The 144,179-nt window shown below is 38.6% G+C and overlaps 1 protein-coding gene across 1 annotated transcript; it reads right to left on the bottom strand.

The window, feature by feature from the left end:
• Positions 1-111,392: 111,392 nt before the first annotated feature.
• LOC127080729 (uncharacterized) lies at positions 111,393-112,157 on the bottom strand. The gene is made up of 2 exons (XM_051021027.1): positions 112,004-112,157; positions 111,393-111,937 (listed from the first exon to the last, which is right to left on the bottom strand). The coding sequence occupies exons 1-2, from the start codon at positions 112,155-112,157 to the stop codon at positions 111,393-111,395; spliced, it is 699 nt and encodes a 232-aa protein (XP_050876984.1).
• Positions 112,158-144,179: the final 32,022 nt, after the last annotated feature.

Here is a 144,179-nt window from a genome sequence, read left to right as displayed (position 1 = left end):
ACTCCACACAAGTCGACAAGACTATGCCATTCTCCTATCCTAAGTGCACTCGAGTTCGGGTATAGAACTCATCTCACAAAGATCACCAAGCAGCCATAGCCAGCCAATAGATACATCAATGATATGTACACAATGCAATAAGGTAAAGCAGGTAAATAAATAACTGTACAAAAGCATGAACACCCAATAAACAAACAAACTAAAAAAGCTAGGAGGGACTCGCTTAGGGAAACCGGGTCCCCAGCAGAGCCGCCAGCTGTCGCAACCTGAAAAATACAGTGCGAAAAAAAACAACCGGCGAAAGAAAATGACAGAAGAGTCGCCACCGTGCGTTATTTATCCCAAAGGAGGGAAAGGAAACGCTCGAAGTAAACTTGAAAAGAGGAAAGGAAAAGACAAGGTCTCGCAACCAAATCTTAGGCCCGGAGTCGGTTATGCGAAGGGAAGGTATTAGCACCCCTACGCATCTGTAATACTCTACGGGATCCACTTTTGTAGTTCTTGTCTAAAGGGTGTGAGTTTATCTTGTGTTGTTTACTAAAAAAAAGGGTTAAATGAAAATGACTCGTGCGGATGTCGCATCCACTACATACGTATCTCATATGAATATGAGAATCAGAGTCTTCGTAGCTCGGCTGACCTATGGGTTGGGGGATGTGTGCTCGCTAAGACATCGCGTCTTATGCCTACGTATCTCATATGGAATGAGAATCAGAGCAAGCCGTAGTTCGGCAAACTACGGGGTTATGGATTGAGGTTTGGACGAACGACGTTACTACGCAATCTACCGGATGCTCGACCTTTGGAGACTTACTCACCTGTAGTAGAAGGAGTAAATGTGTGTTTAGGAGAAGAAAAATCAATGGGTTTGCTTGCGTTATAGGAACGCTCGTGCAAAAGGAGTCCTGGACAAAGGAACCTGCATAAAGTAAACACAAAAACATTGCCTCTTATCGAGGTCTTCCAGCTAGGAAAGCAGTAAAATGCGGGAAAAATGTAAAAGGTACCACACGGATGAAGATCCGAGGTAACAGCAATTGAAGGAACGATAAACCCTGAGATCCCTCCAAGCTAACATCATAAAAGAAAGTGGGTCAGTACAGGTAACCGGAATGAACCTCCAGGGGTATCCCACAAATAAAGTGGAAAACCACGCAAGTTATCCCTGCAAAAGTCATGTGAGCCCTCACAAAAACTCAACAAACAGGTTAGAGAGAAAAAAATAGGGTAATCAAGGGTTGCCCTCAAATCAAAATGTAACCACATGAATCATGCCATTAAAATTCACAAAAAAGACATGCATCAAAAGGGTATCAAATTCACCCATAATACCTCAAACATTCAGAGTATTCAAATTCAAAGCTCAAAGGTAATGGGAATAAGGGCAAACCTGATTGGAGAGCTTGATTGAAATTGAGTTGCACCCGTGAGGTTTACAAAACAATCTTTAGGGTTTATGTGAGGCAGAGGTGATTCAGTGCAGTTGAGTTCCCTTCAGGGTTTGGAGGCTGCACTGAGTTCTCTGTCAGCTCTTCTCTCACTATCTTTTTCCCAGACAGGGTAATAGGAATAGAATGAATATTTGTTTCACTTAAACTTTGAATTTATAACCTGATTTTTGTGGACTTGTGGGCTCAAATAAGAGAGGTCCAAGTCCAAGTTTTTTCTTTTATTTATTTATTTATTTATTTAATTTTTTTTTCGTTTTTCGTTTTTTTTTTGTTTTTTTGAAAAAACATTCTGATTGCCATGATGAAATGCAAATGCCAAATGACCTAAAAATGAATGCATGCATGAGGTGTAAAGCATATGCTTTCCGGAAAAATGAAGGGTAAATTTTGGGGTATTACACATATAGCTGCTAGTCTCTTTTCCTCACCTAGCCTTAGCTGATTGTATCGAGAGCGGACCCATTCTGCTTTGTCCAGCTTCATTGTTGGTGTAGGGAAAAGTTATTCTGGCATAAAATGGCATATGAACCCCCTCCGGCGTGATCAACACTGCACCAACTCCGCAACCATTGACATTGACCGCCCCATCAAACATCATAATCCATTTGGATTCAAGGTCAGGCCCCTCCTCTGGGAGTGGTTCCTCGCAATCTTTCGATTTGAGAAACATGATGTCCTCATCAGGAAAGTCGAACCTCATAGGTTGGTAATCATCAATCGGTTGCTCGGCAAGATAGTCTGACAAGACACTTCCTTTGATGGCTTTTTGTGAAGTGTATTGGATGTCATACTCTGTCAGCATCATTTGCCACCTAGCAACCCTTCCGGTAAACGCTGGCTTTTCAAAAATATACTTGACTTGATCCATCTTTGATATCAATAGAGTCGTGTGAGTCAACATATACTGTCTTAGTCGGCGAGCAGCCCATGCCAAAGCGCGACAAGTTTTCTCGAGCAGTGAGTATCTTTGTTCACATTCGGTAAACTTTTTGCTAAGGTAGTATATTGCATGCTCTTTTCGACCTGACTCGTCATGTTGACCGAGCACACAACCCATTGACCTTTCTAACACAGTTAAGTACATGATCAACGGTCTTCCCTCTACTGGAGGCATTAGAATTGGGGCTCCTGCAAATACTCTTTTATTCTTTCAAAGGCTTTCTGACAATCATCATTCCAACTGACCTCTTGCTCTTTTCTTAGCATTTTGAACAATGGCTCGCATGTGGCTGTAAGATTAGATATGAACCTTGAAATGTAGTTCAATCTGCCCAGGAGGCCACGAACCTCTCTTTCTGTTTTAGGTGCAGGCATTTCTTGAAACCTGACATATCTTGATAGGACTGATCAATCGTTCTTTCATCTCGGCCTGTAGACTGGCCCCGAACTTGATTTCTTTCTTGTCGTCTTCGGTACCAATGTTAACGGTCTCAATCACCTCCTGATAAGGTGTAATAGCTCGGTCCTCCTGTTTCAACAACCTGGCTAACTCCTCAGGCAATTCACAATCTTCCTCAGCCCCTTCTTCGGCTTGATAGATAGGATTGTCGAAGTCATACTTGGCCATAGCAGTGTCGTTAGCAGTGAGATCCGAGTGATCAGTTTTACGAGGTGTTTTTTGGAAAGAAAAGCGAAAAAGAAACATGAAAAAGAAACATTGCCGTTTTTGTAAAAGTAAAAATAATTGAAAGAAAGAGAACACAAAATTGTTTGCAAAAGCTATCCTTTATTGATGATGAAAATAATTGCGAAATCTAACTAAATGGATGGCCCTACAGATGAGTCATTACACCTTGGTCAAAGTGTAAGACTTTATTATGCATGTGATAAAAGGAAAACAATAAAAATTACTCCTTCAGTAGAGTAAATCGGACGACTTTTTTAGACGACCAATTGTCGAGCTTTTCTCCTGGGACACACGGGCGAATCCAGCTATCTAAGTCACAGTCGCTGTCAGCCTTGTCTTCATCTGCAGCATTGACGGTGTGGGGAGAAACCAAACCCCCGCTGGAGAAAGTACCGACTTCATTCTTCTGAGACCCCGGAGTATACCCCAATCCAAACTTGTCTTCTTTTATGACTGGCTCTACAAATTTGCCCCAGCCTTGGGCATTACCAGCCTTAACCACTTCAACAACTTACTTGTATGAAGAGATAGAAGTCCCGACCTTCTCAGACTCAGGTGAAAAGACAGCTTCGGGCACGACCTCACTGATGTTTATGGCTTCGAAGCCCTGACACAGCATCTCATGCATCTCGCCATCCATCTCCACATACTTAAACGTAGACAGGTGGCTAACAAAAATATCCTCTTCACCACAGACGGTGACGACCTGACCTTCTAGTCCATATTTGAGCTTCTGGTGGAGAGTAGAAGTAATAGCATCGGAGGCATGAATCCAGGGCCGACCTAGCAGACAGCTATAAGCAGGCTGGATATCCATCACACAAAAGGTACTCTTGAACACCTGCGGTCAAATCTTAACTGGCAACTCAACTTCGCCACAGACAGCTCGCTTAGAGCCATCAAAAGCCCTCACAACCAAATTACTTGGCTTCAGGATGATGTCATCGCAATCCAACTTCGTTAAGGCTTTCTTTGGAAGAACATTCAGAGAAGAGCCTGTATCAACCAAAATGTGGGAAAGCACCGTCCCTTTGCATTCCATTGTGATATGCAAGGCTTTGTTGTGATTCCTGCCCTCAGGTATCAGGTCATAATCGGTGAAACCTAGCGCATGGCTAGTGTGTACATTCGAGACTACCGACTCCAGCTGGTTAACAGTTATCTCTGGTGGAACATAGGCCATATTCAGAACTTTCAACAAGGCCGCTCTGTGCGCCTTAGAGCACATCAATAATGAGAGAATGAAGATCTTTAAGGGTGTTTGATTTAGCTGGTCGACTACCTTGTAGTCACTTTTCTTGATAATCCTCATAAACTCATCCACTTCCTTCTCGAATGCGGTTTTAGGAGGAGCTTCCTCAGTAGTAACCTCTTCGGTGGCTACCTGTTTTCCTTTAGCCTTGGCAGCTGCCTCAGCTTCAGTATTCGTGCGTAATGTTGATGGTGCAAATAGGCGTCCACTGCGAGTGAAGCCACCAATCCCTCCAACATTGTCTACAGCGGAGCTACCAATGTCAATGTTTTATTCGTTAACTTTCTGCCCCTGGCAGTAGATATCAGCCCCATAGTGCCACGGGATAGCACTGTCTTTCTCATACGGAACAGGTCCTGGTACCGTGATGGTGACCGGACCAATCAAAGTCGGTTGAGGGTTGTTAGAGTAAATTGGTGCTGGACTTTCTGAGAAATATATTGTTGTCGGAGCGGGTCTCTCGGGAACATATATTTCTTCAGGAGTGAAATAAAACATTACTGTCGACACATCATTCTTCACTGGACGGGTCTGGTCGAACTGAAGACAACCTTCATCTATCAGTTGTTGAATACCCCTTCTCAAACTATCACATCCGTTCTCGGCGTCTTGACAATTTCTGCACTCTTCCCCATAGCCCGGGAAAATCTGTCCTTTCAAATGTTGGTCTTTAACTACCGATAGCGAAGTCTCCACTTTAGCCACATCAGAAACGAAATTCAAAGTTTCCCCACTATCAACAGCATTAATCCTCTGCCCGCCGTGAGCTGGCATCGAGTTTTGGATAATATTAGGCACCGGAGAAAAATTGATGGCCTGGGCATCTCTCAAATCTTGTATCTTTAGCTGGAGAGCCTTGCAATTATCTGTAGTATGGACAGGTGCGTTGGAGTGAAAAGTACATCTGGCGTTGACATCATAACCTCTAGGCAGATTGTTGGGATCGATTGGTGGAGCCAGAGTTCTCAACGTAACCAGATTCATGTCAATCAGCTTGGGAAGTAACACAGAATAAGGCATTGGGATTGGCTCAATGACCCGGTCCGTTTGCCTTGGACGTTGTTGATAGTGTCTCTGCTGACCCGGGTTACCTCCTTGATGTTGATTGTTGTACCTGGGTTGCGGTTGATACTGCGGTTGTTGTTGTTGAGGAGCAGGTGTAGGAATAGTGACTGCGGCCACTTGATCTTGATAATAATTAGGGCGTCCTCTGCCCCTGCCTCTGCCGGCATACACAGCGCTTGTCTCACCTTCTCTTCTTCGCTGACCGTTACCAGCAAACGGTTTCTTGGGAACTGATGAGTTGGAAGCACTGTTGTCTTGAATTCGGCCCATCTTCAACAGACTCTCGATTCTTTCTCCAGCAATCACTATCTATGCAAAGCTGATTGACGGGCAAGCAGCCAATCTCTCAATATAATTTCCTTGAAGAGTGTTCATGAACATGTCCGCCATCTCCCTTTCAGACATAGGGGGTTGGACGGACGCAGCAATTTGTCTCCAACGCTGGGCATATTCTCTAAAGGTCTCCTTGGCAGTCTGAGACATTCCTTGCAACAAGGTCCGATTTGGAGCCATGTCCAAGTTGTATTGATATTTCTTGACAAAAGCCTCTGCCAAGTCTTTCCAGCTCTTGATGGTAGTGCGAGACAAATGAGAATACCATTCACGAGAAGCTCCAGATAAACTGTCCTCGAAATAGTACATCCACAGCTTTTCATCTTCAGTGTGAGCTCCCAACCTTCCCAGATAAGATTGGAGATGAGTGCGTGGGCAAGAAGCCCCGTTGTATTTCTCAAAAGTAGGGGGTTTGAACTTGTGAGGGATCCTTACTCCCTGAACCATACCAAGATTGGTGACATCAAAACCTAAGGAATTTTGAGACTCCAAAGATTTGAGCTTCTCTGCAAGCTCATCCATACGGCGAGTGGTCTCGTGAGCTTCGTCGTGCACAGAGAATTGATCATACTGATAATTTTCAGTAACGGGGCGCCCGTTAATCTGAATCCCTTGATTCACATTGTATCTTCCACCAATACCATTCCCAATATTTCCCGTGTTGCCAACATTACCCGGGTTTCCATCAGCATTCGCGTTACCCGCGTTTCCAGTGTTCACAGGGTTATCAGGGTTCCCAGGGTTCCCCTCAGCACTTGGTATTTCCACCTCTGGATCGGGCCTCGGTTGCTAAACCAAATCCCTCAGCTTTTCTTGGCCTTCTGCCATACCAGTCATCAATATCATGAACCGATCCATCCTTTCACGCATATCAGCCAGTTCTTTCTGTATCTGGTCCATTGCTAGTCGTGGACGGTTTTCCTTTGTCGGGTACCTGTGAACTCGCTTGGGACCAATAACTGCCTGAAGCAGGGAACAAACATTAGACACTGCGGTGACACCTGCAAAACAAACAAGGGTTAGTATGAATGGTATGCGATGCACTGCTTATTCAATTTTAAAGCCCCCCCCCCTAAAAAGGGAATACCCTGCAAATGAATAAGCATGAGATGTTGGATGCAAATATGCGAATGATGTTATGTAATGCAATGGCATGTCAATCAGGATGGCTGGATCCGCTTGAACATCTGTCAGGTTGCACTGCCTGGAGAGAAATTAAGAGGATCAAGCAAAGCACACCAAACAAAGGTCATGGGATGGATCATGTTATCCTTAATATCAACCATCCATTTTGGTGGATTATGGTTTACACCTTATCGACACCCAAGTTTCATTGATATTAAGGATACCTGAACGGATCAACCATGAATCAAGGGTTTGTTGCAAGTCACGAGCATGGAGTTTAGGTTAAGAACCACCCAAAGGGAGTGTACTAAGGTTTAAACCTGCCAAACATGTTCTACAAAAGGTTCCCATAGTCATCATCCCATCTTTTGGATATTATCGGAGGAACGACTACTCGTATTCCAAAAATATTCTCAAGAGAGACTCTTATGAGTGTAGTATCGCGTAACAATCATATCAAATCTTACACTTGAACGACTTTCGCACTACGTCCTACGAATAGGCCAAGATGGGTTTGGTAAACTAAGGTCCTTGGCTTCTAAGGTCTATATTGGAAAAAGTAATGTCTAACCACAACTTACTTGTGTGACATTATTGATCTCAACATGACCTCCACCAAGTGAATGGGCTTGCAAGTCAACTTGCTAAGGAATAAATCCACACAAGTCAACAAGACTATGCCATTCTCCTATCTTAATTGCACTCGAGTCCGGGTATAGAACTCATCTCACAAACAGAACCAGCAGATACGACAGTCACATGTACACAATGCAATAAAGCAGGTAAATGCTAAAAGATAAATAACTGTACAAAAGAATAAACACCCAATAAACAAACAACCTACAAAAGCTAGGAGGGACTCGCTTAGGGAAACCGTTATCCCTAGCAGATTCGCCAGCTGTCGCAACCTGAAAAATGGAATGCGAAAAAAAAACAACCGACGAAGAAAGACAGGAGAGTCTCCACCGTGCGTTATTTATCCCAAAGGAGGGAAAGGAAACGCTCGAAGTAAACCTGGAAAAAGGAAAGTACAAGACAGGGTCTCGCAACCAAATCTTGGGTTCGGGAGTCGATTATGCGAAGGGAAGGTATTAACACCCCTACGCATCCGTAGTACTCTACGGGATCCACTTTTGTAGTTCTCTTCTAAAGGGTGTGGGTTTATCTAATGTGTTATTTACTAAAAAAAGGGGGTCAAAAGAAAATGAGTCGCACGGATGTCGCATCCACTGCATACGTATCTCATCTGAATATGAGAATCAGAGTCTTCGTAGCTCGGCTACCTATGGGTTAAGGGGGTGTGTGCTCGTTAAGACATCACGTATTATGCCTATGTATCTCATCTGGAATGAGAATCAGAGCAAGCCGTAGTTCGGCTAACTACGGGGTTATGGATTGGGTTTTGGACGAACGACGTTACTACGCAATCTACCGGATGCTCGACCTTTGGAGACTTACTCGCTTGTAGTAGAAGGAGTAAACGTGTTCTTAGGAGAAGAAAAATCAATGAGTTGGTAGGGTTAGGGATGCTCATGCAAAAGGAGTCCTGGACAAAGGAACCTGCATAAAGTAAACACAAAAACATTGCCTCCTATCGAGGTCTTCCAGCTAGGAAAGCAGTAAAATACGGGAAAAATATAAAAGTACCACACGGATGAAGATCCGAGGTAACAGCAATTAAAGGAACGATAAACCCTGAGATCCTTCCAAGCTAACATCATCAAAGAAAGTGGGTCAGTACAGGTAATCGGAATGAACCTCCAGGGGGTATCCCACAAATAAGGTGGGAAACCACGCAAGTTATCCATGCAAAAGTCATGTGAGCCCTCACAAAACAAAACTCAACAAACAGGTTAGAGAAAAAAGATAGGGTAACTAAGAGTTGCCCCCAAATCAAAATCTAACCACATGAATCATGCCCTTTCAATTCACAAAAAGCTCACAAAAAGCAACCAAGGGTAGGAGGCCTAAACCTCTTGTCAAACACATGCATCAAAAGGGTATCAAATTCACCCATAATACCTCATACATTCAGAGCATTCAAATTAAAGGCATAAAGATGATGGATATAGGGCAAACCTGATTGGAGAGATCGGTTGAAATCAAATGGCACGACTGGATTTGCAAACCAATGTTAGGGTTTGCTTGAGCTGAAAGTGTGTGAGTCAGAATGAACCTTTCAGAGTTGCCTAGAGGTTGCTGCAGATTAATTCTCACTCTCTCTCTGTCTAGGTTTCTCTCCAGGTTTTGTCCAGGGTTCTTCTCTCACTATCTTTTTCCCAGACAGGGTAATAGGAATAGAATGAAATTTTGTTTCACTGAAACTCTGAATTTATAACCTGATTTTTGTGGACATGTGGGCTCAAATGAGAGAGGTCCAAGTCCAAGATTTTTTCTTTTATTTATTTATTTATTTAATTTTTTTGTTTTTTTTTTTTCGTTTTTCGTTTTCCATTTTTTTTCGTTTTTTTTCCCGTTTTTTTTTTCAAAACACGTGGGCTTCGCCTAGCGAGCATGACAGCTCATGAACAAACCTTTACTCCTTCAAGATTAACGTTTTGACTGACGAATAGACCCCTGCTGGAAGTAACTCAAGTCTTTCCCTTGTGTTGACTGATCATCTAAATAGAACCCACAAAGTGTCCTGGATGATGTTCAAGCTTCTTGGAGCTAATCCCGATTGACATGATGAAATGCAATGTATCTAATGTTAAATGACCTAAAAATGAATGCGTGAATAAGGAGGGCAAATTTTGGGGTGTTACATGTGGAGAATTTGATCAAAAATCTTATGAACTTCAAAACCTAAAATGAAATTAAATAGCAATGACGCAGTAATTGAAGCTCAAAGGTTAGGGGAAATTATTAGCACATCATCACGGGTAGAGTAGTAACTTATTTGGATTGAATTGATATGATTTCTACCTTTCCAGAAAGTTATTCAAGTGCAGATTCTGGTGGATTTGGGGAGCTCAGGTACAATGGTTTTAGTTGGTTCTCTTGATCCTCTTAGCTTCAGTGATGCTCAGGGAAGGTGTCTGGATGCGTGACGTGAACTAAAAATGGTTGAATCTTGCTGACCATATGCTTTGTTTTGGTGAAGGTGTAGTGTGATTCTAGCAACATTTCAATGCCTTGGAAGCTTGGGAAAATGAGGGAGAACGGCCCTCTATTTATAGGGGGTGATAGAGAATGATTTGTGATGAATTGAGGTGAAACTCGTATGATCCGAATCTGAGCACGTACTTGAATTGGCTCGGATTGATGAGTTGGAAAAGTGAGGAAAATCCACTCTAAATTGCATACAAATCATTGGGAAATGATGTGGCAATCATTCTGATTCTAGAAGGCTTCTAAAATTTGTCCTCTTGTGGTATTTTGCACTGATCCGTATTGTACATGCTTGATGTATTTGCTCATGTATTCCATGGTATTTGCTACACATGGCTTGTGCTTCTCATGCTTTGCAGGCCTTCAATTTTCTACATTGCATTGCTTTTTCCACCTAACCCAATTACTTGATCCATTTCACTTGAATTGCTCATATTGCTTGTGACATTAATGGTTTCCCATGTTTGGTTTTTGAAGTGATGAATTGATGATGCAACTGCATCAGTTCTTGCCATGTTCAAGGAAATCAATCTTCTTCCTTCCATGGACTGCGTGATGATGCTATTTCCACTCCATGCTTGTTGCAATTCATTTCCATGGTGAGCCCGAGTTCATATTCCACCATGTTTAACTTCCTTAGCTCACTTTGGCTTGTAATCTTGACACTTGAATGACAAGATGCAACCTTGCATTCTCATGGCCCATAAATTATGATGAGTTCTTCTTGCATTTTGAATGGCAGCCATGCATATACTATGGAAGGATCATGAATGATAATGCTTCTTTCATGACTTGAACTTGCTTGATATGGAAGCCTTGAATCCATTTGAATTTGCATGATACATACCTAATCAAACCATATTTGAATTGACTTTCATGGCCTTATTTTTCCTTTTGTCTAATTCACATGATCATGCCATGTTGAACCAAGGTAGGTGGCTTTGAAATTGATAGCATAATGGCTAATTTAAACTTTTCATCATGTCTTAGGTATTTAGCTTTAAATCCCTCTTGAAATTCACTGAGTTCACTTAAATCCTTTGACAAAAACACATTAAAAAGGCATGAAACACCTTGGAGTGATCATGGATGAATTTGAAATGATTTACATGGTAGCCTAACTTGAACTTGAACCATTCCATATTAAACCATGAAAACTTGGGATCCATCTAATGTTGATGAAGAAAGGTGAATGGCCTAACCTGAACTTACCGAAATAGAACCCTTGCATGAGAATGATGCATACTTGTTCTACATTCATGACTTGAAAATGAATGATCCATCATGACTTTATACTTTATCCAAGAATCATGCTTGAAATGGATTTTGAATCCTAACCAAACCCATGTTGAAAATGGATGATGTGATACTTGGTTCCACGTTAAGCAAGCTTGAATCAATTCATGGAATAAAACCTTGGACATGGAGGTATGCTTTTCCACTTTCTTATCACTTAAGAAATGATGAACATCTTGAATTTTGATTTACTTTTCTTTGGATCAAAGTGAATCTCTCATGCCATAATGAAAATTCCTTAATCATGAAGCCATATTTAAGCACCATGGCCCTTGAATTCTCATTTGGGCTTGATGTAAATAAAATTTAACATTGGCTCATCTTTGTACACCTACACATTGAGCATAAAAGAAAAGCAAATGCACACATTTTATGTATAATGATTAGGTATTCAATAATGCAACAAGGATGAATAAACCATATCCATAAAAGCAACACATAATTCTAGATGACCACAGTATATCCCCTTGGGAAAGCAAACTAGATAAACCCTAGTCCTCATCTTTCACTCATATCAATGGATAGCCATGCTTGAGGACCAATGATAATGAGATTTCATGATGAATGGATGATAAGAATTTTAGGGTAAAAATGAGGGTGTGAGAATTGTAAGACCCCAATTTTGATCCTAAGATCCCTCATGCTATTTCATCATATGCATTGGCATTGGGATCATACCCTGGAATCCTCCTTACCCCTCATTCATTGGGTTTGTATTGGGAGAGATCACCAAGAACCATGTGATTGTATCATACTTTGTATTTTATCATTTACTAACCAAAATACCAAAAATATGTCTTTGCATTTGTCTAACTCTTTTGTAGGTAGGGCACATGATCACCTTTGATCTATCAAGTCCACATCTAGGGTTTAAGACCTTCATTGCTAAGAGCTCAACCAAGGAATGATCCACAATGGCTCTAGGAATCATATATGAGTCCCCATGATCTCTAAATGTTATTTTGATCAAGAATTCTTTAAGAGCTTGGAATTGGTTTGCCTTGGAAACCCTAGTTCATCTAGGTATCTTATGTAACTTCTTCACCAAGATTCTTCACCAATTGATCAAATATTTCAAGGGGAAACTTCAAATTTCATCATTTTATGAATATATGATCTCCCATGAGTCCAAAAAGTCAATAGAAGTGCAAGTTAGCAAGGTGGTGGATGGTGGTTGACCAGAGGATTTCATCTGATCAAAACCGGGTTCCCCTAGACCCTATATCCTACAATTTTCATCATATGAAAATTATTACAAGATCAAAGTTAATATAAATGGCATTCCAAACAACTTTCATGTTGAGGTATAGATCTAGTTTTGCTTGGAAAGTCATTTTTCATGATGAAAGATTATAGGTCATTTTGTCTAAACCCTAATTTGGAGGTCAACTTCCCAAGGCCACAAATTGCTCAATTTTTATGAGATGAAATATTTCCAAGTTGCACAATCAAATTCAAGGTGTCTACTTCAACTTTTATGTTTGGAGGAAGAGCTAATTCAACTTTTATGAGCATGTGATATGAGGATACGTTATAGGTCATTTTGGACCAATACCATTGAACAAGTGATTTTCCTCAACTTCAAAAATGCATAACTCATTCATCCCAAATCCAAATGAGGTCAAATTTGTGACAATTTTGAATATTTTTGAAATATCTACAACTTTTATGAAGACACTTTTCTTATTAGAAGCTCACATTCAAAGTTAGCCAAGGTGGAATAATGGAACATATGGCTTGACACTTAGAAAAAGTTTTGACATGTTGAAATTTCCAAACTTCCACTTCAGAATTCATAATGATAAAAGCTCCACATGAAAAAGTGTTCAGCATAAGAGTTGTTCCTCTTGATCGAACCTTTCCAAAGAGTCCAATTTCATTCATTTTGGACAAGGTTTGAGGGGGCTGCGCATGGTCTGAACATGGATGCATCAATTGGCAAGGAACAATCTTCAAACAGTTGCACACTTTTGCCTTGCATCACAATCCACTTTCAGACTCAATTTCACTTGCATATGGACTTAATTGAGTAGCTTCATGGGCCTGTACACGCCCATGCAAGCATGCACTTCATTTTCCAATTTTGGAAACATTTTGAAAGGTGCAAATAACATTTGGAATTGCTATAAATAAGAGGCCCTGTCATCATATTTGAGGACCCTAGTGCGCCAGCTTTGCCTCCCACACTTGAAATCCCACATTTGAAAGGAAAACCTGATAATTTTCACTTGAAAATTGAGTTTGAATCTCACTGTTTGGAGATTCAAAAACTCCGGGATCCAAAGCCTTGTACCAATCCTAAGCCACTTCTGCAAGCTTCCTAAGCAAGATCAAACACGAATTGAAGCAAGAGAGATCAAGTTCTGCACAACATTGAAGGTATTTTTCTAGATTTTTCTTCTCTTCGATTCTCTCTCAATTCTCATCAATTCTCTTGGATCCTTGGTTGTCCGAAGTCTTAACAATGTAGTGTAGCACCTCAAATTTGCACCTATCATTGTACATACATTTTCATATTAGGTCATAGCATAACATGGTCCACTGCATAGCATTGCATTGTCCCCTTTGCCTCAAGTGCAAGCCAATCAAGAAATTAGGTCAAACTGATCAGAGATCAGTCAACCAAGCAAGCAAGGGTGTTTCTCAAGGAGCCAAGGCCCTAGGGTTGGTTCAACATGTTCACATGACTTGGAGGTCCATTTGAAGTGTTTAGGTCAAAGATTAGAGGCTCAGAGGTCATCAGTCCATGCACAATCAGTCAGAAACCCTAGAAAAGTCAAACTTGGTCAACTGTGGTTGATTTTATGGTTTTGATGGATGGATTTGGTTTGAGAGAGAGTTTTCATGTCCCAATAGGCCTCATGTATCATGGCAAACAACATCATTTAAGAATTTGGAGCCAATCAGAAAATTTCCAAAAATAGAAACTGGACCTGTAATTTTAACTGCCAAAAATGGAAACTTCTTGATCCCAAATTTACATCACGATACAAGCTTCAAATGAATTTTTGCCCAACATGAAAGTTGAAGATCTTGTTCTCCCATTTCCAAAAAGTCCAAGAACTCTCAATTCCCGTGTATGGTTGGCAAGATATGATCAATTCATTTTCAAATTTTCTTGAACTTCAAAAGGCCATATCTCTCAAACCATTTGGCCAAAATTGGTGAGGTTTTTTCCAACAAACCACATTTAACCTCCTCTTTCCAAAAATGCAACTTTCATGTACCAAAACATTGCCAATCAAAATGGCACTTTTGAACCTAGCATGTTTAAATTTCAAGTGTGGTACAATTTTGATTTTTTGAATTAAGTAATTTCCATCATATTGGCCAATTGGGAATGGTTTAGAATGACATTTGTGACTTGCCCAAGGCCCAAAATCGTGCAGCATACACCCTCCTTGCCATTGTTTTGAAAATTAGCAAAATGATCAATTTGCTTCATTTGTGATAATCATGATTAACACTTGCTGAGCCAACACTAAACAGATGTATATAAACACTTTTTCTGAGAATTCCAACCCTAGTAGCTGCCTCCAAACACAGAAATTACTCACTCTCTCTCAAAATCGATTTTGATCATCTTTCAAAAATCTGCAAAAACTCTCAAAGAACTCGAGCCATCCCCTATTGTCTCTTCATCCAAGCAACATTGTGAACATTTTTCAACCATCATTCCACATCTGTAAGGAGCTTTTTCTGGACTGTTCTTCAAAACACCATCCATGGCAGATTGGGATTCGAGCAAGAACAAGCTTCATTGAGCCAAAGCATCTTCACTATTCATCATTGGGAGCACAAGTCTACATCTGGTTGAGCTCATAACATCAAAATAACAACTGAATCTCATCTGCTCTTCAGAACTGGTAAAAATTCGATCTCATTATTTCATCAAATAGATACATGCTTTAGAAAGGTCTATCCATGCTGAGCTTCATGATGTTTTTGTTTTCGAAAATGGTTGGTTATTTCTGAAGTTATGTGGTTTTGAAGTTTGGTGATAAAACTTGTTTGTGCTCGATTCATGATGTGTGTGATGTTTTAGTGAAAATTGATGTTGGATTCGTGTTTGCCATGCTTGGATGATCAATTGTGTGTGTCCAATTTTGATTTCTGGGAATTTTTTGTGAAACTCGATTTGGAGGTGATGAACATTGTTCCTGTATGCATAAACCCTAGAGATCTTCAAGCCATGCCCAGAAAATTTCACTATTCACGTATTGCATGTTACTGTAGATGCATGAGCCAATAGAAACATTTCAATCCAGCGTCCAAAACGGCACCGTTCTGATAAGTGAGTTCCATATTTACCAATGTGCCATTCTCGTTTTATTATTTCAAATTAATTCATTTAATTTCATATTTTATTTCATTTGGCATGGCTCATCTTGCAAAATTCATAATTCATTCATTTTAATTCCAAATTTGGTGGGAATTTTTGCATCATCTTCATCATGATCCCTAGTTTTTTATCATAATTTTTGCTGATTTTTTGGAGGAGTGAATTTTAAATGGCATTAGGGTTTGTAGAATGTGACCAAATTTTGTACATCTTGCCAAATCTTTTGTGAAATTGTGATACATTATCCAATGAACTTGGAATTTTTTGAGCATAAACTAGACTCATTCGTGTTTATTTTGATGTAAAGTTTGTGCATTTCTCATTTCTGGAATGTGAGTTGTGAATTTTTGAAGTAGGGTGTGACAACTTGTGTCACACCATGGATGTACAAATTGCTGATTTTTGATGCCATGCTTCCTGACCTCCATTTGAGCTGAATTTTTGCATGAACCTACTCTTATATGTCTAGTTTACTTGTGATTTTTCTTGGAATTATTTGTGCCATTTTCCATTTGTTTGAGATTTTCTCCCCTGTTTGACCAAAATGTTGACCTTATGTGATACATGTTGCCATTTGTTTTGTGAAATGCTCATACTTTATTAGATGGACATGAAATTTTACATGAGATAACTAGACATCCTCATCTTTGCCATGGTTTTAGTCCCATTCATTTATCATACACCATCTCTGATTTATGAGTTTTCTAAGTTGATGCATGTTTGGTTAACTTCATTGAGCATGTTCAAAATTACTTTGACTTTCTGATTTTCATTGACTATCTTCCCATGATCCAATTGAGATGAAATTTGACATGCTTACCATGCTATGTGTTAGGATTGATCATGATTTATTTGGTGATTTTTGGAAATGTTTGAGTTGACTTTTGATGCAAGACTTTCTGTTGACTTCTATGAGCTCTCATTTGCCATGCTTTGACTTCTTTTGCTTATGAAATGATGATGATGCATGATATGAACATCAAACCAATTGGCATTGGTTCTTGATTGTTTGAAAATGATTTTGGATGCTTGCCCTTTGCTGTTTTGACTTTCTCATTCATTTTTGACCCTAGGCTTGTCCTAGTGGTCCTGTTACTCACCTTTGAGCTCATGTTTTCAGGTTGACCAACAAATGACCAATGAGACCAATTCTTTTTGATTGATCTTGCTTGAATATCATTGTTTAACTTGTTTTTTTTGTAGGTGGCTTGGCTCACATGCCTTAAGCCTTGTGCCTTGCACATCCATTTGCCTCTAATTAACTGTTGATGTCTGTTTCTTTTTGGCTTTGTTTGAAGTTGTATACTAATGTCTGCTTGACTATTTCAGGTGCTTTTAGTTGCTCAGTTCCTTGTGAACTTTTGATTTGCTTTGCTTGCATAAGCAATTTGCATTGAGGTATACCTTTCTATCTTCATGTAGTCTGGAATACCTGGCCTGTTACTTGGCCAGGCAACTGTCTGAAGTCCTCCTTAAGAGGCAATGTTTGTGTATGTTTAATTTGTCCCTGTACATATGAAAGTCCTCCTAAGTGAAGAGGCAATTGGCAGAACCAAGGGATAAGCAACCTATCCCCTGCTATTCTGTGTGTCTTCTGCTTTGCTCACACCACTGTGTTGATGCATTGCAGATACAAACCCAAGATCTTGTACAATTGTACAGTTGAGTCAGTATCAAATGTGTAGAAGGGTTCCCACTTTCTGAACCCACACATTCTTGTCTTAAGCTCTCCCAGGCCAGGGATAAGAGCTGTGAAGTCTTATCTTCACTCACCTTTCATCTGCTTCACCTTAGCCCCTCAATGGCAAGGTTAAGAGCTAACACTACCCAGTTCCAGTGGTTTGTTTGTTGAGGTTGATATGACCCCTCGACTAAAACCTAGCCTTGATGTTTGAGCCCCTTGTTGGTGTGTTTATTTCAAGCTATATGTGCTTGTGTGGTGTGATCGTATCCCCTAGGTTTGCTAGACTCCGCGTAGTCTCGTTTGCATGTCAATTAAGGTAGCACGGTTCCTTCGTATAGGACTTCCTTTCTTGCTTGAGCTTTCCTAAAACACAAACAAACATTATCCCCTCTAAAGGATACGTCCACTCCTTCTACTACAGGTGAGTAAGTCTCCAAAGGTCGAGCATCAGGTAGATTGCGCAGTGACGTTGTCCACTTAAAAAACACAAACCAACAAGAATAGTTTAGCCGAACTACGGCAACTCTGATTCTCATGTTCAGATGAGATACGTAGGCATGAGATGCGATGTCTTGTCGAGTTTGACTAACGACTAACAACTAATCCTTGCTTGTTTTCGCCCTCGTTGCGATCCTTTCTCTCGCCCTCGTTGCGATCGAGACTTTCCCTTTCTCTTGCCCTAGTTGCAATCGAGACCTTTGTTCCCATAGTTTAGCCGAACTACGGCAACTCTGATTCTCATGTTCAGATGAAATACGTAGGCACGAGATGCGATGTCTTGTCGAGTTTGACTAACGACTAACAACTAATCCTTGCTTGTTTTCGCCCTCGTTGCGATCCTTTCTCTCGCCCTCGTTGCGATCGAGACTTTCCCTTTCTCTTGCCCTAGTTGCAATCGAGACCTTTGTTCCCATAGTTTAGCCGAACTACGGCAACTCTGATTCTCATGTTCAGATGAGATACGTAGGCACGAGATGCGATGTCTTGTCGAGTTTGACTAACGACTAACAACTAATCCTTGCTTGTTTTTGCCCTCATTGCGATCCTTTCTCTCGCCCTCGTTGCGATCGAGACTTTCCCTTTCTCTTGCCCTAGTTGCAATCGAGACCTTTGTTCCCATAGTTTAGCCGAACTACGGCAACACTGATTCTCATGTCCAGATGAGATACGTAGGCACGAGATGCGATGTCTTGTCGAGTTTGACTAACCACTAACACTAATTCTTTTCTCTCGCCCTCGTTGCGATTGAGACCTCCCCTTTCTCTTGCCCTAGTTGCAATCGAGACCCTTGCTTCCTGTGCAAGTTAGGTTAGGTGTGGCTTGCTTCCTGTGCAAGTCATGTTTAGGATAGGCTTGCTTCCTGTGCAAGTTAGCTAGAAACCTTAACTTAGGGATGACTTTGCATGACAACATCTAGGCTCGAGTCGTAGTCTCCCTAGAGTTGTGTCTCCCTCTGTTATCTGGTTAGGCTAGTCCTTTTTCCCTGCGTAGGGGAACTACGTCGCCCTGATCCTCATACCAGATGAGGTACGTAGGCAGGAGATGAGCTGATCTCTCCGGGCGCCTTTTTTCTTTTTGTGTGTGTTGTTTGACAGTTGCTAGGCTCGAGTGCCTGACTCCTTAGCAATTTGTTGTCTGTTTGTTTGAGTGTGTGCTTGACAGTTATAGGCTCGAGTCCCCGACTCCCTATTAACTTGTTATGTTGTTGTGTGCTTGGAAGCTGATGTAAGTCCATCGAGTGGCATTCGGGTTCCAGTGTTTGTGTGTGTTTTGGTTCGGATGCTGATGTAAGTCCAGTGATTGGCATTCGGGCTCCATGTTTGCCTTTGCCTGTTTTTGTTTGTGTGCGTGTCAGCCGAGCTACGAATGCTCTGATTCTCCTTCGTCCAAGGAGATACGTATGCATAGGAGGCGATATCCTAGCGAGCATGTGTCGTTTCCCCAGTCCGAACTACTTCGACTCTGATGTCTATGCCTGATAGACTAAGTAGGCCCAGGATGCGGTATCCTGCCGAGTCAGTTTCAGTCAGTTTTCTTATGTCTCTTTCAGCCAGTGTGTGTGAGTTTGAGCAGTGTTTAGCAACCAATATTCTTTCCTTTTGTGCGTGGATCCCGTAGAGTACTACGGATGCGTAGGGGTGCTAATACCTTCCCTTCGCATAACCGACTCCCGAACCCATCCTCTTTGGTCGCGAGACCATGTTCTTTCCAGGTTTACTCTGAGCGTTTCCTTTCCCTCTTTTGGGATAAATAACGCACGGTGGCGGCTCTGTTGTTTCTTTTTTTCCCGCCGGTTTTTTCGCGTAATGCGACAGCTGGCGACTCCACTGGGGATGTAGAGAAGTTGACCTCTTGCTGGTCCATCTTCCCTAAGCGAGTCTCTCCTAGCGCTCTCTAGGATAGGGTTTTGGTTGCTGTTTGCTGTTTGACTTATTGCATTCATGTTATTTATTGTTTGCATTTATTGTTTGCATTTATGTTTGCATGCATCATACTGTCATTGAGCTGTCTCCTGTGCAGGTGGTTCCTCTGTTTTGGGGTGGGTGTTCTGAGTGAGGCCCAATACCCAGGCCTGAGTATACACCTAGGATTAGCGTGGTCTCATGTATCTTCACATGTTGTACGACATGATGAGGAGACATGTCACCACAGCCGGACGAGGTTCATTTGAGAGAGTCCTTCCGGGTGGAGTTATTCCGCTTAGGTCGGATTATCTCTTATGAGCTGTTGACTTCGGTGACCGTTCTTTCCCGGATCTTTGGTTTAGACGATCTTAAGAGAGCTACAACGGCACACCCGAGAGGGCAAACCCGTTGAGTATCTTTGCCCGATTGTTGACACCCTTGTCCGCCTTAGGATGACCTTGTTAGAATTCACCTGTGAGGGGAGGGTTTTGATCTCTACAGATACGGTTTCTGCCAGTGGTGCTGTGATGGTGACTTTGGTTCAGCCGAATTTATGGACATTTATTTCTGGGACGCCGGAGTTCTGTCCGTGGTTTATCAGCGGGTTCCGTTTATTTCGGATCCCCGGGTTGAATTGAGAGTACCGGTTCAGAGGATCTGATTGTCATCCGTTCAGTGGATGTTCCTGTGATGATAGTGATGTAATCTCCAGTTTCGTTTATTTCGGAACTCCCCAAGTCGGATTTATGGTGACTTGGTTCCTCAGATTGGTTTCAGATGCCAGTTGATCAGATTGACTTTGGGTTTCAGATGTTTGTGATCAGAGTTCAAGCTGAAGCTTTGACCCTGTGCCTTAAGACGCACAGCCTGACCAGTCATGTTCACATCATTTGCATCATAGCATGTTTATTTTCAAAAAAATAATAATGCATGAAAAAACCGAAAAAGTTAACTCGCATACGCATATCCTTTATCGGGATCATCCATGATAAAATAGCATCCGCATCCGCATCATGCATATCATGTACATATCATCCTTGCATTACAGACATGCTTGGGAGAGACTTCTCACTTTGGGTTTTGACTGAGAGAGGATTGCTGATCATCATCCGCACCGCTACTCAACCAGATTGAATCAACAGAGGAGTATGGATCAGGTTCAAGCAGAATTGGCCGAAATGAGGGCAAACATGGTCCGGTTCATGACACTGATGCAAGAGATACTGACAGTTGTCATCCCCGGTGGGATCTATCACAATTGGGTCACTGTGGGCTTTCCTACAGTTGTTCATAAGTCGGAGTAATAATCACTTTGTTTAGAAACCTTTCTCCCATGCCAAAAGGAGAAGTGATGACATTGTTGGCAACATTTTGTGCAATGATATTTTCATTCAAATAATTCATGTTAAAACATTTGTTTTCCATTTGTTTTCCCTTTTTGCTTTTTTGCATGAAATTGGTGATCACAAAAAACCTTAAAAAACAAGAATAAAAGCAATCTTTTCATCTGCATAACGATTGTCTTGTTTGATTTTCAAAAAGCTTTTCATATCAAAATCATTATGCAGGTTGTTTCTCAAACCCATTGAACATAATGATCGGACGTCATCTCCCAATTTTGAATTCCCTGTATTCGAAGCGGAAGAAGATGATGTTGAAGGGATTCCTGACGGTATTTCCCGACTTCTTGAGCAAGAAAAGAATATCACTCAGCTGTATCGCGAGAATCAGCAGAACAGCCAACTGGGGCATTATAAAAAAAAAGAGAAAAAAAGAGAAAGAGGAGGGTGAAAAATCAAAAAAAAGAAATCAATCAAAATCAAAAGAAATCAAAAGAAAAAACAAAAGAAAATAGCACCCTCAAAGTCCCAAGTTGACTGATGTTGAATTCGATCGAAAAGAAGAGATCAACTGCCATGTGTCATGGACAGTCATATCAGCAGAGAGTGAAGAAAGCACGCGATAAGAAGGTCAAGCCTCATGTGTTCCGAGGGACCTCATGCTCAAGAAAGTCCTGTCTTTCGTGCCCGATTCCAGGGGCAAGTGGACTCCAAGTTATGAATGCCCATGTGTGGTCAAGAAAGCCTTTTCAGGCGGTGATCTGACACTTACAACAATGGATGAAGAAGTTCACTCGTCCTGTGAATCCCGATGCAGTCAAGAAATACTTCGCCTAAACAAAAAAAAACAGAATAGCTCGCTAAGTCGAACACCCCAAAGGGCGACTTAGGCAAAAAGGAGCGTCTCGGTGGATTGAAAACCCGAAAGGGCGATCCAGGCAAAAGTTAGAGACATTGAAAAAAAAAGAATTTGCATCCCGCTAGATTGATCACCTCACACTGGGGCAATCTAGGCAAAAATTAGGGATTTGGCAAGTAACTGCATCTTGACAAGACTGTGCTCTATATCCGTCATCCGTCAGGGATTCTCGATTCGTCGTCGACTGAAGCTCCGAATACATCGAAAATTCGGAATGGTAGAGGAAAGGTCATTATGTTCAATGTAGCCCTCTCCAATATATATCACCGATTTCAAACTTGTACAGATCTATGGAGTCTCGCCCTTTGCAGACTACCATTCCATTACATCTATTTGAACTTTTATCCCATTATTTGCACTCTTATTTATTTTCGACTCAACAAATGTTTTGCATGTTTTTAATCGATAAAGTATCATTGTTTTTAAAATAAACAAAATTTTTCAAAAAAATTGTTCTTAAACAAAGTGAACGTTCACAATGATGGAAAGATACTTAGGAGATCCGCAAGTGCTCTCCCGAGGGTGGTATGATTACCAACAGGTAAGACATTTGTTCGTATCTCGAGCATAACTGTATCTTTTTCCTGTCAAACCTCTTTTGGTTTCTCTTCAGAGAGGTTGCTCAGTGCGGTGTTGGTTGAAGTTGTTATCTTCATGTTCCCGGCGGTACAACATTCTTCCTCCAAGTCCCTGTTAGCCCTATTGTGGGGCATCTCCAGTATAGGTTTGTTTGAGCCCTACCGTGGGGCATTCCCAGCAAGGTTGCTGTTGAAATACTTTTGTGGGGAAGTTCCCCAAGTAGAGTGTTTACTGAAGACGTTAGCGTTCCTCTCTCCAGCAGAGCAGTCTTCTCCTCTTCCCGTAGGATGGTGTTGTTCCCTGATATCCCGGTTTCCAGCAGATCACGTTTGCTCTCTGGTGTTTTTGGCCTTCCCTATGGAAGAAGAGTAGTACCGGGTGGTTGATTCCTGGGCCTGTGTGTTTACATGTCTGTTTGTCAGCATTCATCATACATTTTAGGTAGAATGCATACATGCATAATCATAGCATTCGGATACTCATGATGCAGCTGTTGCCGTGTATCTGTTGATGGTTGTCTCCTGCTATTTGGTAATACAAATCTCTCCAGTAGATTTTCCTTAAGCAGATATGGGTGTGTCTGATCTCTCCATGTAGAGCCAACCCCTTAAGCAGAAAGTGTCTATCCTTTCCTGCCATTTCCCCACTGAGATACATCCTCGTGGATGACGGTTGTTTCCGTTCCCTCCCTACACGGGATGGGTTTTCCCTATTGAGTTCCTTCCTCATTAGGATGAGTCTTGTTTCAGTCTGCCTTTTTGGATCGATCCTAAATTGGCTTCCTGTTGGCTGTCTCCTGTACTTCCCTGGGGCATAAATGAATAGTCGCTCACTAACCGACACTCATTCATCTTATCCTCAGCGGAATTTGTTGGCCTCTACCTACGAACCGGTAGCTGTAAGTCCTTTCTTTACGGTCTTCTACCCACTACCCGGTAGTTGTAAATCCTTTTTTCTCACTCTGTCTCTCAGTAGATCGTTTGGTGGCCTCTACCTACAAACCGGTAGTTGTAAGTCCTATCTTTGTGGTTTTCTACCCACTAGCTGGTAGTTGTAAAATCCCACTTTCATCCCCTTGTTGGAGTTAACCCTTTGTGCTCATCCTATCGATGACTGGTTACTTTTCCGTGGTTTTCTGCCTACTAACCGGTAGATGTAATCCCCTCTCTGCAGTTATCAGTATCCGGTTTGTGATATTGATATTCTTTCCCCTCTGGATACTTGCCTTGATCAAGCAGTATTGTCCCCATTGGGTCTTCCCCTTCTTTTGGATACTTGCTCCGAGTTAGCAACTTTATCCTCTTTTGATTGGTCATCTTTGCATACCTAGTCTGGTACCCCGATGCCTTTCTTTTCGGTCGATTATTCATTTAACAACCTACAACCCGGTTATGGATAATCTTCCATGCGAGGTTATTATCTACGTTCTGACGGCTATAGATAATATATCTCATGCACTCTTTGGTCAATCTTTTGATTGTTATCTCCAGCAGAGTAAGATTCGTATTCCTCGTGGAATCGAATGTCCATCCTTTAACAAGTTTGCTTTCGCTCTCTTCAGGATGATGTCGGTCGATTATTCATTTAACAACCTACAACCCGGTTATGGATAATCTTCCATGCGAGGTTATTATCTACGTTCTGACGGCTATAGATAATATATCTCATGCACTCTTTGGTCAATCTTTTGATTGTTATCTCCAGCAGAGTAAGATTCGTATTCCTCGTGGAATCGAATGTCCATCCTTTAACAAGTTTGCTTTCGCTCTCTTCAGGATGATGTCGGTCGATTATTCATTTAACAACCTACAACCCGGTTATGGATAATCTTCCATGCGAGGTTATTATCTACGTTCTGACGGCTATAGATAATATATCTCATGCACTCTTTGGTCAATCTTTCGATTGTTATCTCCAGCAGAGTAAGATTCGTATTCCTCGTGGAAACGAATGTCCATCCTCTAACAAGTTTGCCTTCGCTCTCTTCAGGATGATGTCGGTCGATTATTCATTTAACAACCTACAACCCGGTTATGGATAATCTTCCATGCGAGGGTATTATCTACGTTTTGACGGCTATAGATAATATATCTCATGCACTCTTTGGTCAATCTTTTGATTGTTATCTCCAGCAGAGTAAGATTCGTATTCCTCGTGGAATCGAATGTCCATCCTTTAACAAGTTTGCTTTCGCTCCCTTCAGGATGATGTCGGTCGATTATTCATCTAACAACCTACAACCCGGTTATGGATAATCTTCCATGTGAGGTTATTATCTACGTTTTGACGGCTATAGATAATATATCTCATGCACTCTTTGGTCAATCTTTCGATTGTTATCTCCAGCAGAGTAAGATTCGTATTCCTTGTGGAATCGAATGTCCATCCTTTAACAAGACTGCTTTTCTAGCCCTCTTCAGGATGTTGAGTGTTTTGGAACACGAACCAATTCACGCTTTGGCACTCAGGCCAATTTTTCCGGTATTCAGACCGAAGAAGTTTCCGACGATCAGGTCGATGTACTTATGTTTTTCCGGTATTCAGACCGAAGAAGTTTCCGACGATCAGGTCGATGTACTTATGATTTTTCCGGTATTCAGACCGAAGAAGTTTCCGACGATCAGGTCGATGTACTTATGGCACTCAGGCCAATTTTCCGGTATTCAGACCGAGGTGGCGATCAGACCAATTTCCGATGTTTCAGATCAACATCAAATCTCTCATATACCGATGCTCGGTATTCAGACTGACGAGCGGCGCTCAGGCCATGGTTATCCCTGTGTTACCATTTATTTTGGTATCCAGGTCGACGTTTCTGTTTCGGTATTCAGGCCGATTTCTTTTTCCGTTCCAGACGGATTTTTCTTTCAAGACTGTTTCTTTGCCGATCCTGACAGGAATTCTTGTATTATATCCAGTCGGTGCAAATTTCTACGGTTCTTTTGTATTCAATCCCTGTTTACCCTGAAAGTCTGACAGCCATTGCTATCATCCGTTCGGGTTCCCAGTTGATTGAATAGGGGCAGCTGTAGCACCTCAAATTTGCACCTATCATTGTACATACATTTTCATATTAGGTCATAGCATAACATGGTCCACTGCATAGCATTGCATTGTCCCCTTTGCCTCAAGTGCAAGCCAATCAAGAAATTAGGTCAAACTGATCAGGAGATCAGTCAACCAAGCAAGCAAGGGTGTTTCTCAAGGAGCCAAGGCCCTAGGGTTGGTTCAACATGTTCACATGACTTGGAGGTCCATTTGAAGTGTTTAGGTCAAAGATTAGAGGCTCAGAGGTCATCAGTCCATGCACAATCAGTCAGAAACCCTAGAAAAGTCAAACTTGGTCAACTGTGGTTGATTTTATGGTTTTGATGGATGGATTTGGTTTGAGAGAGAGTTTTCATGTCCCAATAGGCCTCATGTATCATGGCAAACAACATCATTTAAGAATTTGGAGCCAATCAGAAAATTTCCAAAAATAGAAACTGGACCTGTAATTTTAACTGCCAAAAATGGAAACTTCTTGATCCCAAATTTACATCACGATACAAGCTTCAAATGAATTTTTGCCCAACATGAAAGTTGAAGATCTTGTTCTCCCATTTCCAAAAAGTCCAAGAACTCTCAATTCCCGTGTATGGTTGGCAAGATATGATCAATTCATTTTCAAATTTTCTTGAACTTCAAAAGGCCATATCTCTCAAACCATTTGGCCAAAATTGGTGAGGTTTTTTCCAACAAACCACATTTAACCTCCTCTTTCCAAAAATGCAACTTTCATGTACCAAAACATTGCCAATCAAAATGGCACTTTTGAACCTAGCATGTTTAAATTTCAAGTGTGGTACAATTTTGATTTTTTGAATTAAGTAATTTCCATCATATTGGCCAATTGGGAATGGTTTAGAATGACATTTGTGACTTGCCCAAGGCCCAAAATCGTGCAGCATACACCCTCCTTGCCATTGTTTTGAAAATTAGCAAAATGATCAATTTGCTTCATTTGTGATAATCATGATTAACACTTGCTGAGCCAACACTAAACAGATGTATATAAACACTTTTTCTGAGAATTCCAACCCTAGTAGCTGCCTCCAAACACAGAAATTACTCACTCTCTCTCAAAATCGATTTTGATCATCTTTCAAAAATCTGCAAAAACTCTCAAAGAACTCGAGCCATCCCCTATTGTCTCTTCATCCAAGCAACATTGTGAACATTTTTCAACCATCATTCCACATCTGTAAGGAGCTTTTTCTGGACTGTTCTTCAAAACACCATCCATGGCAGATTGGGATTCGAGCAAGAACAAGCTTCATTGAGCCAAAGCATCTTCACTATTCATCATTGGGAGCACAAGTCTACATCTGGTTGAGCTCATAACATCAAAATAACAACTGAATCTCATCTGCTCTTCAGAACTGGTAAAAATTCGATCTCATTATTTCATCAAATAGATACATGCTTTAGAAAGGTCTATCCATGCTGAGCTTCATGATGTTTTTGTTTTCGAAAATGGTTGGTTATTTCTGAAGTTATGTGGTTTTGAAGTTTGGTGATAAAACTTGTTTGTGCTCGATTCATGATGTGTGTGATGTTTTAGTGAAAATTGATGTTGGATTCGTGTTTGCCATGCTTGGATGATCAATTGTGTGTGTCCAATTTTGATTTCTGGGAATTTTTTGTGAAACTCGATTTGGAGGTGATGAACATTGTTCCTGTATGCATAAACCCTAGAGATCTTCAAGCCATGCCCAGAAAATTTCACTATTCACGTATTGCATGTTACTGTAGATGCATGAGCCAATAGAAACATTTCAATCCAGCGTCCAAAACGGCACCGTTCTGATAAGTGAGTTCCATATTTACCAATGTGCCATTCTCGTTTTATTATTTCAAATTAATTCATTTAATTTCATATTTTATTTCATTTGGCATGGCTCATCTTGCAAAATTCATAATTCATTCATTTTATTCCAAATTTGGTGGGAATTTTTGCATCATCTTCATCATGATCCCTAGTTTTTTATCATAATTTTTGCTGATTTTTTGGAGGAGTGAATTTTAAATGGCATTAGGGTTTGTAGAATGTGACCAAATTTTGTACATCTTGCCAAATCTTTTGTGAAATTGTGATACATTATCCAATGGACTTGGAATTTTTTGAGCATAAACTAGACTCATTCGTGTTTATTTTGATGTAAAGTTTGTGCATTTCTCATTTCTGGAATGTGAGTTGTGAATTTTTGAAGTAGGGTGTGACAACTTGTGTCACACCATGGATGTACAAATTGCTGATTTTTGATGCCATGCTTCCTGACCTCCATTTGAGCTGAATTTTTGCATGAACCTACTCTTATATGTCTAGTTTACTTGTGATTTTTCTTGGAATTATTTGTGCCATTTTCCATTTGTTTGAGATTTTCTCCCCTGTTTGACCAAAATGTTGACCTTATGTGATACATGTTGCCATTTGTTTTGTGAAATGCTCATACTTTATTAGATGGACATGAAATTTTACATGAGATAACTAGACATCCTCATCTTTGCCATGGTTTTAGTCCCATTCATTTATCATACACCATCTCTGATTTATGATTTTTCTAAGTTGATGCATGTTTGGTTAACTTCATTGAGCATGTTCAAAATTACTTTGACTTTCTGATTTTCATTGACTATCTTCCCATGATCCAATTGAGATGAAATTTGACATGCTTACCATGCTATGTGTTAGGATTGATCATGATTTATTTGGTGATTTTTGGAAATGTTTGAGTTGACTTTTGATGCAAGACTTTCTGTTGACTTCTATGAGCTCTCATTTGCCATGCTTTGACTTCTTTTGCTTATGAAATGATGATGATGCATGATATGAACATGAAACCAATTGGCATTGGTTCTTGATTGTTTGAACATGATTTTGGATGCTTGCCCTTTGCTGTTTTGACTTTCTCATTCATTTTTGACCCTAGGCTTGTCCTAGTGGTCCTGTTACTCACCTTTGAGCTCATGTTTTCAGGTTGACCAACAAATGACCAATGAGACCAATTCTTTTTGATTGAGCTTGCTTGAATATCATTGTTTAACTTGTTTGTTTTGTAGGTGGCTTGGCTCACATGCCTTAAGCCTTGTGCCTTGCACATCCATTTGCCTCTAATTAACTGTTGATGTCTGTTTCTTTTTGGCTTTGTTTGAAGTTGTATACTAATGTCTGCTTGACTATTTTTGGTGCTTTTAGTTGCTCAGTTCCTTGTGAACTTTTGCTTTGCTTTGCTTGTATAAGCAATTTTCATTGAGGTATACCTTTCTATCTTCATGTAGTCTGGAAGACCTGGCCTGTTACTTGGCCAGGCAACTGTCTGAAGTCCTCCTTAAGAGTCAATGTTTGTGTATGTTTAATTTGTCCCTGTACATATGAAAGTCATCCTAAGTGAAGAGGCAATTGGCAGAACCAAGGGATAAGCAACCTATCCCCTGCTATTCTGTGTGTCTTCTGCTTTGCTCACACCACTGTGTTGATGCATTGCAGATACAAACCCAAGATCTTGTACAATTGTACAGTTGAGTCAGTATCAAATGTGTAGAAGGGTTCCCACTTTCTGAACCCACACATTCTTGTCTTAAGCTCTCCCAGGCCAGGGATAAGAGCTGTGAAGTCTTATCTTCACTCACCTTTCATCTGCTTCACCTTAGCCCCTCAATGGCAAGGTTAAGAGCTAACACTACCCAGTTCCAGTGGTTTGTTTGTTGAGGTTGATATGACCCCTCGACTAAAACCTAGCCTTGATGTTTGAGCCCCTTGTTGGTGTGTTTATTTCATGTTGTATGTGCTTGTGTGGTGTGATCGTATCCCCTAGGTTTGCTAGACTCTGCGTAGTCTCGTTTGCATGTCAATTAAGGTAGCACGGTTCCTTCGTATAGGACTTCCTTTCTTGCTTGAGCTTTCCTAAAACACAAACAAACATTATCCCCTCTAAAGGATACGTCCACTCCTTCTACTACAGGTGAGTAAGTCTCCAAAGGTCGAGCATCAGGTAGATTGCGCAGTGACGTTGTCCACTTAAAAAACACAAACCAACAAGAATAGTTTAGCCGAACTACGGCAACTCTGATTCTCATGTTCAGATGAGATACGTAGGCACGAGATGCGATGTCTTGTCGAGTTTGACTAACGACTAACAACTAATCCTTGCTTGTTTTCGCCCTCGTTGCGATCCTTTCTCTCGCCCTCGTTGCGATCGAGACTTTCCCTTTCTCTTGCCCTAGTTGCAATCGAGACCTTTGTTCCCATAGTTTAGCCGAACTACGGCAACTCTGATTCTCATGTTCAGATGAGATACGTAGGCACGAGATGCGATGTCTTGTCGAGTTTGACTAACGACTAACAACTAATCCTTGCTTGTTTTCGCCCTCGTTGCGATCCTTTCTCTCGCCCTCGTTGCGATCGAGACTTTCCCTTTCTCTTGCCCTAGTTGCAATCGAGACCTTTGTTCCCATAGTTTAGCCGAACTACGGTAACTCTGATTCTCATGTTCAGATGAGATACGTAGGCACGAGATGCGATGTCTTGTCGAGTTTGACTAACGACTAACAACTAATCCTTGCTTGTTTTCGCCCTCGTTGCGATCCTTTCTCTCGCCCTCGTTACGATCGAGACTTTCCCTTTCTCTTGCCCTAGTTGCAATCGAGACCTTTGTTCCCATAGTTTAGCCGAACTACGGCAACTCTGATTCTCATGTCCAGATGAGATACGTAGGCACGAGATGCGATGTCTTATCGAGTTTGACTAACCACTAACACTAATTCTTTTCTCTCGCCCTCGTTGCGATTGAGACCTCCCCTTTCTCTTGCCCTAGTTGCAATCGAGACCCTTGCTTCCTGTGCAAGTTAGGTTAGGTGTGGCTTGCTTCCTGTGCAAGTCATGTTTAGGATAGGCTTGCTTCCTGTGCAAGTTAGCTAGAAACCTTAACTTAGGGACGACTTTGCATGACAACATCTAGGCTCGAGTCGTAGTCTCCCTAGAGTTGTGTCTCCCTCTGTTATCTGGTTAGGCTAGTCCTTTTTCTCTGCGTAGGGGAACTACGTCGCCCTGATCCTCATACCATATGAGGTACGTAGGCAGGAGATGAGCTGATCTCTCCGGGCGCCTTTTTTCTTTTTGTGTGTGTTGTTTGACAGTTGCTAGGCTCGAGTGCCTGACTCCTTAGCAATTTGTTGTCTGTTTGTTTGAGTGTGTGCTTGACAGTTATAGGCTCGAGTCCCCGACTCCCTATTAACTTGTTATGTTGTTGTGTGCTTGGAAGCTGATGTAAGTCCATCGAGTGGCATTCGGGTTCCAGTGTTTGTGTGTGTTTTGGTTCGGATGCTGATGTAAGTCCAGTGATTGGCATTCGGGCTCCATGTTTGCCTTTGCCTGTTTTTGTTTGTGTGCGTGTCAGCCGAGCTACGAATGCTCTGATTCTCCTTCGTCCAAGGAGATACGTATGCATAGGAGGCGATATCCTAGCGAGCATGTGTCGTTTCCCCAGTCCGAACTACTTCGACTCTGATGTCTATGCCTGATAGACTAAGTAGGCCCAGGATGCGGTATCCTGCCGAGTCAGTTTCAGTCAGTTTTCTTGTGTCTCTTTCAGCCAGTGTGTGTGAGTTTGAGCAGTGTTTAGCAACCAATATTCTTTCCTTTTGTGCGTGGATCCCGTAGAGTACTACGGATGCGTAGGGGTACTAATACCTTCCCTTCGCATAACCGACTCCCGAACCCATCCTCTTTGGTCGCGAGACCATGTTCTTTCCAGGTTTACTCTGAGCGTTTCCTTTCCCTCTTTTGGGATAAATAACGCACGGTGGCGGCTCTGTTGTTTCTTTTTTTCCCGCCGGTTTTTTCGCGTAATGCGACATGTAGGAAAGAAGATTGAGTTGCTTTGAGGTCAAATCGAAGCAACTTAGTTCATGTACCTCAAATTTCAACTTCATGTATCTCTCAATATACTTGGAGTTAGTTTGAATTGAGGTCAGATTCGTGCTCAGTGCCATATTTTCTTTAAGATCGTGTCCTTCTTTTTCATTTTTGTGATGGTGATGAGAGAACCAATCCGGCCAAGGTCATCGGAGAGGATGACTGGTGGTTTGCTCCGGCGGTGTGTTGGACAGGTTCTGAGCCACATGATCAAGCCTTTGCGTTTTAATCTTGAGCATTCTTTTTGATTACCAACTGTGTGGCATGCTGACTACTGTACACCATGGAACGCGTGTTTTCATCCACTTGATCTTCCACCTCAATTAATGAGGGAGATCAAGTGGTCCACGTTTTTTCTAATTAATTGATTTTCATTTTATTTGTTTTATTTTCTTTAATTTATATTAAATTTAATATTGATCCAAAAAACACGAGAGTTTCACCAAAAAAATTTAAATAAAATCCTCTTTCATTTTCTGAATTAAAATTATTTTTTGGACCATTATTAATATTTTTCATGATTTAATTGATGTTGTGAATATTTTTAATTGTTTAAAAATACTTTTAAGTTTCCAAAAATTATGAAATTTTTTCTCCAAGGTCCTTTGATCTTGTTTGACCTATGATAAATCTCATGGCCATTTCTTTGGTGTTTTGATGAAGTTTTAGGAAATTAACCAATCATAATTTAATTTAGTGCATATTTTTAATATTTTTAATTGATTAAATGTCAAATAAATTGTGTAGATCCATTTTAATTGACTTTGTGAGTTTGACTTGTGTTATTGGGCATTGGTCAAGGTTGATTTGACTTTGCTACGTTAAGATCATTGGATTTAGGGGATTGATGGAATGTACATTCCATCTTCCAAAATGAATGAATGATCTTAATTTGGTAAAAGTCCTCCTTTGACCAATTTGTGGTGAATCCATTCCCCCTCCCTCTTCATATCATTCCCCTTATTTATTCATTCACGTCATGGACCTAAGGCTAGTTGATTGCAAAATCAACATAAGTTTGGATGAGATTAGGCCCCCCACTTTGCATATTCTTTTTGTGTGTGGTATGTTTTATGAGCATAGTCCATTAAACTATGTCTCTAACATGCATTAACACCAAAATTCTATTGCCCGACCTCAAATAGTCGTGACTTCTACATAAGTCCAATTACGATTGCTTAACATAACGCTAAATTTTGACACAAAAAAGGCATAGCATTCTAGTTAGTGAGATTGTAAGTCTCCCCTCTTTCATGGTATTGTGTGGAAATTTGGCCTTTTTTCCTTCCTTTGGAAGATGCTTGTGATTAGTGGGTTGAGTGTTCTCCAAAGAATTACTTAAACAAAAGCAAAGCAAAAGTAATACTAACTTCTAATCAACTAACAACTAATATTTAATTTCAAGTCATTTACTTTTAATGCACTTTAGTTTTAAGCTTTATTCATTTGCCATTATTCATACCACTCAAATTGTTTATTTTAGTGTCATTTTAACTTTGTCCATTTGGACCATATTTTGTGATATATTGTGTTTGTATATACTTGTTTGTTTGTGTGGTCTTTAGACCTTAATGTACATAATAAGAACAAAAACCTAAAAAAACATCTTGTGTGGACTGTTGGTTTGATATGAGACTATTGGACTTAGGATTTAGGCAACACTCCCTACGCAAAGGACTTGGCCAATGCCAACTTTCATGAAACCAAGTGCTTGTGAAGTGAACATTCATCTGATACAATATTGAAGATCCATTTAAGTTCATTTGCAACATGATCATTGTGAAGTTGTTATTTTGAACTTATGACTTATGCCATCTTTTGAAGCCATCTAATACATGGGAAATTTTGAAGAAGATCATGGAGTTGCTAAGCTTGGATGTGGCTATATTTATTTGATGCCTTGACCTTCAACTTGCTATTTGTGTATTGTTTGTTGCTTGATTCTAAAGTCCAAGGAAAATTTGGGTTTCTATATGACATTCTTGTCTATTAGATTGCAGCCCATTGGTTAGATCTTTTCAACTCTCAACTTTTAAATTTATGCTTAGGATTAGTCTCTTCATCTCCTCCCCACTTATTTAATTTCAAAATCTCTCCCTCCTTTTAAAAATCTTCTTTGATTGTATCTGTTTTCTAAACTTTGACCATATTGCAAATTAGAAACCTTGGCTTTATGCCATTTTATTTCCAAATTTCTTCTTAACTAAGCTTGTAAATGAACTTAACTATACTTGACTTAAAATTTCAAAAGGCAAAAATAACTAATACTCATCCAAACCATTTTTAGGCCCTTGTGCCTTTATAAAACTTAAATTTTTGTTAAAAGCAATGTACTCACTTTGAAATTGATACCACGAACTACGAGGTTTTGACCCCTCATTTTTATGTTTGTACGTAGGTACAAGTCCGAAGGTCTTGTCAAACACAAAAATATAATTAATGAATTCTCTTCTCATCCCCACACTTTGTTTTACTTGCAAACATCATTTGTATAAAAACACATATGCACACAAGAAAGGGCTCCCTAGGAGTACCTATGACACTTTGGGTGCTAACACCTTCCCTCTGTGTAACCAACCCCCTTACCTGTAATCTCTGGAATTTTATTAATTTTGATTTGAAAACTTCTTATCTTTGGGTTTTGTTCGTACTTTTCCCTTTTCCCTTCGAAAAAATAAAAGCACAGTGGCGACTCTGGTTTTATTGACGTCTAGATTATCTATAGCTTGATGGTCATGAATTTACCGCTACAAAAATCTTCCTTTAAGAGCTTGTCACAATTTTATTTCTTGGAAGTAGTAAGCATGTCATAAGGTGATGCACAACGCAACACATTACTTTCATGAACTTTGTCTTGAGAGGAAGTTTCTTTTCTCTCAATTGATTAATAAGAAAACTTTTAATCGTTACAACATGATCGAAATTGAGAGCATTATCTCAAGCATTTAATGTGTATGTTTTACATAAGCACGTACCTTAGACATTGCTCCAAACTTATCCATGGTGAAACTGGTCTTGGTTTTTCCAAACCTTGATGTAACATATACACCTTCATATTTGAGGTTTGCATAGAAAACATGGACAAGCCTTTGATACACTTGTTTCCATCAGAACACCCTCTTAAGAACATGTCATTGATTCTGACCTTGATAAGACTTAAAGTTTTTTTATCAATTTTCCCAGGAGTTGAACTTGTGGTGTCATTATCCAAAAAGATTCCAGTTTTGATCAGGAACTTGGTGATCAAAATTTTGTAGGGTAACCCTAATTAATTTCTTCTTTGGCACTTAAACATGTAGCAAACATTCCATAAGCCCTATTGACTTGAAAATTTTGAGTTAATAGCCACATATGTACCACATCTCTCTTTACGAGCTCGTTGCAATTTTCCTTTTTCGGTACTAGCACACAGATCATAAGGTGATGCACAACATGACATCTTACTTTCATGAATTTTTTCTTGAAAGGAAGTTTATTTTTGTCTCATTTCATTTATAAGAAAACTTCCAATTGTAATAACATGATCGAAATTGAGAGCATCATCTCAAGCATTAAGTGTGTATGTTTTTCCCTAAGCATGTAGATTAGATATTGCTCCAAACTCCATGGTGGAAACTGATCTTGGTTTTGCCAAATCTTGATGTAACAAATATGTCTTCATATTTGAGTTTTGCATAGAAAACTTGGACAAGCTGATACTTGTCATATTTATGTTAATTACATAGACACTTATTGACTTATTTCACAAGAAATTGTTACAAAAACCCCTAATTTATCTATGAAAAGTAAAACAAAATGCCTCTTTGGGCTTTTCTTGTATACATTAATCAAAAACAGGTTAAAATAAATGGAAAACCACGAATCAACAAGAAGAAAACAAGAGAAAGCAAAACCCTAAAAAATCAAGGCTCGATAGACCGAAGTTATAGGCGTGTTAGGCATAGACAAGGACAGATGACACGATCATGTGCAAGTACTTCATAGTGAAGCAAGGGTTAGCGTGCTATTCTAAAGGACGGTGCATTGAGAAAGCAAATGAGGACAAGGAAACATGGAATACATGCAAGCGTTGTTTGCTGGTGAAGAAAAGCTAGCTGGTCAGAGTGACATAGCAGGGTAGACACGGTGGGCGCAAGGAAGGTGCGCCCAACGAAAGCCTCAAACTTTTGCCTATAAATAGAAGTTTTCAGTTTAATGCAAATGGTGTTTCGGTGGATCAGAGGAGGAGAAATTTGGAGTAGGTTCACTTAGGTCTACAATAGGAGAATAGTAAAGGAATTCTTAAGGCGAAAGCGCTGCTCAAGTGACAACGCAGATACCACTTCTAAGGTCAAACTCTCTAGAAAGACCAACTAATACGTTAATTATGAGTAAATGTAGTTAATATTTCTATTGTTTCGGTTAGATTTAGTCATTATATTCATGTAATAAATATTTCATGGGGTTTTATGTAAATCTACTCATGTTGTAATATTGGTGACTCTTTAATCTTAATGCTTGTTTTAACTTTGCAACCTAAAATTTGTTTTTATAGTGTGACCTAACATCGAAAGGTACTTGTCATTACTAGATCAAAGATAATCATTTATTTATTACTAAACCGAGATATAGGTATATGATCAATGTCCACATGTATTGTAGTAGTATTGGTGTGGATTCTCGCTACTTTACGATTGTTGGGACTTAATACTCTAAGTTGGTTAATATTCTGATATATCGGTTACTGGATAATACACTTATCTTACGACATGGAGACCTAAAGGAGATACAAATGAGGGTGATAGGTGGTGGTATTATACACTTAGTAGGGGGGCATATTACTGACATATGGATGTGCGTGATAGATACATAATGATGAAATATACCCCCAACAAGAATTCTTACTCATAACACCGAAATCTCCAACTTTACTTTATGTCCTTTATTCTCCGCCATTTACTTTTCCGCATTCCAACAAACACAAAACCTTTTTCTACTTAGAATAATTAAATACTTCTAAATTGTCTTTAAAACTATTGGTCTCTATGCATACGATAATTGTAAAACTTACTTTTGATGCTAACACAACAAAATGGTGTCGTTGTCAGGAACTGGTGCTAAGTTTTAAAGATATATCATAGTTTATTATTTTAAATATGTTTATACATGTGAATAATTGTATAGTCTGTACATTTTTTGATAATCACTAACCTATTAACTTTTAGAATTAGTTCTGTTTTTACTAGTTTATGTGAGGTAAGGTTCATGCTAAACAATTGTTGTTCGATCTTGAAATTGAAAGAGCCGCACATAGAAAAATTATTGAAAATAGGAAAGTAAAACAAATAATATAAATGCTAGATCTAAAAGAGTCTTATGTCTTAACACAAGAAGGAACAATGTTTGAAGTCACCAATAACAACAATGGTGGCACACCATGTTAACATAGTTCTTGACGTCTAGCACACTCATATAGAACACAAAGGAATGTCTGACAAAGTAAAATGAAAACGAGATTGTTGCAAATTTTGTATGATAATCCTTTTGTAGGTTTAGATCATGAAGACCCGTATACACACCTCACAAAATTCTACAAGATTGTTGGTATGCTATGAGCGTCAAAAGACGAGGAAGAGGCGATATTCCTACAATTATTTGCACACTCATTGATTAGCAAAACATGTGAGTGGTATTTAGACCAACCCAGATCGAAGATGAAAAATTGGAACTTGTTGGAGGAAAAGTTCCTAAACAAATTTTTCCTCATAACAAATTCATGAAATCAAAGACAACCATCACAATGTTTTCCCAAGGCATAACAAAAACTCTCAGTGAAGCATATGAGAGATACAAGTCCATGCTCAGATAGTGTCCATACCACTGTTTGAACGAACTCACACAAATACACATTTTCAGAAATGGACTTCAACCAACAACCTAAGTTGTTACTAGATGCTACCAGTAGAGGTTCTCTAATGTCCAAAAGCGTTGAAGATGCAACTGCAATCATTAAGAAAATGGCGCTCAATGATCATCAAGGACGAAACAATTGGAATCTCGTTCAATGGTAGAACACTATCATAAAATTGAATACCAATGGTGTCATTCTTTCTCAAAACAAATTGTTAACTCAGACTATGGATGAAATAACCAAAAAACTATCAAAGTTGCCACAACAAATGAAGGAAATGCATGAAGTACCTCAATAGAGGAAAATTTCATTCTATGAACTCTGCAACAAAGATCATCCAATTGGATTTTTCCTTACTGATGGGGAAATAAAATATTTAGGAAATCAAAAGCCTGTGAAATATTAGAATAAAACTTCCCACATAACAACAACTTCAATAAAAAATGGATATTTGAAGTTGGTCTATCAAATAGACAACCTTTTCAACATTATTTTCACAAACACCTCCATTATCAGAAAAAGCAACAAAGTTGAAGGATACACTCAATCAGTTCATGCAAGTGTCTATGGCCATCCACAAAAACACTGAAGCCTCCACTAAAAACCTTGAAGTACAAGTGAGCCAATTAGTCAAACAATTCTCAGATATCCCAAGTAACACATTCAGTGCAAACACAAAGAATAATCCAAAGGAGAACTACAATTTTGTTTTTATGGATGATAAAATTGTTGTTAAATCCAAACAAGAAAGAATAGAAGAATAAGAAGAAAAAGGAATGCAAAATGAAGCCTGTAAGGAAGAGATGAAAGACCTACCCAAGAAGGAAGCATACCCTAAAGTAGTAGTATTACATGTCTCTATAGGTAAAATGGAAATTGTCAATGCACTTATTGATTTTGGTACATATGTCAATATTATGCCACTTTCAATGGTAGATAGAAATTAATATCTGTGAATCGAGCCATCTACATTAACATTGTAGAAGACGGACAAAACATGCAGGACTCCCGTGGGTAAAATTAACAATGAATTGATACAGGTTTACAACCACTCATTTCCTATAGAATTTTTAATACTGAATATCAAGGCAGAGCTAAAATACCTCTCATTTTAGGAAGTCCTTTTATGAAGACTGCGAGGATGCTCATAGACATGGACGAAGGAGAACTCTAGGTCAGAATAAAAGATTGTGAGGTAAGTTACAAAGTAATTGGTGTCATGTGACACTAATCAACTTCATGTACTTCTATTCTTTCTTTTTATTACGGCGATATTAGAAATGATTTGCTTGAGCCCTCTCGATATGTTGGTTATGCTAAATCTTCTTTGTAGTGGCGAGACTTAAGGGATATAATAGATCTTAGGGGGCTAATTGTAATTGGTTTGGAAGCGGTATCTCGTGTAACCTTGGTATTGGACTGCTTATTGATTTTTAGGGTCACAAGTGGATTTGTCTACAAAAGTTGCAACTTGATTATCCTTCTTTGATTGAGTTTGTTAGTAATAGAAAATCCAAGATTACTTTATTGGGTTTATGGAGCAATGGCAAGTGGAATTGGAACTTGAATATTTGTCCCGATTATTTGACAATTGATGCATTTGGTGAGTCAAAAGTGTTACTTTGCATTATGGAAAAACTAGATTCGCTTCCTAAGCTACATGATAAGTTCATATGATGGAGGGATCCATAAGGTTTCTCGGTTAAGGCGACTTATTCTAGGATTCTTTCTTTATTTTATGCAGGTGCAGTCAAGAACTCTTGTCCTTCTCGTGTCTTTCCGAAGGTTTGGAAGGCCTATGTTCCTTCTAATATTCATTTTTTGCTTAGAGGCTACTCCTTAATCGGCTTCTAACAAGATTTCAATTATGTAAGAGAGGAATAATTTGTGGTCACGAATTAGATGAAGTCTTGTGGAGAAACGCTCTCTGAATAAGTAATCATTGAAAAAGTATTGAGATCACTTACTCCTCAATTTGATTACATAGTTGTAGCCATAGAACACCCTAAAGAAACTAGAACAATCATAATTGAAAAGCTTCAGAGTAGTTTTTAGACACAAGAGTTGCGTATGTCCGAAAGAAACTCTCAAAAGGAGATAAAAGAGGCTCTAAAAGGTCATACTCTAAAAGCTTTTTATGGAAAGAAGAACTAGAAGAAAGCATGGTTAAAGAATAAGAAAAAGTATGGTGGTGGTGTTTAGAAGTGAAAAATCTCCAATTCTGATAAGAAACATCAAAATGTTCAGAAGGGAAAGGAGAAGTTTTCTAAGAGAAATGTCCAGTGCTACAGTTGCAACAAGTTTGACCATTTTGCTGTTGATTGCTAGTCAAACAAGGTTAGCAAAGTTGAAGAAGTCAACATTGGCATAGGAGATTCTGATGATGAACCTGTGTTATTTATGACATTTAAGAATGTATATGGTCAAGGTAGAATGGTGGTTGTAAGACCCCAATTTTGACCCTAAGATCCCTCATGCTATCTCATCATAGGCATTAGCTTTTGGGATCACACCTTGACATCCTCCTTACCACTCATTCATTAGGTTTGCATTACGAGAGAGCACCAAGCACATTTGATGTATCATACTTTGTTTTTCATTATTTACTAACCAAAATACCAAAAATATGTCTATGTATAGTTTTGTTTCTTTTGTAGGTAGTGTGTATGCTCACATATGCTTCATCAAGCTTATAGCTAGGGCTTGAAACCCTAAATGCAAGGAGGATAATAAAGAGATGGTTCACATTGATTTTAGACATCATATATTGGTCCCCATGTTATTCACATATCATTTTGATCAAGAAATCATCACGAGTTTGAAGCTTGTTTGGCTTGAAAGCCCTAATTCATCTAAGTATCTTGTGTGACTTCGTCAGCATGTTTCTTCATCAATTGATCAAATATTTCAAGTTATATTTCATATTACATCATCTTACACATGTATGATCCTCCATGAGTCCAAAAATTGAAGAGAATGTCAAGCTAGCAAGATGGTTCATGGTGGTTGACCAGAAAAAAGTCAACTGGTCAAAACCGGGGTTCCCTAGACCATATCTTCTACACTTTTTGTCATATGAAACTTATTTTAATATCAAAGTGACTCATAATTACATTCCAAACAACTTTAATGTTGAAATCTAGAGCTTTTTTTGCTTGAAAATTCATTTTTCACGGTGAAAGATTATAGGTCATTTTGTCTGAACCCTAGTTAGGAGGTCAACTTCCCAAGACCATTACTTGCTAAAGTTTATGAGATGAAAGTAATTCAAGTTCCATGATCACATTTAAGATGTCCTATTCAACTTTTATGTTTGTAAGAATTTCAAATTCAACTTGCAAATGCATGTGCCGAGGTGAAACATTATAGGTCATTTTGGGTCATTACCATTGAACAAGTGATTTTCCTCAACTTCTAAAATGCATAACTCCTTCATGCCAAATCTAAATGAGGTCAAATTTATGACCAAATTTAATAGTTTTGAAAGCGCTACAACTTTAATGAAGAAACATTTTACATTTGAAGTCCATAGCAAATGTTATTCAAGGTGGAAGAAGTAAACATTTGACTCGGTACTTAGAAAATTTTCATTTATGTTTGATTTTCCAAACTTTTACCTCAAAATTCATCATGATCCAAGATTCAAAAAGAAAAGTGTTCAACATGAAATTCGTTCCCCTTGATCTCAGCTTTCCAAAAAGTCCAAGATTATCTCATTTGGATCAATATTGAAGGACTTGCGCATGAGTGTAATGCATGGTGTCATTTGGAGGATTCTCATGTTCAATTTCATTTGAACATTGCATGGCTTAATAGATTTCTTTCAGCATCACATGTGCACGATTTTTGACCTTTTCCAATCATTCTTTGGGTTTTGTACACGCCCATGCAAGCGCATGATGCAAATTGCTATTTTTGGATTTCAAATGAAAGTGTGTAAAAAGCATTTGAATTGACTATAAATACAAGTGCAATGAGCTCAGAACTTCATCAATACCTTGCCCAAGCTTTGCCAAGACGATTCAAACCCTTCACTCTATAGAAATTCTTGAAGATTTGATTAAAATCGAGTTTGAATTTCACCTTCTGTTTTGAAATTCAAACTCCAAGAATTCATTTCCCTTTTCATCTCAATTGATCACTGCAAGCAAGAGGAAGAGGAATCAAGAAAATCCAGATCAAGATCAAACAAATTTGAAGCAACTCGAAGGTGAAAATTCAGAAATTTCATCTCTTCGATTCTCTCTTAATTTTTCATTATTCTTTGTGTTTTTTGGTTTGTTAAAGTCCTACTAATGTAGGCAACAAGATTGAGTTGCTTTGAGGTCAAATCGAAGCAACTCAGATCATGAACCTCAAATTTCAAATCCATGTATCTTTCAATATACTTGGAATTCGAAGAAATGGAGGTCAGATTCATGCTCCTGAGCATATTTTCATGAAGTTTTGGTTAGACCAGTCTGATGGTCCTCACCGGAGAAGATGACCGGAGCTAGGGCTCTGGTGGTGTGTTGGCAACTTCCCAACCATTTGATCTTGATTCCACGTTTTAATCTTGGCCTTTATTTTGTTTGGCTCATGTTGCAGCGCGCTTGACTCATGTGTTTGGTGCACCTTAGCGCGTGGCCATCAGATCTGCCACCTCAATTAATGAGGGAGATCTGATGGCCCTTGTTTTTTTGAATATCTTTTTATTTTCTAATTTTTCATTTAATCCATTTATTTTGTTTAATTCATATTAATTTCATTTTTAATCCAAAAAATATGGGACTTTCACCAAAAATCATTAAATATTTTTCTCTTTCATTTTCTAAATTAAAATTATTTTTTGATTTAATTTTGATATTTTTCATGAATTAAATATTTTTGTGCATATTTTTAATTGCTGAAAAATACTTCTGACCTTTTAAAAATCATGAATTTTTTTGTCTAAGGTCCTTTGACCTTGTTTGACCTAGGATAAATCTCTTGGCCATTTTATTTGGTGTTCTAAAGGGGTTTTAGGTTTTGACCAAACTAATTTGTATTTTAATGCATTTTTAATTTGATTTTTAATTGATTAATTATGTAAAAATTGTGTTGAGCCATTTTTATGGTCTTGTGATGTTTGACTATTTGTTTGGGCCTTGGTCAAGGTTGATTTGACTTTTATTGGATTAAAATCATTGGATTTAGGGGATTGATGAAATGTACATTTCATCTCCCAAAATGAACGAATGATTTTAATTTGTTAAAATTCCTCCCATGACCAATTTGTTTTTCTATCATTCCCCTCCTCACTTCATCTCCATTCTCATTCTTTCCCATCCCTTTCATTGACCAGTGAAATTTCAATATCTTAAGGCTAATTGGTTCATCAATGACCTTGTGTCAGATGAACCAATACAAATATGGATGAGATAGGTTCATCCCTCTTGATCTTTTCTTTTAGTGTGTGGTATGTTTTAGGAGTTTGGTTCATCATACCAAATCTCTAACACGCATTAACACCTAAATTTTTATTGCCCGATCTCAGATAGTTGTGACTTCTACATAAGTCCAATTACGATTGCTTAACATATAGCTAAATTTGACCCTAAAGGCATATCATTCTAGTAAGTGAGATTGTGAGTCTCCCATCTTTCATGGTATTGTGTGGAAACTTGGCATTTTTTCCTTCCTTTGGAAGATGTCTTGGTTCAAAGGTCCATGCTTGTGAATAGATGGTTGAGTGTTCTCTAAAGAATGACTTAATCAATTTAAAAACAAAACACCACTAACATATAATTAACTTTGACTAACTCTTATTAATATTGCTTTACTTTCAAGTCATTTACTTTATGCAATTTAATTTCTAGTCATTTACCATTCATTGTCATTTACATATAATTTAACTTGTTTATATTTATGTCATTTTCACTTTGCTCATTTGAGCCATATATTATGATTGTATATATTTGTTTGTGTATTTTGTTTGTGTTTATGGTCTTATGACCTTAAAAATACCTAATAAACAACAAAAACCCTAAAAAAATGTTTGGTGGAATGTTGGGTTTGATCTGAATTTTTGGACTTAGGATTAGACAACATTCCATATGCAAAAGGACTTGGCCAATGCCAACATTTTTGAGACCAAGTTATTGTGATTTGAGCTTTCATCTGATGCAAGTATTGGGATCCACTTGAACTTATATGCTACATGGCCTTGATGCAACTATTATTTTGACCTCATGCATAATGCCTTATTCTGAGTTAATCAAAGAATATTTCATCGGATACTTTGGGAAGACAAAGAAGACTGCTAGATATGGGATTTGCTTGCTTGGATGTGGCCATCTTTATTTGATGCCTTGATCTTCATGATGTCTGATATTGCCAATTGCTTGTTAATAATTGCTTGATTCAAAGTCTAACAAGAAAATGGGTTTTCCATATGACATTCTTGTCTGTTGAATTGCATCTCATTGGTCAGATCTTTTCAACTCTTAACTTTTAATTTTATGTTTAGGTTTAATCTCTTCATCTCTTCTCACTTCTTAAATTCCAAAATACCTCCCCCTTTTCAAAAACTTTCTTTACTTGTGATTTCAAACTTAGACCTTATTTCAAGTAAAACCTTTAGCTTTATGCCATTGAATTTTCAAACTCTTTTCTTAAATCAATCTTGTAAATGAACTTAACCATATTTGACTTAAAACTTCAAAAGACAAAAACAACTAACACCTATTCAAAATTTTGGCCCCTTTTGTGCCCCTTTTTTATTAAATTTTTTTTATTAAAAGAAACTCACCCATTTTGAAATTGTTACCACGAACTACGAGATTTTGATCCCTCATTTTTATATTGGTACGTAGGCATAAGTCCGAAGGACTTGTCAAAGACAAAAATATAATCCATAAATTCTTTTCTCATCCCCACACTCTAGTTATTCTCAAACATCTTTTATACCAAAAACACATACACACATAAAAAAGGGCTCCCTAGGAGCACCTAGGACACTTTGGGTGCCAACACCTTCCCTCCGTATAACCAACCCCCTTACCTATAATCTCTGACATTTTATTAATTTTGATTTAAAAACTTCTTATCTTTGAGTTTTGTTCATACTTTTCCCTTTTCCTTTGGAAACAATAAAAGCGCGGTGGCGACTCTGGTTTTATTGATGTTAAGCTTATCCATAGTTTGATGGTCATGAATTTACCGCTACAGTGGTATATGGACACTAGCAACTTAAATCACCTAAATGGAAACAAGCAATGGCTCATTGGTTTTGACTCTGAAAAAAGGACCAAGATCAGATTTGCTGATCATGAGTATCTGAATGCTAAAGGATTGGGAAATGTCAGACTGAAATTAACAATGGAAAAATTGTAATGATGAAGGATGTATGGTATGTTCCTAGAATGAATAATAATCTGATGACTATAGGTTTGCTAATTGAAAATGGTTTTTGAAGTAACCATAAAGGACAATATCTTGAAGTTGTATGACTGTAATCAAAAGATGATTATGTAGTATGAATTAAGAAGAAATAGGACATTAAAGGTGAATGTTGCAACAACATACACTTAATTCCTTAGTAATGAAGAGGAAAGTGAGTTGTGGCACAAGAGATTGGGGCACTTGAACTACATAAGCTTATGGCTTCTGAGTTCAAAGAATCTGGTGCATGGAATTCCTAAAGTTGTGGCACAAGAGAAATCATATGATATATGCATGAGAGGCAATCAACCAAAATTGTCATTCTCATCAGAAATGCCTCTAAGAGCAACTCATGCTTTGAGTTTGATGCATTATGATGTATGTGGGCCTTTTGAGGTACCTTCACTTGCAGGGGGAAAGTACTCTGTGTCATTTATGGATGAGTTCATAAGAATGACATGGGTATCACTCATTAAGTTCAAACATGAGGTGTTTGATGAGTTCAAGAAGTTCAAAGTGAAGGCTAAAAATTAAAGTGCATAAAGGTTTAAGATCCTCATAAATGATGGTGGAGGTATGTTCAACTCAACAGAGTTCAAAAGGTTCTGTAAGGAACATGGTATTGAGCATGAGGTGATTGCTCCATACACTCTACAACATAATTGTCTTGTTGAAAGGAGAAATAGAACCCTGCTTGATATGACATGGAGCACACTGAAGGGGAAGAATCTACCTAAGCAATTGTGGGTTGAAGCAATTGCTACTTCAACATATGTGCTTAACAGATGTCTAACAAAGAAGTTAAAGGAAGTAGTTCCTATTTAGAAGTGGATTTGAAGAAAGAAAAGTGTCATCCTTTTCAAGGTGTTTGGCTTTATATGTTACAAACATATTCCCGATGCTACTAGAAAGAAATTGGATGATAGAAGCAAAGTCATGTTGCTTATAGGTTACCACAACACAAGTGCTTATAAGCTCCATTGCCCAGTCACCAACAACATTGAAGTCAGTAGAGATGTCATAGTGAAAGAATCAGAAACATGGAATTGGAGCAAGTCTTAATCCAACTCTAGTGCATTGTCAACACTAGAGTCTGATTCTACCTCTAAAGGAGATTCAAGTTTGTTGGTTCTAGGTGTTGTTGGTTCTAGGTGTTGGAAACAATTTTGGTAAAACCAAGAGTGTTCACAAGATGTCACATGTGATGTCTTAACATAAGATATCTTGTACCTGCTGGATGTTTAAAATATAATTATGCAGGATTGTTCCAGGATGTCAGAGCAGATGGTCGAACATTTTGTTAGACAAATGCAGTCTGAGTTTGAGATGAGCCTTGTTGGAGAGCTAACCTAATTTCTTGGGCTACAAGTCAAGCAGATGGAAGATTCTATCTTTCTATCTCAAAGCAAATATGTCAAGAACATTGTTAAGAAGTTTGGCATGGAGAATGCAAGGCATAAAAGGACACCTGCTCCTACACATTTGAAAGTCTCAAAAGATGAAAGTGATGTTAGTGTAGATCAAAGTCTATATAGAAGCATGATGGGAAGTCTGCTATATCTCACAGCAAGCAGACCTGAAATTGCATTTTCTGTAGGTGTTTGTGCTAGATATCAAGCTGAAACAAAAGTCAGTTACATAAACCAAGTGTAGAGGATACTGAAATATGTCAATGGCACCAGTGACTATGGAATGTTATATACTCATGGTTCTGGATCCATGTTGACTGGTTACTATGATGCTGACTGGGCGGGAAGTGCTGATGATAGGAAAAGCACATCATGAGGATGTTTCTTCTTGGGGAACAATTTGATATCATGGTTTAGCAAGAAACAAAATTGTGTGTCTCTGTCCACTGCTGAAGTTGAATACATAGCAGCTGGGAGTAGTTGTTCTCAACTGGTTTGGATGAAACAAATGTTGACTGAATGTAATGTCACACAAGATGTCATGACATTGTACTGCGACAACCTGAGTGCTATAAATATTTCCAAAAATCCTATTCAGCACAGCAGGACAAACATATTGATATTCGTCATCACTTCATTAGAGAACTTGTGGAAGAGAAAATCATGGCACTAGAGCATGTTACTACTGAAATGCAATTAGCTGACATATTTACAAAAGCTTTGAATGTTAATCAGTTTGAATGTTTAAGAGGGAAATTAGGGATTTGTATTCATGAGAATTTATAGCAATTAAAGTGGAGTGGAAAAGGGAATAAAAATATTGTCTGCCCACTTAAAAGAAAGACATCACATGTGACATCTTGTGAACACTCTTGGTTTTACCAAAATTGCTGCCAACACCTAGAACCAACAACCCAGTCACCAACAACATTGAAGTCAGCAGAGATGTCATAGTGAAAGAATCAGAAACATGGAATTGGAGCAAGTCTTAATCCAACTCTAGTGCATTGTCAACACTAGAGTCTGATTCTACCTCTGAAGGTGATTCTGACTCCGAAGGAGAGTCTGAATCTAAAGATGACTCCAACTATGAAAATGAGTCTGAGTATGAAGGTGAATTTGACTCTGAAGGTGAGTCTGACTCTGATGATGGATCTAACTCTGAAGTTGATCGAACCTTTGAAGGTGGAACTTCTGAAGGTGGAGCTTCTAAAGGTAGTCTTGATTCTTAAGGTGAACTTTCGTAGTTCTAGAGACCACATAGAGTTAGACAGATACCAAGGAGATTTGTAGACTTCGAGTTGTTGCTAGATACTGAGATTGAATTTGAAGGGGAAGTCATACAGAGTGCCATGATGGTGGACTATGAACCTGTCAGCATCAATGAGAATTGACGGTTCTACCTCATAACAAGAAAGTCATCAGTGTGAGATAGGTTTTCAAGATAAAGCTAAAACCAGATTGTTCAGTTGCTAAGCATAAAACAATCTTAGTAGCTAGAGGATTCCTACAAAAGTATGGTTTATACTACATTTAAGTGTTTGCACTTATAGATAGATATAAAACCATAAGGTTGGTTATTACTATAGTTGAAAATAGGAATTGGCCTCTGATACATTTAGATGTAAAATTAGTTTTTTTAATGGTCCGTTGGAAGAAGAAGTTTATGTGTTACAACCTCCTGATTTGTGAAAGAGGAAAAATAAATGCCAGGCTCTTTGAATTTCTCCAAGAAATACTTCTTAATTTCTTCCTTCACGTCTTCAACATAATCCACCACGCCCCTATCAGACAAAACAAATCCAACGAAATTCCTTCTCGATCTCCCCTTAACCAGACTGTAAAAGTATCTGCTATTGATATTTTCATCCCTAACCCATTTACACCTAGATTTCTGCAATAAAATCCTTTCCTTCGAAACAAGGTTCTTCCATAACAAACTGGTTGCTAAGCTTCTCCTGCAAACCAAATCCTTCACATTGGTCTCCTTGCAATAAGACAAAAGATCGTCCACTGCATTTATTTCATCAACATTGTCTTCCACCTGTAAGTTCATCCTCCCAAAAACTTCAACGTTCCACCTTCTTAGACTAACCTTGAGTTGCTTTAACTTCTCCTTAAGAACAACGTCACTTTGACCCGAGATCCTCAAATCCGCCCACTCCTTTTCCACTAACACAATGAATTCTTTATTTTCAAACCAACGAACATTGACTTTGAAGGGTTTAGGGCCCTAATCGAGATTGTTTGTAACGATCCAAATCAAACAATGATCTGAAATGTCTCTCTTCCCAATCAACTGACCAGCTACACTTCATCTATCGATAATAACATCAGAGAGCAGAAAGTGATCGACCCTACTCATAGATTTTCGATATCCACTATTTGTTTATAAAAAATAACGCAATCAATATATATATATATATATATATATATATATATATATATATATATATATTTCATGGATATAATATTAGGTAAAAAAAAATATTCAAATATTAGTATCACACCCGCATTTAGAGAATTTTTTTTTAAAATAACCATGATTTTGAAATTAAATACGATAATAACCGGGTTTTCAAAATATTTTCCAAAATAACCATGTTTTTTAAGGGATGCGCCGGAGGAGTGGGCGCATCCCTTAAAAATTTCAGGAGCCTTAAAGGCAGGCGCCAAAGGGGCAGGCGCCTTAGTTAGAGCCCCCTTAAGGGAGGCGCCCCTAGGATTGGCGCCCTTGTGTGCCCTTAAGGGAGGCGCCCCTAGGGTTGGCGCCCTTGTGTGCCCTTAAGGGAGGCGCCCCTAGGGTTGGCGCCTTAGCCTCCCACAAAGGGAGGCGCCCCTAAGGCTGGCGCCTGTGTGTGTGTGCCCTAGTGGGAAGGCGCCCCTTGGGCGCCTGTGTGTGTGCGCTAGGGTTTTTTAGTTTCTTTTGTGTGTCTTTTTTAGGGGCCCTTCTGTGTGTCTTCTTTGTCTCATTTATCGCCTCTATAAATACGATCATCTTGCATACAAATTTTCAGTCAAATTCATCTCTCAGTTTATATTTTCACTCAAACTCATCTTCTAGTGTAGTGCAACCATCATTTTTGATTTTCTTTGTTTTAACAATGTCTAGATATATTCAAAAACGAAATGCTGATGTAATATTTTCTGCCGTTGCGGCTCCGATACAGGTTCGACTTTGGAACACAGATACGTTTGAACGTCTTAATCGGACGTTGTATAGTTGGTTAGAGGGCGAAATTGGAGAGGGTGAACGGATTAGAAGAATACAATGGCTTGTGTCCACGTTCAACCAAAGCGGAGAAGTGCGTGAATGGGTGGATATTAAGACCGACCAAGACGCTCGTAGGATGATGCAGTACATGTTCAAAATTATTTTGATGGTTGTAATCGCATAGTTTTTGTATTCTAGTTGTTTTAATTGTTTGTGTTATTTTTTATGAACAACTGTCTTTTCGTCAAAGCCGTCTACTATGAAGTAAAATTAATTTTCCATATATTGCAACAGAGGTACTTTGAAATAAATTTAAGTTTCCATATATAGCAATAGACGTACATCTGAATTTATCTGGTTGTGCTAGTTCTAACACTAGGACAGTTATTACGATTGTGACCTGGTTGACGGCATGAACTACATAGTCTAACCATTTTGTTCGCCGTATCCATTTCGGTTCGAATTCGGGTGCTGTTAGGGCGACCCTTTTTCTTCCTTCGCATAACTTCGTTGTGCCAGATGATGTCCCCTTGATATTCTGGCCAATAATCCTCTTTTGCCACTACTGAAAAACTAATTTTATAAACATTTGAAAGGCTGGCGACTTTGTAAACTTCAGATAGCAAGTAGGATGGATCTCTTCGAACCTTTGAGCACGCCGCTATGACATGGGAGCAGGGGGTACGGAAGGCTTGGAACCTTCCGCAGTCGCACCAACCTCTATCTAATTCAACTCTGTACTGTCCCATTGGCATGCCCTCATTGTGATCCATGGACTCGGCAACACTAAACCAACCTTTTGTTCGGTCAAATACCGTAACCACGTGTGTGTTTGCTTTGGCAGCTTCATGTTTGATGAAGTTCATTGAAGCATCACTAAACAACTGTTCAGATTGCAACACGGAACTCCATTTTGATCGTCTAGTTTCAAACAACGCCCCAAGCCTGAAATATGTAGCTCGGACCAAAGCGGTTATTGGTAGGTTACGAATTCCTTTGAAGACAGAGTTCATTGATTCCACAAGATTTGTTATCATGTGGCCCCAACGTTGTCCGCCGTCGTATGCCCTAGTCCACTTCTCCAACGGAATACTATCAATCCACCGAACCGCATCTTCGTTCGACAATCTTATTTCGTCGCGGTAGTGTTTGAAAGAAGGTTCCGTCAATGCGTAACCTGCATTGACAACCTTCTTACGCAACGTCTTATCTTTGATTTCTCGCATGAAATTCTGAGCAATATGTCTAATACAAAACACATGCGTAGAAAGAGGATTTTGCCAGCCATTGTCAATGTTATTATATGCACTGATGATTGAGGGGTGTCTATCAGAGATCAAACACAAGTTAGGTTGAGGTGCTACGTGCAATTGGAGATTTCTTAGGAAAAAACTCCATCCCTCAGCTGTCTCCCCTTCAACTAAGGCAAAGGCGATCGGAAAAATATTGCTGTTCCCATCTTGTGCCACTGCCATCAATAACGTTCCTTTGTATTTTCCATACAACCATGTACCATCAATTTGTATAATTGGTTTACAGAAAGAAAAACCTGTGATACACGGTTGATACGCCCAAAATAGACGGTGAAATATTCTATTTCCAACAGCACATGTACCATTTGGTGTATATGCGGGCAATGTTTCCATCTTGAAAATTGTACCGGGAGCATAGTGTTTTAGAGCGAACATGTATTTTGGAAGTTGTTTGTAAGATTCCTCCCAATTGCCAAACACTTTTTCAACAGCTTTTGTTCTAGCTATCCATGCCTTCCTATATGATGGTGTGTAGTTGTACTCTGCCCTAATATGCGAGATTATTGTACTCACCTTTAAAGACGGATTATCGGCAATGACAGATAATATTTCATCGCATATTAGTTGGGAGCTTAATTTGCGATGATCCTGCATTGAGTTGGTCAGGATGCATGTGTGATCTGGACCCATTGATCCAATCTCCCAAGACTCCTTCCTCTTCCTGTACGAAGCTGACAACTTAAAAAGACAGTGCTCATTCGGACAATAAATTTTATACCTCAATGCGTCAGTTCTGTCAACTCTGAAATCTGCTGCTAGTTCCATGTGGAATTTTTTTATGGCTTTTACACATTCCTCTTTTGTGCGAAATGTGTCTCCTTGTTTCAGAGATCCTTGCATTTGCACGTAAGGATTGTACCATACATCTCCCGAAGGTTCATCCGAACCCAAATTTAACCTTGTCATGTGTTGGGGTGGGCAATATACATGACCTACTGGTATTGCCTCCTCTTCCTCTTCAGCGTTCACCATCGAATCAACGATGATCTCAGGTTCCTCTTCTTCATCGTCTGAAACATTCACCTCAACTTGTTCATCATCAGTCTCAGAAAACACTTGTGACTGATTAATGTACTGGGACTCCTGTTGTTGATGTGGTAATATATACAACTCTATATCGTTATAACCGGATTGTTCGTGACTGCCAAACATATGTTGAACATCATCATCATCTCGAATCTTCCTTTGATAGAATTTTACCTGGTTATCTGCAAAACAAACTGGATTTTTATAGATGATCTGACCGACATTATTGGACTGCAACTTCTTTTCTATTCTTTGTTTTAGGTGTGAAAAATTTGATCGCCGATTTATTGTAAAACGAGTCACTTGTGTGTCTCGAAAACAAAAACCGAACAACTGATGATCAAATATTTCACCGTCAATGTAACACCCTTCTAAATACCCCAAATATTATAATTTAAAATAACAATATATTCATCAGAGTAATTATGCCCCGAAGGGTGTCACACAATCATTTCACCACAATTATCAAAATGTCCTGTCATGCTCATTTATTAAATCAAAATAAGGTTCTTTTGCATAATTCGCAGCGGAATAAAATCCAACATCAATGTAAAGCATGTAACACGATACATGTAAATCATTCAACAACCAATATCAAATTAATTAAAACATCCCCTCCCGATGTTACATCTATCAGAGCATGACCCGCTAAAGACGACATTAGACTTCAAAAATAGCTTCTACTCAACTCACTGCTTGTTACCTGAAAAATAGTTGTAAGGATGAGTTCCTCAATCAATGTAATAGGCATTATACAACATTATGTAATGTTAAGTAGATAACGCAACAATTCACCATAACCAGACTACACACTCAATAACGGCAGTATTAACTCCAACATCATACTCAACAATAATATATATCATATGTATAATTTTCAACCCATATTCAACACCAACAACACAACACAACGATTTACTCACTAATTCCTCACAATGGGAATTAGCTACAGCCCCACAGGCTATGCCATGCATTCACTATGCAATGAGACTCCATGAAATGCGGTACCGACTCTTCTTGAACATACAGTTCAAGCTCACCGATCCCTCCGGATACGGCTACTAAGCTCACTAGTCCCACTCATTGAGATCTAATGACTCACTCACTAATTCCTCACCATGGGAATTAGCTACAGCCCCGAAGGCTAGACTATGCAAGCTAATCATCTAGCATGCAAACATCAACAACAATTATCACAACAATTCACTCACTAATTCCTCACAATGGGAATTAGCTACAGCCCCAAAGGCTAGAACATGCCTGCTAATCACCTAGCAATGCAACAACAACAACAACAATTCAAGAATAGACATAAGCTCACACTCTAAGCCATAAAACAGTCTATTTCACCAATGCATACATAACTGATACATTCACAGCATCATGCATATCCACACATGTCATCAACACATTTATCACAAGAGCACCTCATCTCATGCCATATAATTAAATCATAGCATTAGCACACTCTACTAATACCTATGCTACTCAAAACAACGGGAAATGATCCCTACAACATCATACCTCAGCTAAGTACATCACTCAGCCTAAACAACCAAAAACTGCATAACAACAGCACAGAAAATCACAATTCTGCCCATACGCGTATTGCCTCTGCCATACGCGTATTGCCCAAACCTGGCCAAACCCATACGCGTAATGCCCACTCTCATACGCGTATTGCGCATTTCCTCGCCCAACTCATACGCGTATCACCTATTCCATACGCGTATGCTACGCGTAACAATCTCCCCTTACGCGTACCAACAGAGACCAATTTACGTTCAAAATATCATCTTTTTCTCCCATACGCGTAAGGCCTCCTCCATACGCGTACCAGCCAACTCATACGCGTATTGCCTAGTGCCATACGCGTATGACCAGAAACCAGAACTCTCAGATCCGCTATGGCTTTCTCTGCTACGAGATCTGCCAATTCAACCTTCCACAGTCCAGTTTTTCTCAATAATTCCTTCCTATTGTCTACCACAAAACAGATCCTATTCGAATTCACGAAGTCAAACATTTCCACATCTAAATCCTACGAATTTCCTCAATTATAACTCATTTCCGTTCATCAATTATTTTCACAAGTTCATCATAATCATCCAATTCAAAGGTAAATCGAAGGTCTATCACTACCCATGACATATTCTCATATAATACCCTTTAATCAACGATAAACCCCCCTTACCTGAGTTAATCCGGCAAATTCTGCAGCTTCAAGCTTTTCCTCCCTTCAACCCTTGTTCTCTGGTTCTCTTTTTGCCCTTTTCCATGTTCTGCCTCTTTTTTTTCCTTTTCACGTGAAAACAAAAACCTTTTTACCAAATAGGACCTTTTTACTGATTTCCACTTTTATTCCAATTATAAAATAATAATCCACTAATAATAATCCCAATAATTATTATTCCAAAAAAATAATAAAATAATAATAATCCAAACTTCCAATTATTCGATTAAATTAATAAATAAAATATTAATTTAAATTAAATAATTAGCTTAGTTTAATTGGGGTGTTACAACTCTCCCCCACTAAAAGAGTTTTCGTCCTCGAAAACATACCTCAATCGAACAACTCCGGGTAAGCCTCCTTCATCTGGCTCTCCAGTTCCCAAGTCACATTGCCACCTGCTGGTCCTCCCCAAGCTACCTTCACCAAGGCAATCTCTTTACCCCGCAACTGCTTCAACCCTCGATCCTCAATCCTCATAGGTGATGTTTCAACAGTCAGGTTATCTCTCACCTGTACATCATCTACTTGGACAACATGCGACGAATCATGAATGTATCTCCTCAACTGAGACACATGGAAAACATCATGCAAATTCGCAAGCGACGGCGGTAAAGCGATACGATAGGCTACCTCTCTTATCCTTTCCAAAATCTGATAAGGACCAATAAATCGAGGTGTCAACTTCTTCGACTTCAAAGCTCGACCAACTCCAGTTATCGGAGTGACACGAAGAAACACATGATCTCCCTCTTGGAACTCAAGTGACTTCCTCCTCTTATCATGATAACTCTTCTGACGACTCTGAGCAATTCTCATCTTCTCCTGAATCATCTTAATCTTTTCTGTAGTCTGTTGAACAATCTCCGGTCCAACCACAGCACTCTCGCCGGACTCATACCAACACAAAGGTGTCCGACATCTCCTACCATACAAAGCTTCAAACGGTGCCATACCAATACTCGAATGAAAACTATTGTTGTAGGTAAACTCAACCAAAGGTAAATAACAATCCCAAGCACCTCCTTTTTCCAAAACACAAGCTCTTAAAAGATCTTCCAATGACTGAATCGTCCTCTCAGTCTGACCATCAGTCTGCGGATGATATGCAGAACTCAATCTCAACTTAGTTCCCAAAGCCTTCTGCAAACCTTCCCAAAATTTCGACGTAAATCTAGGATCTCTGTCCGAAACAATACTAGACGGAATACCATGCAACTCACAATCTTCTCAATATACAACTCGGCTAATCTCTCTAACGGATAATCCATTCTGATCGGAATGAAATGAGCCGACTTCGTCAATCTATCAACAATCACCCAAATAGCCTCAAAATTCTTACTTGTCCTCGGCAGACCAGAAACAAAATCCATACTGATACTATCCCACTTCCACTCTGGAATAGCCAGCGGTTGCATTAGCCCAGACGGCTTCTGATGCTCAATCTTTGACTTCTGACAAGTCAAACAAGAATACACAAAACTTGCAATTTCTCTTTTCATTCCCGGCCACCAAAATAATCTTTTCAAATCATGATACATCTTCGTAGCTCCAGGATGAATACTCAAACCACTACGATGTCCTTCTTCAAGAATACTCTTCTTAAGTTCTGTATCATCCGGAATACACACCCGATCACCAAATCTCAAAACACCATTCTCATCAACTCTGAATTCACCACCTTGGCCTTGATTCACTAAAGTCAACTTATCCACCAAAAGCATATCAGATTTCTGACCCTCTCTGATCTCATCCAAAATACCACTTGTTAACTTCAACATTCCCAATTTAACACTATTGTGAGTACTCTCACACACCAAACTCAAATCTCTAAACTGTTCAATTAAATCCAATTCCTTAACCATTAACATAGACATATGTAATGATTTCCGACTCAATGCATCAGCCACTACATTTGCTTTACCCGGATGGTAATTCAACCCAAAATCATAATCCTTCAGAAACTCTAACCATCTCCTCTGTCTCATATTCAGCTCTTTCTGATCAAACAAATACTTTAAACTCTTATGGTCACTGAAAACCTCAAATCTTGATCCATACAAGTAATGCCTCCACAACTTCAAAACAAACACTACAGCTGCCAACTCTAAATCGTGCGTCGGATAGTTCCTTTCATGAACCCTCAGCTGTCTCGAAGCATAAGCTATAACCTGCTTATTCTGCATCAACACACCACCCAAGCCCAACAATGAAGCATCGCAGTAAACCTCAAATGATTCCGACGAACTCGGTAACGTCAAAATAGGAGCAGTAGTCAACCTTCTCTTTAACTCCTGGAAACCTTCCTCACATTTTGAGTCCCAAACAAACGCTTGCCCCTTTCTAGTCAACATCGTCAACGGTAACGCCAACTTAGAAAATCCCTCAATGAACTTCCTATAATAACCAGCCAAACCAAGGAAACTTCGAATCTCAGCAACAGACTTCGGAGCTTCCCACTTAGATACCGCTTCTATCTTAGAAGGATCAACAGCAACACCACCTCTTGAAATCACATGCCCAAGAAAACTAACTTCTTCTAACCAAAATTCACACTTAGACAGTTTAGCAAATAACTGCTTTTCTCGCAGCACTCCTAAAACCACTCTCAAATGCTCAGCATGCTCTTCTTCAGATTTCGAATACACCAAAATGTCATCAATAAATACCACAACGAACTGATCTAGATACGGATGGAAAATTCTATTCATGTACTCCATGAATACTCCCGGCGCATTAGTCACACCAAAAGGCATCACAGAATACTCATAATGTCCATACCTCGTCCTGAAAGCAGTCTTCTGAATATCTTCAGTTTTCACACGTATCTGATGATATCCAGATCTCAAGTCTATCTTGCTGAACACACTTGCACCAACCAACTGATCCATCAAATCATCAATCCTCGGCAAAGGATACCGATTCTTGATCGTCACTTTATTCAGTTGCCTGTAGTCCACACACAACCTCATAGTACCTTCTTTCTTCTTAACCAACAACACTGGTGCACCCCACGGTGACACACTTGGACGAATAAACTTCTTATCCAACAAATCTTCCAACTGACTCTTCAATTCAGCTAGCTCAACAGCAGACATACGGTATGGAGCCATTGATATCGGTCTAGTACCAGGTACCAAATCAATCGAGAACTCAACTTCACGTTCTGGCGGCAATTCATTCACCTCTTCCGGAAACACATCAGGAAAATCACATACCACAGCCAGATCGCCAATCACCAGTTTATCTTTAGCCTCCAAAGTCGCTAACAGCATAAACAACTCTGCCCCATCTGTTACTTCCTCGTTCACCTGCCTTGCTGATAAAAACAAACTCTTTTCTTCCTCAACTTCAGGAAATACCACTGTCTTATCAAAACAATTGATAGAAACTCGGTTAAACACCAACCAATTCATACCCAAGATAACATCAATCTGCACTAACGGGAGACACACAAGGTCTATCCCAAATTCTCTACCAAAAATACTCAAGGGACAACTCAAACAAACAGAAGTAGTAGTCACTGAACCCTTCGCAGGAGTATCAATCACCATACTTCCAAACATCTCAGATATCTCTAACTTAAGTTTCACAGCACAATCCAAAGATATAAAAGAATGAGTCGCACCTGTGTCAATAATAGCTACAAGAGGAAAGCCATTAATATAACACGTACCTCGGATCAACCGATCATCTGCAGAAGTCTCAGAACCCGATAAAGCAAAGACCTTGCCTCCTGACTGATTCTCTTTCTTCGGCTTAGGACACTGTGGACTGATATGACCCAACTCTCCACAGTTGAAACAAGTGACAGTCTTCAACCGGCACTCTGCAGCCAAGTGACCACCTTTACCACACTTGAAACACTTCATAGCAGCACTGGTACACTCGTGAACACGATGTCCAGCCCGACCACATCTGTAACACTTAACAGGAGCACTAGAGTCTCCCCCACTAGGCCTCTTCATCCCACTCTGACTCTGAAAACCTTTGCCAGCTGCATACGGTTTTCCACGATCGTTCTGGTTCTTACCTTTCCTATCAACCCTTTGCTGATAGCTCTCTGCTCTAGCCTTGGAATCCTGTTCAAAAATCCTGCAACAGTCAACCAAGTCGGAAAACACTCTGATCCGCTGATATCCAATAGCCTGCTTGATCTCGGGACGCAGCCCGTTCTCAAACTTCACACACTTTGAAAATTCTCCCGCAGCCTCACTATAGGGAGTATAATACTTCGACAGTTCTGTAAACTTAGCAGCATACTCCGTAACAGACTTGTTACCCTGCTTCAATTCCAAAAATTCTATCTCTTTCTTCCCTCTAACATCCTCTGGAAAATACTTCCTCAGGAATCTCTCTCTGAACACAGCCCAAGAGATCTCAGCATTACCAGCAGTTTCTAACTCAGTGCGGGTAGCAACCCACCAATCATCAGCTTCCTCTGACAGCATATGTGTACCGAACCTGACCTTCTGGTTATCAGCACACTCAGTTACTCTGAAGATTCTCTCAATCTCCTTCAACCACTTCTGAGCACCATCTGGATCGTATGCTCCCTTGAACATTGGAGGATTGTTCTTCTGGAACTCACTCAGTTGACGAGCAGCTCCCATTCCCATAACATTTGGATTCCCTCCAAGTACTCCAGCTAGCATACCCAGAGCTTCAGCAATCGCAGCATCATCTCTACCTCTTCCAGCCATCTCTATTCTGAAACCCAAACAAGCTAAACAATAAGTACTGATAGGGTTACACAACACCTATCCCGTACAGGGGAAACAGAATAATTACGACTCGACACGACCGACGATGCTCTGATACCACTAATGTAACACCCTTCTAAATACCCCAAATATTATAATTTAAAATAACAATATATTCATCAGAGTAATTATGCCCCGAAGGGTGTCACACAATCATTTCACCACAATTATCAAAATGTCCTGTCATGCTCATTTATTAAATCAAAATAAGGTTCTTTTGCATAATTCGCAGCGGAATAAAATCCAACATCAATGTAAAGCATGTAACACGATACATGTAAATCATTCAACAACCAATATCAAATTAATTAAAACATCCCCTCCCGATGTTACATCTATCAGAGCATGACCCGCTAAAGACGACATTAGACTTCAAAAATAGTTTCTACTCAACTCACTGCTTGTTACCTGAAAAATAGTTGTAAGGATGAGTTCCTCAATCAATGTAATAGGCATTATACAACATTATGTAATGTTAAGTAGATAACGCAACAATTCACCATAACCAGACTACACACTCAATAACGGCAGTATTAACTCCAACATCATACTCAACAATAATATATATCATATGTATAATTTTCAACCCATATTCAACACCAACAACACAACACAACGATTTACTCACTAATTCCTCACAATGGGAATTAGCTACAGCCCCACAGGCTATGCCATGCATTCACTATGCAATGAGACTCCATGAAATGCGGTACCGACTCTTCTTGAACATACAGTTCAAGCTCACCGATCCCTCCGGATACGGCTACTAAGCTCACTAGTCCCACTCATTGAGATCTAATGACTCACTCACTAATTCCTCACCATGGGAATTAGCTACAGCCCCGAAGGCTAGACTATGCAAGCTAATCATCTAGCATGCAAACATCAACAACAATTATCACAACAATTCACTCACTAATTCCTCACAATGGGAATTAGCTACAGCCCCAAAGGCTAGAACATGCCTGCTAATCACCTAGCAATGCAACAACAACAACAACAATTCAAGAATAGACATAAGCTCACACTCTAAGCCATAAAACAGTCTATTTCACCAATGCATACATAACTGATACATTCACAGCATCATGCATATCCACACATGTCATCAACACATTTATCACAAGAGCACCTCATCTCATGCCATATAATTAAATCATAGCATTAGCACACTCTACTAATACCTATGCTACTCAAAACAACGGGAAATGATCCCTACAACATCATACCTCAGCTAAGTACATCACTCAGCCTAAACAACCAAAAACTGCATAACAACAGCACAGAAAATCACAATTCTGCCCATACGCGTATTGCCTCTGCCATACGCGTATTGCCCAAACCTGGCCAAACCCATACGCGTAATGCCCACTCTCATACGCGTATTGCGCATTTCCTCGCCCAACTCATACGCGTATCACCTATTCCATACGCGTATGCTACGCGTAACAATCTCCCCTTACGCGTACCAACAGAGACCAATTTACGTTCAAAATATCATCTTTTTCTCCCATACGCGTAAGGCCTCCTCCATACGCGTACCAGCCAGCTCATACGCGTATTGCCTAGTGCCATACGCGTATGACCAGAAACCAGAACTCTCAGATCCGCTATGGCTTTCTCTGCTACGAGATCTGCCAATTCAACCTTCCACAGTCCAGTTTTTCTCAATAATTCCTTCCTATTGTCTACCACAAAACAGATCCTATTCGAATTCACGAAGTCAAACATTTCCACATCTAAATCCTACGAATTTCCTCAATTATAACTCATTTCCGTTCATCAATTATTTTCACAAGTTCATCATAATCATCCAATTCAAAGGTAAATCGAAGGTCTATCACTACCCATGACATATTCTCATATAATACCCTTTAATCAACGATAAACCCCCCTTACCTGAGTTAATCCGGCAAATTCTGCAGCTTCAAGCTTTTCCTCCCTTCAACCCTTGTTCTCTGGTTCTCTTTTTGCCCTTTTCCACGTTCTGCCTCTTTTTTTTCCTTTTCACGTGAAAACAAAAACCTTTTTACCAAATAGGACCTTTTTACTGATTTCCACTTTTATTCCAATTATAAAATAATAATCCACTAATAATAATCCCAATAATTATTATTCCAAAAAAATAATAAAATAATAATAATCCAAACTTCCAATTATTCGATTAAATTAATAAATAAAATATTAATTTAAATTAAATAATTAGCTTAGTTTAATTGGGGTGTTACAGTCAACATGTGCACTGATCATATATTGTTGTGTGGAAGACATTGTGTTGAATGGAATTGAACTAACTGATTTGTAAATCTTGTTCAACCGCAAAATATAAATACTCGGCAATGCATTAATAAATTCATAATAGTCTGTACAGACTTGACTATACTTGCACGCAAAGGAAAGACTAAACATAAAGAGGGAAGAGTGAAAAGATTGAAGATGGAAGAGTGAAAAGAATACTCAATACAGAGGGAATCAGGAATCTCTGTGCCCTAATTTATTCAGTGACCTAACACTAAACATAGGCGCCCATTCCCTTGGCAAAAAACATAGGCGCCAATGGTTTGGGCGCCTCTTCCTAAAATAATGCATAGGCGCCAATGGTGTGGGCGCCTCTTCCTAAGGCTTACACTTAGGCGCCTAGAGGAAGGGCGCCACCTCCTTGCATGTGAAAAATCACATGTAGGCGCCATTAGGAAAGGCTCCTCCTCCTATTGCATGTGACTTCTTCACATGCGCCTATGATTCCCTTATGCTACTTTTGTCATTCACACATGCTATGCTAGATTCCCTTTCACTTTGTGTCATTGATTTTTCCTCTTTTGTCATTCACTAGGTTTTTAACCTCTTATGCCGTTGCATGCAACCAATAGTAATTCATTATAGTTTCAAAACCTACTCATTTATTCATCTATAAATACCCTCTCATATCAACATTATCAAACCATCTTCATCACACTCTTTCCTTCTACCACATTTCTTTCATCTAACAAACTTAAGCTTTGCAAAATCGAATCATGTCTTTGTTAACTATGGGCGATGAACACAGAGGCACAATCGAGAATATCTCGACATTTGTATGTTATCTCTCTCTTTTAGTTACTATTTATGGATTACTTGTAATATCTCTGTGTTCTATGTGTTATACCTTTCAAACAAATCTCTTTCTTTTTTGTTTCTATTTATGGATTACATGTTGTACATATTTCTTTAGAATGTATTTCTTCTACTAATTGTATTTTTGTTTTTTTTGTTATTAGGATCCGAAGCGGTTTAGATGTCGTGTACATGAATATGTACCCCACGATCCTTTAATAGAACCATATATTAGAGGATGTGGATTTGGAAATCTCCTAAACATTGTTTCGTACTCGGTGGACTACAAGTTCATCCTAGCTTTGTTGGAGAGGTGGAGACCCGAGACCCACACATTTCACCTTCCGATTGGTGAGTGTACCGTCACACTTGAGGACGTGTACATGCTGTTGGGCCTTCGTATAGATGGAAAGGCAGTCAATGGGAAAGTTAACCATGTCAACGACATATGCAATGAATTACTGGGTGCCCCTTTGTTAGACGACGAACCTGAGGGAGACACATCCAGTCAAGCAAGGGGGCAAGGTATAAATTTAAAATACCTTAGACAATATTATAACAGTATAGTACTGTCTGAAGATTCAACCGAGTATGAGAAGATAATAAAAACTCGGTGTTATATTATGATTTTATTTGGTAACTTTTTGTTTCCAGAAAGTACAGGTAATTCTGTGAATATAATGTATTTACCTTTATTACGCAACATCAATAAGGTAAACACTTATAGTTGGGGTTCAGCTGTGTTGGCCCATCTATATAGTGCATTGTGTAAAAATGCAAAAAAGAATACCTGTACTTTTTTTTCATGTGCTTATTTGCTTCAAGCTTGGGGGTGGTCTAGGATGCCGTCGCTCGCCCCAGAAAATGAACGTCCATTCGCGTTCCCCTTTGCAACCAAGTAAGTCTACCACTTTACTATTTACCATTTTGTTAATTATATGTATTATTTAAATTAACAGTAAATAATATTTTTCACTCCTTTTTTTTATCTTAGGTGGTCAGTAAGGGGAATGAACTACAATAGGTGTCCGAAACACAGCCCCTCCGGGTATTGGGAGCAAATGATGACACATCTTTCGAATACCGTCGGAACCTCTGCCGGACCTTCCAACCAGCCATCGCTCGATCAGGTCAGCACCCAAAGACCACAAACACCTCAAGAAAATCGTGGGAGACCTCGGAGACAACCTAACGCACCGGGATGTGGAACCGGGGGACGTTATAATCGGGCGGGTCATTAGGGTTTTGGTCATTCTAATGTAATCATTTTTTATATATTTAATGAAGTCATTTTATTTTTATTTTTATTTATTACGTATTAAATAATTAATATGAAATATTAAAAAAAAATATACTATAAATAATTATAATTAAAAAAAAATTCAAAAAAAAAATTAAAAGGCACACAGGCGCCAGCCTTAGGGGCGCCTCCCTTTGTGGGAGGCTAAGGCGCCAACCCTAGGGGCGCCTCCCTTAAGGGCACACAAGGGCGCCAACCCTAGGGGCGCCTCCCTTAAGGGCACACAAGGGCGCCAATTCTAGGGGCGCCTCCCTTAAGGGGGCTCTAACTAAGGCGCCTGCCCCTTTGACGCCTGCCTTTAAGGCTCCTGAAATTTTTAAGGGATGCGCCCACTCCTCCGGCGCATCCCTTAAAAAACATGGTTATTTTGGAAAATATTTTGAAAACCCGATTATTATCGTATTTAAATTCAAAATCATGGTTATTTTAAAAAAAAATTCGCATTTAGAGATTTACCCAATATACCTTTAATATTATCATTTTTATGGATACAATCTTTTACTTTTTTAACCAAAAATTTCAAAGTATTTATTTGTAATAAAAATAACCACAACCCCAAACTTAAAAAACTTATAATCTATGAGCAACTGCATACTTAAACTTTTGCCAAGACTATATACAAATTTTCCTACCTAATTCTAGGATAAGTTGAGTAAATTTGTATTTAGGTCACGGCTTGTAATTTGATTGGAAAACACAGAAATGAATACAGTTCAAAGATGATTAAGAAATACAATCTTAAGGACTGAAATTTAGTATAAGAGCACTAAAATTAAAAAATAATTAAAATAAATAAATTACGAAAATACAATACATCTGATAAATTTTGATACTATTAATGTAAAAAAACTAGAATTAAAAAATAAAATAGAAATATTACAAAGAAAAATGGCAAATTCGAAAATAAATACAAACATAATTAATGAAAATGACAAAGTAATAAAATAAATGATCTTATTAAAAAAGTAATAAAAGTATTATTTCATAAATTAAGATTTAGTAAATTAAAAGTTATTGTTCATAAATTATCTACAGCCAAATAAAATTAGCTATGTGTAATCTACTAACTTTTAGAATACACTAACTTTAATTAGTTGTAGATACTTGACTTATAATTTTCCAAAGAGAAACCTGTAAGATTATTAAGGGTTTGCTTACTCATGCATTAGAAGAAAAAGTGTTTCCTCTATATTATGCATTAATTATGATTCTTAATATAGGGGTCCCTACACTCAATCAACAAAATACATCATAATTAAAAGATGATATACACCATTTGAATAAAAAAAAGGACATAAAAAAGCAATCAATATGAAGTATAGAAAAGAGTGGCATTACCTAGATTGGTAGTATGAGAGAATGGTGCATATATAGGCAAAGGTGGAAAGTCTAGTGAGTGATGTATGTGATGATGACAGAAGAAGGGAGAGCACACTCCCAACAAAGGCAAAGACTCTCTTTTCACCATTCCCGGGTTGTGCTCTCTCTCTTCTGTCAACATGAAATGTCTCATCACACTTTTCTATAACTATACCAACCAATTCAACCCTTCTTGCCATGCATTCTTCCACACTAATATTTGGAATCATCTTCATAACTCATTCACTCTCACCTTCACACATGAAACATCCTTTCAATATATATATAAAAACATGGTTAAATTCAACATATACCAACCAAATATTTTATTAATAATTAAAAAATCGTATGTAAATTTATTTTATACCTACTATTTTTTTTTTTGCCTGTTTTGACTGTTAATAAAAATATCCATAAATATAAGTAATTTTAAGGGAAGTTAATGTTTATTGTATAATTAGAAGGAGTGTTAGTGACATTTTAATAGTTTTTAGAAAAATGTAATTTCTTTAAAAAAAAATTATATGAATAAGGTTACTAAATTTCAAAATAGGTTTAAATTAATTAGCATGCAGAAAATGATTCATCATTAGAGGGTTCCCTTGGATTCTGTACATGATGTTAATAAATGATACCTGAAGTGGTCCAAAGACTTGGACTTGTAAAGATTCTTCAAATTAAAACTGCATAAGCATAAACATAAACATAGATCAATAAACATGTATATGAATGAATCTCTAAATAATCTGCTTCAGATGTAACATGTAAAAGATAAATAACAGCATCAGATCCAATTTTCTTTTTCTGTATAAGTTAAAAACAAAGTTTGAACCCTAAAATTTATAAAATTGCACATACATAGTGTGATAACGTCCAACTTAACAATATTATTTATTTCGGTTAAGATAGGATTTACATACAATTATTAGTTTATATTATAAAAAAACAGGAATTTAAGTTATATAATTACTCAATAAAATATAAGAGAATTAATAATTATGTATAAATAAACTCACCTGTGGAATACTCATTTCTCTTCTGCAAAATCAGTAACATCCTCGCTTGTTTCTCTCTTTCTGTGTAAATCTTGCAAGACAAATCATGCAAAGAGGAGGAATAGAAAAAGATATAGCTGAGAAAAATGAAGGTTGAAAGAAAAAATATATAAAACTAAAATTTTCCAAAGGTGGAGAAGTATAATGAGAAAAGGAAAAAGAAGTGGAAGGGTTAGAATTTAGAAAGAAAGAAAAGGAAGGATAGAAAAACGTATAAAATAAAAACTCTATCTATCTATCTAAATTGGAATTTAGGAATAGAGAGAAGACACTAGAAGGGGTAAATATAGCCACATCAAGTTGAATGACTTAATGGCTAAGGAGGTAGGTTAGTGTGTGAAGTGGTCCTCTTCAGTGGGTGGCTGTCACTATTTTTTGGCAGTTTCTATATTATATGTTTTTCCCATTTTGAATGCCAACTCTTTACTGTCACTATTTCCAATTCCTGCCTATGCATGTAGACAAGATTTAATTGCACTTAGGTTTATTTTTCAAAGTAATTAATTCACATGCACTAACTAACTAACATTGTAATTATAATTAGTTTGTTTTAATATTGTTTTTAAAATTTAGTTTCTTTTTAAAATTTAGTTTCTTTTAAATTTAAGGATAAGTTTCGTTTCGTTACATTTTTATTTAATTGAGAGTTTGAAGATGGTTAGTGTGTGAGACATTTTTATTGAGAAGAGAAAGAGAGAATAAGAAAATAAAGATTGTATTATTAAATGATATATCAACTGAATTACAAAATATCTATTTATATGCACCTAAATGACTTGACTACTAAGTAACAAATATAATAACCGTAAATCCTAATTATCTTTTAGGCTTAAGTGACACACAATTTGGATTGTATTATAACTCAACATACCCCCTATAATCCAAGTTGTCAAACAAATACTAATTATAGCCGATTTGAACTATTTTTAATTTCTTTCTCAAATTTCGGAGTTTTTCGATCTTCAATCATTTTGTGAAAATGTCGGCCAACTGTGTTTCGCTTGAGCAATGTCTTACTTCAAGTTCACCTTGATTTACCTTCTCCCTTAAGAAATAAAATCTAACTTTGATGTGCTTACTCCTTCCATGCAAAACGGCATTTTTCGCAAGATGGCTGACTTGTTGTCGATCTAAAGCACCAGGGATTTCTTTACTTTGACTTTCAGTTCATCAAGCACATATCTGATCCAAATTGCTTGACAAGCAACATAGGGTCCTACTATATATCCAGCGTCACATGACGATAGTGCCACCATAGGTTTCTTTCTCGATCACCGTGAGATTGGGGCACCAAATACTTGAAAGAAATAACCAGTTGTGCTCCTTCGAAAACATCTGAATAGCAAGTAACCATAACTTCTTTGCTTTCAGAGTCTCTTCGAAATAGAATTCCATAGTTTATTGATCCTTTTAAGTATCCCAGGATTCTTCTTGCAGGCTTCATGTGTGACACCTTTGGTTCACTCATGTATATGCTCACTAATCTGACTGAGAAACTTATTTCATGTTGACTATTGCACACATATCTTAGAGAGCCGGCAATTTGTTTGAATAAAGGTGCATCGACTTTGTAATCCTCTCCATGCTTCTCCAACCACTACGCCAAAAAGGTTTTTTAACAGCGCATCTTAGACAGCGCTTTTAAAAGAAAGCGCTGTCTAAGGTTAAAATAAAAATAAAACACGGAAAATGTTCTAAAAAAATAATGAAAGCGCTGTCTAAGGGGGGGTCTTAGACAGCGCTTTTAGAAAGCGCTGTCTAAGACCCCCCCTTAGACAGCGCTTTTAGAAAGCGCTTTTAAATATAGACCTTAGTCAGCGCTTTTGAGAAAGCGCTATTTAAAGTCTTTCAATTAAAAAAAAAATTAAAACCAAAAGCGCTGTCTAAGGTGGGGGTTTAGAAAGCGCTTTTGGAAAGCGCTGTCTAAGGCATATCTTAGAAAGCGCTTTCCACAAAAGCGCTGTCTAAGGTCTAATTAAAATTAAATTTCAGACTTCTATTTTCGTTCTCAGTTCTTTTTGTTTTCCCTCTTGCGATTAAGCCCCTCCAGCGAACCCTAACAGCGAACGAGAATACATTGTAATCATTCGGTTTCAATACCAGAAAGTAGATCTTTTTGAGGTTGAGCGTTAAAGTGCGAAAAACAAAGCCTCATCTACTTCCTTCCCTTTCTACTGTTCATTGGAATCGTTGTAATTAAAGGAGAAAAATATCTAACACCATGTTTTCTCCGTCCACACCCTTTCCTTCTAGAGTTCTTCATTCTCCTTCAGGTATACTTGTTCCTATTTATTCATTTTTTCTTTCTAACTTCTGGAAATGCAACTATGTATTTCAGTTATAATGTATATACTTTGTAATTTGTGTCCTTTTTGTGTATCACACATTCAAGAAATTTATCATTGGAACCCTAATGGCGGGGCGGTCGTTGACATTGATTGCTGTCGTGAATAATAATGATGTCGGCATCGATACTGATTTGTTGCCGCTGTTTTCGCAGTAAAAAAATGTTTTTTAAAACTTTGGTTGCAACCACTATTGTTGACAAGTTAAAACCTCAAACACTACTTGAAGTAGTTTATAGAAAAAATGTCAATAAGATAGTAAAAAAACACTACGCTTGTGAGAAAAAAATGTTACTAGACATGTTTATTTTAGTTATATGAGCTTATAATCTATAGGCTATCGGCTATAAAGTTGAAAGTTGGTAATTAACTGTATACAGAGATGCTTCGGACAAAGACAGTATCAACTGTACCTTTCAGCCGAACATTCCAGAGGTAATTACATATAATTGTCTTAAATTGAACTATTTGCTTAAATTATGTATTTGGCATATATACACATTAACGATTTCTTGTTATTATTGGTTTTAGGGCATTTCCCATTGTCAGCTGTATTTGTCGTCACCATACTATCGGATGGTTGGCAAGGGAAAAGTGCATAACGTTAGCGGAGTATTACTCCACACTAGAGAGCTCCCTGCTGGATGTTTGAAGGTATCAGTTGATATTGCAGTTGAGCCGAATGCAGCATTACCATATCCTAGCGATGATTCGGATGCAACAACGGTGCACGAAGCAGTAGGTTCGTTTGTTGCATGGCCGACAAACCTCATATGCGTAGGATATGAGGTATGCTTAAAACTTATGTTAACTTTAATGTGTATATTCAAAGTTTAAAATTTATGCTTAAAATTTTACTTACATATTTTCCTTGGTTATGTTAAATAGACTCCCACAAAATCCAAATCAAAAGATAATGCGATTCCACGGCATACCGAGTCCACGGTTTCAAGAAAAGAGGTAATATACAATTATATGACATATATTCATGGAAGTTGTTACATTCTTAATTTGATCTAACTATTTATATGACATGTAGCTTCAAGAAAATGAGGTTAGCAATGCCTCCGCACAACAAAAAAAGGAGGTTAGCAACGCCTCCGCACGGGTAAAAAGTTCTGGTGCTAAGAAGACCGTAGCTAGGAAAAAACCTACCACCAAGTATAGGTCGTGCCTCAGGACATTTCTAGAGATGACCGATATACCGACCGGAGGTGTTCGGACTGTACATATGGAGGTAGGGATTTTCGGCTTTGATTACGACCAAATGATTGGTAATGAAGACTTCATGCAAGTTTTTAGTCATGAAGAAATCAGCGTCACCGTTGTCAATACATATATTAGGTAAATCCGGTCTACTTTATTTTATTAATTAAACAACTTATGTTAATGATGTTTACTTTATGTTAATCCGGTTTACTTTATGTTTCAAAAGAGGTGTTAATGATGTTTTTATATTAGGTTTTTGTATGACAAATTGATGCGCCCCAATGGTTTGGACGTGTCATTCGGATTCTTAGCACCCGCGACCGTCAACTTAGGTTTAATCTTAAGTAGACCGGATACCGTGACGGAGTACGTTCTTCGGATCCTCATGGACAATAAAGATGCGGAGAAGTTGTTTTTTATACCGTTTAATACCGGGTTAGCATTTCATTCTAAATTCATCTATTATAATTATTTTCCAAGTTACCATCTAACATTTGCCTAATCATTACAGTGGACATTGGTTGTTGCTCGCAATCAATCCTATCCGAGAAATTGTGTATTATCTTGACTCGTTAGGAAATGATTGGACAACATACCCGGATATGAAGGTCCTAATTGACACGTAAGTGAGAATGTTCAAAATTTTTCTTAGTTTATGTGAATTGTTCTAATTGCTTCATTTTTATTTTATTAGCGTCCTACAAGCTTTTCGGGCCCAACGAGATATCCAAACCTCAAGGAGGGGCGCCAACTCCATTACATGGATTAAAGTGGCGGTATATTTTTAATTACCACATTTTTTATTATATTAGTGATGACACTTGATAAAACTTAGGATTTATAATCCATATTTTTTTTTCATATGTAGTGTCCTCAACAACGTAATCAAATAGATTGCGGGTATTTCATGTTGAGGTTTATGCGAGATACTCTTGCTTTGGGCCGATTAAAGATTCCCACCGATGTATGTATTTCTAACTTATGAGTTATTTTTATATTTACACATATCTCATATAATTAAATAGTTGGAATTAATTCAAAATATGTTATATTATTATGTAGTACTTTGATGAATTCAAGTGTGCATTTTATACAAAGGATCAAGTGGACGAAATCAAAGAGGAGTGGTGTCAATTCATGATAAAGCTCAATGTTTGTTCATAAATTTGTGTAATTAATGTGTACATTTGTAGTATATGTTATGACTTGTAAATGTGTACATAAATTTGTATAAATTTTGATACATTTAAGGCAAAATTGGTTTGAATTGGTATATATATATATTTGTTAGCCAAAAATTGGTAGAAAAAAGGCCAAAATGGCATATATAAAATGTGATAATTGTCTGTCAAAATCTGGTTGAAAACAGGTAGAAATTCTGGTTTATAAACCTGGAAAAAATTAAAATAGGAGGGTCTTAGAAAGCGCTTTTGGCCAAAGCGCTGTCTAAGGGGGTGGGGCTTAGACAGCGCTTTTCAAAAGCGCTGTCTAAGGTATACCTAAAAAATTTAAAATAAGAGGGTCTTATAAAGCGCTTTTGGCCAAAGCGCTGTCTAAACCTTTAGCAGCGGAGGTTTAGACAGCGCTTTAAAGCGCTGTCTAAGGCTAAAAAAAGCGCTGTCTAAGGTCTTGTTTGTTGTAGTGAACTTCAAATTTGGTTTGACAAGTGAAGATGCAGGAGTCGAATCATTCATCTGAAATCTCTCAAGTATCTTTTTGGCATAATTTCATTGATATAACACCATATCTTGCTTTGACATTTGAAACTCCATGCTTAGGAAATACGAGAACTTTCCCATATCCGACATTTCAGATTCCTTCTTCATCAGCTCTTTGAACTTTGACAGGTTCTCCAAGTTATTTCCGGTCACTAGAAATTCATCGACATATAGGAAGACAATTGTTATATCTTGTGCCACAACCTGAACATAGACACCATATTGATTTGCATTTGAAGAATCCAAATTCGACTAAGTATGAGTCGATCTTTCTGTTCCAAGCCCTATGTGTCTGCTTGATACCTTAGAGAGCTTTGTGCAATTTGTGTACTTTCCTTGCTTCCTCCTGAATCAAAAACCCTGGAGGTTGTGTTACATATACCTTTTCATCTAGAAAATCATTCAAAAATGTTGATTTCACATCTAAGTTAAATGTCGACCAACCTTGATAGCATGCCAAGGTGACGGCTAGTCGAACAATCTATAATCTTGCTACTGGTGTGTATACTTCAGAGTAAACCTCGATCTATCAATCTCGCCTAATGTCTTGCTATCGACCCATCAACATTGTGCTTCAACTTGAAAACCCACTTCACTTGGATATCTTTTGGATTTGCTGGCAATTTGACTAATCCCGTGTGTTGTTTCTTTTGATTACTTGTAACCCTTCGACCATAGCTGACTTCCACTGTTTTTCGTTTAAGGCTTCTCTATAGTTTATTAGTTCAACACATGCAAGTAAAGAAAAAATAACTAATTCTCCATCTGGTGTGACTTCATCATCACTAGTCAATTCGTAGTCTTGAAGTCTTGTTGGGTGAGATCTAGTTCTTTGAGGTCTTTGACTAGTACTTGTTACACTATCTTCGACTTTGATTATGTCGGGCATGTCAGTAACTACTTCGACTTTGAATTGAATATCGACAATATCTTCGACTTCGACATCATTACTTGCTTCGTCGAAATCATAGTTCATTAATGGCTTGTCAATTGCATCACTAGAATTCCAATCTCAGGCATAATTTTCATTAATCACAATATCTCGACTCATCACAATCTTCTTATTAATTGGATTGAACATCCTGTATGCACGAATTTTATGATATCCTACCAGAATCATAAGATCACTTTAATCGTCAAGATTCCTTCTTATATTATAAGGAACATGCTTGTAACATATCGAGTCAAACACCTTCAGAATATAAACAACAGTGGAAACAACTTCACCCCATAAGAATTTTGGAAAATTCTTCTGCTTCAGCATGTATCTCGCCATGTCTAATATGGTCATGTTTCTTTTTTCTTCTATTCCATTATGTTAAGGTGTGTAAGGAGCAGTTACCTCATGATCAATACCATGTCCTTCACATAATTCTTCTAACATATTGGATTTGTATTCACCACCTCCATCTGTTCGTAGAACTTTGATCTTCTTCTCACTCTGGTTTTTGACAAGCATCTTGAACCTCTTAAAGATTTTGAATACTTTGTCCTCTTGCTTGATCATATAGATCCACCGATTTTGACTAAACTCATAGATAAATGAAACAAATACATATTTCCACCAATGGCATGCTCTTCAAAAGGGCCACATACATCAGAATGTACAACTTTTAGTATGTAGGTGGATCTCATTGGCATAGTCGAAATGAAAGACTTTTGAGATTGCTTTCTGACTAGACAACCTTCATAGAGTTTATAGAACACCTCCAAACTTGGTATGCTATTTATCGTATCTTGAGTGATAAGTTAATTGAGTGATCGAATGTTCAAACCTCCAAACCTAAAATGCCACAACCAATTATGCTTGTCGTCACAACAGTTTTTAGACATTGTACTTCAGTCATACTGATCATGGTCTTAAATGTCCTATTCTTCGACAAAGGAGATTTGAAGACCAAATTATTTCGAGTATCGAACAATTCCAAGGCTCCATCTTTCATAACCACTTCATTCCAGGTGCATAGAGAACATATTTAATAATAGATTTTCCTCCATTTCTCCTTTGAATAACTATGTTGACGGTACCTTCGGCTTGCAACGAGCTATTATCATCAAGTTTGACCCTATTTTTTTCGACGAGTCAAAACTTTCTAACCACACTTTTCGACCAATCATGTGATTCAAGCAGCCCGAGTCGAGGAACCAGATCTTGGAGTCGACATGGTCATATGTGACTGCAATCATAACCATTATATCTTCAAAATATTCTGAATCTTGGCGTGTAAGTTTCACTCCTTCCTCCTTGCTTTTGTCGCTCCCGTGTCTTTATTGTTCCAACAATACTTTGCCAAGTGACCCCACTTTTCACAGTTATAGCATTGGACACCTTTTTTCTCTTTCTGATAGGGGTTTCCTCCTCCTCTTTTCAAGGATTCAAAATCCCTATCATCGTCCTTATTCTTTTGAGGGTCCGACCAAGACTTCTTACTCTGGGTCTTGTCTCCTTTGCCTTTGAACTTATCGGAACCACCATGCTTCTTCCAAGCCTAAGCCTACAATGCTTGTATTGAATGTTGAACCCATTTCTTTTCGACAATCCTAATCTCATGCGCCTCAAACGAACCAACCAAATATTCCAATTTCATGGTTTCGATATTGTTATATTCTTGAATAGCTACGATAGTGTGATCAAAGTGAGAGGTTAACATACACATTACCTTCTCAACTATCATCTTATCAGTTAGGGTTTCACCATAATCCTTCATGAGATGGACAAGATTATGCACCTTTGACACATAGCCTGCAATCTTTTGGTCTTCTCCCATCTACAATAATTCATATTGTCATCGCAAAGTCTGCAATTTGAAAACTTTGACTTTCTCACCTCTTTTTATACTACTTGATAAGAATATCACATCCCTCCTTCACCAATTCAACATGAGAGATCTTTTCGAAATTCACCGAATCTACCGCCGATTGAACGTAATACAAGACCTTGCAGTCTTTCTTATTTACCTCCTTGTGTTCGACTCTTTGAGCACTGGTCACATTCTCAACAAGCTTAGAGACGACATTAGGAATCACTTCTTGGGTTTCATGGAAGCCGAATAAGGATGGATTTTTTTTCTCCATCGGACCCAATTCTTATCATCAATAATTGGAAGAGAATTCGAAATGCCATTAGTACCATTCATTTTGCTGTGATTAATTAACAACCCAAGATTCTGAAAACACGATCAAAAATCTAGCTGGAGCTCTAAATACTAATTTGTTAGTGCATGAGGCACTTTTAGTGAGGTGAGAAAGAGAAAGTAAGGAAATAAGGATTGTACAATTCAATGATATATCAGCTTAATTACAATGTATCTATTTATATACACCTAAATGACTTGACTACTAAGTAAAAAAAATATAACAACCTGTCACGCCGAAAAAAATACTTGAGTGCATCACATGCTCGAAGATACACCAGAGTTGTCATACCTGTAAGACCCCAATTTTGACCATAATATCCCTCCTGCTATTTCATCATATGCATTGGCATTGGGATCACACCTTGGCATCCTCCTTACCCCTCATTCATTGGGTTTGCATTGGGAGAGACCACCAAGCACATCTTGATTACATCATAATTTGTTTTTCATTATTTACTAACCAAAATACCAAAAATATGTCAATGTATAGTTTGTTGCTTTTGTAGGTAGTGTGTATGCTCACATATGCTCTATCAAGTTCATATATAGGGTTTGAGACCCTAAATGCAAGGAGCACAATCAAGAATTGGTTCAAATTGTCTCTAGACATCATATATGGATCATCATGTCCTTCACATATCATTTTGGTCAAGAAATCATCAAGAGTTTGAAGTTTGTTTGCCTTGGAAACCCAAATTCATCTGGGTATCTTGTGTGACTTCTTCAACAAGTTTCTTCAACAATTGATCAAATGAAAAAATGTTCAACATGAAAGTTGTTCCCCTTGATCTCACCTTTCCAAAAAGTCCAAGATCATCTCATTTGGCCAAAGGATGAAGGACTTGCGCATGGGTGCAACATGAAGAACCATTTGGATGATTTCCACTTCCACTTTTCACACACGATTGCATGGCTTTGTAACATGGTTTCAACATGACTCACACTCAATTTTGGACCTAATTGCATCACTTAATGGGCCTGTCACACGCCCATGCAAGCATGCAAAGAGAATTTCACAAAATTTCCAAATTTGGAAGTGTGTAGAAATCGATCTCATGGCCTATAAATAAGATCCTCACTGCTCAAAATTAAGCACCCCATGCACAAGCTTTGAACCTGCAATCCCAAACCCTCACCATTGAAGGATAAGCTTGAAGATTTTCTTTGAAAATCGAGTTTCAAATCTCCATATGTTTTGAGATTGAAACTCAAAGAGTCCATACCTTTCATTGATCCTAATCACTTCCACCAGGCATCTGAAGCAAGGCCAAGCATAATTGAAAGCAAGATCGTGCCAATCTGAAGCTCCATTGAAGGTGAATTTTCAGAATTTTCATATCTTCGATTCTCCCTCAATTCTTCACCATTCTTGTTGAGTTTTGGTTGTCTGAAGTCCTATCAATGTAGGAAAGAAGATTGAGTTGCTTTGAGGTCAAATTGAAGCAACTCAGTTCATGATCCTCAAAATTCAAATCCCTGTATCTTTTTATATACTTGGAATTGGAGAAAATTGAGGCCAGATCCGTGCTCTTGAGCATTTTTCCTTCAAATTAGTGTATTCACTTTTCATTTTCCAATGAGTTATACTTGGACCAGACCGACGGTGCTCACCGAAGAAGATGACCGGAGCTAGGGCTCTGGTGGTGCGATGGACCAATCCAGGTAATCTGATCCGTTTGAAATGTGTTAATCTCACGCGTCCAATCTGATTACCATGCCTACAATGCGTTTGACTAAGGACCTTGTGGAATGCGCGCTCCTGGCCATCTGATCTGCCACCTAAATTAATGAGGGAGATCAGATGACCCTCGTTTTTTTGCTTTTATGATTTTTCCATTTAATCCTTTTATTTTAATTAATTCATATCAATTTCATTTTTAATCAAAAAAATATGAGACTTTCACCAAAAAAATTCAAATATTTTCCTCTTTCATTTTATGAATTAAAATTATTTTTTGGATTAATTTTGATATTTTTCATGATTTAATTGTTTTTGTGCATATTTTTAATTGTTTAAAAATACTTCTGACTTTTAAAAAATTATGAATTTTTTTGTCTAAGGTCCTTTGACCTTGTTTGACCTAGGATAAATCTCTTGGCCATTTATTTAGTGTTTTGAAGAGGTTTTAGGTTTTTGACCAAACATAATTCGATTTAAATGCATTTTAATTTGATTTTTAATTGATTAATTGTATAGAAATTGTGTTGAGCCATTTTTATTGACCTGTAAAGTTTGACTATGTGTTTGGGCCTTGGTCAAGGTTGATTTGACTTTTGTTGGATTAAAATCATTGGATTTAGGAGATTGATGAAATGTACATTTCATCTCCCAAAATGAATGAATGATTTTAATTTGATAAAAGTCCTCCCATGACCAATTTGTCTTTGTCTCATTTCCCCTTCCTCTTTATCTTCAATCCCATTATTTCCCATCCCTTCCATTGAACAATGAAATCTCAGTACCCTAAGGCTAATTGGTTCATCAATGACTCTATGTTAGATGAACCAATACAAGCATGGATGAGATAAGTCCATGCTTTGATCTTTTTTATTTTTGTGTGTGGTATGTTTTAGGAGTATGGTTCATTATACCATATATCTAACATGCATTAACACCAAATTCCTATTGCCCGACCTCAGATATTTGTGACTGCTACATAAGTCCAATTACGATTGCTTAACATAGCGCTAAATTTTGACCCAAAGGCATAACATTCTAGTAAGTGAGATTGTAAGTCTCCCTTATTTCATGTTATTGTGTGAAAATTTGGCCTTTTTTCTTTCCTTTGGAATATGTCTTGGTTCAAGGATCCATGCTTGTGAATAGATGGTTGAGTGTTCTCCAAAGAATGACTTAATCAATTGAAAAGCAAACACCACTGACATCTAATCAACTAACATGTGACTAACTTTTATTATTCTTGCTTTTTATTTCAAGTCATTTACTTTATGCAATTTAAATTCAAGCCATTTACCATTTCATTTGTCATTTACATATCATTTAACTTGTTTATGTTTATGACATTTTCACTTTGCTCATTTGAGCCATATATTGTGATTGTATACATTTGTTTATGTATTTTGCTTGTGTTTGTGGTCTTACGACCTTAAAATACTTAATAAACAACAAAAACCCTTAAAAATGTTTGTGTGGACTGTTGGATTTGATCTAAACTCTTGGACTTACAACTAGGCAACATTCCCTATGCAAAAGGACTTGGCCAATGCCAACATTTCTGAAACCAAGTTATTGTGATTTGACCTTTCATTTGATGCAAGTATTGGGATCCACATGAATTCATCTGCTACATGGTCTTGATACAACTGTGTCTAATGCCTTATTCTGAGCCAATCAATGAGTATGTCATTTGATACATAAAAAGAAGAAGACTATGAAGTTGCTTGCTTGGATGTGGCTATCATTATTTGATGCCTTGCTCTTCATATTGCTACTTGCTTATTGATATTGCTTGATTTAAAGTCCAAAGGGAAAGTGAGTTTCTATATGACATTCTTGTCTATTAGATCGCATCCCATTGGTCAGATCTTTTCAACTTTTAACTTTTAAATTTCTGCTACCACTTCTTAAATTTCAAATCTCCTACCACTTCTTAAATTTCAAATCTCTCCCCCTTTCAAAAACTTCTTTGCTTGTGATTTCTAAACTTAGACCTTATTGCAAATTAGAAACTTTGGCCTTATGCCATTGCATTTTTAAACTCTTTTCTCAATCAAACTTGTAAATGAATCTAATCATATTGACTTAAAATTTCAAAAGACAAAAAAAACTAACACTCATTCAAACTTTTGGGCCCTTTGTGTATCTTTTAAATTTAAACTTTTGTTAAAATCAATCCACTCATTTTGAAATTATTACCACGAACTACGAGGTTTTGATCCCTCATTTTTATTTGGTACGTAGGCACAAGTCGAAGGTCTTGTCAAACATAAAAATATAATAAATGAATTCTTTTTCTCATCCCCACATTCTATTTGTTTCAAACATCTTTTATACCAAAAACACATACACACATAAAAAAGGGCTCCCTTGGAGTACCTAGGACTCTTTGGGTGCTAACACCTTCCATCTGTGTAACCAACCCCCTTACCTGTAATCTTTGACATTTTATTAGTTTTTATTTGAAAACTTCTTTTCTTTGGGTTTTGTTTGTACTTTTCTCTTTTCCTTTGGAAACAATAAAAGTGTGGTGGCGACTCTGGTTTTATTGATGTTAAGTTTATCCATAGCTTAATGGTCATGAATTTACCGCTACAAAAATTAAGTGGCGACTCTGCTGGGGAGTAGTCCCCAGTGGGTTTAGCCTACTTTTTTATATGTATATAATTGTATATTTGATGTTTGTATACTTGTTTTGTGTGATATAATCTGCTTGTTATGCTTGGTGATCTCGGAGTGGTGAGATAAGTTCTAAACCGAACTTAAGTACAATTAAGATAGGAGGATGTTATAGTCATGCTCGACTTGTGTGGAGTAGTCCTTAACAAGTTGACTTGAGACCCATCTACTAAGTGGATACCCTTTTGGAGCTATTGATGTCACACAAGTTATTTGTGGTTAGGCATTACTTTCTCTGATTTAGGGTCCGAGAAGCTGAGGAACGTAGAACATTTAACCCAACTTGCCATATTTAGGATGTAGTTCGAAGACTGTTCAAGTGTATACTTGATAACAGTTGTTACACGATACTACACTCAGACGAGTTTCTCTTGAGAATATTATGGGTTGATGAGTCAGTCATCCTAACCTATAGTATTCGATAGATGGAATTAAGACTTTGGGAAATTTTTAGAACATGATCTACAGGTTTTATTCTTAGTACACTCCTTTGGGATGGTTCTTAACCTAACTCCATGCTCGTGACTCACAACAAACCCTTTGTCAATATCAATGGAACTTGGGTGTTGATAAGGTGAAAACCATAATCCACCAAAATTGATGATTGATCTTGACAATGACGTGATTCATCCCTTGACCTTTGTTTGCCTTGTGTGTGATCCCTTATTTGTGATTATTGCATTCATTCATTCATGCGCATCATAACATTCATCACACAAAAAATAACTTTAAGGAACAAAGGTCTTCTTTGCAAATATTTTCAGACCATGGACTGTGGACGAAGGAACACTAAGAAGTACAGTTTCAGATGTCCTGATTTGAAAGAGCTAAGGAAGTTGTCATCTTTTGTATTAGATCCCTTGGACTTTAAGCAACGTCATGGGAAACTTCTATCTGTGTTATCTACTGATGTGGTTGAAGGGCTCTTGAGTGTGTTGGTTCAGTTCTATGACCCTCTCTACCGTTGCTTCACTTTTCCCGATTATCAGCTTATGCCTACATTAGTGGAGTATTCCCACCTCTTGGGATTACCTGTTTTTGACAAGGTGCCTTTTAGTGGATTGGAGGAGATCCCCAGATCTCATCTTATAGCTGAAGCTCTTCATCTGAAGAAGTCTGAGATTGAGGCTCATTGGGTAGGAAAGCTACTGCCTTTTCTCAAGCCGGTAGTGTGGACGCTTTTGAAGCCATCTTTGTGTTGCTCATCTATGGTTTGGCTTTGTTCCCTAACATTGACGGTTTTGTTGATGTTAACGCTATTAGAATCTTCTTGATTGGGAATCCTGTTCCAACTATGTTGGGTAATATGTACTTCTCTTTACATTTGAGGAATTCTAAAGGTGGTGGAACTATTGTGTGCTGTGTTCCTCTTCTGTACAAGTGGTTTCTTTCGCACTTGCCTCAGACACCTGCTTTTGTGGAGAACAAGCAATATCTACAGTGGTCTCAGAGACTTATGTATCTCACTAATGATGATATTGTTTGGTCTAATTCTACGATGAGTAACTTGGATATTATTGATAGTTATGGTGAATTCTCTAATGTTCCTCTCATGGGTACGCAAGGAGGAATCAACTACAACCCTGCTTTGGCTTGTTGTCAACTTAGGTTCCCCTTGAGAGACAAACCTAATAACACTCAGTTAGAAGGTCTTTTCTATCAAGAGGGTAAAGATCCCCAACATTTGAAGCAGGAGATAATACATGCTTGGCATAATGTGCATAGGAAAGGAAGATCCGAGCTTGGTCCGTGAAACTGTGTAGCTTTGGAAGCTTACACTACTTGGGTGAAGAAGAGAGCTTTGAAGTTGAAGATGTTATATGCTTGTGAGAGTCCTATGTCTATGGTTGTGGTTGAGCCATCAATTCTCTCTAACCAATATGTAGAGGAGTTGGAAGACGCACTCGCTAAGATGAAGCAAGAGAAGGATATGTGGGAAGAGCGGTTCCATGCTTTTAGCCGAAAGCATGAGGAGTTGCAGCTTGAGTCTATGGACAAAGATGCGCCTATTGAACTTCTTGAAGACCGTGAAATTAAGAGACAAAGAGAACCAGAGTGTCTACCTTCCTTTAGTATGCCTCATCCTTCTGGTGCTTAGATTGTTGATCAGTTAGTCCTTGAGAAGACTCAGATGAATACATCCTTTGAGTCTGAGATTCGACACATCCAAAGGAAGTACGCGCCAGTAGCCAGATCATCTGACACCATTGCTAGGGGATCCTTAAGATGATTAGTTTCCTTTTCTCTTGTACTTATACTCTGGTTTTTGAAATTGTACTTAGTGTAATCCTTCCAAGTTTTATGAATAAAAGAGACTTTCTGTGGTCAATCAAATTGTTACTATTATTTAATATTTGCAAATATAACTTTGTATGTTCCTTGAAACTAAAAACAAACAAAAACATTGCATTTCATGCATCATTTGCATAACAGGTTTTCTTCTGCAAGATGTCTTATTGGTTATTCTTCTGTGCTTCAGTCAAGCTGACTCACCGATACAAAACTCGCGCCAATCAACCCAGAATTATGGAGCACTTAGAGTAAGAGAATAGAGAATTGAAGGATGAGATTGCTCGTCTGACTGCTATGATGGAGTCTATTCTTGCTGCACAGAATCAATCTTCCCCAACTCCGGCAACTCCTCCTCCCTCTCAAAGGACTGTCATCTTAGAGGTTGCTACCTCAACTGTGCCTGTTGCTGCTACTCAATCTGGTCCAACTATGCCTGCTGGATTCCCGTGGGGGATGCCATCGAATTTCATGCATGAAGGATTTGCACCTACATTTGCTTTTATGCCTCCATCTATCCCGGTCATGTCTGTGCCGCCTCCGGTTGTTCATACCTTTCCTCGTGTTGAGGACACCATCTACCATTCTGAATCATCTGAGGGCCCAAATATTTATGAGAAGATGGACGAGACGAAGGATTAGTTCCTTGAGGTGCGTAAAGAATTCAAAATATTGAGAGGAAAATACCTATTCGGTAAGAGTTCTACTGAACTTTGCTTAGTGCCCAATGTGAAGATCCCGATGAAGTTCAAAGTCCCTGAATTTGAAAAGTATAAGGGAAACACCTGTCCACTTAGCCACCTTGTTATGTACGCCAGAAAAATGTCAACGCAAACTGATAATGATCAGTTATTGATTCACTATTTTCAAGACAGTCTGACTGGTGCTGCTCTGAGATGGTACATTGGGATAGATAGTGCAAGTATTCGCACATTTAATGATTTGGGTGAAGCTTTTGTGAAGCAGTATAAATATAATGTGGACATGGCGCCTGATAGAGACCAACTGAGGTCTATGTCTCAGAATGATAAGGAGACATTTAAAGAGTATGCCCAGAGGTGGAAAGAGCTTGCTGCTCAGATTAATCCTCCATTGGAAGAGAATGAGGTTTAGAGATTTTCCTGAAGACCCTGAGTTCATTTTATTACGAACGCATGATTGCTTGTGCCCCTAGTGACTTTACTGTAATAGTAAACTTGGGGATGAGGTTAGAGGAATAAGTCCGAGAGGGACGTCTGTCTAAGGAAGAAGTGTCATCTAGTAAGAAGTATGGAAGTTGAAATTCTGGTATCAGATATGAGATGTCGAAGGTAATGTCACAACACTAATATCTAAACAATACAAACAGGATAAAAGATAAAGAACAGTAATGCAAAAGACACAAGCAATTGTTAACCCAGTTCGGTGCAAACTCACCTACGTCTGGGGGCTACCAAGCCAGGAAGGAAATCCACTAAATAGAATCAGTTCAAAGACTCTCAGTAAACAACTTCAAGTTACAGTCTTTTCACCTAATCTCTACCCGTGTGACTTCTACCTAAGAACTCTTAGATATGAGATCCTACTCACTCCCTCTCAATCACAACAGTGATATAAAACAAGAATTACAATGAAAAGAAGACACTCTTCAAAGACACATACTTGATCTTGCTTAAAAGCTTCAATCAAGTAAACATACACTCATGCTTCAAAGCTTAGAGTGGACAAATTACAACTCAAAAATCAGTCCAATTCAATCATCTATAGATGAATGAATGACTTACAATTCACACGACCCCACAAGACTAAAACCCTTATTCTCTCTCAATATTTCGTTCGTTATTTCTTGTGTATAAAACCAGGTTTTCCATGTCCTTTATATAGAAGCAATTGGCTGAGCTTGGACATCATAAAACCCTAAAACTATTTTCCATTCAAATCTTCTCATGACAGCTGATTATATCTTGTTGGAAAATAAGTAAATCTGGTTGTAATTACTGATTGATAGTGTGTTCAATCATCTCATCAATCATACATATATTAGCATTAGAAACATAATCACACAATACATAACATTCAGACTGAATGTTCTGTATACAAATGTCATGACATCGGGTCTGACATCTCAGTAAAATCCTGCATATTCACATTTTAAACATCCTGCAGGTACAAGTTATCTAATGTCAAGACAACCCTTGTGTCAACTTGTGAACACTCTAGGTTTTACCAAAATTGCTGCCAACACCTAGAACCAACAAACTCCCCCTTTGGAAAATTTTGGCTAAAACATACATTAGTCCATTTGTTCACAAGAGTAAAAAAATCATAACAGTAGTTTAGCAGCAGAAGTAATAAACCACACATTTACTAGCTATAATAGCAACTAGTAAACACACATTAAACACATATATCTGCTTCTTCTCCCCCTAAGTCTGTTCAACACAGACATCTCCTTTAACAACACCTGTAACATCCATCACCCTATCTGACATCACCTTCAACATCACCTGTACAACACAGAACATCATTTTGTTCAACATCAGTTGTCATCTGTTTATAACCTAACTACTTCATAGCACATATTAACTGCAGATCTCCTATGCAGCTCTCCTTTAGCTACTACTTCTCCCCCTTTTTAGTCAAAATAGACCAAAGAGACCAATGAGACAAAATAAATGTCTATTAGTCCAACAGAGAATGTCACACAGAATGTTAAAACATATAGAATGTTAAAACATATTGTCAAGTGTTATAGAACCACAAATAACCACAACTATATAAGCTGAGATAAAAGAAATCCAGAGAAATCACAAAGAACCCAAGAAATTACATCAAGGCATCAAAACAAGACTGCAAAAAAAAACATCAAACATCAAAGCATCCAGAACAGCACATCATCATAACAGGGGGACAATCTTCACCTCAGTCAGAGGAGCTAGCATCTTCATCAGCTTCATACCCAGAACTACCACTTGATTTATCTTGAGATACAAACCTCTCACTTGAGGTGTGGGCATCTGTTTCCGTGGCTTGAGCAACATTATCCATATCTCCTTGCTCCAAGCTATTTATCAGAGCCTCCAAGGCTTCTTTCCTAGCTTTAGCCACCCTTATCCCAGTCTCCAATTCCTTACAGGTCTCTTTGAGTTCAACAATTAGACCACCTTGAGAGGTTGACTTCTTCATAGCAGATGTCATGACAATGTCATTGACATGACTGCCTTCAAATAATTTGTAATGAACTGACAATGGAGGTTTTCTTCTACTACGGATATCACTTGTGCTCAGTATTCCAGGTTGCTGGCTCAGGATTATTCCACAAATTATTGAGGGAAAAGCTATGGGCAACTTCACTGCATTTGTAGAAGCATGTTTGACAATTTGTTCAAACATGAATCTACCATAATCAAAATTAAGCTTGGTTCCAATAGCAAATATGAGCCTTCCAAGAGCATTTGAGATTGTAGAGATGTGATTTGTTGGTACCCAGTTTGCTGACCCTATCTTGTGCAGGATAGCATATTTCACAGTTGATTTTCCAGCAGAGAGATGTTTTTTGCTTGGCCACTCCTTGACCTGTCCAGCAGTTATTTTCCTACAGACCTCATTGTCTATGGCCTCTAGTTCAAAAGCACCTTATGTTCCTCTTCCTAGGAACTTATTGATCATAGTAGGAGAAAACTTCACACACTTTCCTCTAACAAACACCTTACAAAACTCTTTGTTGTTCTTGTCAGCAATGTCCTCAAGGATGTTCACCATAAATTCTTTAACAAGACCTTCAAAACAATAAGATAACCCATTAACAGTCTTCATAAATCCAGCAGACTTGATCAGGTCCATGACCGCCTTAACCTCCACAACATCCTTTCCCAGTTCTCTTTCAACAACCACTCTCCTTTGGATTACAAATTTCCACTTTGCTGCACCATCTTCCAGATGGAAGGAAATGTTATCCAAATGTACAACAGCAACCTTAGCAGGAGATTTTCTAACAGTTGACCTTTTGATAGGAGAGATGTCAGGGACACCGTCTTCAACATCTTCCTCTGAATCAAAACTTTCTCTTACCTTTCTCTACTTTACCTCCACTTTACTCCAAGACTTTGAAGGGCCTACAACAGTAGGCCTCTTACCGATTTTGGCTGTCATCATCTCAGCCACAGACCTACCCTTCCTGGTCTTCATTCTCTTAGAAACACTTGGCTTCAAATGATGAAGCAAGTTGTCATCTTCATCATCTGAGCTTTCTTCTTCCAAGTCAATCACCTTCTTAGTAGAGTCATGCTTCTTAGACTGAGAAGCATCTACAGATTTCTTACAAGGCAAGGTTTTCCCTAAAGAACACAGTCCTTCTGCAGCAATATCTTTCTCAGACCTAGATGAATCATCATCTTTCTCATTGTGAGGTTCAACCTCAGGAGAAGGGTCCCTTCTAGACAGAGGAGTAGAAACTCCTTTTATAGAGTGTCCTTCACTTAGGATCCTCGTGACAAGATTTCTAATGACACGATCAGTATGATGCATGTCATCTTTAGAGGTAGGGTTATCAGAACTGTTACCTTTAGCATGTCCAGCAGTTGAGGATGGACCAGGAGCGTCGCCTGGGATGACTGATAGGGGAATCACTTCTAAAATGTCCTCATGAATAAAGTCCATAAAGGGTGTTCTAGCTTTGTGCGCAGGTTTGGTGTTTTTAGAACCAGAAGATGAAGGATGTTGTGACATCTTATTGAGCTTGTGAAAGAATTTTTGTTGCCCTAGCAGAGAAGGTCGATGAAGTTTGAGGAAGGTGAAAATGGTTGAGCTGAGGTTGCGTGTGAATATGCTATAGATGGTAGTTCCAATACTAGGTAATGATTTACCATAAATGGGGCACTTTCTTTTAAGTGGGCAAACAATATTTTTATTACCTTTTCCACTCCAAAATAATTGCTATAAATTCTCATGGATACAAATCCCTAATAATTGCTATAAATTCTCATGGTTGAGCTGAGGTTGCGTGTGAATATGCTATAGATGGTAGTTCCAATACTAGGTAATGATTTACCATAAATGGGGCACTTTCTTTTAAGTGGGCAGACAATATTTTTATTACCTTTTCCATTCCAAAATAATTGCTATAAATTCTCATGGATACAAATCCCTAATTTCCCTCTTAAACATTCAAATTGACTAGCATCCAAAGCCTTTGTAAATATGCCAGCTAATTGCATTTTAGTAGTAACATGCTCCAGGGCTATGATTTTCTCTTCCACTAGTTCTCTAATAAAGTGATGACGAATATCAATGTGCTTTGTCCTGCTGTGCTGAATAGGATTCTTAGAAATATTTATAGCACTCAGGTTGTCACAGTACAATGTCATGACATCTTCGTGACATTGTATTTAGTCAGCATCTGTTTCATCCAAACCAGTTGAGAACAACTACTTCTAGCTGCTGTGTATTCAGCTTCAGCAGTGGAAAGGGACACACAATTCTATTTCTTACTAAACCATGATATTAAGTTGTTCCCCAAAAATAAACATCCTCCTGATGTGCTTTTCCTATCATCAACACTTCCAGCCCAGTCAGCATCACAGTATCCAGTCAGCATAGATCCAGATCCATGAGTATACAACATCCCATAGTCACTAATGCCATTGACATATTTCAGTATCCTCTTCACTTGGTTTATGTGACTGAATTTTGGTTCAGCTTGATATCTAGCACAAACACCTACAGCAAAAGCAATGTCAGGTCTGCTTGCTGTGAGATATAGCAGACTTCCTATCATGTTTTTGTAGAGACTTTGATCTACACTAACACCATTTTCATCTTTGGAGACTTTCAGTTGTGTAGGAGCAGGTGTCCTTTTATAACTTGAATTCTCCATGCCAAACTTCTTAACAATGTTTTTGGCATATTTGCTTTGAGATAGAAAGATAGAATCTTCCATCTGCTTAACTTGTAGCCCAAGAAAATAGGTCATCTCTCTAACAAGGCTCATTTCAAATTCAGACTGTATTTGTTTAACAAAATGTTCGACCATCTGATCTGACATCCCACCAAACACAATATCATCCATATATATTTGAGCCACCATGAGTTTTCCTCCTTCATTCTTAACAAATAGGGTTTTATCAATACCTCCCTTCCTTAATCCATTGTTAGTGAGGAACATTGTGAGTCTATCATACCAAGCCCTAGGAGCTTGTTTCAAACCATAGAGGGCTTTCCTCAACTTGTACACATGCTTTGGAAGATTTGGATCTGTGAACCCTTTAGGCTGTTCAACATATACTTCCTCATTTAAGTAGCCATTCAAGAAGGCACTTTTTACATCCATTTGGAACAGTTTAAACTTCAGAATACATGTCACTCCAAGCAATAGTCTAATGGACTCAAGGCGAGCTACATGAGCAAATGTTTCATCAAAATCCACTCCTTCAACTTGAGTGTATCCTTATGCTACTAATCTTGCTTTATTTTTAGTAACCACCCCTTGTTCATCAGATTTATTCTTATACACCCACTTTGTTCCTATGATATTTACTCCTTCAGGTCTTGCAACCAGTTCCCATACTTCATTTCTCTTGAATTGGTCTAACTCTTCCTGCATGGCATTGATGCAGAACTCATCAATCAAGGCTTCCTTGACATTCCTAGGCTCAATCTTGGACACAAAACACCCATGTGAGATCACTTCCCTTGATCTAGTTGTGACCCCTTTATTTGGGTCTCCTATAATGAGATCTTTAGGATGATCCTTCTGAATTCTGATGGAGGGTCCCTTGTTGATTTTGTCAGCTTCAGGTTCAGCTTGAGGAGGTTCACTCTCATTATTTTTGTCTGGGAAATCAGCTGGGGCATCATTTAGAGATGTCTCAACATCGTCTGTGACATCAGTTTGTTGATCATCAACCACAACATTGATAGATTCCATCATTACTTTTGTTCTGGAATTAAAGACTCTATATGCTCTACTTTTTGTTGAGTAGCCCAGAAATATTCCTTCATCACTTTTGGGATCCATCTTCCTTCTTTGTTCATGATCAGTCAAGATATAACATTTACTAACAAACACATGGAAGTATTTGAATGTAGGTCTTCTCCCTTTCTAGACTTCATATAAGGTAGTAGGAGTCCCTTTCTTCAAGGTTACTCTGTTGTGAACATAACAGGTTGTGTTCATAGCTTCAGCCCAGAAGTGGTAGGGCAATTTCTTGGCATGAATCATAGCTCTGACTGATTCTTGGAGAGTTCTATTTTTCCTTTCTACCACACCATTTTGCTGGGGAGTAATGGGAGATGAGAACTCATGACTAATTCCTTTTGATGCATAGGATCTAGCAAATTTGTTGTTCTCAAATTCCTTCCCATGATCACTTCTGATTTTGATAACTTGACTTTCTTTTTCTCTTCGAAGTCTTAGACAAAGATCTTTGAAGACTTCAAATACATCAGATTTTTCTCTTATAAAATTGACCCAGGTGTATCTGGAGAAGTCATCCACCACTACATAAGCATTCTTATTCCCACCAAGACTTTCCACCTGCATGGGTCCCATCAAATCCATATTGAGAAGTTCCAGCACTTTGGAAGTGGTGTCACGTTTGAGCTTCTGATGTGACATCTTTGTCTGTTTTCCAATCTGACATTCCCCACAAACTCTTCCTTCATCAATCTTCAAGTTGGGAATTCCTCTAACAGCTTCAACAGATATAATCCTCTTCATTCCTTTAAGATGCAGATGGCCCAATCTTTGATGCCATATCTTCACTTTATCTTCTTTGGCTAGAGTACACATTGATGAATAACTAGTTTCTTAAGAACTCCACATATAGCAGTTGTCCTTAGACCTAACTCCTTTCATGATTACTTCATTTTCTTTATTAGTAATCAGACATTCAGTTTTTGTGAAGTTTACAGTTAGACCTTGGTCACATAGTTGACTGATGCTTATTAGGTTTGCAGTCAGTCCCTTAACAAGTAGGACATTGTCAAGATTAGGGACTTCAGGGCAGTTAAGCTTACCAATCCCCTTGATTTCACCCTTTTCTCCATCACCAAAGGTTACATAGCTGGTGGCATGAGGATGAAGGCCAGTTAGCAGGTTTTTGTTTCCAGTCATGTGTCTGGAGCACCCACTGTCAAAATACCAGTCTTCTTTGGCTGAAACTCTGAAGGAAGTGTGAGCTATCAGGTTTGTAAAACCAGTCCTAGGAACCCATTGTTTTCTGTTGACAGGTATGTGATGTTTGGGTCTAGGTTGATGATGAGAAGGACTAGGATAGCCATACAACTTATAGTAGAATGGTTTTATGTGGCCAAATTTTCCACAGTAATGACATCTCCATCTTTGATGTTTCCCTTTCTACTGTCTTCCTTTATGATGTTGTGACATCTCTGGTTTGCTACCAGTGTGACTGCACTCAGGTTTGGATTTTGGTTTGCTACCAGTGTGACTGCACTCAGGTTTGGATCCATTGAACCCAAAACCAGACTTGTGTCCTACTATTTGTCCAGTCTGGAGAATTTTGTCTAAGGTGTCAGATCCATTATTTAACATTCTGACATACTTTGTCATCTCATCCAGTTTAGAATTTAAGAACACTGCTTCAGTCTTTAACTTAGAGATGGTTTCAAACTGTTCTGCCTTCTCATTCTCCAGTTGTGTTATCACTTTCTTCTGACTTTCAACTTGTTGACACACTTCTTCACTTCTGTGACACAACTTTCTGTAGGTAGTGGCTAACTCATCAAAGGTCACTTCATCATCACTTGAGTCTTCATCAGAACCCCATCTTCCAGTCAAGGCAGTCACAAGATTTACAGACTCTTTTGTTTCACTTTCATGAGACCAAGTAGCAGCAAGACTCTTCTTTTGTTTCTTGAGGTAGGTTCCACATTCAATTCTAATGTGTCCATCCCATCACATTCATGGCACTGAACTATTTTTCCTTCTTTGTACTTTTCATCTGATCTTGTTCTTCTTCCAGCATTATTGGATTTACTGATGTCAGATGAGATGTTCTTGACATTAGCCTTAGACCTTACATCCATCTTTTTCATAAGTCTGTTGGACTGTCTTCCCAGTAATGCTACATCATTTGCCAGATCTTCATCAATATCTTGACCACTTTCTTCCTTTTTCTCCTCAGTGTTTGACATGAAGGCTATGCTTTTGACTTTCTTTTCAGATCCATCACACATTCCCATCTCAAATGTTTGGAGGGATCCAATTAGCTCATCAACTCTCATATTGGAAATGTCTTGAGACTCTTCTATGGCTGTCACTTTCATGGCAAATCTCTTAGGAAGTGACCTAAGTATTTTCCTCACTAGTTTTTCATCTGACATCTTCTCACCTAGGGCTTCTGAGGAATTAGCAATTTCAAGCATATTCATATGAAATTCATGAATATTTTCATCTTCTTTCATCCTTAAATTTTCAAACTTGGTAGTGAGCAGCTGCAGTCTAGACATCTTCACTCTAGAGGTGCCTTCATGAGTGGTTTTGAGAATGTTCCAAGCATCTTTAGCCACCTCACAGTTGTTTACCAATATGAAGATGTTCTTATATACTCCATTGAATATAGCATTCAATGCTTTAGAGTTCCCAAGGGCTAGATCATCCTCCTCCTTGGTCCATTCTTCCTCAACCTTCTTATCAGTTGTAGCTTTTCCATCCTTAGTAATAATTTGATGTTCCCAGCCTGTTAAAAAAGCCTTCCAAGCCTTATTATCCAAATATTTTAGAAAGGCTACCATTCGAGGTTTCCAGTAGTCATAGTTGGATCCATCCAGAATTGGTGGTCTGTGAACAACTCCTCCGTCTCTATCCATAGTACCAGAAAGTAACGTCCCTAGATCTCACCCAGAACCAGAGCAGGATGCCTGCTCTGATACCAATTGAAATTCTGGTATCAAATATGAGACATCATAGGTAATGTCATGACACTAATATCTGAACAATACAAACATGATAAAAGATAAAGAACAGTAACGCAAGAGACACAAGCAATTGTTAACCCATTTCGGTGCAAACTCACCTACGTCTGGGGGCTACCAAGCCAGGAAGGAAATCCACTAAACAGAATCAGTTCAAAGACTCTGAGTAAACAACTTCAAGTTACAGTCTTTTCACCTAATCTCTACCCGTGTGACTTCTACCTAAGAACTCTTAGATATGAGATCCTACTCATTCCCTCTCAATCACAACAGTGATATAAAATAAGAATTACAATGAAAAGAAGACACTCTTCAAAGACACATACTTGATCTTGCTTAAAAGCTTCAATCAAGTAAACACACACTCATGCTTCAAAGCTTAGAGTGGCCAAATTACAACTCAAAAATCAGTCCAATTCAATCATCTATGGATGAATGAATGACTTACAATTCACACGACCACACAAGACTAAAACCCTTATTCTCTCTCAATATTTCGTTCGTTATTTCTTGTGTATAAAACCAGGTTTTCCATGTCCTTTATATAGAAGCAATTGGCTGGGCTTGGACATCATAAAACCCTAAAACTATTTTCCATTCAAATCTTCTCATGACAGCTGATTATATCTTATTGGAAAATAAGTAAATCTGGTTGTAATTACTGACTGATAGCATGTTCAATCATCTCATTAATCATACATAGATTAGTTTTAAAAACACAATCATACAATACATAACATTCAAACTGAATGTTCTGTATACAGATGTCATTACATCGGGTCTGACATCCCAGTAAAATCCTGCATATTCACATTTTAAACATCCTGCAGGTACAAGTTATCTTATGTCAAGACAACACTTGTGACAACTTGTGAACACTCTAGGTTTTACCAAAATTGCTACCAACACCTAGAACCAACAGAACTGGTTTTGCCATAAAGAAGGAAGGAGAAACCAATGCAATATCTATAGGGAGGCAGAGGAGGCCTCATGTCAGAAGAAATCCACAACCGCGTCAGCATCAATATCAAGTTTCATCATTTATCCCAGTATTTTTAAACAATTCAAACAATCAATCAATGTCAATTCAACAACAACATCAACAACAACCTCAACAAAGAACCAACAACTACAACAACAACAACAATAATCAACAAGAACAAAACTTTGAAAGGAAGAAGGTCTCTTTTGACCCTATTCCTATGTCATACGCCAAACTTTACTCATCTTTGGTTCTCAAGAACATACTTCAACCAAGAAATCCACCTCAAATTCCAGAACCACTTCCATGGTGGTATAAGCCCGAACTCCACTCCGCCTTTCATCAAGGATCTCCCGCCCATGATATTGAGAACTGTTACCGATTGAAGTATGAGGTCCAGAAACTTGTAAAGAGTGGGATGGTGTCCTTTGAGGACCGCGCACCGAATGTTAAAGCCAATCTGTTTCCTGCTCATGCTAACTTCTCTGTCAATATGGTGGAAGGTTGCCTAGGAAATTTCTGAGTCTTCGATGTACAATGTATCTGTAGGTCCTTGGTGGAGATGCATAGGACTTTGTGTTTGATCAGTGATTGCGAGCACGAACATGATGGTTGTGCAATTTGCATTGTAAACCTCCGTGGATGCGTCATCGTCAAGAGAGATATTCATAAGTTGATGGATGAGAATGTAATCTAGATTCAACAGTCAAGGGATATAGATGATGTCAATGTAATAGTGCCAGTTTTTAAGACCCCTGAGTGGGTAGTCATCCAATTTGACAGCAGCAGCAGTAACAACGTCAATAGATCAGTATCGCTGTTAGTAATACGATTAGCGGTAGAGCTGTTCCTTACCATTATAATGCTACCATGATGGAGAATGGTCAAGAGGTTCCATTTCCTACGACAAATTCTGTTGTGAATATAGTTGATATTGCGAAGGTGACCCCTAGTGGTCATGTATTTGGTCCTGTTTTTCCAAAAGATGTAGAAGAGGCTACAGTTAGTAAAAAGGTTGAGGTACCAGCAGCGAACCCGGTTAGTGCTCCAATGTGTCAGTCTGGTGAATCCAGCAAATTGAAGCCAAATGATGATGATGAGGTACTGAGATTAATCAAGAAGAGTGAATTTAATATGGTGGAGCAGCTGCTCCAAACCCCATCCAAGATTTTAGTGTTGTCTCTGCTAATGAATTCTAAAGCGCACAGAGAAGCATTACAAAGAGTGCTAGAGCAAGCCTATGTCGAGCACGATGTTATTGTGGATCAGTTTGACCATATTGTGGCTAACATTACTTCCTGCAACAATATGAGCTTTTGTGATGAATAACTTCCCGAGGAAGGCAAAAATCACAATTTGGCACTACATATATCGATGAACTGCAAGGAGGATGCATTGTTAAATGTGCTAGTTGATACCGGTTCTTCTCTGAATGTACTCCCCAAATAAACTTTGTCTAGACTCTCTTATCGAGGCACCCCGATGAGGTATAGTGGTGTGATTGTCAAAGCATTTGATGGTTCTCACATAACCGTCATTGGTGAAGTGGACCTTCCAGTCAAGATAGGTTTGAGTGGTTTTCAAGTAGTGGATATCCACCCGGCCTATAGCTGTTTGTTGGGAAGGCCATGGATTCACGAGGATGGAGCCATAACGTCTACTCTATACCAGAAATTGAAATTTATGAAGAATGGCAAGCTTGTCATTGTTGGTGGAGAGAAAGCGCTTTTGATGAGCCATCTATCATCTTTTACGTACGTGGAAGCTAAGGAGGAGGTTGGAACTCCGTTCCAAGCCTTATCTATCGCTGAAGTAAAGAAAATTGGTGCACCCATGTCTTCTTTCAAAGCTTCTCAGAGAGCTATTGAAGCTGGAAGTACAGATTAGCGGGGCCGAATGGTAGAAGTTTGTGAGAACAAGAACATAGCCATATTGGGATTCCAGCGAGGGACGTCTAATGTCAAATCTGAAGAAGTAAAACCGAGTTTCCGTAGTGGAGGGTTCAACTATGGTAATGAATAAGACTTAGCTGATGTCATCGAAGGCGATGAAGATGAAGACTGCACCAACTTTCTGACCAATGGCAAGACTTGCAACAATTGGGTTCCTGTTGATGTTCCTTTTATTGTCCATCACTCTAAGTAATTTGTTTTAAGAAAAATCCTTCTCCTATTCCTAAGGGAGAAGTGAACATTGTTGGGCATTTTTCAAATTATCATCAATAAAATGCAATTTTATTCATCCACATCTATGATGTTTTTATTTTACTTTTTGCTTTTCTGAAAATGGTAATCACAAAAAAACATAAATAAATAATAATTGTCCAACTACATAATATTTGGTCACAAGTCAGTCCTCTAAAATCAAAATATCAAATCATTATGCAGGTTGGTTTCGAAACCCATTGAATACAATGATCCTACGCCCTCTCCAAACTTTGATTTCCCTATGTTTGAGGCTGAGGAAGAGATTGATGAGGAAATATCTGATGAATTATCTCGTCTACTTGAGCATGAGGAAAAAGCCATTCAGCCATAAAAAGAGCAGATTGAGTTAGTCAACTTGGGTTCTGAAGATGATGTGAAGGAAGTCAAGATTGGGTCTCAACTGTGTCTAGAGGTTAAGAAGGGGTTGGTTGATCTTCTTCGAGAGTATTCAGATGTGTTTGCTTGGCCCTATCAAGACATGCCTGGTTTGGATTCTGAGATTGTGGAGCATATATAACCGTTGAAGCCAAAATGCCCGCCAGTCAAGCAGAAACTAAGGAGGACTCACCCTGATATGGCAGTAAAGATCATAGAAGAAATGCAGAAGCATATTGATGTCAATTTCCTTGTTACCGTTGAATATATTCATAATGGGTGGCCAATATTGTGCATGTTCCTAAGAAGGACAAAAAAGTTCGTATGTGCGTCGATTATAGAGATTTGAACAAAGCTAGTCCAAAAGATGATTTCCCTCTGCCACACATTGATATGTTGGTAGAAAATATAGCTAAATTCAAAGTCTTTTCGTTTATGGACGGATTTTCTAGTTATAATCAGATTAAAATGGCATCCGAAAATATGGAGAAGACCACATTCATTACACCCTGGGGAATATTCTGCTATAGAGTGATGCCTTTCGGTTTAAAGAATGCTGGTGCAACATACCAAAGAGGAATGACCACTCTTTTTCATGATATGATGCATAAAGAGATCGAGGTCTATGTTGATGATATGATTGCCAAATCAAGTGATGAAGAAGAGCATGTCGAGCATTTGTTAAATTTTGTCCAGCGTTTGAGGAAGTACAAACTCCGCTTGAATCCCAATAAGTGTACATTTGGTGTTCGTTCTGGTAAGCTGTTGGGCTTTATTGTCAGCGAGAAGGGTATTGAGGTTGACCCTGCCAAAGTCAAAGCAATACAAGAGATGCCTGCGCCCAAAACTGAGAAGCAAGTCAGAGGTTTTCTTGGTCGCTTGAATTACATCTCGAGATTCATTTCACATATGAATGCCATGTGCGGGCCTATATTCAAGCTTCTTCGGAAAGATCATTCTTGTGATTGGACCTAAGATTGTCAGAAAGCTTTTGACAGTATCAAAGAATATCTGCTTGAACCTCCAATTCTGTCACCGCCTGTTGAAGGAAGACCTTTGATCATGTATTTGACCGTGCTTGAGGAGAGTATGAGCTGTGTTCTTGGTCAGCAAGATGAAAATGGAAAGAAAGAATATGACATTTACTACCTCAGTAATAAATTCACCGACTGTGAGACTCGGTACTCTATTCTTGAAAAGACTTGTTGCGCATTGGCTTGGGCTTCTAAGCGTCTGCGTCAATATATGTTGAATCATACTACTTGGTTGATATCCAAATGGATCCAATCAAGTATATTTTTGAGAAGCCTGCTTTAAATGGGAGGATTTCCCGTTGGCAGATGTTGTTATCCGAGTATGATATTGAATACCGATCTTAAAAAGCTATTAAAGGTAGTGTCTTGGCTGACCATTTGGCTCACTAACCGATTGAAGATTACTAGTCAGTGCAATATGATTTTCCCGACGAAGAAATTTTGTACCTAAAGATGAAAGATTGTGATGAAGCATTGCTTGAAGAAGGGCCAGAACCTGGTTCCCGTTGGGGCATGGTATTTGATGGAGCTGTTAATCAGTATGGTAATGGCATTGGGGAAGTGATTATTACTACGCAAGGCACTCATTTTCCGTTTACAGCTAGATTAACTTTCAAGTGTACAAACAACATGGTTGAGTATGAAGCTTGCATTATGGGGCTTGAAGAGGCCATTGATCTCAGAATCAAGTATCTTGATGTTTATGGAGATTAAACTTTGGTTGTAAATCAGATCAAAGGTGAACGGGAGACGAATCAACCCGATTTGATACCATATAGAGATTATGTGAGGAGGATTTCAACTTTCTTTACAAAGGTTGAGTTTCATCATATCCCTCGAGATGAAAACCGGATGGCAGATGCTCTTGCAATGTTGGCTTCAATGATTATGGTGAAGTTCTGGAATGAAGTTCCCAATTTGACGGTGATGCATCTCGATAGGCCAACTCGTGTGTTTGCTGTTGAAGAGGTCAAAGATGAGAAGCCAGGGTATTTTGATATCAATGTTTCCTCCAGAGGCAGATTTACCCGTCTGGGGCATCTTTGAAAGATAAGAAGACTTTGAGGAGATTAGCTGGAAACTTTTACCTGAATGGTGATGTGCTTTACAAGAGAAACTTCGATATGATTTTTCTCATATGCATGGATAAACGCGAAGCAGACCTGTTGATGACTAAAGTCCATGAAGGTTCCTTTGGTACTCATTTCAATGGACATGCTATGGCTAAGAATATGTTGAGAACAAGTTACTATTGGCTGAAAATGGAATCTGACTGTTACAAGTTCGTGAAGAAATGCCACAAGTTTCAAATTTATGACGATAAGATTCATGTTCCTATAAGACCCCAATTTTGACCCTAAGATCCCTCATGCAATTCCATCATACACATTGGCATTGGGATCATACTTTGGCATCCTCCTTACCCCTCTTTCATTGGGTTTGTTTTGGGAGAGACCACCAAGATCTTTGTGATTATATCATATTTGTATTTTATCATTTCACTAACCAAAATACTAAAAATATGTCTTTGCATTTGCCTAACTCTTTTGTAGGAATGGCATGATCTCCATTGATTTATCAAGTTCACATCTAGGGTTTGAGACCCTTATGAACAAAGAGCACAACCTAGAATTGATCCAACAATGGTTATGAGCATCAAATATGAGTCCCAATGTTCTCTACATGTTATATTGATCAAGTTTTCTTCAAGAGTTTAAGGGTGATTTGCCTTGGAAACCCTAGTTTAACTGGGTATCTTGAGTAACTTCTCCAACAAGCTATCTCACCAATTGATCAAATTTCCCAAGGGACAACTCAAATTTCATCATCTTATGCATATATGATCTACCATGAGCCAAGAAAGTCAAGAGAATTGGAAGTTAGCAAGTTGGTTGATGGTGGTTGGCCAGATAGATTCATCTAATCAAAACAAGGTCTCCCTAGATCCTATCTCCTACAACTTTCACCATATGAAAATGATTCCATAAGAAACATTACTCTAAATGACATTCCAAACAACTTTCATGTTGAGACCTAGAGCTAGTTTTGCTTGGAAAATCATTTTCTATGTTGAAACATTATAGGTCATTTTGTCTAAACCCTAATTTGAAAGTCAACTTCCCAAGGCCATAACTTGCTCAATTTATATGAGATGAAAGATTTCCAAGTTTCACAATCCAATTAAATATGTCTACTTCAATTTTGATGTTTGGAGTGGGAGATAAATCAACTTTTTTGAGCATGTGATATGAGGTTACATAATAGGTCACTTTTGACCTATATCATTGATCAAGTGATTTTTCCAAACTTCAAAAATGCAGAACTCTATCAATTCAAATCCAAATGACATAAAATTGGTGATCATTTTCAGGTATTTGAGAGAGCTACAACTTTTATGAAGACACTTTTCTCATTTGAAGCTCATATAAAAAGTTAAGCAAGTTGGAATATTGAGACATATGGCTTGACACTTAGAAATTTTTTGATATGTCAAATATTTCCAAACTTCCACCTCAAATTTCTCCAAGTTCCAAACTCCAAATGAAAAAGTGTTGAACATAAAAGTTGTTCCTCTTAATCTCACCTTTCCAAAGAGCTCAAATTCATTCATTTTGGACAAGAAATGCATAGGTTGCGCATGGCTTAAACATGGTGATATCACTTGGCAAGGATCAAAGTTCAAACATCAATGCACACTTGCCTTCCAATCCAAGCTTAATTCAGACCATCTGGTATTCAATTGTGGACCTCAAACTATCATTTCATGGGCCTGTGCGCGCCCATGCACACTTGCATCACCATTTGCCAAAATTGAAAAGTGAATTTGAGTGTGCAATTATCAACCATTTTAGCTATAAATGGAGCTTCAATTGCTCAGAAATAAAAACACATTGGCGCCAACTTTGATTTCCCATTTCAAACCCTCACTTTTCAAAGGATAAGCCTAAAAAATTCTCTTGAATTTAAGATTGAATTTCCACTGTTTTGAAATTCAATTCTCCAGGAATCCACAACTTCTTAACCATTCAAACCTTCTCCTGCAAGCAAGTCGAGTGAGATCAAGCACAAGCAAGATCAAGATCCATTGAATCCAGACCTACATTGAATGTATTTTACAAAATTGTTGAACTCTTTGATTCTCTCAAATTCTTGCTCAGTTCTATTGATTCTTTGGTTGTCTGGAGTCCTACCAATGTAGGCAAGAAGATTGAGTTGCTTTGAGGCCAAATCGAAGCAACTCAGTTCATGTACCTCAAATTTGAACTGCATGTATCTCTCAATACACTTGGAGTTAGAGTGAATTGAGGTCAGATTCGAGCTCAGTGCCATTTTTTCTTTAAGATCATGTTCTTGTTTTTCATTTTGGTAATGGTTCATGGTGGACCAGTCCGGTGAGGTCCACCGGAGAAGAAGACCGGAGCTCTGGCTCCGGCGATGAGTTGGCAAAGCTCTGGACCACATGATCCGTTCCTTTTGTTTTAATCTTGATCCTTGGTTTTAATTACCACCTATGCAGCGCTCTTGACTCAAGACCATGTGGAACGCGCGCTAGGGACCATCTGATTTGCCACCTCAATTAATGAGGGAGATCAAATGGTCCACGTATTTTTGATTTTCTGAATTTTTATTTTAATTGCATTATTTTCAATAATTCACATTAAATTCAATAATGATCCAAAAAATATGGGACTTTCACCAAAAAAAATCGAATATTTTTCTCTTTCATATTCTGAATTAAAATTATTTTTTGGATCAATATTAATATTTTTTATGAATTAATTAATTTTGCATTTGATTTTTAATTGTTTAAAAATATTTTTAAATGTCCAAAAATTATGAAATTTTTTCTCCAAGGTCCTTTGACCTTGTTTGACCTATGATAAATCTCATGACCATTTCTTTGGTATTTTGATGAGATTTTAGGAATTGGACAAACCATATTTGATTTAAATGCACTATTTTATTATTTTTAATTGAATAAATTCCAATTATTGTTGTTGACCACTTGTATTGACTTGTTTGAATTTGCTTATTGTTGTTGGGCCTTGGTCAAGGTTGATTTGACTTTGTCAAATTAATATCATTGGATTTAGGAGATTGATGGAATGTACATTCCATCTCCCAAAATGAATTAATGATATTAATTTGGTAAAAAGTCCTCCTTTGACTAATTTGTGATTTCATTCATCCCCTTTCCACTTCATCTTATTCCCCTTCTTCATTCATTGACTCCATTTAGCCTATGACATCTCAAAGTCCTAATGCTAGTTGATTGAAAAATGAACATGAGTATGGATGAGATTAAGCCACACCTTTTGCATATTCTTTTTGTGTGTGGTATGTTTCATGAGCATAGTTCATTATACTATGTCTCTAACATGCATTAACACAAAAATCCTATTGCCCAACCTCAAATAATTATGACTTCTACATATGTCCAATTACGATTGCTTGACATAGCGATAAATTTGTGACATAAAAGGCATAAACATTCTAGTTAGTGAGATTGTAAGTCTCCCCACTTTCATGGTATTGTGTGGAAACTTGGTCTTCTTTCCTTCCTTTGGAAGATGTCTTGGCTCAAGGATCCATGTTTGTGATAAGTGGGTTGAGTGTTCTCCAAAGAATGTCTTGAAATGAAAAGCAAAAACAAAACCATACTAACTCTTAACCTACTAACTACTAACTTTTAATTTCAATATTTTACTTTAATGCAATTTACTTTTAGCACTCTATTTCATTTTCCATTGTTCATATCATTCTAATTGTTTATGTTAATGTAATTTTCACTTTGTCCATTTGGACCATATTGTGTGATACATTTTTTGTGTGTATACTTTGCTTGTTCGTGTGGTCTTTGACCATTAATGCACATAATAATAACAAAAACCCTAAAAAACTTTTGACTGGACTGTTGGCTTGATCTTGGACAAATGGACTTAGAATCTAGGCAACCTTCCTATGCTAAAGGACTTGGCCAATTCCAATTTGTTGAAAGAACCAAGTGCTTGCAATTTGAACTTCATCTGATGCATATTTGAAGACCTCTCTAAGTTCATCTTCAACATGATCATTTTGAAGCTGTTATTTTGAACCTGTGAATTGTGGAATTCATCTGTTACATGGGCTATTTTGAAGAAGATCATGAAATGGATAAGCTTGGATGAGGCCATATTTATTTGATGCCTTTGCTCTTCAAGATTAATATAATTGTGCATTTGTATGTTGCTTGATTCTAAAAGTCCAAGAGAATTCTGGGTTTCTATTGACATTCTTGTCTACTGGATTGCTACCCATTTGGTCAGATCTCGTTAACTTTAAACTTTTAATTTTGTACTATTTACCGGTGATTTCTAATAAACAACCGCTAGTCTTCCAAATTTATATATTTTTGGTAACTCACAGGATCGACTAGATTGATCCTAGGACATGTGTCTCAAGAACTATTATTACGGTAATTTGACTCATGGTTAAGTTTGTTTCTGGTTTGTGGACAACAAAAAATGTTTTGACAACAATTCTAAACGAAACTTACGATTTTATGAACAACGTAAATGACGATAACTTTGTAATAAAGGGTTTCTTAAAGATAATGAAAATGCTTGGGAAGGGTAAAGATAAGTGACTCGAAGTAAATGCTTTAAGTTTTGAGAAAGTACTGGAAATGAAGACTTGGCGAAATGTGAATGCAGGAGTAAAAGTGATGATAAATTACTGAAAATAAGGATAATTCGACAGAATAACAAGCAATGAATAACTTTAATTTAAATAATTGGTATGAAAAAGATAACATGAATGAAACTTATGGTGTTCTTCATACATACATTTTCAGCATAAAACTCTTTTCTCTCGCTCTGGTACTTCGAGTGTATTTTGTGAATTTCTGTATATATGTTTGAACACACCTTGAATCTAAAACTAAGACCCCTATTTATAGCAATTCGACCCTAACGGTCTTTACACATATGACTGCCATGTTCACCATTCTCAAGCGTTGCATATCTCAGATGTTTCCACGTGTTGGCCTGACGAAAACGGCTTTGTTTAAATTTCAAATGCTTCCCGCTTGAAGCTTCGACTTTGTGAATGCCTATGTCTAAGAGAGCTTTATGGAAACCCAAAAAATCTTCTAAGTCTCAGGCTTCGACAACAAAGAATTGTTCACCCATGAAAAGAATTTAAACAGCTTCGACATAGTCATCTTTTATTTAATCCCCAAAACGTAACACTTCCAAAGGACTTTAGCTATCTGTCGAAATCTCCAGCTAACAAATTGCCCCCAAGAAATGTCTATTTTGAATTACTGTAGAAATGAACATTTTTTGTATTCGCCAGATTTCGACCAGAGACCTTTCATAGACCTAAAAGTCCATATTTGTCAGTTAATCATGATTACTTTTTCAAAATGTCTCATCTGAACGTGTGCGCAATTATTTGTCATCATGAACTTCAACTTCCAAGAAAATGAATAGTATTCCCTGTACCCTTTTTTCAGAAAAAACCACCACGTGGCCCACTACCCTAGTAAAGTGTAACCAGTCAGCTTCGCAGGTTTAACACTATAAAATCTCATTTGTCATTTCTCTTTCTTCTCACGAAAATATCTATTTTCCATCTAAGTTCATCTTCTTCAACTTCTCTGAAAACGCTTCTTCTTCCCTAAAACCCTAGTTCTTCAAAATCTCCAAAACCCATTACAATGTCTTCTGATAAACAACAAAAGCAATCAAAGAACATCAAAGGTACTGGATCCTCAAAAAGTTCTACTTCCCAGAACATTCCAACCAGCACAACCATCACTGTTGGGGACCGAGAATACATCACTGCTCCAAAACTTTCGAAAGAACAGAAAGCAATTTTTGCTTCTCAGGTAATGGTTCCTTTCCTACTTTCTGGAAATGCTTTAGGGTTTTTAGGCCCATCAGTATCTGAAGAACATTTAGAGAAATGTGCTCAGTTTTTTCCTTGTCATCATACTACTAAACCCATAGCCAACAAAATCCTTTGTTCTAAAGACAATGAGGATCTAAACCAGAGAGAGGCTTTTCAATTGGATTTTATCACTGATAGTTTCAGACCCTTTTGGTCTTGTCCAACTCTGGACAAACCCTATCTTGCTTTGTTAACAAAAGTTGAGAAGAAGAAAGCCTCGTTTTGGAATGAATTGGGTATTTTTGACCTAATCCAGATGTCGAAGCTGGGATTTAGTTACTGTCAGCCTTTATTATTATCCAACCTATATTTCTGGGATAGCACATATAACACTTTTCATCTCCCTTGTGGAATGATGACTCCCACACTTTTCGACGTAGTTGCCATTGGTGGACTTTCTCCGACAGGAGAAACCTTCGACCCCTACCAAGACTGTGAAAACTTGATTGATTTCAACGTTAAGAATGCTTCGTTTAGCACTTACATTAATCCAAGTTCTTCTTTTGCTGCAAATCTTTACAAGTTGCTAAGAGATTTTTAACGCTCGCTAACCAGTTGCATGCTGGTCGAAGAGTGTGTTTGAGTGAACTCTTATTGGCTAGTTTGTACGAAAGTCTAGGATCGGATAGTGCTAAGCTAAAGGAATACGGAGCTGGTACCAATTTATTACTATCTGGGCCTTATTGGCTTCTTCAATTGTGGCTTAATGCCACTTTCGAATCCTTTTTGCCAACACGAGGAAACGTCGAAGAAAATGCCCCAGAGATAATAAATCGAAGCATTGAGGGAACCAGACTCCTTCGACTGACTCCAGCTGATGATGTTGACAACTTACAAACTTCCCTCACCAAATACACCTTGATATTCTCGAAGCGTCACCATTTCCTTCCTTCGATGGCTCCTTTTGCCAGTCAAACCCATGGTCCTTCCTGGTTTACTGCCTCGCTCGAAGACGCTGTGAAAAATGCCAACACAGAGATCAAAGACATATGGCGTGTCTTTCTCCTCCCAAGGATGCTTATTTCTAGGATTCTGCTAGTAAAGAGCCATGTGTGTCTGTTGGCTTATCAGCCTAATTTTGTCTCTCGATAATTTGGGTTGTGTCAACTTATCCCCGTCTCTTTATTCAAATGAAAGCGCGAGATCTGCTGTGTAGGGACTGAATAGAGCGCTCGAGACATGGCCATCCACAAAGAATTCCATGCAAATTTTGCTGAATTCCAATTAATATCCTACCAACCGTCGTTCTACTCCACCAATGGTTTTTCCACTTGGTGGACAGATTTCTATTCCCAGAATATGTTTTCTACTGCTGAAATCAAAGAACATCTAACGAAGGTCTTTTCATCTTTGCAGGAAAACATCCCCAAGGGTAAGATTACTCATTATGAAGAAATCCTAGCATTCCAAAAGTACTTTGAAACTGTCTATGACCCAACGAACCTTTATAGAACCGTTTGTGATGTAGCGCCAATTTTAAGAGAAAAATTTGAAAAACAGATTGCCAAAAGAAAAACTCTCAAAGCTGTCAAACCTGAATTGAAATATGATTTGGCCTTTGAGTGCGAACCACCCAAATTTCCAAATTTACCAAGTGCAGATTTTGCTTTGTCATTTTTCCCCCTTACCCAAACTGGTTTACATGTGGGAATATTTTTAATGAACTGAAAAATGACCAACAAAAACCAGCTAAAAGGGTAGTTGCATCCAAACATACCTTAGACAGTTTCAAAGGCTTTCTTCACTTCGACTTAGCTGCAGTGAGAATTACTTCTCCGACATGTGAAGGTGTGGAATGTTTGGATTTCTTGGTTTTACAACTCCCTTTCGTCTTTTTGCCAATCTTTTAAACATTTGCATGTTTCGACTAACTCACATCCTTCTTTAGCTGCCGAAAGGAAGGTGGCGAAGAAAGAAAAGCCTGTGGCGAAGGCTAGTTCGACTACTGCTTCCAAGCCAACTACCTCTTCAAGCCAGGGAGTGCCTTCTGGCGCTGCTCCAGAAAAACCGAAGAATAGTTCAAAGGTATTACATCAAATAACTTCTCTGTCTCTTTCGTATTTTTTTAATTATTTATAATTTTCTTTTTCAGGGTAGTGGCAAGCCTCCTTTGACCCCCAAGAAAAGGAAAGCCTCTCCTGTTAATATAATTCTTGTCGAAGATGATGAAGAGGATACTCCTCCTACTCCACTCAAGAAAAAACAGAAGAAAAATAAGGCAATACTTGCCCCTTTCCGACCAAATAAACAACAAGGTGTCGAAACCACCATTCTCCCTCCTCTTCTAAAGAAAACTCCATCCCAGCCTTCTGGTGGCGCAACGCTGGAGCACATTGGGAGAAATGCCTTGGATCATGAGGCTCAACAGGTATACATCGACCTTAAGTGTTCTATCTTTCGACAAACTCATACTTTTATTCTAACACTTTATTTTCAGGACAAAGCCACCACTCCCCTCATTTCTACTGCCAATCAAAGTGATCCTTCGAGCGGCATGAATTCATCTCGTCCTCCGACAGTCAGCGGTGCTATCCAAAACAAAGGCTCTTCGACTCGAGCTCAAAATCTTGAAGCAGATAACGCTCAAAACGAGGAAGAAACCTCTTCTCCTGGTGAAGATGGTAAAAGAGATTCGAAGCACGTTGACGAGAAGGACTCAACAGGGAAAGAAGACTCTGAGGATACTCCTAGTTATTCTCTTTCCAGAGTTGCGTTCCCTTCAAATGATGCTGGTGAGGATGATCAGGATTCAGATGAAATTGAGGGGTATTTTCAAGAAGATGAAGACATGAATGTGGGAGAAGCTGATATTGAGGGAAATCACACTGGAACTAGTAATGCCAGTGTCGACACGGTCCCAAATCCAACTAAAGTTTGACCATCCATCACCCAGACTTCATCTATACCGCTTACTAAGGAGGAGAAAATATCTTTAAAAAACAGAATGATCCCCTCAAGTATGTGAGGTTAATGATGGCTCAAAGAGAGTCTTCTTCAGAGCAAAGTATTTCTGGAGCTTTGACCCAGTCTGGTGCTAGTGCAAACGAAGCATCACATGACGAACTCCTTCAGCAGGTGAAGAAGGCAGTTTTTGATGTAAATCTCTTTGACGAACTAAGGAATAATGTGGGGGTGAGCTTTAGCATAAAGAAGCTGATAAGCAAGATTAACATAACTGCTTGCCCCACTGATGTAGGTGAAGCCCTTATTGATATTCAGATCCTCATTGACCAAGTGTGTGTTGAATATCTTAGGGAGGTGGACGCCAAAGCTCAAGCCATTGATTTTGACAATGCCCTTCGAACTTCACAAGCTTCTGAGGAGTTAGCCGCTTCCAGAAAATCAGCCCAAGCAGAGTTCGACACTTACACTGCTTCGATATGTCTCTGGGAATCTCATATTGCAGAATTGCAGAAGAAGATTTCTGACGCTAAGGCGAAGCAGGCTGTTATCCGAGGCTTGGATAGTACTAAAGCTGATGATCTGGCGAAGCAAAGTGTATATCATTTCGAAAAGGCTACGACTATGAACGAAGATATTGCACACCTCAGAGGAGTTCAAGCGGCTGTTCAGTATAAGATTGGTTTGGCGAAGAAAAAATATGATCGAATGAGGGCCACTATTCCTTTTTGATTTCCTCCTGTATTTGCTTTATTCGACTCTTGTTTACTTATAACTTGATTAAGACGAAAACCATTTTGGCACATATTTGGAGTTTAAATATCTTCACCATTTTGGCCATGATAGTTCTTTACTTACTATGCTGTTATGATTCTAACTTCATGCATAAATGGTTTATACTTCTTTAAGTATTTTCAATTTACTTTTAGGATTCTTCGATCCTCTGTTAGTTCTTCTATTTCGTATGCATTGTTTGAAAAGGCTTTTAAAATTCGAAAAGGTCCTTCCTAATGTGGAGACCATTTTCCTAATGCCTTATTCTTTCGATCCATAGGTAATATGACTTTTTAAACTAAATCATTCATAGTGAAGGTTTTACCTTTGACCCTCTTATTGTATGCCCTTGCTACCCTCTCCTTCTATCTTCTTGATACTTCTAACGCATGCAACCTTTCTTCGTCCAAATCCACCAGCTCATTTATCATCATTTCCCAGTATAAGTCAGATGGAATTTCTCCTTGTCTTTGGATTCTCACTGATTGCAAGTAGACTTTGACAGGTAGTAGTGCATCATGTCCAAATGTAAGTTGGAAAGGTGTAGTGTTAGTGGCTTCTTTAGGGGAGGTTCGACAAGCCCAGAGTGCTTGGTCTAAAGTTTTATGCCAATTTTTTGGCTTTTTCCCTACATGCTTTTTGATTAAACCAATTATTACTTTATTGGCTACTTCGACTTGCCCATTGGCTTGAGCATAATAGGGTGTGGATGTTAACAGTTTGAAACCCATTTCCTTTGCAAATTCTTGCATCTTTCGACCAGTAAACACTGATCCTTGATCTGTTGTTATACTTTTTGGGATTCCAAATTTGTATAAAATTTGCCTTTGAATGAATTCGATAACAGTTTCTTGATCCACATTTACTAAAGGTACTACTTCGACCCATTTAGTGAAATAGTCAATTCCTACAAGTATGTATCTTTGACCTTTGGATGAGTTGGGTCTAATTTCCCCAATTAGATCTAATGCCCACCCTCTGAAAGGCCAAGGCTTAATAATTGTATGAAGCTCACTTGCAGGAGCATGTTGAATTCCTGCATGTATTTGACATTCTTGGCAACCCTTAGCAAATTCTATACAATCTTTTAACATGGTGGGCCAATACATTCCATATCTGAAAAGCAACCATTTCATCTGATGGCCTGCCTGGTGTGCTCCACAAGCTCCACTATGTACACTAGATAATGCCAAGTAAGCTTCGCTTTCTCCTAAGCATTTCAACAGGATCCCTTCAGGGGTTTTCTTGAATAATTTATTCCCTATCAATACATAAGATACAACCCTGTACTTGGTTTTTCTTTCTGTATCTGTCGAAGGGTCCTTGAGATAATTAATAATTGGATTCCTCCAATCTGTATCTATTAAGGTATCAATGGCCAATACTTCAAACTCCTCTTTGTTAGCATATCCTAACTGGGTGCTTTCCAAATCTGTCAGAGACAATCTGGCAGCCATTGCCTTTCCTCTTACTTCGACAAGTTCTTCTAGCTTCTCTTTTGATATTCTATACCCTGAAGCTATTTGTGCTAAGTCATTACCCTATTGGTTTTTTATTCTAGGGACATGTTTTATGTCGATGTATTCGAATTTTTTGAGTAACCTATTTGCAATGACGAAGTACATAATCAAATTTTCTTTTATACATTTGTACTCCTTCGTTAGTTGCTTGATTACTAATTCTGAGTCTCCTTTAATTTCGACCCTAGTTGCCCCCAATTCCAACAAAGCCTCAAGTCCTGCAATAAGGGCTTCATATTCTGCTTCGTTGTTAGAACAAATGGGACCTTCAATTCTATATTTGAGTTTTTTGGAATTTCGTCAGGAGAAATTAACATTATCCCAACCCCACTTCCATCCTTATGAGTGGAACCGTCGAAGAATAATTTCCAAGGTTTCAACTCAACCTGAAGTTGAGGATTTTCGACCACTGCATGGTCTACAATAAAGTCTGATACTATTTGTCCCTTCATTGCCCTTAAAGGCATAAAGGTTAAAGAGTATTCAGTGAGTGCTAAAGCCCATTTACCAATTCGACTGTGCATTATTGGCTTAGATAACATATACTTGATTACATCAAAATGCAAAGAGACGTATAAATCAATAGGTTTTATATAATACTTGAGCTTAGTACAAGAGAAATGCAAACAAAGACAGAACTTTTCTATTGAAGTGTATCTAGTTTCTGCATCATTTAAAACCCTACTAAGATAATAAATGGCTCTTTCGATGCCATCTTCATTCTCTTGCGCCAACATGCTACCTATGGTAGTGTCGGAGGCTGATATATACAGTCTCATAGGCTTCTTTCCACATGGTGGTGCTAAGATAGGAAGATTTGTCAGATAATGTTTGATCTTGTCAAATGCCTTTTGATGTTCGTCATTCCATTCGAACTTCCCTTATTTCAGGCGCATAAAGGGAGAGAAGGCTTGAGTTCGACCACATAAATTCGAAATGAATCTTCTTAGGAAGTTTATCTTTCCTAATAATGATTGCAATTCTTTCTTGGTTGATGGTGCTTTGGTTTCCATAATAGCCTTCATCTTGTTCTGATTAATTTCTATCCCCTTTTTATGGACAACAAAGCCCAGAAAATCTCCAGCCTGCACAAAGAATGCACACTTAAGAGGATTCATTTTTAAGCCATGTTTTCTCATTCTTTCGAATGATTGGCTGAGATGGGTTATATGATCTTCATCTGACGTAGATTTTATCACAATGTCATCTATGTATACTTGCATAAATGTCTCTATATAATCATGGAATATAGAATTCATTGCTTGCTGGTACATTGCCCCAGCGTTTTTTAGGCCAAAAGGCATAACTATCCACTCATAAGTGCCTATTGCCCCTGGACATCGAAAAGTTGTTTTAGAAACATCTTCTTCTGCAATGAAAATCTGGTTATAGCCAGAATATCCATCAAGCATGCTGAGATATTCATAGCCCACGGCTGAGTCAACCAGCATCTCTGCCACAGGCATTGGATACTCATCTTTAGGAGTTTCTGCATTTAGATCACGAAAATCTGTACATACTCGTAAAGAGCCATTTTTCTTGATAACAGGGACTATATTTGCAATCCAATCGACATACCTTGTGGTCCTGATGAAATTGCAATGGAGAAGTCTTTCGACCTCTTTTTTTATCTTTGAGAGGATTTCTGGGGCGAATCTTCTTGGAGTCTGCTTGATGGGCTTCTTGCCATCCTTGATAGGCAGCTTTAATTTGACCAAGTCCCTCTTCAAACCAGGCATCTCGTCGTAATCCCAAGCGAAGCAATCTTTGTTTTTCCTTAGCAATTCAATAACTCTCACTTTCAACTTGGGGTCCAGTTTAGCGCTGATGTAGGTAATTCTTTTTGCATTTCCATTTCCGAGATCAATCTCTGCGAGAGGATCTTGTGCTAACATCTTTGCACTTGACGTTACTGGATCTTTTTCAAATCCCAAAGGCTCTTCGTCGTAGATGGCATCTAACCTCTGTTCTGTTGGTTCCCCAGGTACTTGTTCGTCAGGGGGTTTTGGTTTAGAGAACTCCCCCGGTCCTGTATTATAGATTTCACCATATGTGGCTTTGTTAGCCATGTTTGTTATCTCGGCTTCGAGAGCCGCTTGTCTTTTGTTCTCAACCATGTAGGCCGAAATCTTTTCAAGGAAAGAAGACTCGGTCATAGTACGGGTCTTGATCCCAGTCTGTTGGTCGTATTTCAGATGATTCCCCTTCTTCTGGGTCTCCCATAATCTCCCTGTCCCACGAAAAACCATTTGGGTGGAGAGTCAAGAAGTACAAGGCATTTTTATTTGGAGTGTAGCCTTCTTCCGCTGGGTAACATGGTCCTATGTGCGCCAAGTTCCTATCAAAGTTTCTTTTGTCCACATGGTTTACTTCTTCCATGAAGTAACTTTGGTAAGCTTCAACATTCTCTACCACGCCATCTTCTCTCCAGATAGATATTATTTGATGCATGGTCGAAGGGACCGCCCCTATTCCATGTATCCATTCTCTCCCTAGTAGTAAGTTGTAATTTGCTTTTGCAGGTATTACCATAAACATCGTTGGTCTTGTGATTGACCCAACAGTCAAGTCCACTTGTATGACGCCCAACGTCTGTCCTATCTTACCTTCATAATTTGACCATACCATGTTGTGAGGTTTGACATCAGTGTCGAACATCCCTATCTTTGTCAACATGAATTGGGGCATCAAATTGACTGCTGCTCCTCCGTCCACCAAGACTTTATTCACTCCCACCTGTCCAACTTTGGCCCTAATGTATAGGGGCTTGAGGTGACTCTGCATCCCCTGGTGAGGCCTTTCGAAAATAGCGTTCTTCTCTTTGACAACACCACTGTTCAAAACATAGTAACACACTGGTTGATGCTTCGACATCTCCGCAACGTCCGCTTCCTCATTATCTTCAACCTTTGTTTCCTGGTTATACTTGTACGACAGGACTAAGACTACACTGCAATTCATATTCACAGAAGACACTCCGTCGGACTCGAAGTTATCTGTGAACATTTCCTCCTCTCTTACTTGTTCCTTTTGAACCTTCTGACTTATGTTTTCATCTGGAAATAACTTTCTTCCTACGGGTGGTTTGGTCGAATCCATGATATTTGGGGGAACCTTGACGTTGCTGGATTCTCCAGTCTCTTTTAGATTCATCTCTCTTTATGCTTTCCTCATCCTCTGGTGTCTTCTCCACTGGGATCTTGACATAGGGTTTTTTCCTTTGTAATTTTCTAGCCTGATAGCCTCTCTCTTGGACGCCTGCAATTGTTTTCTGTACGCCCAAGAGGTTCTTCCTCCATCTTCGAAACTTCTCCACTTTCCTTTCTTTGGTCCCGCCTGAGTCAATTTGTCCTCAGGGACTTCTGCTGGCAGTTTAAACATAACTCTCTTCGCCCTTGGGTGAGGGCTATCTGGCCTCCTAGACGCCCCCCTCTTGTCGAAGCTATACATGTTTGGGTTACCTCCATGTCCGTCCCAACCTTGGTCATATGAGATTCTTTCGAATGCTTCGGCTAATTCTCTATTATACATTGCCCCACACCTGGGACACATCAAACATTCCGTTTCATATTTGTAGCAACGCACGATGAAACCTAGAAGGCTTTCTCCTGGTATGGGATACACCTTCTGTAATTGGCTTTCCTTCCTCCAGTTTCTCTCGGTCTTTGTTCGTTGCCATCTCTCATAATCCTCAGCCACCCTTCGAGATATCCTGATACTGCATCTTGGGCAAAACAACATGTCAGCATTCCTTTTGTGACATCTCTAGAGATATTCACGTAGGCTTTCGTTGGCTTTGGGATAGCCAAACTTCATCCCTTCTTGCTCCATCTTCAAACATTCCTCCACTTCCTCCATTTCTAGGGGGGGGGGTTGCTTCAGATCCACCATGTTGACACCTAGACTGGCGCCATCAGTGATTGAAATTGCCTCGAACTTCTTTCTTAGGCCCTCAGTAGCCTCGGTTACTTTCCCCTTGAGACCTTCAGTGGCCCTTGGTTCGATGTTAGCAACCTGTTTACCTTTGACAGAGATTCCAAAGGAAACATCGTTACTTAGGCCATCAGTAGCCTGCTTTCCATCCAGCGTATAGCCTCCAGTTCCTGTTGCTTTTACAACCTCCACTTCCCTTACGTCGATCATGTTGATTTCGACCGGTTAAGCATAGTTTGTCTCAGTAATGTTGAGGGGATCAATATCAACTTTCATCTGGTTTTTCCCTTTGCCAGCGAACTTGAGGCGACCATCCATGATTGCATTCTGAATAAGATCCCTGAAAAGAAAGCATTGTGAAGTTTTATGGCCTGAAAAATTGTGATATTTATAGAAGCCTCTTTTCTTTCGTTGTTCTAACGGAGGAATTTTGGTATTAGGAGGAACTATCATTTGGCCCTCTTTTACTAATAAATCGAAGATCTCGTCACATTTGGTAACATCAAATGTGTAAGTCTTTTTGGGAAATCTATCATTCTTTTCAGTTTCAACAGGGTTTCTGCCATTCGAAGGTGTAAGTAATTTGCAGGCATAGGGTGGTGCTTCTTTTAATTCTGCCAAATCTACTTCGAATTCCTCAAGACCATAAGGGTCTTCAACAATTTCAGACTCTCCGTCTTCGAATTCGACATAAGCAACCCTTTCTTTCTTATAATTCTTATTCGCTCTGGCCTTTTCAGATTTTAAGCGTTCGACCTGTCGAACCCTATCTGCTAATTAGGCCATGTCTCTTAGATGCTAGGTATCTAACTTTTTCCTGATGGAATAGTCTAAACCTCCAGTGGCCATTTCGACCAACTCGTGTTCAGGCACTATTGTAAAGCATCTAGATTTTAACAAACGGAACCTATTTAGATAATCATCTATAGGTTCAGTGAATTTTCTTTTGACGCTGGCTAATTCCTTAAGACTTATCTTAGTTTGGCCCATGTAGAATTGTTCATGAAACAATCTTTCTAACTGGGGCCAAGCATCTATGGAATTTGGTGGCAAAGTTGTAAACCACGTGAAGGCGTTCTTTGTTAAAGAACTAGGGAAATATTTCATCCTTAAGTTCTCACTGTTCGCCAAATCCCCTGCCTCAGTCATGTATCTGGCTATGTGCTCTATAGTGGATTCACTAGTGTCCCCTGAGAATTTGGTGAACTTAGGGATTTTACAACCCCTTGGTAATTCTGTTTGCAGGACATATTCTAATAAAGGAGAGGAATAATTTGGTCGTCGAAGTCCTGTATGCAGACCATTATGGGTCATGATTCTCTCTATCATACTAGTTAAGTCATTTTCCATCATGTTTTCCCGCCTGACCCTATGAGTTACTTCGTTTGCATACTGGTCTCTATTTACCATTATCACTCTCCTAGGTTGTTCTTCAGGGACTTCCCGTCGAATTGGTTGTTGTTCCAATCTTGCCCCCATGACTCTTTCGTCAGGGGCTTGCCTTTGTGGTTGAACCTGATCTATCGTTGGTTCTTCTCCCTGGATTATAACCTAGTTTGGCCTACGTCGAACAGCAGATTGTGGGGCGCCTAGGAAATCTGCTATGCGTCCCATCTGCGCTGACAGTTGTTGGTATGTTTGGGCATTGTCAGTGTTAGTCCTATTCATATTCTGTATTAAGGGAGAAAAAATGGTATTCATTTCTCTGGCCAAAACTCGTACCATATCATGGTTACTGGCATCCATTTGTTATCTAAAGGCTGCCGATTATTCGTTGTAAGGGTAGGTAATAGGGTGGGTACTCCTTGTGATTGGTTATTTCGACCTACATGGTTCATGCCAGATCCAGAATTTTGAATTGGCGAAATAACCGTATTAAGTGGTTGAGTATATATGGAAGAATTATTTTGAAGTCCTGCCATGGCAGTAGATGGCATTCCATATGGGTAGTCTCTCACAGGCCTAAAGTTCTCGAATCCTGGTGGCCTAGGGGTTGAAACTGCAGGAGTATCTGTCGCGCCTGACATAATAGGCATTGCTGTCGAATTATGCAAGGCCATGGATCTAGACGTTGGTATGGCCTATGCATTAGGGATCTCAGTGGATACATCAATCGAATTTGCTCCGATTGTGCCTGTTCCCTGGGGAGGGAATTGTTCCCCTTGACTGGTTGTATTAACCATCTTTTTTGCGTTTTTTCTGTTGGTTATAGGTTGTGAGTTGTTGGCTATCCTACCACTTCTAAGGATCATACAACACTAATTTTTAAAACTAAAATAATAACAACAATTTTGTGAATTGTAAAAACAAACTATTGTAATCAATAATTCTTTTGACACTGTCCCACCGGGTGTGCCAATTTGCTTACCGGTGATTTCTGATAAACAACCGCTAGTCTTCCAAATTTATATATTTTTGGTAACTCACAGGATCGACTAGATTGATCCTAGGACATGTGTCTCAAGAACTATTATTACGGTAATTTGACTCATGGTTAAGTTTGTTTCTGGTTTGTGGACAACAAAAAATGTTTTGACAACAATTCTAAACGAAACTTATGATTTTATGAACAACGAAAATGACGATAACTTTGTAATAAAGATTTTCTTAAAGATAACGAAAATACTTGGGAAGGGTAAAGATAAGTGACTCGAAGTAAATGCTTTAAGTTTTGAGAAAGTACTGGAAATGAAGACTTGGCGAAATGTGAATGCAGAAGTAAAAGTGATGATAAATTACTGAAAATAAGGATAATTCGACAGAATAACAGGCAGTGAATAACTTTAATTTAAATAATTGGTATGAAAAAGATAACATGAACGAAACTTATGGTGTTCTTCATACATACATTTTCAGCGTAAAACTCTTTTCTCTCGCTCTGGTACTTCGAGTGTATTTTGTGAATTTTTGTATATCTGTTTGAACACACCTTGAATCTAAAACTAAAACCCCTATTTATAGCAATTCGACCCTAACGGCCTTTACACATATGACTGCCACGTTCGCCATTCTCAAGCGTTGCATATCTCAGATGTTTCCACGTGTTGGACTGACGAAAACGGTTTTGTTTAAATTTTAAATGCTTCCCGCTTGAAGCTTCGACTCTGTGAATGCCTATGTCGAAGAGAGCTTTATGGAAACCCAAAAAATCTTCTAAGTCTCAGGCTTCGACATCAAAGAATTGTTCACCCACGAAAAGAATTTAAACAGCTTTGACACAATCATCTTTTATTTATTCCCCAAAACGTAACACTTCCAAAGGACTTTAGCTATCTGTCGAAATCTCCAGCTAACATGTACATAGGATAGTCTCTTCATCTTCTCCCCATTTCTTTAATTTCAAAATCCCTCCCTCCATTTTTCAAAATCTTCTTTGTGTGAACTACTTTTGTTCTAAACTTAGACTACTTTTGCAAAAAGATAGAAACTTTGGCCTTATGCCATTGCATTTTCAAACTTCTTTTCTTAAATTAAACTTGTAAATAAACTTAACTATACTTAACTTAAACTTTCAAAAATCCAAAAAGAACTAACTCATTCAAACCATTTTTAGGCCTTTGTGCCTTTCAAACATAATTTTTGTTAAAAACAATGCATGCACTTTGAAATTTGTATCACGAACTACGAGGTTTGATCCCTCATTTTTTATGTTTGTACGTAGGCACAAGACCGAATGTCTTGTCAAACATAAAAAATATAATTAATGAATTCTTTTCTCATCCCCCCATTCTATTTGTTTGTAAACATTACTTTATACCAAGTACATATGCACACAAAAAGGGTTCCCTAGGAGTACCTAGGACAGTTTGGGTGCTAACACCTTCCCTCTGTGTAACCAACCCCCTTACTTGTAATATCTGACTTTTTCGTAGTTTTGATTTGAAAACTTCTTATTTTTGGGTTGTGTTCGTACTTTTTCCCTTTTCCCTTGGAAATAATAAAAGCGCGGTGGCGACTCTTGTTATTTGATCTCTAGCTTGTCAATAGCTTGACGATCATGAATTTACCGCTACAGAAATCAAGTGGCAACTCTGCTGGGGAGTAGTATCCAGTGGGTTTAGCCTACTTTTTGTGTGTATATATTTGAATATATGTGATGTTTGTATATATGTATGTGTGATATAATCTGTTTGTTGTGCTTGGTGATCTCTGAGTGGTGAGATAAGTTCTAACCCAAACTTGAATGCAATTAAGATAGGAGGATGGTATAGTCATGTTCGACTTGTGTGGAGTAGTCCTTAACAAGTTGGCTTGAGATCCATCCACTTAGTGGAGACTCCTTTGGATTTGGAAATGTCACACAAGTATTTGTGGTTATGCATTACTGTTTCTAATTGGGTCTGAGAAGTTGAGGACCTTAGAACATTTAACCCATCTTGGCCTATTTAGGACGTAGTGCGGAAACTGTTCAAGTGCAGACTTGATAACAGTTGTTATGCAATACTACACTCAGACGAATTTCTCTTGAGAATATTATGGGTCGATGAGTCGGTCATCTTAACCTGTAATATCTAATAGATGGAATTAAGACTATGGGAACTCTTTAGAACATGATTTACAGGTTTTTATCCTTAGTTCACTCCTTTGGGATGGTTCTTACCCAGACTCCATGCTCGTGACTTACAACAAACCTTTGATTCTTGGTTGATACCCAGTCAAACTATCCAAATTTATAGCTGAATTGGTTGATAATTGCATACTCACTTTCCTCTATTTATAGCTATCCTCTATTTATAGCTGAATTGGTTGATAATTGAACACTCACTTTCCTCTATTTATAGCTGAATTGGTTGATAATTGCACACTCACTTTCACTTTCCAAATTTCACAAATGATGATGCATGGTGCATGGGCATGCATAGGCCCATGAAATGATAGCTTGAGGTCCAAAAATGCATATCAGATGGTTTGAAGTAAGCTTGAATTGCAAGGCAACTGAACATTGATGCTTGCAGTTTGATCCATGCCAAATGATATCAGCCTGTTTAAGCCATGCGCAACCTATGCATTTCTCATCCAAAATGAATGAATTTAAGCTCTTTAAAAAGGTGAGATCAAGAGGAACAACTCTTATGTTCAAGACTTTTTCATTTGGAGCTTGGAACTTGGAGAAATTTGAGGTGGAAGTTTGGAAAAATTTGACATATCAAATTTTTTCTAAGTGTCAAGCCATATGTCTCAATATTCCATCTTGCTTAACTTTTTCCAGGAGCTTCAAATGAGAAAAGTGTCTTCATAAAAGTTGTATATCTCTCAAATACCTTCAAAACGATCACCAGTTTCATGTCATTTGGATTTGAAATGATAGAGTTATGCATTTTTGAAGTTTGGAAAAATCACTTGATCAAAGGTATAGGTCAAAAGTGACCTATAATGTAGCCTCATATCACATGCTCAAAAAAGTTGAATTAGCTTCCACTCAAAACATCAAAGTTTAAGTAGACACATTTAATTGGATTTTTCAACTTGGAAATCTTCCATCTTATAAAAATTGAGCAAGTTATGGCCTTGGGAAGTTGACTTTCAAATTAGGGTTTAGACAAAATGACCTATAATGTGTCAACATAGGAAATGATTTTCCAAGCATAACTAGCTCAAGGTATCAACATGAAAGTTGTTTGGAATGTCATTTATAGTAAGGTTTCTCTTGGAATCATTTTCATATAGTGAAAATTATAGGAGATAGGATCTAGGGAGACCCAATTTTGATCAGATGAATTCATCTGGTCAACCACCATCAACCAACTTGCTAATTTCCAATTCTCTTGAATTTATTGGCTCATGGTAGATCGTATATGCATAAGATGAAGAATTTTGAAGTGTCCCTTGAGAAATTTGATCAATTGGTGAGATAGCTTGTTCGAGAAGTTACTCAAAATACCTAGTAAAACTAGGGTTTCTAAGGCAAATCACCCTCAAACTCTTGTAGAAAACTTGATCAATATAACATGTAGGGAACATTGGGACTCATATATGATGTTCATGATCATTCTTGAATCAATTCTTGGTTGTGCTCTTTGTTCATGAGGGTCTCAAACCCTAGATATGGACATGATGAATCAATGAGATCATGCCCTTTCTACAAAAGAGTTAGGCAAATACAAAGACATATTTTTGGTATTTTGGTTAGTGAAATGATAAAATTCAAGTATGATATAATCACAAAGTGCTTGGTGATCTCTCCCCAAAACAAACCCAAGGAAAGAGCGGTAAGGAGGATGCCAAGGTATGATCCCAATGCTTATGCTTATGATGGAATTACATGAGGGATCTTATGGTCAAAATTGGGGTCTTACAGATGCCCCTATTTAAGGACATTCTAACTGAGGAGGTGAAGGTTAAAATCTTCGACTCAACTCACTAGAATGGGCTTAAATAACAACATAGAGAAAAAAAATTTGGTCCCTAAGAGACCTCATGATGCATATGATATGAATGCAAAAGGTTAATGCTCTGTGGGGAAATATTGCCACAAAGGAAAAAGAAATCAGAGAGACCGAAAGTCCGCCGGAGCATAATGCATTCCGTAAGGAAAACTCACTGGGGAGACAGAGACTCTGAGGGGATAAAAGGGACTTATGCGTAGGCCAGGCTACGACTTAAAACTACTGGGGGACTCGAGGAAATCCATACAAACATGGAAAAGACTTAGCCGGGGAACAATAACATTTGTAGGGGATACGGATAAGTCAGGATAAAACTGAGATACTCGAATCATGCAGAGGAACAACGATTTCGCTAAGGAAATACGCACTCAATCTCAACTGGGGAGAAATAAAATTTCGACACAGGAGGAGCAGAAATCTATTATCTACTACCTGATACTAGGTAAGGAGATAATAAAAATCTGACAGAGAAAGCATTTATCATCTATTAAGATGAACATATCAAGGATGACTCGCTGAGGAAAAGCCAGGAGGGGGTATTCATTGCCAGTTACTGGGTAAGAATAACCTTGCTGGGGAAAACTGCAGGAAATAGGATTTACAACTACCAGTTACTGGGCAGAAGATCAAAGGTGAGAGTATTCGTCATCGGTTAGGACGAACATATCAAGGGTAAACTCGACAGGGAAGAAAATCCGCCATCGGTTAGGATAAACATATCAAGGATAGACTTGCTTGGAAACGTCAAGGAGGATACCCGTCATCGGTTAGGATGAACATATTAAGGATATACCAACTGAACAAAAAGGAGGAATTACATCTATCGAAAACTGGATAGAAAACCGTCGGAGACAAAATCCGTCACCGGTCAGGATGAACATATCAAGGATAAACTCTGCGAGGGGATAAAGTAGGATTTACAACTACCAGTTATTGGGTAGAAAACCAATCAAAGAGAAAATCCGTCACCGGTTAAAGTGAACATATCAAGGATAGACTCTGAAAAGGGGAGCAAAAATAGGGATTACATCTATCAGTTATTGGATAGAATACAAAAGAAGAGAAAATCCGTCACTAGTTAAAGTGAACATATCAAGGATAGACTCTTCATAGGCGAAAAGTAGGATTTACAACTACCGGTTACTGGGTAGAAAACCAACAAGAGAAGGAAACCCGTCATCGATTAAGACGAACATATCAAGGATTAACTCTATGAGGAACAAAATAGGGATTACAACTACCTTTTTACTGGGTAGAATACCAAAAGTGAGAATATTCGTCACTGGTTAAAGTGAACATATCAAGGATATACTCTTGCGGGGAAAGAAAAGATATCCGTCACCAGTTAAGATGAACATATCAAGGATATACTTTCCGGGGAATAGATCCACTGGGGATTCTACTGAGGGGAAAAAGGGTACTTTTGCCGGGTATTGGGCAAGAAGTAACACACTGCAAAACTAAGAAGAATATTACCAGTTACTGGGTAATAGACTCTTAGGGGACCAAAAATATCTATCTAGGTGAGAGCTAGAAAGAAAATGGTCAATCAAGACTCAACCCAATGAGGACATAACTCAAGGGGAGTAATTCCATCCAGAAAATTTGCTGGAGAGGAAACTGAAATAACAATCATCCACGAGGAAACAAACCCAGTGGGGAAACAGAGAAAGGTTAAGGTTTGCTTAAGGGGATGACACTCTACAATTGAAAGAGGACAGACACCAGATCTGGTATGGGGATAAAGTACCGTCATAACAGAGAATAAGAATCTCAAACAAAGAAAATATGCAAATGCGAGATATGCCAATTATGAAATTATATGAATGTATATGTATATATGATGATTATGTTGATAGAACGATCGCAAAGGATACAGAGGTGTCGCAAACAAATTGAACCACCGGTACAATCCTTGGTCAATCCACAAAATATGGAGACAAAAGCCGGAGAACAGAGAGATCAACAATCCAAAGGCTCAAACCTAGATGAGAACGAAGGATATCTGTTGAGGATAGAACATCCAATATGTGAGAAATTTTAGGCCAACACCATAAAAAATAGGAGATAATCCTACAAAGAAAATAGTCAACAAATGCTGCTTAGAAACCAGGAGGAAACTCTGATTGGGGAGCAAAGATACATGGCGATTGGTGGGGACACCTAAGATATCTACTGGGGAAGATCAAACATCTCTGATGACGATCTGCCTGCTGAGGAAATAAGAACTCCGCTGGGGAAGGCCGAAACTCTGTCGGGGACAAGGACACATCGCAGGGTATCTGAATCAACCAACTAGGCTGGGGATAAAGAAAGAAGCTCTACCGGGGACCAAACACTCCACCGAGGAACCGAATCAAAACAGATGTCTAGGGATACCCGAAGAGTTAACTGCTTGGGGACCCTCTGATGCTTCACACTTAAGGACTTGCTTTTTACTGAAATGCTGTTGACATTCCTTTTATTTGCTTTGGAAAAATTCTTGCTTTTATATTTTAAAGAAAACTTGATTTTGATTTAAAAGTTTAATTTCAAAATGATCATAATATAATAAAATATAATACAAATGATCCTTAATCCCACTACCAAATCTTGATATCCGCTGTGCTTTTAACCGCTGCTGGAGATGAACCGATGTCAACCCTTGTGCTCAAACAAGTCTTCAAAACACTAAAGATCAGCAGAATGCAGTTACTTGCCATGATCCCTAATTTTTGCATAAGTTGCCCCAAGGCGGGGTACTTAACTTATCACGAAATTCTTTCTATTTTATGTCTCTAATTTTTGCCTAGATCGCCCTTTCGGGTTTTCAATCCACCGAGACACTCATTTTTGCCTAAGCCTCTATTTCGGGTTTTCAACTTAGCGAGTTGTTCTTTTATTATTTTTTAGGCGAAGTATTTCTTGACTGCATCTGCGTTCACAGGACGAGTGAACTCTTCACCATCCATAGTTGTAAGAATCAATGCACCACCTGAAAAGGCTCTCTTAACAACATATGGGCCTTCATAATTAGGAGTCCATTTTCCTATGGAATCTGGCTTGAACGATAAAATTTTCTTGAGCACAAGGTCACCTTCTCTAAACACTCGAGGTTTGACCTTCTTATCAAAATCTTTCTTCATTCTCTGCTGCTATAACTGACCATGACACATGGCAGTCAATCTCTTCTCTTCAATTAAATTCAACTGGTCAAACCTAGTCTGACACCGTTCAGCTTCAGTCAACTTGGCTTCCATGAGCACATGCAATGAAGGAATCTCAACCTCTACGGGGAGCACTGCTTCCATACCATATACCAGAGAGAAAGGGGTTTCCCTTGTTGAAGTGCGAATGGATGTACGATACCCATGCAAAGCAAATGGGAGCATCTCATACGCGTATCTGGCTCCCATACGCGTACCATACGCGTATCAATATGCCATACGCGTATCATACGCTGCTGAAACAAGTGCAAAAAGTGATCAGCGTAACAGATCACGTATCATAATGTGATACGCGTATGGCCTGCTCCCTTACGCGTATCATACGCGTATTCTTCTTCTTTACGCGTATCATACGCGTTTCACCAGAGGGGTGCATTTTTTTGTCCAATACGCGTATCATGAGATCCATACGCGTATTGGCAGAGTCATTTTCAAAAAAATTTTTGTTTTTTTTTTGTTTTTTTTTTGTTTTAAAAAATTTTTCTTAAAAGAAACTGACTCGGGAAAAATAAAATGACAAAATCAATCAAACCTCCCTTGGGTTGCCTCCCAAGCAGCGCTTCGTTTAACGTCGCATGGCTCAACGGGACACCTCATACTCAGATGAGTTTAACAGTTTCAATTGGTCCCCCTTCACCGGGATTGTATGGTTTCAACCTCTGACCATTGACTTTGAAGGTGTCGCCATTCTTCTCATTTTTAAGCTCTATTGCTCCATAAGGAAGTACTTTGTTAATGACGAACGGTCCTGACCATCTTGACCTCAATTTCCCTTGGAACAGCTTCAACCTGGAATTAAACAGCAGTACAAGTTGTCCCTCCCGAAATTCCCTCTTTTGGATCTTTTGATCATGCCATTTTTTTGTTTGTTCTTTGTAAATTTTGGCATTTTCATAAGCTTGATTCCTGAATTCTTCCAACTCATGAAGTTGAAGAATTCGGGATTCACCAGCTTTAAAAAGATCACAGTTTAGGAATTTGGAGGCCCAGAAGGCTCTGTGCTCGAGTTCGAGTGGTAAATGACAAGCCTTACCGTAAACTAATTGATAGGGGGACATACCTATTGGTGTTTTAAATGCAGTCCTGTATGCCCACAATGCATCATCCAGCTTTACTGACCAATCTTTCCGAGAAGCACTTACCATTTTTTCTAAGATCTGCTTTATTTGACGGTTGGATACTTCCACTTGCCCACTCGTCTGGGGGTGATATGGTGTGGCTATCTTATGTTTGACATTATACTTCTTCAACAGATTCTCCAAGAGTTTATTTATAAAATGCGTACCTTGGTCACTAATTAAAGCCCGTGGTACCCCAAACCTAGAGAATATGTTATGCCTCAAGAACTTCACCACCACTTTAGCATCATTTGTTGGTAATGCCACAGCCTCTACCCACTTTGACACATAATCGACCGCAACCAATATGTAATTCTTACCCGATGATGGCGGAAACGGTCCCATAAAATCAATGCCCCAAACATCAAACAACTCCACTTCTAGCATGGAGTTTTGCGGCATCTGATTCCGCTTTGTAATGTTACCTATTCGTTGGCACCTATCACATTCTCGGACTATAGAATTTGCATCCTTGAAGAGCGACGGCCAATACAAACCCGATTGGAGGACTTTTGCTGCAGTTCTATCTCCACTGAAATGTCCACCATACTCCGAATTATGACAAGCTTTCAGAATATCGGCTTGCTCTCTTTCTGGAACACATCTTCTGATCAAACCATCCACTCCCTTTTTATAGAGAAATGGATCATCCCATAGGTATAACCTGCAATCATAAAGAAACTTTTTCTTTTGGTGAGAATTAAAGTCATCAGGTATAACCCCACCTACCACATAGTTGGCATAGTCAGCAAACCATGGTATCTCCTGAACAGCAAGTATTTTCTCATCAGCGAATGTGTCCTGAATAGGATGTTCCTCCTCCGTTTCTTTGATTGGGGACATGCGAGATAAGTGGTCCGCGACCGTGTTCTCGCACCCCTTTTTGTCTTTGATTTCCAAATCAAACTCCTGAAGGAGGAGGATCCATCTCAAAAGTCTCGGCTTTGATTCCTGCTTAGCAAACAAATACTTTAACGCAGCATGATCAGTATACACAATAACTTTTGAACCAAGCAAATACGATCTAAATTTGTCAAAAGCATAAACCACGGCCAACAACTCCTTTTCGGTAGTTGCATAATTCATTTGGGCCGGGTTAAGGACATGACTAGCATAATAAATCACATGCAATAATTTGTCCTTTCTCTGTCCTAGGACAGCCCCCACAGCAAGGTCACTTGCATCACACATTATTTCGAACGGCAAGGACCAATCGGGGGCGATTACAACAGGTGCACTGATCAACTTACTCTTTAAAGTTTCGAAAGCTACCATGCAGTTTTTATCAAAATTAATTTGCTTGTCCTTGACTAGCAAATCAGTCAAAGGTTTGGCCACTTTTGAGAAGTCCCTGATAAACCTGCGATAAAAACCTGCATGACCCAAAAAACTCCTTATCCCTTTTTCATTCACCGGAGGTGGGAGGTTGGCTATAACCTCCACTTTGGCTTTGTCCACTTCAATTCCTTTGTGGGAAATTTTGTGTCCTAGCACAATTCCTTCCTGCACCATGAAATGACATTTCTCCCAATTGAGAATAAGGTTAGTTTCCTGACATCTTTGCAAAACAAGAGACAAGTTAGCTAAACAATTATCAAAAGAAGAACCAAATACAGAGAAATCATCCATAAACACCTCCATATACTTTTCAAGCATGTCGGAGAATATAGATGTCATACACCTCTGAAAAGTAGCTGGGGCATTGCATAGCCCAAATGGCATCCGTCTGTAAGCGAAAATACCATAAGGACATGTAAATGCAGTTTTTTCTTGATCTTCCGGGGCTACAACAATTTGATTGTATCCCGAATATCCATCCAGAAAGCAATAATACTCATGACCTGCAAGTCTTTCTAACATTTGATAAATAAAAGGGAGGGGAAAATGATCCTTTCTTGTTGCTGTGTTCAGTCTTCTGTAATCGATGCATACTCGCCACCCTGTCACTGTGCGAGTTGGGATCAGTTCATTCTTTTCATTTAAAATTACTGTGGTTCCTCCTTTCTTTGGTACCACGTGCACTGGACTTACCCACGAGCTGTCAGAAATGGGGTAAATCATTCCCGAATCTAACAACTTTACAACCTCTTTCCTTACCACTTCTTTCATTGCTGGATTTAACCTCCTTTGCGGTTGTACTACTGGTTTCTGATTATCCTCCATCAGTATCTTATGCATGCATACTGTGGGGCTAATACCTTTTAAATCCTCAATAGTCCACCCAATAGCACTTTTATGTTTCTTTAGTACCTGTATCAACTTTTCCTCATCTATTGCATTTAGCTCAGAACTGATAATAGCAGGATAATTTGTTCCAGATCCTAGAAAGACATATTTAAGATTTACAGGTAATTGTTTTAATTCAAAATTTATACCTGGTTTACATACCTTTTCATTTTCTGATTCTGGCGCAAATCTCAGGTCCTCCCACCGGCGTGGTTTGGATTTCATCCAAAGAGGTTGTGTATCCAGCATGGCAAGCACTTCTTGTTCTGTTTCATCATCATTCTCTTCATCCTCTCTGACCGACAGACTAAGAACTCTTTCCAACGGTAATTCAGGAAACTTTCTTTGCATTGTGCTAGTTACTATTTGATCAATTACTTCCACAGAGTGATTTGTACACCTATCCTCTTTATGTTTCATAGTATCTCGGACATCAATTCTGAGCTCTTCATCATATACCTTTAGGGTCAAGGTACCTCCCTCAATGTCTATCATGCATCTACCTGTTTCTAAGAAAGGTCTGCCCAGAATCAGAGGTATCTCTTCATCTTCTGGCATTTCCAAAATTACAAAATCAACAGGAAAAACAAATTTATCAACTTTGACCAGAACATCCTCAACTACCCCAAAAGGTCTCTTCACTGAGTGGTCAGCAAATTGAAGTGTCATTCTGGTATCTTGAACATTTCCAATTCCTAGCTTCCTGTAAATAGACAAAGGCATAAGGCTAACACTAGCCCCCAAATCAATCAGCGCCCTTTTAAAAGACCTATCTCCAATGGTACACGGGATGGTCACAGAACCTCTATCTGGCTTCTTTACTGGAATCTTCATACCCTGCAAAATAGCACTACAAGTTTCAGTTAATATAACAAGGTCAGTGTCAGTGGTGCGCTTCTTGGAGATGATGTCTTTCATGAACTTCGCATAAATAGGCATCTGCTCGAGTGCCTCAGCGAATGGAATATTGATTTCTAATTTCCTGAACAACTCCATGAATTTCTGAAATTTTTTCTCATCTTGCTTCTTCTTTTTGTTTCTTTGTGGGAATGGAAGCTTAATGATGAGTTTTGGTTCAGGTAGCTTTTCTTGTACCACCGGCAGTGTCACACTTTCTTCCTCAGGTGGTGTCTTGTTTTCTAAGATTTCCAGGTCCACTTCAAGCAATTGATCTTCTTCTTCCTCCTTCTTCTTAAGATCTTCAACAGATTTCCCGCTTCTTGTTGTTACCGCACTCACATTATTGCGCTCCCTCGGATTTGTCACTATTGCACTAGGAAATGCGCCGGGTGTTTGGGAATTTGTTATCTGTTGTGCTATCTGACCCAATTGAATCTCCAGATTTTTAATGGAAGCATTGGTGTACTTCTGATTATTCCTGGTTTCTTCCTGAAATTGCATACTCTGAGTTGCCATCTTCTCTATAGCAATCTCCCAATCCGCTTTCTTAGGTACTTGTTGCTGGTAAGGTTGCTGTTGGTACGGTGGTTGTTGTTGTGGAGGTCCTTGGTTCTGAATATTACCTTGCTGATCTTTCCAAGAGAAATTAGGATGATTTTTCCACCCCGGATTATAAGTATTTGAATAAGGATTATTCTGCCTCAGGTAATTTATTGCTTGCACCTGTTCTACGGTGGCAACACAATGCATGGTAAAGTGTGGTCCACTACAAATCTCACAAATCATTGTTGGAACCAGTTGCACTTGAGCAACAGTCTGGGTACCTAAATTCATAGCTTTCAATCTTCTTTCAACCTCAGTAGCAACCTGGTCTTCCATTTTCACTACCTGATTTGCTAATTTCAAGTCAATTTTTCCCTCCGGCTGATTCACAGTACGGTCATATAATTCCAAATGCTCATTCGCTGCAATAGCTTCGATGATCTTTTTGATACCGGTTGCTGTTGAAAAATTAGATGAGCCACCAGCAGCTGTATCAATGAGTTGCTTAGTCTTCATCTTTAGCCCGTTTACAAAATTCTGCATTTGTTCAGTTTCATCCAGATTATGTGTAGGACATGCAACTAAACATCTCTTGAATCTTTTGTATGCATCTCCAAGTGTCTCTCCGTCTTTCTGTTTAAAATTCACAATGTCATACCTCTTACGGATATACACAGAAGCAGGAAAATACTCGTTCAAGAATGCTGTTTCCATTTGTTGCCAAGTAGTAATGCTTCCTGCGGGTAGGGAATAGAACCATTCCTCAGCGTCCTCAGATAACGTGAATGGGAACATGACCAATCTCTTTGCCTCTTCAGAATGCCCATCAATTTTTAAGGATGTAGTCATAGTCAGAAACCTCTGCAGATGCTTGTTTGCATCCTCATTGATCTTTCCTGCAAAAGGTTTGCTTTCTAACTGACGGATAGTTGACGGGTGTAACTGGAAGTGAGCAACATTAACAGGTTGGTTAACAATGGTCAACCGCACTGCTGGGTTATTCTGTCTGCCATAGTCACCTAAAAGTCTTTCCGCTGGGGGTGGGTCTGCAGCCATGTTTACAGTGTCTGGATGTGAATCTGTGTCTGACTCAGATTTTTCGGAGTGAACAGAGACTGGTGTTCTCGTGTGGCCGGTTCTTCGGTGTCAGAGTTTGCCAGTTTCTTTCTTCTAGCCTCTCTGAGCTTTGCACGCAATGTTCTCTCTGGTTCTGCGTCAAAATGAAAATCAGCTGAGGCCTTACCTCGCATACACAGATCATAAAGAAATTAGTTATAATAACAATAAAAATAAAAAAATAAAATTAGCAGTAAATAGAATTTTGGAAGCAGAGCAACAAAATTCTAATTGAAAATAAATTAATAAACTCTATTATCTTTGGCAGTCCCCGGCAACGGCGCCAAAAACTTGATGGGAAAATAGCAAGTGTACTATTTTTCTCACTGTAGTAATAGAAGGGAAATTCCCCGTTTGTCGATCTCAAGGACTGCTTGACGATACAGACTTTATAGATTGTTTCAATTAGACAAAAGCCTTTGGTTTTTGTGTTGTGAGTAATTATCCTACCAATTGCAAATAAGTAAAGCAAGTGAAAAGGTTGAACGAGATACAAATGAGAGACGATTGCTAGGGTCGGTGAATGAAACTTCCTGTAACAGATATAATTTATGAAGGCTAAGACAATATTCCTGTCAAATTAATTCCGGTCCTCAAGGGTATCTATTCCTAAGTCCTTAGTAAACAGACCTTTGATTATGTAACTTAATATCTATGTCCATAAATAATTAAGTTCATACTCAAGCATTCAATTATCAAGAATTATCGGTCAGATAGAAAATCCCTAGTCCTAGGTTATTTTCACTATCCAAAGTTCTTATCCAGGTCAATGAATAATCGCGGTCCAGCTTAAACTATTCATAATAATCATCATTCGTTGGTCCGACGAATAAAGCATAAAGAACGGTAATAAGAACAAATCAATGAAAAAGAAGAAATAATCAATGCATTCATAAACATCAAATCTGTCACATTCAGAATCAGGGTCACCCCCCTAGCAATGGGGGGTTTAGCTACTCATACTAGAAATAAAAACAAAGATTAATATTGTTGTCATTACAGAATTTCGTGAGGAATCAATCTTCAATAGTCGGAAAACTCTTGAACATATGAATCCTTTGATATTCGTAGAGTCTCCAGCCCTCAAAACGCGTCTTTTTTCTCTCCAAAACGTCCAACCCCCGGAAAATCGTGGTCTGGCCTGTTAATAGCTCTTCAGTTGGATTTTTCCTGATTTTATGCTCCATACGCGTATTGAGCTGTCCCATACGCGTATTGGCTGGTCTCAAACGCGTACTGCACGTAACACAGCCTCTGATACGCGTATTGCCCAGTCTGGTACGCGTATTGCCCAGACTGGTACGCGTATTGCCCAGACTGGTACGCGTATCACCAGAAGCTTGTCTTTTGGCTGAATTTTCCATCCCTCTGGTCATTTACGTATGCTACGCGTACTGGGAAGGCCCATACGCGTATCATGTAAGGCCATACGCGTATGGACAGCAGGTTCTCCAGAAAAATGATTTTTTCTTCCGTTTTCTTGCTCGGGCTCAATTTCTCATCTGACGTTTGATTCCCTGAGCTTCCAAACTAGTTTTTTACCTGCTAACATACCCAAAAGTGTAAAATATCCTCAAGAAACTCATCAGTAACAACACACTTAATATTATAGACTTGAGCTTATATCTAACTAAAAATGCTTCAGTTTACACAGTTTACCTGACTTATTTACGGTTAAATAGTGGAATGTCTAGCATAATTGGTGACTGATCACCAATCCTTATACGTGACAACCATCTTCCGAATAATCTTCTTGATGTTCTTCTTCGCAGCTTCAACAGCCTCATTCATCCTGGGTCTATAAGGAGAAGAATTATGATGTGCAATCTTGAAGTCTTTGCAAAGAGCTTCCACCATATTGTTATTCAAGTTCGATCCATTATCAGTAATTATCTTACTTGGCACACCATAACGACATATGATCCGATTCTTGATAAACCTTACAATAACTTACTTGGTTACATTTGCATACGATACCGCTTCAACCCATTTTGTGAAGTAATCAATTTCCACTAAAATGAAACAATGTCCATTCGAAGCTTTGGGCTTAATCATCCCAATCATATTGTAGCGGAAAATTCATGATCATCAAGCTATTGACAAGCTAGAGATCAATTAACAAGAGTCTCCACCGCGCTTTTATTGTTTCCAAGGGAAAAGGGAAAAAGTACGAACAAAACCCAAATAGTAAGAAGTTTTCAAATAAAAACTAATAAAAATCAGAGATCATAGGTAAGGGGGTTGGTTACACAGAGGGAAGATGTTAGCACCCAAAGTGTCCTAGGTACTCCTAGGGAGCCCTTTTTGTGTGCATATGTATTTTGTACAAAGTGATGTTTACAAACAAATAGAGTGGGGGGATGAGCAAAGAATTCATTAATTATATAAATGAGGGATAAAACCTCGTAGTTCGTGCTATAAATTTCAAAATGAGTGTGTTGGTTTTAACCAAATTTAAGTTTGAAAGGCACAAAGGCCTGAAAATGGTTTGAATGAGTTAGTTCTTTTTGGGTTGTTTTTTTTGAAATTTTAAGTCAAGTATAGTTAAATTTATTTACAAGTTTGATTTAAGAAAATAAGTTTGAAAATGCAATGGCATAAGGCCAAAGTTTCTATCTTTTTGCAAAAGGGGTCAAAGTTTAGAACAAAATATTTCACACAAAGAAGGTTTTGAAAATGGAGGGAGAGATTTTGAAATTAAAGAAACGGGGAGAAGATGAAGAGACTACCATATGCACAAAAATTTAAAAGTTTAAAGTTGAAAAGATCTGACCAAATGGGAGCAATCCAATAGACAAGTATGTCAATAGAAACCCAGAATTCCGTTGGACTTTTAGAGTCAAGCAACACACAAATGCACAATTATATCAATCTTGAAGAGAAAAGGCATCAAATAAAGATGGCCTCATCCAAGCTTATCCACTTCATGATCTTCTTCAAAATAGCCTATGTAGCAAATGAATTCCATAAGTCACAGGTTCAACATAATAGCTTAACAATGATAAATGTTGCAGATGAGCTGGAAGGATCTTGAATGATGTATCAGATGAATTTCAGATTGCAAGCACTTGGTTCTTCAACAAATTGGAATTGGCCAAGTCCATTAGCAAAGGAATGTTGCCTAAATTCTAAGTCCAATTGGGCAAGATCAAACCAACAATCCACTCAAAAGTCTTTTAGGGTTTTTGTTATTATTATGTACATTAATGGTCAAAGACCACACAATCAAACAAAGTATATACAAACAAAATCATCACACAATATGGTCCAAATGGACAAAGTGAAAATTATATTAACATAAACAATTAGAATAATATGTATAATGGCAAATGATAATAGAATACTAAAAGTAAAATGCATTAAAAGTAAAAGCTTGAAAGTAAAAGTTAATAGTTAGTAAGTTAGTAGTTAGTTTTGTTTTGCTTTTTGATTTCAAGACATTCTTTGGAGAACACTCAACCCACTTTCCACAAGCATGGATCCTTGAACCAAAACATCTTCCAAAGAAAGGAAAGAAGGCCAAGTTTCCACACAATACCATGGAAGAGGGGAGACTTACAATCTCACTAACTAGAATGCTTATGCCTTTTATATCACAAATTTAGCGATATGTTAAGCAATCGTAATTGGACTTATATAGAAGTCACAACTACCTGAAGTCGGGCAATAGACTTCTGGTGTTAACGCATGTTGTAGACATAGTATTATGAACTATGCTCATTAAACATACCACACACAAAAAAATGCAAAAGGTGTGGCCCAACGTCATCCATACTCATTTTAATCTTTCAATCAACTAGCATTAGGACTTTGAGATGTCATTGGCCAAATGGAAATGAATGAAGAAGGGGAATTAGATGAAGTGGGAAAGGGATGAATGAGATCACAAATTGGTCAAAGAAGGACTTTTACTAAATTAATATCATTCATTCATTTTGGGAGATGGAATGTACATTCCATCAATCACCTAAATTCAATGATATTAACTTGACAAAGTCAAATCAACCTTGACCAAGACCCAATAATAAATAAGAAACTCAAACAAGTCAATACAAATGGTCAACACAATTAAAATGACATTTATTCAATTAAAAATAATAAAATAATGCATTAAATTCAAATATGTTTTGTCCAATTCCTAAAATCTCATCAAAACACCATATAAATGGCCATGAGATTTATCATAGGTCAAACAAGGTCAAAGGACCTTGGAGAAAAAATTTCATAATTTTTGGACATTTAAAAATATTTTTAAACAATTAAAAACAAATGCAAAATCAATTAATTCATGAAATATATAAATAATGATCCAAAAAATAATTTTAATTCAGAATATGAAAGAGAAAAATATTTGAAATTTTTTGGTGAAAGTCCCATATTTTTTGGATCAATATTAAATTTATTATGAATTATTGAAGAAAATGGTATTAAAATGAAATTCAAAAAATTCAAAAATACGTGGACCATCAGATCTCCCTCATTAATTGAGGTGGCAGATCTGATGATCCAAAACGCGCGTTCCACCGATGTCCTAGTCAACCGCGTGGCAAATGAAGTAATCAACATCAACGCTCTATATTATAACGTGGGACTTGGATCAAGTGGTTCAGAGGTGAGACACCTCATCGTCGGAGCCAGAGCTCCGGTCATCTTCCCCGGTGAGCTCCACCGGTCTAGTTAAGGTGAACCATCACCAAAATAATAAGTAGGGACATGATCTTAAAGAAAAAACATCACTGAGCACGAATATCACCTCCAATATATCCAATTCCAACTATATTGAGAGATATGTGGAATTGAAAATGAGGTTCATGATCTGAGTTGCTTCGATTTGGCCTCAAAGCAACTCAATCTTCTTGCCTACATTGGTAGAACTTCAGACAACTCAAGAATAAATGGAATTGAGCAACAATTTAAGAGAATCGAAGAGTTTAAAATTTCTGCAAATTACCTTCAATGGAGGTCTGAGCTTGCTAGATCTTGATCTAAATTGTGCTTGGCTTCACTTCAATTACTTGCAGGAGAGGAATGGAAAATTTTAGAAGCAATGGAATCCTGGAGAATTGAATTCCAAAATAGTGGATATTTAAGCTCAAATTCAAATGAATTTATCAGGGTTATCCTCTTAGAGTGGAGGGTTTTCAATGGGGATTCAAAGCTGGCGCAATGTGTGTGTCATTTTTGAGCAAATACAACTGTATATATAGCCAAATGTGATATTTGCACACTCTTCTTACTTTCCAATTTTGGCAAAATGATGATGGATGATGCATGGGCGCGCATAGGCCCATGAAATGATAACTGATAGTCCAAATTTGAAGTTCAGATGCTTTGAAGATGGATTGGATTGGAAGGAAAATGTGCATTATTATTTGAAGATTGATCCATGCCAAATGATATCAGCCTATTTAAGCCACGCGCAACCTATGCATTTCAAGTTCAAAATGAATGAATCTTAGCTCTTTGGAAACGTGAGATCAAGAGGAACAAGTTTTATGTTGAACACTTTTTCATTTGGAACTTGGAACTTGGAGAAATTTGAGGTGGAAGTTTGGAAATATTTGACATATCAAAACTTTTCTAAGTGTCAAGCCATATGTCTCAATATTCCACCTTGCTTAACTTTTTATGGGAGCTTCAAATGAGAAAAGTGTCTTCATCAAAGTTGTAGCTATCTAAAAGACCTTAAAAATGGTCACAAATTTCATGTAATTTGGATTTGAAATGATAGAGTTATACATTTTTGAAGTTTGGAAAAATCACTTGATCAATGGTATAGGTCAAAAGTGACCTATTATGTAGCCTCATATCACATGTTCAAAGAAGTTGAATTAGCTCCCACTCAAAACATCAAAGTTGAAGTAGACTAATTGAATTTGATTGTGCAACTTGGAAATCTTTCATCTCATAAAAATTGAGCAAGTTATGGCCTTGGGAAGTTGACTTTCAAATTAGGGTTTAGACAAAATGACCTATAATGTTTCAACATAGAAAATGATTTTCCAAGAAAAACTATATCTAGGTCTAAACATGAAAGTTGTTTAGAATGTAATTTAGGGTAATATTTCTCTTAGAATCATTTTAATATGGTGAAAATTGTAGGAGATAAGGTCTAGGGAGACCCAGTTTTGATCAGATGAATTGATCTGGACAACCACCATCAACCAACTTGCTAATTTCGAATTCTCTTGACTTCCTTGGCTCATGGTAAATCATATATGCATAAGATGATGAAATTTGAAGTGTCCCTTGAGAAATTTGATCAATTGGTGAGATAGCTTGTTGGAGAAGTTACTCAAGATACCTAGTCAAACTAGGGTTTCCAAGGCAAATCACCCTCAAACTCTTGAAGCAAACTTGATCAATATGACATGTAGAAAACATTGGGACTCATATATGATGTTCATAACCATTATTGAATCCATTTTTGATTGTGCTCTTTGTTCATGAGGGTCTCAAACCCTAAATGTGATCTTGATGAATCAATGAGATCATGCCCTACCTACAAATGAGTTAGACAAGTACAAAGACATATTTTTGGTATTTTGGTTAATGAAATGATAAAATACAAGTATGATATAATCACAAAGTTCTTCGTGATCTCTCCCAAAACAAACCCAACGAAAAAGGGGTAAGGAGGATGCAAAGGTATAATCCCAATGTTAATGCTTATGATGGGAATGCATGAGGGATCTTAGGGTCAAAATTGGGGTCTTACACATATCAATTCCCCACATGGAGAAGGGCCATGGGGAAGAGATAACATTCAAAAGTTTCGGAGGAACATGAATCTTATCAGCATAAATTTGACACTTGTGGCATTTCTTCACAAACTTGCAACAATCAGATTCCATTGTCAACCAATAGTAACCTGCTCCAACATCTTCTTTGCCATTGCATGTCCATTGGAATGAGTACCAAAGGAACCTTCATGCACTTCAGTCATCAACATGTCTGCTTCATGTCTATCCACACATCTGAGCAAAACCAAGTCGAAGTTTCTCTTGTACATTATCTCACCATTCAAGTAGAAATTATCGGTAAATCTTCTCAAAGTCTTCTTATCTTTCAAAGATTCGCCTGGAGGGTAAATCTGACTTTGAAGGAAACATTTGATGTCGTAGTACCACGTCTTCTCGTCTTTGATCTCTTCAATAGCAAACACGTGAGCTGGCCTATCAAGACGCCTCACAGATAAATTGGGAACTTCATTCCAATACTTCACTACAATCGTTGATGCCAACGTTGCCAGAGCATCTGCCATCCGGTTCTCATCTCGAGGGATATGATGAAATTCAACCTTTATAAAGAAAGTTGAAATCCTCCTCGCATAGTCTCTATATGGTACTAAACCGGGTTGATTCGTCTCCCATTCTCTTTTGATCTGATTCACCACCAAAACGGAATCACCGAAGACATTCAAATACTTGATTATGAGATTCGTGGCCTCTTCAAGCCCCATAATGCAAGCTTCATATTCTTCCATGTTGTTTGTACACTTGAAAGTCAATCTAGCTGTAAATGGTAGATATGTGCCTTGAAGAGTAATAATTACTGCCCCAATGCCATTTCCATATTGATTAATAGCTCCATTAAATACCATGCCCCAACGGGAACCAGGTTCTGGCCCTTCTTCTAGCAATGGTTCATCACAATATTTCATTTTCAAGTACAAAATCTCTTCATCAGGAAAATCATATTGTACTGACTGATGATCTTCAATTGGTTGGTGAGCCAAATGGTCAGCCAAGATACTACCTTTAATCGCTTTCTGAGATCGGTATTTGATATCATACTCTGATAATAACATCTACCAACGGGCAATTCTCCTAGTTAAAGCAGACTTCTCAAATATATACTTGATTGGATCCATTTTGGATATCAACCGAGTGGTATGATTCAACATATACTGACGCAGACGCTTAGCAATCCAATCCAATGCGCAACAAGTTTTCTCAAGCATTGAATACCGAGTCTCATAGTCGGTGAGCTTCTTACTGAGGTAGTAGATTGTAAATTCTTTCTTCCCAGTCTCATCTTGCTGACCAAGAACACAACCCATACTATCTTCGAGCACAATCAAAGACACCATCAATGGTCTTCATTCAACAGGCGGAGACAAAATTGGTGGTTCAAGCAAATATTCCTTAATACTGTCAAATGCTTTTTGGCAATCTTCGGTCCAATCACAAGACTGATCTTTCCGAAGAAGCTCGAATATAGGCGCACATGTCGTAGTCATGTGGGAAATGAATCTGGAAATATAATTCAAGCGACCGAGAAAACCTCTGACTTGCTTCTCAGTTTTGGGCGCAAGCATCTCTTGTATTGCTTTGACTTTGGCAGGATCAACTTCAATACCCTTCTCGCTGATAATAAAGCCCAACAATTTACCAGAACGAACACCAAAAGTACATTTATTGGGATACAAGCAGAGTTTATACTTCCTCAAACGCTGGAATAGCTTCAACAAATGCTCAACATGTTCGTCTTCATCGATTGATTTAGCAATCATGTCATCGACATAAACTTCAATCTCTTTATGCATCATATCATGAAAAAGAGTAGTCACCGCTCTCTGGTAAGTCGCACCAGAATTCTTTAAACCGAAAGGCATCACTCTATAATAGAATGTTCCCCAGGGTGTAATGAATGTGGTCTTCTCCATATCCTCGGGTGCCATCTTGATCTGGTTATATCCGGAAAATCCATCCATAAATGAAAAGACTTTGAATATAGTAGTATTGTCTACCAACATATCAATGTGTGGCAGAGGAAAATCATCTTTCGGACTGGCTTTATTCAAATCTCTATAGTCAACACACATGCGGACTTTTCCATCTTTCTTTGGCACATGCACAATATTGGCCACCCATTGCTGATACTCAGTAGTCACAAGGAAACCGTCATCAATCTGCTTCTGAACTTCCTCTTTGATTTTCACAGCCATATCAGGATGCGTTCTTCTCAATTTCTGCTTGATTGGCGGGAATTCTGGCTTCAACGGCAATCTATGCTCCACAATATCAGAATCTAAACCAGGCATGTCTTGATAGGACCAAGCAAACACATCTGAATATTCTTGAAGAAGATCAATCAACCCCTTCTTAGCATCTGGACACAACCGAGACCTAATCTTGACTTCCTTCACATTATCCTCGGAACCCAAGTTGACTAGATCAATATACTCTTCAAACGGCTGAATAATCTTCTCATCTTGCTCAAGAAGACGAGAAAATTCATCACTTACTTCTACGTCACTTTCCTCCTCGGCCTCAAACACAGGGAATTCAAAATTCGGAGAAGGAGAAGGATCATTGTATTCAATGGGGTTAGGAACCAACCTGCATAATGATTTGATATTTTGATTTTAGAGAAGTGAATTTGTGACCAAATATTATGCAGATGGACAATTATATTGTTTATTTATGTTGTTTGTGATTACCATTTTCAGAATAAAGCAAAAAGTGAAAATAAACATCAAAGATGTGGATGAATAGAATTAATTTTATTGATGATCAATTTAAAATGCCCAAACAATGTTCACTTCTCCTTTAGGCATAAGAGAAGGATTTTAAAATATAAAAGCAATTACTTAGATCGACGCAAAATAACAGGAATATCAACAGCAGTCCAATTGTTGCATGTTTTTCCATGCGTTACAAAGTTGGTGCAGTCTTCCTCTTCGCTATCCTCTAGCACAGCAGCTAAGTGTTGCTCATTACCATGAATTACCCTCCGCTACGAAAGCTGAGTTGCATATCTTTGTTGTCGGAGACCTCTACCATACGCCCTAATTGATCAACAACACCTTCTTCAACAATCTTCTGAGCATCTTTCAGCGAGGACATAGGTGCCCCAACTCTCTTCTCATCAGTAATAGATAAGGATTGGAACGGAGTTCCAACCTCATCCTCAGCTTCAACATATGAGAAAGATGGCAGATGGCTAACCAACAGTGCTTTCTCTCCTCCCACAATCACTAGCTTGCCATTCTTGACAAATTTAAGCTTCTGGTGCAAAGTTGAGGTAACAACTCCTACCTCATGAATCCATGGCCTTCCTAGTAAACAGCTGTAGGCCAGGTGGATATCCATTACTTGGAAAGTAATCTGAAAATCACTCGGACCTATCTTAACTAGAAGGTCCACTTCACCAATTACTATTTTGTGCGAGCCATCAAAGGCTTTGACAATTACACCACTGTACCTCATGGGCGCTCCTTGGTAAGATAACTTTGACAAAGTTGACTTCGGAAGCACATTGAGTGACGAACCAGTGTCAACAAGCACATTTGACAAAGCATTTTCCTTACAGTTCATCGAAATATGCAAAGCCAGGTTATGATTTCTTCCCTCCTCAGGGAGTTCTTCATCACAGAAGCTCAAATTATTGCATGAAGTGATGTTAGCCACAATGTGATCAAATTGATCCACAATAACATCTTGCTCCACATATGCTTGTTCAAGAACTCTCTGTAGTGCTTCTCTGTGCGCTTCAGAATTCAAAAGCAGAGACGACACTGAAATCTTCGAAGGAGTTTGGAGCAGCTGCTTAACCATATTAAATTCACTTCTTTTAATAAATCAGAGTACCTCATCATCATCATTGGCTTTCAAGTTGCTGGATTCACCAGACTTATCTTTTGAACAGCCAACTGGATCTACATTAGGCACTTTCGCCTTCTTACGAACACTTGTTTCCTCTTTACTTTCTGGGACGACCGGCCCAAACACTCGACCACTGCGGGTCACCTTTGTAACATCAGCAATGCTCACTACTGAACTGGCCGTAGGTAACGAGACCTCTTAACCATTCTCTATCATTGTAGCATTATACTGGTACGGTACAACCTTATTAGATGAATACGGGATTGGGCCCGCTAACCGTATTACCAACGGCGAAACTGATCTTTGACTGACATTGTTGTTGCTGCTGCTATCATATTGGATTATGAACCGCTCTTGCTGCTTGAAAATGGGAACTGTGACATTGACATCGCCATCTACATGATGGGATTGAACAATCTGGATCATGCCTTCATCCATCAGACATTGGATGTCCCTTTTCACTATATCACACCCTCTTGGATTCACACTACACACAACACAACCATCATGATCATGTTAACAGTCACTCACCAAACAAATATCTTTGTGCATCTGCACCAAAGATCTTTGGATAAACCCGACATCAAAAACCTTGAATTCCCCAGGACAACCGTCCACCATATTTACTGAAGAGTTCCCGTGAGCGGGCAAAGGGTTAGCTTTCACATTTGGTGTGCGGTCCTCAAAGGACACCATACCACTCTTCATAAGCTTTTGCACATCATACTTCAATGGATAGCAGTTTTCAATATCATGCTCGGGTGCACCCTGATGAGAAGCACTACGTAGCACAGGTTTATACCACCAGGGAAGTGGTTCTGGGATCTACGGTGGGTTCCTTGGTTGAATCAAGTTCTTGAGAACTAACGAGGGATACAACTCTGCATACGACATAAGAATCGGGTCAAAAGAGACCTTCCTCTCAAAATTCTGCTGTTGATGATTGTTGTTTGTATTATTGTTATTGTAGGTGTTTGTTCTCTGTTGCGGTTGTTGTGGTTGTTGTTGTTGAATTGGTGTTGCTTGTTGATTAGAAAATACCGAAATTACTGATGATACTTGATGATGATGATGTTGACGGGGTGATGGATTTCTTTTGATTTGAGGCCTCCTCTGCCTCCCACTGGAAATTGCATTTGTCTCACTATCCTTCTTCTTGCTGAAACTACTGCCATACCTCTTACTTATTGACGCCTCATCTTTTGACAATCGTCCTTCACGGACCCCTTCTTCAAGTCTCATCCCCATATTTACCATTTCGGTAAAATCACTGGGGGCGCTGGCGATCATGCGTTCATAATAAAATGAACTCAGGGTTTTCAAGAAGATTTTTGTCATCTCTTTCTCCTCCAAAGGAGGAGTAATCTGGGCAGCCAAATCCCTCCATCTCTGCGCGTACTCCTTGAATATCTCTTTATCTTTTTGAGACATAGACCTCAACTGGTCTCTATTCGGCGCCATATCCACATTTTACTTGTATTGCTTCACAAAAGCCTCTCCCAGGTCGTTGAAAGTGCGAATACTTGCACTATCCAACCCCGTATACCAACGGAGTGCAGCACCAGTCAGGCTATCCTGGAAGTAGTGAATAAGCAATTGGTCATTATCTGTTTGAGTTGACATCTTACGGGCATACATCACAAGATGACTGGGTGGACAAGAATTCCCATTATATTTTTCAAAGTCAGGCACTTTGAATTTCACCGGTATTTTAACATTGGGTACCAAGCACAATTCAGCAGCACTCTTCTCAAACAAATCTTTATCCCTCGGTGTCTTCAATTCCTTGCGCGACTCAAGAAATTGGTCTTTCATTTCGTCTATCTTCTCATGGACATCCGGACCCTCAGACGGCTCATAATGATAGATGGTGTCCTCTACTGGTGGCAAAGTGTGCACATCTGGAGGTGGCACAGACATGATCGGGCTAGATGCCAGCATGGAAGCAAATGTAGGCGCAAAGCCTTCTAGCACAAAGTTGGGCGGCATTCCCCACGGGAATCCGGCAGGCAGGTTTGGCGTGAAACGGGCGGTAGCAGCAGGCATGGTAGACGTAACCACTTCTGAAATAACAGTCCTCGCGGGAGGAGTTGTAGGCGTTGGAGAAGCTTGACTTTGAGCAGCAAGAACTGAATCCATCATGGCAGTCAGCCGGGCAATCTCGTCCTTCAGCTCTCTGTTCTCTTGCTCTAGATGCTCCACAATTCTCAGATGATTGGCTCTGGTGTTGTACCGGTGAGTCAGCTTGGCTAAAGCACAGAAGAACATCAATCAGACACCTGGAAAAAACCTGCTTATGCAAATGATGCATGAAATGCAATGCTTGATTATTTTTTATTTCCAAGGAACTTACTGTATCATTTGCAAACATATAATATTTAAATGGTAATTACAACAATTTGATATGACCAAAAGTCTCTTTTTATTTATATAAATTGGAAGGATTACACTGAGTACAATTTCAGAAACCAAAATAAAAAGATACAAGAGAAATTGAGACTAGTCATCCTAAGGATCCCTAATAACAATGTTAGAAGATCTGGCTGAAGACGCGTACTTCCTTCGAATGCGACAGATCTCTGTCTCAAAAGAAACCTTCATCTGAGTCTTTTCGAGGACAAGCTGGTCAACAATCTTCTTCCAAGCAACTGAAGGCTGAGGCATGCTAGAAGATGAAACCTCTGACCCTCTTTGTCTCTTTGTCACTCGGTCTTCAAGTAGCTCAATCAGCGCGTCTTTGTCCTTAGACTCTGTCATACCCTGATTTTGGTCCTGAATTTTTTTTTCCATCAATCATTCATTTTTTCTCCTCCTCATGACCATTTCATCTGGTCACGAATCTATCCACCTACGCGGATTGTTTAGACATTGCCGCTGCTTGCCATTCTATGATCATTAGATTTTTACCTCTCCATTTGGTTTTAGATGTTTGATATGTTTAGATAGAATCAATTGGAATGTCATTCTCATTCAATCCATGTTTTGTCTCTCATGGAACATCATTTTCCTTTTTCAAGGAGATTTCCATCTATATACCATTTTTATTTTTATATATCTTGTTCAAATTTACATTCACATTTTCATTTTTATTTTTTATCATGTTCAAATTTGCATTCACATTATTTCATTCACATTGGAAAGTTTCCATTCATCCATACACATATTCATTCATGTCACAATCATTTCATTCATGTCCAAGAGTTCCTCACACTGCCATGGAAACTTACAGAAAGTCCATTGAATCTCATTTTCTACCGTGTGAGAAAACGGGTAGTAGCATTCAAGAAGAAGTTGAAACATCCACATGTGATACCGGAGCAGAGTTTGGGTGTGAAGATGTTACAAGAAGAAAATGCAAAGCAAGAGAAACTAGAGCGAGACCATGTGTAGCAAATAACAAATATGATCTCCAATTACATAAACAAGGATATGTCATCTCTATTGGAGAAAATCATCAAGAAGGAAATATCTTCAATTGGAACAACCATTACTCGTTCACTTAGTCAAAATATAGAGAAAGCAATAACAACATTTGTTATGGAGTCATTCCAGAAGGGGGTGGGAGATAAAGCATTGAATCAACTAGAAAAGTCGGTTTGTTCAAAACTTGAAGCTACAGTGGCTAGGCAGATACAAGTACAATTTCAAACTACTGGCAAGTAGGTTCTTCAGGAAGCACTTAAGACTAGTGTGGAAGCTACATTAGTTCCTGCTTTTGAGAAGTCTTGCAAAGCAATGTTTGAACAAATTGATGGCACATTTCAGAATGGACTTTTGAACTACACAACTGCTATTCAACAGCAGTATGATTCTACTCATTCTCCGCTAGCCATCACTTTGAAGGAACACAATTAATTCAGCATCATCGATCACTCAAACTTTGAGCGGGCAATTGGCTGACGGCCAACGTAAACTGTTGGAAATGGCAGCTAACTCCAAAGTGGCTGCTGATCCTTTTGTAACACAAGTCAACAACGGCTTGCATGAGATTACCAAGGATCCTACCAAAGAACTATCAAGGTTAATAAATGAGCAAAAATTCGAGGAAGCATAGATGTTTTGAGCTTAGATCATTTGGAAGCACCAAATCATGTAAGGTCGGAATGCAATTTGAGTATAAGCTGTGCTTATTTCATGGCGGAGATAGTTGTGAGCATCCAAAAGAGCTCATATTCATACAGACTTCCAGCCGATGATGTGTTGTCAGGTGACATTGCAATGATACGTTGTCGTGTTTATGTGGTGACGCGAACTGTCACACTTACGGCAGCTCACTAAACTGACACCATACAAAAAATTCTTGATGGACAGTTTGAATTGGAGATACCAGAGTTGTCGAAAGGAAAAGTTGACCACGGTCCTAATGCATCCGATTCAAAACCTTATTTTCCACTATTGATTGATGGCGCCAAACAGAATAGTTCCGACAGTAGGCTGACGAACTGCATAATAAAGTAACCTGCATTTATATGTGTAAACAATGGTTGGCACAAAACATGTAATCCATTGTTGGCAGTATTTGTGGGCTATCCAATGTCGCACCAGATGTCTTGAAAGCAGGAGTTAGCATTGAAAGCAGGAGTTAGCACGGTCAATACTCAGAGAATCCCACTCGCTTCTCAACCGTGCCTCAGTGTTTGGTTTACTTCTTAAGGAATGGGACAGTTTTACAGTAGATGTACCGGAGCTGAGGCTACTAAGGAATTATCGTTCAGATGCTATGTCATGAGTTTCTCACTTTAATGTTGTTTTAGGGAGAGTTCATAGACCGGGAGATCATCATAATATTGTTGACGAATTGAGAAGCATTTTTGAAAAAAAGGCTTCTCTCTGAAAATCCAAATTGATGAGTTGCCTCTAGCTGAGTTTGAGCTGAAGAAGGATAGTTGCCGACAGAAAGCTTCCAAAGCACTTGATTCAGAATTCCATCGATTCAGATGTTGATTGTGCCCTATTTGAAGCAAAAACACGTGATACACCATCAGAATTGCGCATCTCAGGTAATTTGGTAGACACTGTAAAAACCACACCAGAGTGAGAAGCAAATTATACCTTCGGATGATCCTAGCAAACTGGTGAGAAATTAGAAGTTGTTGCTCCATCCATACGAATCATTTTTCCAGCTACAGTACCTGAAAAAAAGAGAATAGAAATGACACCGATGTCAACGTACACTTTTGCAAACAATCCTGCATCAAGTTGCTACCTTCCAAAGCCAATTTGATCATGAAATTATTACTTACATTGCTGCTTTTGGTGCTTCACTCCAACTCCCTCAATTTAAATTTTGATGCGGCAGCAGACGAAGGTTTTGGAAAGGATTTCTCAAAGGTTTCAAATGCAACCCTTGGCCTACTACACATTCTTTGCAACTACATCACAACTTCTGAGCATTGCATGCTCTCCCTGTCTGTCATGTGCCTGATATTGGAAGCTTCTTGATGCCAAGGTATCTGCCTCTCCAACCTGAACCAATCTGCAATCCGGTCATTTAACAGACCTCAAACCTGCAGTTTTTGTCTCCAAACAAGCAAAATAAAGTGCATATCAGTCCAATAATAATAATTAAACCATACTACTAAACCACAACAATTCAGAGGGTCCTCAGGCAGCATGAAACAGGCAGCATGAAACAGCCTGCCCCGACAATACAGTCACAACAGGATGGTTCTGATTTATTTTATTAACATGTTCCTAACTATCAAAACCAGTTGAGCCCGAGAATGATGCAGGGCCCTCCTTCTAATGCACATCCAGCTTCCCAAAAGATGGGACATGAGGACAACGTACACGGTAGAGCTGGAAATGACTATTATCACAATTTCAACCAAGAGATGCTTCTCTACAAAGTGAATTGATTACCGGAACACCTCCATAAGTCGGACCCTGCGACAAGCTCCATTAGAATCAAAATCATGAAATCGTACAAAATCTCATAAGTCATTATCAAAATAAAATTTCAAACCTTTGTAGAGTCTCCATCGTGCTCAACAAGTCATGAAGAAGTGTGTTGATGCTAAACGAAGTTTGGCGGACTTCAGAGTTGGAGATACGGTCTTTGCCAAGCTACAGCCTTATCAACAACATTCTGTACCCTTGCATCAAAATCAAATGTTAGAGTTTAGAGAAATTGCCAACGGTGCCGATTCAGTGATGCAAAGACTTACCAAGGAAGAAACATCAAATTTAGTCGCAGCAATTCTCAGGCGTTCCTGTTTGTGAGCTCAAACTGTCAATTATTGGTGCTACCAAGTCATGCCAAGACTAACCCAAACCCACCATCCTTCAGAAGAAGGAGCGCATGGTTAAACAAAAGCTAAGTGTTTACAAGATACTTCCCTTGCTAAGAGCTTGTAGAACTGCTATAATAACAACACGAAGTCAGTTAATTCCAAAAACGCAAACTTTTCAGTTGAGTAACTTATGAGGGTAAAAGTTTTTACCAGCGGTGAAATTTCGAAAGGAAGAGAATTGAGACCCGGGACCACCAAGCTAGGATGAAGACAAAATCTCCAGGCATCCTCCGTACGAAGGCTCCACTACACAGCAGAAAACGCAACAGAGGAAAGAGAGGGGTCCTGTATAAAAGGCGATTACTATTCACGAAACCCTAATTTTTTGAGGAGAGCGGCCACTGTTCACGAAAAGAAGATCAGCCAAAAAACCCTAGGAACAATATTTGGAGACGGAGAGGAGAACACAAAAAACCCTAACGAAAAGAAAGAGGAGAAATTCACCTTGACGCCGTTTGGACCAAGCTGATACTGAAGCTAGAGCCGGCGAACGAGCACGCGTCCGAATTCGAAACGACGGGAGAGAGAGCCTTTTGAAGAAGAACGTTCTAACATCTGTCGGTGATCTCTTCGTGAAGAGGTAAGCATAGGTTTCATTCTGGCTTTGGTTTTAC

This window comes from Lathyrus oleraceus, chromosome 5 (assembly GCF_024323335.1).
Source record: "Lathyrus oleraceus cultivar Zhongwan6 chromosome 5, CAAS_Psat_ZW6_1.0, whole genome shotgun sequence".
Taxonomy (NCBI): Eukaryota; Viridiplantae; Streptophyta; class Magnoliopsida; order Fabales; family Fabaceae; genus Lathyrus; species Lathyrus oleraceus.
This window is presented reverse-complemented; position numbering and strand designations above follow the sequence as displayed.

Bases quoted from the DNA above. Each gene is read 5' to 3' on its own strand.
- LOC127080729 (XM_051021027.1), bottom strand. From the start codon at position 112,157: ATGGGCCAAACTAAGATAAGTCTTAAGGAATTAGCCAGCGTCAAAAGA. The intron at 111,938-112,003 runs GTTTAGACTATT...CCTAATTAGCAG, and splicing joins GGTCGAAATGGCCACTGGAG to ATAGGGTTCGACAGGTCGAA.